Source organism: Crocodylus siamensis, chromosome 3 (assembly GCF_052110815.1).
Source record: "Crocodylus siamensis isolate JL-2025a chromosome 3, ASM5211081v1, whole genome shotgun sequence".
Classification (NCBI taxonomy): Eukaryota; Metazoa; Chordata; order Crocodylia; family Crocodylidae; genus Crocodylus; species Crocodylus siamensis.
Genome location: NC_143397.1, coordinates 61,303,180 through 61,447,358, shown reverse-complemented (window position 1 = coordinate 61,447,358; position 144,179 = coordinate 61,303,180).

Here is a 144,179-nt window from a genome sequence, read left to right as displayed (position 1 = left end):
GATTCCACCTGCAGCTGTTCCACCCACTGCTTTGTGGCTCTGAGCAGTGTCAGCTCTTGCTGTTCTGCTCCCTGCACCTGTGCCTAGGCCCCAGTGGTCCCCATGTTGTTCCAGGGACTGGGCTGGGCAAGTCCCTTCCCTTCCAAGCTGGCCTCCCCTTGCACAGGCTGTTCTAGGGGAACAGAGGGGCTCTAAAACCAGCTCTAGTCCCCAACCCCCACCTCTCTCTCTCTCTCTCTCTCTCTCCCTCCCTTCCCCCAGCCCATCACACCCCTCAAATGGTTCCTGGGACCAAGAGCACCCCCAGGTTGGGGTTGCATGTCCCAGCACTGGTGTGGCCACAGGGAAGGGTTGTGGTGTGTCAGTTGCCCCTGCAGCTGCAGCGCCTGCCAGCAGGTCCCATCCCATCCCATTTGGCCTGCTGGGCATGCAAGGTATGAGATTTGTGGAGGGGGGTTGTGGGTGAAGTAGGGTTTGGGGGGGTGAGGTTTTTCAGGGATATGGGACTTGTGCAAGGGGTTGGGGGGTGGTATTTGTGGCTAGGTATGTGGGTGGGGGATTTGTGGGGGTGGTTTGGGGGTGTGGGGAACTGTGGGTGTGGCAGAGAAATTTGTGGGGGTGGGAGGGGCTGCTCAGGAGGGGTCTCCCATCTGCCCCCCTGCATGGCACACAGCTCCCCCAAAACCTACAGCAGCAGCCATCAGGCACTCAGTAGGGCTGTGCAAGTCTTCGGACACTGCTTCGGATCCAGACCCACTTCGGATCTTCGGCGTCCGAAGAGGCACTTCCAGATCAAAGTGGGATCCCAGTAATGGTGTCCCGAGTGGTTCAGGGGCATCCGAAGCGCTTTGGACCAGCTTCAGATCCGATTCGGCCATTTTGAGGCAATTAGAAGGGGGAGGGGGAGCGGAGGAAGGGATGGAGAGTGGGGGGGGGGGAGGGAGGGGGAGCATGTGGCGGGGAAGACTGACTTCTGTAGGTAGCCACTGAGACGGATTTCTCCCTGACTACCTTTCCAATGGCAGTGTCTGTGGGGTGGGACTAGAAAAAAGTGTAAAAGCCTCTGTTTCTACCCCTTCTGTGCCTTTTACAGCTCATTTCCTGACAGCAACTGTGTGAGAGAGGAATGCTGTGACAGACCTGCCTCCTGCTTCTTCATGTTATAAAGGAGTGGTTAGGCTTTAGCTGAACTTAGTTTAGTTTAGCTGAGCTATTCTATTCAATTATTAGTAGTATTACAGTTCAATTTATTTCTTTGAATTATTTTTTTCAAAACTTGTTTTGGAAACTTTGCAAAAAGACAGTTGTTTTTTCCCAGCCAGAGTTATCTATCACTGTGCAGGGAGGCACATGAGCGCTTGTCCGGACGCACCTACTATGTCCTACTTTATGGAGCAAACCACTCATTAATCTGTAGTATGATATGGCCTGATATTTTTAGTTTTGATGTTACTATGTTGATGGCTCCATAAGCATACTCAGCAGGTACCACAATTACCCAGTATCAGAAGCTTGAGCAAAACCAGGTGAGTACTTTCTCTGTGAGAAATGTGAATACTAATTGCATTACTAAATATCCCTGTTTAAAAGGTTCCCTTTATCTCCCTAACCACATTTCTCCTTCTACAGTGCACCTGATTGCCTCTGTCCTAGGAAGCTGGAGTCCTGAGGTTCCTGCAGAACTTGGTTTCCTTGCATAATTGGTTAACAGATTGGTGCTGCACTGTGATATCAGAGCAGCCAAAACAATTATTTAGAATCACTAGATTGCCTGTCTGTCTGTTTGCTTTCTATCAAATCTTAACAAGCTTGAGAGGTTCATCTCACACTGTTAGCTGCTTAAAAATGAAGTATAATTAACCTCAATTACAGCCGTGCATAAAACAAGGTTGTGTTTGATGTTCCAACACAGGAAATATTTGACATGTGCTACTCTGGAGAAGGATGGAGTTGTGCGGCATTTTTTGTAAATATCACATGCTTCTTGCATTACCTGTATGATATTATCCTGCCTGAAGGCATTAAGTTAGATCAAATAAAGCTGTAAAGGAGGAGCCAACAGGAAACAAAACAATGGTAAAAGGCATAGAGGTATGGCAAGGGCTCTGAAAAAAAACAACAGGGAACCTTTAACTGGAGAATATTCCCCACCTAGCTCCAACTGGTTGAGTGAGGTGTATCCTTTTCAGCCAAGAAGCCAGGATCAAAGGGAATATATAAAGATGCTGCCCTAAAGGAGGAGAAATGGAGAGTGCTTCTAACCACCACAGCTGGGAGTTGCAGCGAACTCACAAAAGTAAGTATGTGTCAACGACTCTTTGGGCTTCCTACCCTATGGACGCAGGGGTCACAGCAATGACAGGACTGAGCACAACCCACCAATGCCCGACCCCTACATGCCCATTTACACACTTTTGAACCCCTACATGCCCATTTACACACTTTTGTATCAAAAGTGTGTAAATGGGCATGTAGGGGTTGGGCATTGGTGGGTTGTGCTCAGTAAGGCTGCTTTAGGCTTACTCCCAATAGACAATATCCCTTCCATAAACTCATCATGTTCCATGTTAAAGAAATTCAGGTTTCTTGCCTTGCCCCCACAACCACAAACGTATTTATGAAGAGCAGCCTCTCTAAGCTAAACAAGTCAGGTTCCTTTAATTTCCTCTCAGAAGAGAGGAAATTCTCCATTATCTAATCATCCAATACACCTTTTCTATACCTGTTTCGGTTTAAATTAATCTTTTTTTCAACATAGGTTGACTAGAGCTGTACATACTATTCTAAATGGGTGTTACTGAAGCCTTGTACAATAATACTGGGCACATCCGCACGTGAAATTAGTGTGACACAAACTCCAGCACAGTTTGCACTGGAGTTTATTGCTCCCAGGTGCATCATTTACAGGTGTACCTGGGACCTCAGCAGGTTTAGCCAGGGTGGCACAGCCCCAACTGGCAAGAGGTTCAGGGGATCAGCCTGCCAGTCTGGAGCTGCTCTTTCCCAGCTCAATGTGCTCTGGAGGGACTGACTGGAGCACAAGGTTGATACAATGCAGGGCTAGCCAGCAGAGGCAAGATTAATTAGTTTCCTCTGGCCTACTAGCTCCACACATGTAAATGGAGACGCTTTACTGTAGAGCTAATTAGGCAACTCCACAGTAAGCAGCTCATGTAGATGCCCCCACTGGTGTTTCCTAACACAAAAAATACCCCACCTGATGCACCTTAGACTTGCATTAGCCTTTTGTTCAGCTGCATCATAGGTCCCCCTCTTTTATTGCCTCCAGCCTATAAATCCCCTTGTTAGAGAAAAAGCTCTTGGAATTAGCCCAACGTGTACTTTGTGCTATTAGATTTCAAACCATTTCTACAACTCTATAAGGTTATCTAATTTTTCCTCTGTACTAAGCCAATCTTACTCCAATTTGACAGTATCTTCTAGCTCTGTCATCGCCAAACTTCATAAGGGAAGGGAGTTCATGGTGAATGGTTGCTCCTTAAGGAAGTGATGCTAGAAGCACAAGGGATGTCCATCCCAACCCATAGGAAAGATAGTAAAAGAGCACAGCAACCCCCTTGGCTCAACAGGGAACTCATGGACCGCCTACATCTACAAAGAGAGGCTTATAAAGGATGGAAGACAGGAAATACCACTAAGGAGGAGTATTCTGCACTGGTCCGCAGCTGTAGGGAGAAAACCAGGAAAGCCAAGGCTGTAACCAAACTGCAACTGGCTACACAAATCAAGGACAATAAAAAGTCCTTCTTCAGATATGTGGGGAATCAGAAAAAAAACAAGGGTAACATCTGGACCCCTGCTAAACCAAATGGGACAGCTGAAAGCTGACACTGAAGAAAAAACCAACCTGCTTAATGATTACTTTGCGTTGGTTTTTGACCAGCCCAAAGGGACCATCCTACCTAACATGATGTGGGATGGTCAGAGTAAGGGTGAATATATGCCCATCATTAGCATAGTTCTTGTGAGGAATCACCTCCAGAGGCTGGACCCCCACAAATCAACCGGTCCAGATAGATTGCACCAAAGAGTGCTTAAGGAACTGGCAGACATCATAGCATGGCCAATGGCAAGGATAGTTGAGAACTCATGGCACTCGGGCAAAGTACCTGAAGATTGGAAGAGGGCCTATCTTCAAAAAAGGGAGAAAAGATGTTAAAGAGTACAGGTCAGAGAACAGAGCTTTGTGGGACACCATGGGTCACTGAGTGCCATGATGATTCAGTTCTTCAACTACCACTTTCTGGGTCTGACCTCAGAGCTAGTTCCCAACCATAGGACTGTGGTGTAGCCAAGGCTGCAGTTGGCCAATTTTTCCAGGACGGTATCATGGGACACGAGGTCAAAGGCTTTTTTAAAGTCCAGATATATGATATCAACCTCTTCTCCTTTGCCCAGGTGATGTGACACCTGGTCACAGAAGGAAATGAGATTGGCCAAGCAAGACTTACCGTAACAAACCCAAGCTGGTTGTCCCTCAGAATGTTGCCTTCAGCTAACCTATCAAGAATGGTTTCTTTAATTTTTTTTCCAAGATCTTTCTAGGGATTGAGGTCAAACTGAGTGGCCTGTAGTTCCCTGGAAGCACCGCAGATTGTGTAAGAATACACTAAAGAGAAAAAAACTGATAAGGTAGTACATAAAGGCGGATGCAACCAAGTGTGATGGTTAAGACAATATCAAGCAGAGTACAGCATGCAAACGCTTTCTTAAAGCTTATTTCATAGACAGTCTGAACCTTAGTGTCTGTGAAGTTTATGACTGTGGGTCTTCAGACTGTTTGAGGAAACCCTTTTCTGCTTCTTACTGGATTTCTTCTTGAATTGCTAATAATAACCCTGTTGCTAGATAAACAGATAACCCTGTTGTTAGAATAACCCTTGCAAATAAACGAGCTCCTCTGCTAATCTGCCAATGTAGCTTCTGCCCATTACTGTGGGCAGCTCAGTAGAAAAGCCAGCTCGTATGCTTACTGTGGCCTAGAAGTCAAACAAAGTAATGCAGAAGAGGGGCCACAGCTTTACTCTTTGGCTTCCTGCTGCTTCCCAGGTGCTGTATGGCGGTGTTCTTCCTCTCTCACCACTATGTCCAGGCTGTTAAGAGTGTTGGTGTGCCCTGTCCCTGGATCCTATAGCTGGGGGTCCCTGTACTGATTGCCCACTGGAGATGGCAATGAATCCTCCCTCTGTAATGGAAGAAGTCTTCTCTTCTCCCTCTCCAGATTAAAAAGAAATCTTTGGCCTGTAGCAGGGAGTCAGAGTGTGATGCCGCTATGCTCACCTAAAGATACGGCAATGCCGGAGATACAGCGGAGAGACTCAATTAGTAATAGACTTGGTCCCTTCAAACCCATCGTACAAATGTGACATAGGGGTGTGTAGAAGTTAAAAGATACCAGAGCTCCAGACACAGGGAGGAAGACACCAGGCTGCAGAAAGTAAAGACTTTCCCCTGGAAAGGGGTCAGAACCAGGGAGTAGAAACTTACCTGGGCCAGCACAGAGCCAAGGGCGCAACAGACTCTGGAGAGGTAATTTGGAGTAAGCAATGCTGAGCAGAGATGGCCATACTGGCATTACTCAGGATGCCAAGAAGCTGAAGATGGCCCAGACATGCAAAAGAGAGAGACAGAGAGGGAGAGAGAAAGACCTTTCAACCAGGACTGTAAGAAGCAAAGCTCCAGACTCAGGGAGGGGTTCAGTTCAGATGCGAGCATCCCAGTTGCGGAATACTATCACTGCCGGGCGGCAGTAAGACTTGGGTGAGAGAGCAGCCCGACTACTGAGGGAGGTGGAGGAAAGGCACGAGCTGTGATCACCAAGAGCCCACGGTAAAACCCTGAAGGGAACCAAGACGGTTATGAGAGACTGTAAATTGAGCTGTTTTGCATATTATTTTTCATTTATTACAATGGGGACCATAGAGAGAATACCCAAAAGACGTTGTGGATAGTCTGACAAGGATCCACCCCAACGGGAAAGCCTCAAGGAAGAGAGACTGGATGGAGTGGACCAGCTCTCTGCCCTATGTTATTGGTTTTGTTTGCTGATCACTGTTGCAGGGCATTAAGGTGCCTACTCCTTCAAGAGCAGAGATTGCCTGGGGAGAGAACACAAAGAGCCAGAAAAGAGCCCAGGTGCAAGTTACCATGACAACCGGCTAATGAGGGAATCGGCCACACCTGCACCTGATCAGCTGGCCAGGAGAGGCAGGGCCCTGGGCCCACAGAAACGCTAGGGCTAGGGCAGGCGGGCAGTTCCCTGCCAGCAGCTGAAGGGGAAGCTTCCAGGGAGGAAGAGCCCAGAGGTGTGGCAGCCATGAAATACGCTGCCCATAGGACTAATGGGGCTCCAGGAGCCCCAAAGTTTCCCTTGCCTACTAGGCACTTAGCACAGAGAAAAAGTTCTACTCTTTTAAAGGGGCAAAGCATACCTTGAACTTTTGTGTTCTGTTACAGCCCAGGGGCTCATGTTTGTTTGCTGTTGCTTGTTTGCTGTTTGATAACACTGGTGGTTTGGGTGAGGCTATCTGGGGAAGGAGGAGGCCTCATTGGGGGCCCACCACAAAACGGGGAACCCAGGTGCCAGTGAGGCGCAGAGAAAGGGCTGCAGAGAGCCCAGGCAGGACAAAGGGGCCAAATTATAGCAAGGCCTAAGTGACACAATGCCAGTACCATCTACAAGGCCTGGCACATGGTAAAGGGGTGGTTGGAGCCACACACATAGCCCAGAGGGCTGAGAGTGTCTCAGGAGACATCCACAGTGAAGCGGGATGCCAAGGGGTCTACGAACCCCAGGGTTCAGTAGGATCCAGCAAGACCGTGTCCGAACCTAAACGATAAAAGGCAGCCTCCCCATATAAACAGTACCAGCAAGACATGGCGGGCGAGACAGAGGGTGCCAGTTGGGCAAGATTGACATGGTTAAGGAGTCTGTGTGTTTAAAATCCAATGTTGAAGATGGACACAGTGTAGGGACAGATTGAGCCATGTGCCTCAGCCCAGACACTGGGCCCCACAAATAAGGCAACCTCCCAAACAGGAGGAATTCTCTACTCCTGTTACATGAGAGTCCCCCCCTCTTACCTTCCTAACTGGCCTTGCCAGCCTCGCAAAAGCCCTGGGAAATGTACTTTTAAGCTGCATTGTTTATTAGCTGTAGTGAAAAATCCACCTCTCTCTTGGCTATCAGGAGCAGTGCTGAAGTATCTATAGAATATGTGCTGAGTTCTCAGATTAGTGGGAGTATTTGGTGATTATCACTGAAGTAAACTGATACTACAAATGTTACAGTATGTGGCAGATATAAGAGACAAAAAATCATTACAGAAGGGTTCAGTTACAGAGACACACACTAACCTATGAGACATTCTTGTCCCTAGGTAAGGGACAGTCATCCAGAAAGCCAAAATAAACTCTCCCATTATGAATCAAACTGGTCATTTGATAAAACCACCACTGGGAAAACATGTGAAAAGTGGCAGAATGGAATTCCCAGAACACTACACAGAACAAAGGATGTGGAGCTTTCCACTTACAAAGCAATAAAGACAAGATAAAATTCTGCATATTTCATAAAGAGAAACAGCTTTAAATATTTCTGATTAGGGCACAATATCCCATGTGTGAGGCTTTCCCATTGTTAAATAGGTCTAAGTAATTTACTTGTATAGTAAATAAAAAACTTTAATGGATAGGTTATTTTTTGGCCCATCAAGTGTCAAATATACTTACAGGTATATATACTATGTCAGAAAACAAATCTATACTAAATAGAATCATAGGCCATGTGTAGATGAAACAAGAGGCATGCGTGCACAACACTTTAAAGCAGGCTAAATGCTTTTGCACCACTTTAATGGTGTCAGTATTTGCACCTTGGTGACGTATTGTGCATTAATTCCAGCCACTGTAGGAAATTCCGTGCTGTAATATGCCTTAAATGACTTGGGGCGCAGCAAGCTAAAACTCCTTCGAGGAGTTTTAGTTTGCTGCCCTACAGCCGCAAAGCAAAGCACCGGGCTCCGTGCAGCTCTGTGGCTCTGCAGGAATCCCTGCAGGCACTGGCAGCAGCCCAGGAAAGCAGTCTCTGCCCAAGAAAAGCAGCGACCCTGATCTTTGCCCCTTCCCCCTGCCTTCCCCCTCCCCAGCCCCCTGGGGCCTGCCTATCTGGCTGAGCTGCACGGGGGCCTCGTGCTTCCCTCCGCAGCTGGCCAAGACCACACAAGCCAGGTGTCTGCAGGCAGGTGCTGCCTCGGGGGGGGGCACCAGTCCCCCCACCTCCGCAGCCCAGGGACCAGACTGCCCACTGGTAGCTTGTCCTTCCCTCCCTGCCAGAGAGGCAGGTAAGTCAGCAGGGTGTGTTCACGGCACAGGAGTTTAATCAGACCTAAATTAAAGTGGTATTTTTTAAAACCCACCACTTCAATTTAGCGCCCCCATTTCGTCTACACATGCCCATAGACTCAAAGAAAATTAGGGTTCGAAGGGACCTCAGGAGGTCATCTGGTCCAAACCCCTGCTCAAAGCAGGATACTTTTTAAGGAAAACCAAGATACATTCTACTTTGCCATATTAAAGTTTATTTCAAAAAGGGTACTGGGTGATCCAGAGGATGGAGAATGGGTCCATAACTTCATATTCCAGCCTTACCCCTAGTCTGCAATTATACCTGAACTTGTGAGGGAGAACTTCAGGAGACAGTGTCGGCACCGATAAACTCTTTCCCCTTCTGCAACTGACCTGTGGGCCTATCAGAATGGGGTATAACTGTATCCATCCTCCATCTTGGTCCTCACACTTGCAAATTATGAGAATTTATTTTCTTAACAGATGTAAGAATATTAATGAGTCAAATTATAATTACAATAAGTGTATGCATAAATAATGTACAGTCCCAAAATGTATTTAAAAATGTATTAATTTAGTTTAGAATTCAAATAAAAATCCTCTCTTTCCTGTTTCAAAAATGGGCAGTGGGAGCTCACTGTTTATGAGGCTGAACTAGACCCCCACACTTCTCTCTCAGGCTCTGGGTGGCCCCTCTACTATCTCTGGCTTTCATCCATACACTGCATTATGTCTTCCTATCCCAAGATGTTAGGATCACTTTACAAATTTACTACACTAAAATAAAAACTGTATCCACTATTATCTACTAGTTATAGCTCCACCTTTGAAGTGAAAAATCATAGTAAACAGTGTACAGTCATATGACAGTTTTAGCAAAAAAAGTCAGCTCTGGCATTAAATTTTTGGTTCGATTAACGTGTTAATCTCAGCATAAATGGCAACATACCACATGTTCAGCCAATTTATGGTGCTGTAAAAGGGCAAGCTAGCCACAAAAATGGCCCACTTACAATGTAGAACACCTCTGTGCCTGGTTTGTTAGGCACCTTAAATTGAATGCATGGCATGTGTCCCAGTCCCCCATGCCAACAAACAGCTGATTGTTGGCATTAGGAGGATGGCAGCCCCAGCTGGGTTTGAGACCCTGGGCTGCCCAGTCCCAATGCTGGGTAATCAGGTTATTGTTGGCATGGGAAATGGAGCAGTTCGGTCCAAGCCAGGGCTGCCCAAAAGTATGAAAGTGCCCAATGTGGGGAGTTAAATGGCTCAGCTCAGAAAGTTCAAAACCAGGATGGATGCAGAGCTGGGTGCCCTGCTTGGGCTACACTGTGCCCCACTTTAAACCTGTCAGTATATCTGGAGTTTGGGATTATGACCCTGAGCTCCACATGCACTGGGAAGCTGAAAGGGTGCCACTGGATGTGCCAGCAAGGTGTGATTGTGGTCTGATCCTTGATCCCAAAAGTCACATATCCTAGGAGCATCTACACATGCATTAATGGGCTTTTCCTAAGGCACATTAAATTTAGTACCTCTAACGTGAGGTACTAAATCAGTGCTCATTAGGTTGTTCTGATGCACAGTAGCGAAAGCGCACACTTTTTAAATGACACTTAATGCACAGTAGCTTATTTTACTGCACATTAACATATTTACATGTTTTTTTATGTGACACTTTAATGCACAGTAAAATAGTCTTCTGTGCATTAAAACGTACATATAGATGCACTCCCTGTCATGCACTTGTGGCATAGCAGAAGGTGCTATTGTTGGGATCAGATCCCATCACCCATTTACATTCATGTTTGCCAGTGGCCCTTGGTAGGTCATGTCTGTTTTTGCTAAAACCTTCCCCAGTTAAATCATCACTTATTTTGCCCCAGTGGTAGCAATAGTGGGAACGTAAGTGTAGACCAACTAATGTTCATCTTTAACTGTAATACCATACAACTCCACGCAGAGTACTTGCTTTTCTCAATTCTACAATAGAAATTAACAAAAATAAAATAAACAATTCACCATTATGAATGACAGACATATTATGAAACAGCTCACTAAAAGAAAGGATATGATTATTAATCAATCATTAGCAATTTTGTAGAATGGCATCTGTAAGTAAGAATGGGCAAAACTTCATTTCAATAAAAATTTAAAATTTTACGGAAAATTAACACATTTTGCAGAGGGAATTTGCCATTTTAACTAGCATGTCAGTTTTATGATAAAATCTTTGACGAACACTCCTTAACAAATAGAAAAAATAAAGTCCCAGGATCAAAGTAAAGTAACAATCATAATTTCTCTTACTTCAAGCCATCTCTGCTCTTTGAAGATGTCTGATTCCTAGATAGTTAAGTGATGTTCCAAAACATACTTCCATTCAACACTCTAACCATATCAAATTTAAGAGTCCCAATGACTTCAACATAGTTTGAAGCTGGGTAGACTGATTTCACTCAAAATAATATAAAATGCTGATTCTAAGAATGATATATAGCAACAAGTGGAGAACCTTACTTAACATAACGTATTTTATTTTGTTTTGAATTTCTCATTTTCAATTATTTTCCTAAACAAAGATTAGTTCTCATTGACTGGTAACTACTAAAACATGCTTATTTGCAATTAAATACTGCTTTTACACTCTAAACATAGTACTTCTTTTTACTAACCAGGAGAATACAAAGAATCTATACATGTTTATTGACATACTATACTTACTTGAATATAAAATGAGGTTCCCCTCTTCTAGTCAACGCAAGAAAAAAGCCCTCCATCCACATAAAAGAAACTCATATTAAATACATTGCTTATTTTTAAACTGCTGCTAAAATTAGCATGTGCTCAGTAACAGGAACCAACCAGGAAGGTGATTAAATGTAGCCACTACTAAGCATAGCCACAAAATACATGGCCCCTTGTGGAGTAAACATAGGAACCTACCACAAAGATAGGCTAGCATAACCTATAGACTAAAGCATACATCAGTGTCCATTGAGCACAATCCCCCTCAGAACCAGGTTTAAAGTCATGGTGAGCCACTACATTGCATACATTTTTACTTCCTCTTTATTGCCACAGTTCAGATGCGTCTTTTTTTCTCATTTCCAGCAATTCCTGGTTCTTCACCAGCCTTAAATGTCTGGCAAACATCACCAAATGAAGTCTACCCAGAATCCCTCTCAGTCCCTCCCTCACCTACAATTAGTGTGGCTTGAAATGCTGTTGACTCCCCTGGGGCCGAGCCCAATGAACTATATGATAAACCATGAACCTTTTCACTTCAGACTAATATAATGCAAAGTTTGTACTCTCTCTAAGTAGGTATTAAAGTGCTACTTAAAAGTGTGTTTACAGAGCACCTGTGCTAAAACTTGCAGTTGTTTCAAAAAAGGTAAAATGCATCATTTCTGAGTAAACTAAGTCTATGAGTACTATATGGAAATTGCTACAGCTATGTTTATTTCAAGTCAGTTTTTTTCAAAATTGCTCCTCACTTCCATGTGCTAACAGTAAGGGGTGGGGATGAAGGGCCTGCAAGGGGAAGAAGTTGGTGGGGGATAAAGGGGCTATTTGACCCCCCCCGATATATTACATTTTCTCATATAAACAAAATTACTTTCTCCTAATCATAACTAAAGAAAGCAGCACTTTCCCAACCATCCACTGCACTATGCAGCAACTTTCTAATTTGATCCTGACAAACATATTTAGTATATTAATGTTCTGGTTGGGTTTACTATGGGTATAATTTGAAACATGGGTAAAGACCTTGCAGGGAAGTATCTATTCTCCCTTGAATTTTTTGAAAGACTCTGCTGTTTAATACAATAATATTCATTCTAAATCAAAAAAACTCCTTTTTAAAACTATTCAGGGAGCCTATGTGGATCTGTCTCTGTCAAGGATGACACAGTACATAACAGTAAAAATAAAGTCTACCAATATCATGGAAATTGACCCACCTTTGCCTTTAGCTTGGTTGCAGAATTTTTCTGTAAGGGTTACACTGCTGACCAGAGCAGCATCTTTCTAGTTAATGATCACATTGGTCCGTATCTCTTCCAAACAACATTTTAGAGGTGCTTGGTATAACCATTTACCTGAATTCAGTATAGGATCTACAGGGCATTAATTCCCAGGAGTAGAAGACCTCATTGGCTTAGAAACCCAAACTCTTGGGTGAACTGAAATAGCAGAATACAATAAGGTTTGCTTTTCCCAGCTTTTTAAATAATCAGAAAGCCCTGTTTCCCAGCAGAAATAGCAGTTTAATCATTTATACAGGGGTACTCAACCCCAGCCCATGAGCCAGATCTGGCCGCTGATGCCACATCATCCAACCCGCAGGGATCCCCACAGGTCCACGGATTTAGGGGCAAGGGAACATGGCACCACTCCCTTACTACCAATTTCCAGACCTGTGGGGAATCCCACAGGTCAGCTAGCATGACCCTGCATGCTGGTTTTCATGCGCAGGACAGTGTGGGGTCTAAACCTGGCATGTGGGGGTAGCGCAGAGCCCAATCCCAGTATGCAGGGGCCTGATCCAACCATGCAGGGCCAAGTCCTGGCACACAGACCAGCCCCACACCACTCATTTGGACTACAGGGTCAAAACTTTGAGCACCACTGATTTATACTAATGTTCAGTTCCATGGTCATAAAGTCATATGAAACCTAAATGCCCCCCAAATCCTTAATTTAAAAGCATGTTTTTAAAAAATAACTTGAAAGTTAATCTCTTTCCTAAATTTCTCAGGTACAGAGTGAAAGCACAATGTATCACAACTTGAAATGCTTCATTAGCATTCTCACAGGATGTTCCCACCTCAAACAGTTCCCTAATTAAATAAAATCCACTGTGTTTCCATGTTCCTGAAAACAGACACTTTCCAGCCTGCACATACATGGACACATACTTTTATATATGCTTAAAAACAACTCAGATTTGAACAGGAATATGAAAATGCTTAGATTTCTACAATAATGCATGCCATGATGAGAGTTAAGGTGGACAGATTTTTATAAATATAACTTGGAAATGGATTTGTTTCCTAAATTAGTAAAAAGTAGAATACAAGAAGAAATGCTTGGGTATTGTCTTCCATTTTGGTTCATCAGGAAGAAAAATAAGTTTCTTGGCCAAGATGCCAAAAACAATGGTGGGCACAAGCAACTTGCTTTCGTACAGCAACAAGAAATATTCAGGAACATCTGAAGTTCCAGGTCCTCAGATGATCCTAAACTATGCAGATAGGCAGGTATTTTGGAGAATGAATTCAAAATGACTTTGGCAAATTAGAGAAACGGTCTGAAATCAACCAGATGAAATTCAGTAAAGACAATGAGTCAATAGTATGCTATTGTTAGAAAATGAAAAAGAGCATACTGAGATGTATTAATAGGAATGTTGTGTGCAAGCCACAGAAAGTGACTCTTCTACTCTGTTCACCACAGGTGAGACTTCACCTGGAGTACTGTGTACAGTTTTGGGCACTGCATTTCAAGAAAGATGTGGACAAACTGGAAAGAGTTTAGCAGAAAGCAATAACGATTAGAAGGCTAAAAAACATGACATATGAAGAAAAGTTAGAAGTCTGGGTAAGAGAAGACAGAGGTAGTTTCTATAACACCTGACCTCTCTCCTCAGCCACTATTCTTTCCTCTTACACATCATGCCTCATAAGCCTTAATAAAGCTACAATATAACCCATGATTCTATTGCCTTGTTCAAACCTAACTTTCTCATAATTAAGATGATACTAAACAGGAAAAGCAGAGGTCTGTAACTAATATCCATGGAAAAAAGCTTTTTCATACTACCCTTTTGACATTCTCCAGGAAGAAGATTCAACAATGATGCAGCCACAACACTTTTTTTTAAATTCTAGCCTTGCTTTGGGTATTGTGAGTTCATCTGAAATGAAGGCCAATTTGTGTCAGCCTCTCTACTAAGCCATATTGAAATTCTTAAAAGTTGTTCTATTGACAATCTTATAAAGCAGCACTATAGCCTGAGTCAGTATTCTGTACCTTTTGTTTTAGAAAAGTCTTACAATTGGAAAGCATATTGCAGAAAATCATGTTTGGTTAATATTAAGTCCATTCGTTCTTATTTTCTGTCTTTCTTGAACCAAAATGAAATATTTAGTTGGGGATTAATTAATTGGACACATCTTCCATAAAGGCAACCTTACAGACCTTATATACTGGCAGAATCCTGAGCTGGTGTAAATCAATGCGGCTCAAGTTCCAAGCTTCATTTAACCATCTGCACAGATGAAGCTATTTACAGTCCACAAGTTGTACCAGCCCAGCAAACCCAGGAATGTGGTTACAAATTCTTGAGTGCCACCTGCTGGCACTCACCATTAAAATACTATTTATATAGAAATCTTATTTATAGAGCACTCCTGTAACAGCTCTATTGACATCAATGGAGGGATGCTAATTTTCACCAAATGACAGTATGGCCCAGCGTACCCACCCAACTAATTTTATAAATAATTTAAGAGTACTGTAAGACTTCCATTGCTTTTAATTTGTGAAGTAAAGGGGTCTCGATATGAAAGTTTTAAAGATATGCTTATTTACACCTCACTGTATAGGGGACAAACAAATTTACTAAATGTAAACACTTGAATAAAATGCATGCCAATTGTTTTTTGTTACTTTTAAAAACATATTCTTTAACATGGGAAATGCAAGCATCTTAACTTTCTTCAGCATATTCAATTAATCAATATATGCATTTATATCTGGCTCCTGAGTCTCAGTTCTCTGTCCCCTAAAAGGCACTGCCTCTTTATTAACAGAAAATGGTTACAACTGAATGGAAAACTGCCTGTACTTTGGTTTTGAAAGTCTGTATTGTAGTTTAAAATTACAGTAAAAACTTACTTTAGTTCTTTAAAAAACAAAAATAAAACCATTGCATCCTAACCTTGAACACATAAGTCTGTTGGATTGTCCTGATCTCTTCTTCTCCATGACAGCAAAAGGAAGATTGGCACCTTTCCTAATCATTCTGCTGCACTCTGCAGAAAGAAATTCTCCAGGGATTTTATGCTGCAGATCACAAACATGACTACACCACAAACAAGAGAAAAAGAATGATACTCGATCAACTTGTAATTAAATCTGCGCAGGAACAATTCAGGAGAACAGCCAAACTGTTATTACCGGGCTGGCCTGACATGATGAAAATTAATATTTGCCCAAACTATTGATATGTCATTTCCTTGACAGCAATTAAGATCTGGTGCAATTAATTCTAAAATATGATTTTGGAACAGAGCATATTTTTTATTATTTAGAAGCAAATGCTGTCATTCTCCCTGACTAATCTCCAACTACCCCCTCCACATACCAAGATATGTGTGGCCTGAAAAGCTGGGAAACCATGGAACTGGTGGGGCCTCTTCTGCTGCATGGGATACAGAAAGCCAGTACCTGGAGATAGGTACCTTGCTGTATACTACAAAGCTGGTTTTGCAAATCTCCATAATCACATAGGGTTGGGGCCAAGGATGCTGACTTTCTGTAGGATATAGATGGGTGGGATTCAGTTTGTGCCCCGCCAAGCACCAGCATAGTAAACCCATTTCTTTGAGCTTGGTGCAGGGGAAATCATTGTCTTCTTAGTTACTCCAAGGTAGCAGGACCTGAAAATCAATCTCATAAAATCTGCTTTGAGAAAGGATATAGAATTGACACAAACCGAGGAGGAGAATGGAGAGCAGCTGCCATAATTATATAAGGAACAAATAAATGAACAAACACTAGAAGACTGACAGAGACAGCTGGCAATGATTGTTACTATTTGTATGGAATTTACACAGCAGGAAATGGCACTATGCTGAAACACACAGTGCTTCTCTTCATGCTCTAACTCCCAACCAGAAAGTTAGCCTTGTCAGTGCAGCTCTGAGTATACAACAATAAGCTCTGCTAATGCAGCAGTGCTACTTCTGGTCTGGGAACTAGTCTAAGAGAACAGACATGGCACATCCCAGCCCGGCACTGCATTGGACTGTATAGGTATGAGAATTTATAATATGCATAAGCTTAAACTCTTTCCAAAAACCTCTGTGTACATTAGGATTTTTTTTTTTTTAATTTCCCCTCATTGCCCCAACCTGTGCAGCTTCATGGTTGGTAACTATGAAAGACAACACTAGGGTAGGCCAGCTGCTGGCATTATTCCCTCTGTGGTGGTGTGGAGTACTCTCACTATCATCATGAAGAGTGCAGTTTCAAAAGGAAAATTATTGAACAGAAGACTTAGTACATTATGATATTTTAAAAAGTATTTGCCATTCTTTTGAATAGTTTGAGATCAAAACAAAGATGAAATGTGAGAGGAAGGGAAACCTAAAATGTCAGACAGACTTAAATTCCTGTCCCTTTTGATGCCAATGAATTAAAGTACTTGTGTGTGCTCATTTAGGCTTTTTCTTCCAAGAAGTTTATTCTACCAGGACTTCTCCAGCTGTGGTGCTTAAAAATTAAAGTAGTTTTCATTATGGTAGTAGAAGGTAAATGAATCGTTTAATGTGTGTTATAATTTAATACTGAGCACATTCTTCATTTAGCACTCGCATGTTCTGGGCTTTTAGCTGTAGCTCTCAATTTTGCTATGCACTGTACTCTGCAGCACACATGAATAAGTCTTCAGTTAGAATCTTGTCTTAAATTCTTCCCTTTCTGTTCCTGTCCTTCTCTTTCATATGCATGGGTCTGAATCAAAGCCTCTGATTCAAACCCAAAATGTTTGAAACCTGCTCCTGGATCCACACTGCCAAATGGTTCCTAAGTTAATATTAGAAGAAAATAAGGTCTGAGGTACAATCATCATCACATGCCAACAGCTGGATCTAAGTTCTCAAGGCTGAACTTAATTGTAGTACAGTACATTGTATTTCTCCCAGGCCAAATTTTTCTTTATTTTAGACCACAGAATGACCATCCTGAGTCTGGAGTTCAGACAAGTCAGAGAATGATAAAAGACCTCTAGTAGAATAGTGGGACCTGATATTGAAATTGCATTTCACTTCAGTAGGAGTAATGTCAATGCAACAGATGCAGGATTGGGTTCCTACCAACTACAGTATTGTGGTTATTATTTTATACTAGAAGAAAAATAAAGGATTTTATTACCCATAAATCAAGTCCTGAATCTTTAGAAGGATCCACATCTTATATACACAAAGAAATATAAAAAGTCCATCAGATAAGGGCAACACAAACAGGTTTCCTTAAACTTCTGGACAGTTAAACAGGTATTGGATAAGTACATTAATATTGACACATTAACAGGCGTTATTTTCTTTAAAATGTGAGTAACCCAAGACAAAAAATTAGTACAGACAAAAATGAGCAACATGACTGGTAAGGTAAGAATTAAAACTTACAGACCTGATTCTCATCACAGATAACTGTTATATTTGCTACTCCTCAGAGCTCAGTGGAGCTTCTTTCTGTTACATCTATTATTCTTATAGGTACATGTAGGCTCTAGAATGCTTAAATTAAAACAAAATTCTGGATGGAGTGTAATACCTTTCTGATTCTCCCTACCACCCATTTGGGTTTTACTTGTTTGTCTGTGCTGTGCCCTGATAGCAGTGGCTCCCAAAAATTTTTAATCCAGAATCACCAAGGAAAATACTAATTATTTTTCTCTACAAATATCTCAGCATAGGATTTGCTATGAAACTCTAAAACATTTTTACATTTCATGACCTAAAAGTTCAATGCATGAAGGAATACAACGAAAAGAAACAAGCATTAAAATTGAACAATAAAAAATTAGTGGGAAGGGGGAATCTCGCAACTTTTAAAGCACTCTGAAAATATACTGAATACTTGAAATATTAAACCTATTTACCAAAGATTTGCATGACTAAACAAAGAACCCTTCAGACTATTAGAACCAGTATTCAAATTCAACGTAAGTGCAGTTACTGTATGACCAAGTTACCATTATAGTATGGAGTAGGGCTGTGCAAAATTTTGCCAGCTGTTTTGTTTCAACAGTGTTTTGACTCATTTTGAGCTCAAAACAGCAGAATCAAAATGAAATGGAGGGCTTTGAAACAGCCTCAAAACAAAATGAAGGCAGTCAAAACATTTCAAGTTTCAAAACATTTTGAGTTTCAAAGCAGCCAGCCAGGTGGTGGGAGACAGGGGAGAACCAGGGCTGCGCTCCCAGCAGCCCCATGTGGCTCAGCTCAGCGGGGAGCGCAGCCCTGGCTTTCCCCGCCTCCTGCGGCCAGGATGTGCTCGGTGGGGCTGGTGGAGCTGATGTGAGCACAGTGCCGGCATTGCCCGCCTCCTGCCAGCAAGCTGCCCTCCGATTGGCTCCGCCAGCCCCATGGAGCTCAGCCTGGTGATGGAAGGTGTGCAGAACCAGCGCTGCACTCCACCTTCTGCCACCAGGCTGAGTTTCACAGGGCTGTGGGAAGCCGATCGCAGTGCTGGGGAGAGGAATTCAGCTGGACTGAGTTCCCTTCCCTAGCCCAATTGCAGCCTGACTGCAGCCCAACTGAAACATTGAAAAAACATCAAAACAGTGAAACCGTTTCAATGAAACAGAACAGAACAGTTCTTTTGAAACAAAACAAAACTCAAAACGAAACGCTGTTCTGTCAAAACGTCCAAACAGATGTCGAAGTGGAACGCTGCTGTTTCACACAGCCCTAGTATGGGGTCTTCTCTGTTGAAAGTCTACAGGACTAATTACTTCTAGGGAAAGCTCTCCTAGTTTTTTGTTTGTTTGCTTATGTGCCAGAGGTATCTAAAATCAGATTTCTAAGCCTTTTGTAAATTCAAAGCACAATTCAGTTTGATTTTATGTGCAGCTGTGAATCCTCAGCTCTTTTGCAAGACCTCAAAGTAACAATAAATCCAGAAAATAAAAAACACGCAGTCTATGACCACCTCTGAAAGATGAGGCAAGTAAGTTGACTAACATCACATACAGCCTCTAACAACAACAAAAATAAAATCCAGTTCTTCAGGCCACCATTCACTGCTTTAACCACAAGACTAGCTGTTCCCTTCCCTTTTGTTCACTGCACACATTCCATCTTCTGCAACCTGAGAGGCAGACATCCTACAGACAGCAACTCCTTTTATTACATAACCATGATTTGTTTACAGAGTAGGTCCACCCAATGTACTGAATGAAGCAAAGATCATGTGGAAAATAGTTTATGATTATGTCATTAACGGTTATATGATAACACATACAAATAAGGGAATCTTAATTCTGGCATTTCCTAACCTTTGAATGCTTGCCTTGACAAACTCAGTATGTTCTTTTAACCTACACATGATGTGTGAAATTTCATAAGATAGCAAGTTCAAAGAAAACACAGAAATTCTATCTTGCAGCTTCCTATAGAAACTCATGCGGGTCATCAGCAGGTTTGCAACCTTCAGATCTCTGCCATTTCAGCAAATGGAAGGAAAAGGTAGTAGTAGTAGGATGCCATTCTCTACGTAAGCCAGCAATGGAAGAGGATGAGACACTTTGTCAATGGAGGACACAGCAGGGTGAGACACTGGAATTGTGGATTATATTACAGACATCTTTTTTTTTAGATGTAGATGTATTTAGGGTCAGAAGGGACCTAAACAGATCATCAGGTCCAACCCCCTGTCCCGGGCAGGAACGGGTACCTGGTTCATATCACCCCAGCCAAATATCTGTCCAGCTTCCTCTTGAAGACCCCCAAGGCAGGAGAGAGTACCACCTCACTTAGAAGCCCATTCCAGAGCCTAGCAGCTCTAACTGTAATGTCGCCTGATGTCCAGCCTGAACCTTCTCTCTAATAATTTGTAGCTGTTATTCCTAGTAACCCCAGGTGGTGCCCGGAGGAACAGAGCCTCCCCTAATTCCCACTGTTTCCCCCTCGTGAGCTTGTAAATGGACAGAGGCTCTTGTGGAGGCTGAATAGGTTAAGGCCCTTTAGTCTCTCTTTGTAGGGCCTGCCCTGCTGCCCCTGGACCATGCAAGTGGCCCTCCTCTAGACCCTCTCAATGCTAGTCACATCCCTCTTGAAGTGCAGCACCCAGAACTGGACGCAGTACTCCAACTGTGGCCTGACCAATGCTGCATATAGGGGAAGGATCACCTCCCTGGACCTACTTGTGATGCATCTGTAGATGCATGGCAAGGTGCAGTTAGCCTTCCTGACCACTTCCTCACATTGGCAGCTTATGTTCATCCTGGAGTCAACAATGATTCCAAGATCCCTTTCTGCCACCGTGTTGACAAGAATGGCTTTCCCCAGCCTATAGATGTGTTGCTGGTTCCTTCTCCCTAGATGCAGTATCCTGCACTGGTCTGCATTGAACTCCGTCCTATTCTCATCTACCCACCTCTGTAATTTGTCGAGATCTAGCTGGATTCTATCCCTCCCCTCCAGCGTGCCCACCTCGCCCCACAACTTGGTGTCATCAGCAAACTGGGACAGCATGCTTTGTACACCCACATCCAGATCACTGATAGAGATGTTGAACAATATAGGCCCTAGGCCAAGCCCTGGGGGGCTCCACTGCCTACATCCTTCCAGGTCAAAAATGACCTGTCCACTACCACTCTCTGGGTGCGACCATCTAGTCAAATTTGCCACCCATCTGACTGTATAGGGATCAATGCCACAGTCACCAAGTTTTTTTTAAGAGAATGTGATGGGAAACCATGTCAAAGGCCTTCTTAAAGTCCAGGAAGACGACATCCAGCCCGACACCCTCTTTCAGGGACTTTGTGACCTGATCATAAAAAGAAACCAGGTTAGTCAGGCAGGACCTGCCCTCAATGAACCCATATTGGTTGCCCCTGAGCATTACCTCCCCTACTGGGCTCGTGCTCCTTGATAATTTTCTCAAAGGTCTTCTCAAGGACTGAGGTAAGACTGACTGGCCTATAATTGCCAGGGTCCTCTTTTCTCCCCTTCTTGTATATGGGGACCACACATTTGGCCCTTTTCCAATCCTCTGGTACCTGGCAGTGCCCCATGAGCGCTTATAGAGCTGTGCCAGGGGCCCCACTATGACCCCCGCCTATTCCCTCAGCATCCTTGGGTGAACAGCATCTGGACCTACTGATTTAAACACATCCAGCCCTTCCAAAAGTTCCCTGACTAGGTCATCCCTGATCCTAGGCATGGTGGTGTCCTCCCTGGGTCCGTCTGCAATTCTAGTGGGGGAGATGTCCCACATCTATTATAGTATCTGCAATTGCTCAGTGTGTTTAGTCCATGCTGAACCTGTTTACTCATGCTCCAAGCCTCTCTCCATACCTTTGATTTATCTCTTGGTTCATGCCTTTGGCACCTGAGCTTCAGCTTGTGTCCCAAGTAGAAGTAACCCAGTAACCCTGGATACTCAGATCCATAGTCCTCCCAGTCAATCTGGTAATGTCCCCAGGTTCCCCTTGAGTCTAGAATCTTCTACACAATAAATTCTTTATGGTTTGGGGCAAGAATTAATGGGGATGGTGGAGTAGATTGGCCAGAGAATGAATTTCAAATATATGCCTCAACAAGGGGATGTGGAAGACATTTATGGTGGAGGAAGCTGGGTTCATAGACTGCAAGGATTATTTCTTCCAGGATTTGAAAAAGAGCAATGTAATGAAGATCTAGCTTGGTGGAGGACCAAAGTGGCTTTTGGGTTGACAACCAGCCTTATCCCCCCACAGTGAAGATGGGTGCTTGTGTACACTTATTTCTTGTAGTTACTCAGATTGTGGCCTGACTTTTGGATGATATCTTATTGGTTCTCAGTAGCATAACTGAGGAAGGACAACCAGGGCAGCAGCCAAAAGTGCCACCTTTGGGAGAAGAGGAGTGAAAGGGGACGAGGGGGGAACAAAAGCCATACCAATGCAATCAGAATGGTAGGAGCTGGCACTGCTCTATGCGTTGGCAGCTGCCCTGGGTGCAAGCCTGCCCTCAGCCCTCTGTTAGTACCTGTCCTTATCACCTGTTCCTCAGCTTGTATAGTAGTCCCAGACATTGATTCTAACTGTTGGCTGGAATTGCCCATGTCCCAGTTCCTTATACCACCCACCAAGTTCCTTAGCCCAATTTACTCCTCATCACAGATCAGGCTCTTATGTTTAAAGCATTTGAACCAAGTGGTTTCATCTTCATAATATGAGGGCTTTAGGAGAGGTGCACATCCAATACAAGAAGACTCCTACTTTCAGTTGCAGTGCCTAGTCCCAACCAGTATTGATCTAAATTTTAGGGAATTTAGCTACAAACTTCTATTAAGTCTTTCTGGAACAGATGCAATCTACAATTTTTCATAACTTCATGAAAATCTTGAGCAGATTTTCACTGTGACAAGAAAATGCACATCTCTGACACAAAGATTAGTGATAGAGTTGTAGTGGCAATGCATATTGAAAATCTGTGTCAACCAGATCAAATAAAAGGGAACTGAAACTCTTTCAGGGGAGATTTTATCATCGTATATATTTAATATTCCAGATGGAAACAGAGTGTTCTCTGCATCATCTACAACAAATCAAAAAGAAGGCTGGACTGAAACACAGTCAGATAACAATGAACATTTTTCATGCATCCTGAGATAGCCTTTTAAAAAAATAGTCTTTGCTTTTGGAGGTGATGAAGGGAATAAAACTGACATACTTTTTAGGCTGCCTTCAGAATTGATGTCATCCTCTACTGAAAGATAGGCTAAAGAAATAATGGCCTCAAACACTGCTTCCAGCTGTCATGTTACTTTATTGTCTAATGTTGACCAGTTTTTCTGTCTGAGATGTAAAATGTTAAATATGACACTGAAATCAATTTACACATTTTGTACTGACAAAATTTTACAAGCACTTTCATCAACAATTTTCTCCCTTGGCCAGCAGTTAGAAAGTGTGACATTCCCCACACAATAATCCTCTCCTCTCCTCTACAAAAGTTTGTCAATTTCACACACTTTCTCCTACACTTAAAATCAGTTCATAATCCTACCCCCTGTCATAATCCACTTATTCCACAATCACTTTAAAATCTTTCCATCCCCTGTCCCTGTACCAGTGTGGAAGCTTCCCAAGTTGATTCCCTTACCTAAAAGCTCTTCTGCAGCATAACAGCAAAGGAAGCAGGCTGGAGTCCTGCCACCTCTACTGTGGTGTTTTTTTCAGGTGGGGCAGGGATCCTCCTGTGTTGGTGAGCAGGGTGGTTGGTAAGGGAAAAGATCTGTTTTGGTTCTTGAGATGGGCAGGACTCCTTCTAGATGGGTCTACTTTTGGTGCTGGAATTGATATACAGCAGATGCATTGCTAAGGGAAGTCTCATACTATGGGTGGGGGGCCAAGGGGAATCATTCAGGCTTGTCCAAACCCCTTACTTCCAGCCTGTCCACCACAGATCATTACAAAAATGGCTAAAATAGCAATATGTCTGATTCCTCCTGAGCCACTCAGTATGGATAGGGCTGGAGGCTGGAAAGTGAGTCTCTAATGTACAGTAAAGAGATGTGGAAAGGATTAGGATTCCAGAGTTGCTTCTCCTAAATCCAGGCAAGCAGCAGGAAGAGAGACTAGCTGCAGCAGCTGCAGGACTCCCACTCAATGCAGCATTAAACTTGTTCTGCCTTTCTCACCTTCTACACATGAGCTAACACATGGCACATCTCACCTGTGCTCCTAGCAGCAGTGGCCTATGATACAGAAGCAGCTGCCACAGCCAGAGAATAGCAGGCACCACCTGTAACTTCCCCGTTGCTTAAATGAGAAGCAGATATTTTAATTCACATTACAGACGGCACCAACACTTTTAGCAAACAAACTAACCACAGAATTTTGCACTCAATTTGCACAGTCATTCCAATCTCAACATAACACAAAGACAACACAAGAACTCTGGAAACATTACAGAAATGATTCATTGGGACACTCCACAAACTTTAGGCAGGCAAGTTCTTTGGGTAGATGTGATATCTTTTATTAGACCAACTGAGTACTTGGAACAAAGTTCTTTGCAAGCTTTTGGGCACAAGTACCCTGGGATGTGCTGGGAGAATCCTCACATTTTCCGCAACCCTCGTCCCAACCCCCCTGCAGTTATAGAAGAGAACCTAAACACTTGTTTCAAAATTTCCCAGTCAGTTTACAAGCAACTTCCAAGGAAAAAGGTGAGAAATCTGAAATTAATAAAAGCCAAGATTTTTCTTCCTGAGCAACAAAAGTTAATGAATACTTTTGATCTCAATTTCTCCATGCCTCAGTTTCCTAGCTGTAAAATGGGGGTAATACCTTTCTCTCCTCTCAGAGGATCTTGTGAAGATTAAAGTCTGTGAAACACTCAAAAAACATCATCTCTCTTCTGAGCACTCTGAATAGTGCTCAGTAGGCCTGTGTGGCAGCTATTCACACAGTAGGCAGCTATTCAGCCCAGCTTCGGACCCAGCCACTTCAGATCCGGAGCTCCAGATTGGTTTCCTGCTTCGATCTGGCAAAGCGATTCCGAAGCTTTGAAGCTGCCTTGAATATCGGGCCATGGGGTATAATGGGGAATCAATGAAATAACTTTGTTGTTTTCTGTCCAATTTGGATGAAACTTGCAGGGGTGGTAGCCTCTGCTGAGAGCATGAAGTCTGCCAAGTTTCAAGAAGACTAATACTGGGTTTTGGGGGGAACTGAACCCCAAATTCTTGAAAGCAAAACTCATGTCACGTGCGTATGTTACACCATGGGGGCGGGGGGTGACAACTGCAGGGATGGTAGCTCTTACTGAGCTTATCCACAGCTGGAGGTGCAGTTCCCTCCAAAGCCCTGCACTTATCTCCTTGAAACTTGGCAGACTTAGTGGCCTCACCTGGGGCTACCATCCCTGCAGTTTTGACCCCACTGTGGCTTAACATACACACGTGATATGAGTTTTGCTTTCAAGAATTTGGGGTGAGTTTCCCCCAAACCCCTGCATCGATCTTCTTGAAACATGGCAGACTTCATGCTCTCAGTAGAGACCACCACCCCTGCAAGTTTCATCCATATCAGACAAAAAAAAGTTACAGATATGTCATTGATTCCCCATTATACCCTATGGTTGGGTCTCTGAAGCGACTCTGAAGCAGTTCGGAGCTCCAAACCAGTTTGGAAAGCTTAAAGAAGCCAGCACTTTGATCCATACATGCTGCTTTGGACACCAAAGCACCCAAAGCTTGTCCAGATCCGAAGCACGGTCTGAAGCCTCGCACAGCCCTAGTGCTCAGTAAATAGGCAGGGACCCAAATACTAAAGATTACAGAATATAAAACAGCTGTTCAGTCAATAAGTACCAGGCATGCTGTGCTTTGGAAATAAGAAAGGTCATGGGCAAAAATAGTATTAGCTATACTAGCATGCATTTAATTGCCCATGTAATTAAAAACTGTATCATAGCACATAGGCACAAGAGAAGATTATTACGGTTACACACACAATCTTAATTCTGACATTTCCTAAATTCTGAGCCTTTGACTTTGCAACCTTAATGTTCTTTTACTGTAATTGTGTGTGTATAAAATACAACTTTATACCTACATGAACAAATAAGTTACAGACAACTAATTAGATGAGAGTTGTCTAAGAACTATAGCATTATGCTTCCAAATGAGATGCATTCAACAAATTGGATGTCAACAAGCTTCTAAATATTCATACAATATTCTTCATACAAAATTACGCTACTTAATCTAGGGTCAGTTTAGTCTTATCAGGCCTGAACTTAATATCAGATCTTACAAGTGCCTTCCCATTTCACATTTTTGATTGCAGTGAATCTTATAAATGCAGGTCATATTCACCTTCATGAAGATAGGACCAAATGCTTCCTCTGTTTTACAGATAAGAGTAGATGCAAAGTAAATTTTATTTCCTGCCAACATCCTCTTTGCTAGGACCTCTGATCTCACCTCAAGTTGAATACTGATAACACCCAAAATTCCATTATGTAATTATTCCTCTGTTACCCTGACTGATTACCTCTAGCAATTACAGACCACTGTACAAGGCAAGTCTAAGTAAATGGCTTAGTAGGAGGACTATGGAAGACAACTGAATATATATTTCAAAACAAACAATCAATGCCTTATATATGAAGTCAACAATGGTAAACCTGAAAAGATTCCGGTTCTTATTTCTATGACTCGGTTCAGTGTCTATATTAGTGACAGAGGAGTCAGAAAACTTAAGGCTTCTGTATACATGCCCTCAGGGAGCCACTCTAAAGCACCTGTAGTGTCTCATGTATACAGTGTCCCTGTGCTTCAAAATGGTAGCATGGGCGCTTTAACTAAAGCTTATTCAACGAGCTTTAGTTAGAGCTCCCACAGCGCCATTTTGTCAAAACAGGCATCCCTCACCTCTACAACAGCCTTAAAGGAATATATTGTTTTTCATTAAAGTACTTTCCTTCATATTATCATAGAAATCATAGAAAATTAGGGTTGGAAGGGACCTCAGGAGGTCATCTTCCTGTCCTTTCTCATATTTTATTCTTGTTCTTCCTTTTACATTTTCTATTATTTCTCTCTATACTAAACTATAACACCAATAAAGATATGATGATAATTGAGAAGGATAGTCCCTTTCAAAATCTATCTTGGAATTCCAAAGATATTGGAATTTTTAATCCAGAAGTTCCTCTCTGGAATAAAAGTCTCTATGATTCCTCATACCTCAGCATTGAAAGTGTATTGCAAAAACAATGCAATTCTACTTGGCCAAATTTGTTACATCTGAGCCATGAATAAAGTTTTTTCAGCATCAGATTAATAATATATTTAGGAATTCTCATTTTTTCCTTGATTCCTCCAAAGCTACTTTTTTCATCTGGAAATTTATCAAGATTTAAACCTCAGTGAGGTCTCATATTGGAGATGTGCTAGAGAACTGGTTTGTACTTGTTCTAACTGGTACAGTACATAACCTAGATTGTGATAACCTGATTCATACTGAGTCTCACTATTCAGAGACTAGTAGCTTAAATAAGTAGTAAAAGAAGTATCACAATCTCAGCCTTTATGACCTATTTTATGTTAGCTTTTAGTTCTTTAAGAATATGAATGAATTCCTTAAGATATTCTTATGTGGACAGCACAGCTGAAATTTGTGTGTGAAGCAACACACGTGACCATACTAAAAATCATTTGTAAATATTAAGGATCATTGGTCCTGGCCCCCATATGCAAAAATAACCAGTCAGTGCATGTAACTGTGCCCACAATGCCACTCAACACTGCTGTGTGCACGCCTAGGCTAGGGACAGACATTCAAAAAGTCTGAGCCTGAATTGATTCAGTCTTTTCAAGTTAGTCTAACCTGCCTACACTGAATCAGTCTGTAACCATACAGACATCCCCCCTCTGCACTAAAAATACAGGTACATGCCTGCAGTGGCTCAGGCTAGAAGCTGGAGGGTGCTATAGCAGCCCTCCCTTCCCTTCAACAATGCTGAGCAGAGGAGGGGCATGGCCAGGCCCCATCAGGAACTCTGATTAGGGAGGGGTTCCCCTCCTCGCTGGTCAGTGAGGGAGCCAGCAGGATTTAGTTACACAGCAGGGAGCATTTATCACCCCATCAGCAAAACACAAGGATCTCTCATTAGTTCAAGCTCTTCTTAAACAACTTGCTCCAAAGAAGGAATGGAGGGACATTACCAGATACCTGTTGATTAACTCCAAAAAGCCCTAAGTGGGCAGCATGTGGTCTGCTAGTTAATGCTGAGAGGTGTCGGTATAAGGCAGAGGGGAGGGCAGAATCCCTGCTTCAGCAGCGAGTGGGGGGTGGGAGGGGAAAAGGAGGAAGCCAGGGAGATACCCTGTACCTGCAGTTTCTGTCGGAGCTGTAGTCAGGGAGCAGAGGGGAGGGGCCAGCCCTGCTGGGCTGGAGCAGAAAGCAGAACCCTGTCCAGAGTTGCAAAGCAGCTGGGATGCTGGAGAGTTGTGATTTAACTTAAACCAGGGATGGATCCAGGACAGACATTGCATAAACCAGTTTGACCCAAATCAGTTAAGTCTGATACTACATTCAACTAGGTTTATCTCAAACCAGTTTCAGCAATTTTCAAAAACTGGTTTATGTCCACTGAACACCTGTTCTGTTAAGGTTTAAACTGGTTTTTGATCACTTAAACTGGCTTATGTGTAATGTGTGTCCCCCCGCCCTAAGCTTCCAAATTCTAAATTTCTGGCTTTCAACATATGCAGAAATTAACTAAATGACCCAAAGCAGTGAGAAAGAGAGAACTAAAACTTACAAGAAAGAGAATACAATTGAGAGAAGCAGATGGTCCCTAACCAGTGAGATTTGAGCATGGTGTATGGAGGAGAAGGACAGAGTTGTAAAAAGACATGTGGCCCAACCAGTCTATTCCTGGCTTAGCTGTGCACTAGAACTTGTGGTCAGAGGTAATAGGGTCATGTGGATCAGAAAACTGTGGTCCCTAATCATATGACAGGTATCTTAGAAATTCCACAGATAAGACAGAAGGCATCAGAACCTTAAAACCAGAAACCAAGGCAAGAATCCCTCAGTAAAGCACCAATGTAGAAAGCCCACAACAAATGACAATCAGATGACAGGGTACAGAATAGAGCCACTACATCCTCTGTTCCTCCTTCACTTTCTACATGTATTGAACTGGCATTCTTCTCCACTAGACAGGGAATTTACTCCTGTTGAAGATGCTCTGAGGGATCTTGTGAGTAGCATTATTATTATTTATGATGGATAAAAGGAAAAATACTTGATATTTTATGGATCTCAAAGTTGTTTTTTGTCCTTCAAATGTTATAATGTTTCTGCACTAGAAAAGCTTTCCTTGTGACATACCTCAGAATTAATCCAGGAAAGTCTGAAGTTATATAAAATAAACCAGACATTGCTCCATGGATTCATTCTAAAGGTATGTGACAAGGAAAGCTTTTCCAGTACAGAAGCATTATAATATTTGAAGGACAAAAAAACCTGTAAGTTCATTTTAGATCAGGGGTCGGCAACACCCAGCATGTGTGCCGACTATGACACACAAGGCTATTTTGCTCAGCACACCACCACCAGCCCTGGCTCTGGGTAGCCCCTGCCAACCACAAAACCCAGGATGCTCCCAGTGGGTGGCCAGGAAGCTGCAAGCCCTGCCGCAAGCAGCCCGGGCTCCATGGTTGGCAGCAGCTACCCAGAGCCAGGGCTAGGTGCAGCAGGCAGGCTGCAAACAGCTGCACTGGGTTATGGCATCCGCTCTGTACCAGCACGTGCACACGTGCCTTGGAGCAGGCAGTGGGGGAGGGGCCCAAGGCAGCGCAACCCTGGTCTCTCCCCAGCTCCTGGCACAGAGCTGATGACAGCTCTGGAGCCTGGCACAGCTTCTTGTAGTCAGCCTGGCCTCTGGGCAGCTTCAGCAGGCAGCAGGGCAGGCAGCAGGCAGGCTGCAAACAGCTGTGCCAGGCTCCACAGCTCCAGCATCAGCTCCGTGCTGGTGGTGACTGCGCACGCACCTTGGAACAGAGAGCGGGAGGGCTGCACTGTCTTAGAGCCATGCCATATCCTCGCTGTCCACTCTGAGGTGTGCACACAATCACCACCAGCATGGAGCTGATGCCAGAGCTGTGGAGCCCAGTGCAGCTGTTTTTAGCCTGCCCACTGTTTGCTGCAGCTGCCCAGAGCCCAGGCTGGCTACGCCAGGCTACAGAGCCCATTCATCACCTCTGTGCCAGGATCTGGGGAGAGACCAGGGTTGCGCTGCCTCAGGCCCCTCCCCCACTGTCCGCTCCAAAGTGTGCATGCATATGCCAGTACAGAGCTGATGCCAGAGCCCAGCACAGCTGTTTGCAGCCTGCCTGCTGCAGCGGCCCAGAGCCCAGGCGTGCTACAAGCAGCTGCTCAGGGCATCGGAGTCCAGTCATCAGCTCTGTGCCAGCAGCAGGGGAGAGGCTGAGGTTGTGCTGCCTCAGGCCCCCCCCACTACTGTCTGCTCTGAGGTGCATGTGCAGCTGTTTGCAGACTCCCAGCTGCAGCCAGCCCCAGCTCTGGGTAGCTGCTTTCAGCTATGGAGCCTGGGCTGCTTGCAGCTGATTCCCGCCTGCTCCAAGACCAGCACTGGCCCAGCCCTGCTACTGGGATGAGGCTGGCGCTGCCCCTTGCCAAGAGTGCCACATACAGGCTTAGCTGTGTGGACTGGGTGGATGGTTGGGCTAATGGGCAGGCTGTGGGCCAGGGCCTTGGCTGGCTCCCCAGGGAAGCACAGTGCCTCTGGCAGGCACAGCACATTGTTGGGTCAGACTTTGTCCGGTTGCCGAGCAGCCTGGCTCTGTGCACCCATGCATCTGGCTCTATGCGTTTGTCTGCATCTGTGTCTGTGTGCACACACATGTCTGGTTCTGGATGTGCGTGGGCATGTGTCTGTTCTGGTTCTCTGTGTTTGTGCACATGTGGTTGTGTGCGTGTGTGTGTGTGTGTATGTGCGCGCGCGCGCACGCGCGCATGCGTTTCTCTGTGTACATGTGTATGTGTCTGGTTCTCTCCCTGCTCTCCTTTCTCTCTCTCTCTCCTCTTTTACTTTCTCTTTCTCTCTTTCTCTCTCTCCTCTTTCACTTATTTCTCTTTTTTTTCTCTCTCTCTCTCTCTTTCTCTCTCGCTCTCACTGCAACATTCCTAACAAAAAAGTACATAATGACAAAGGCAACATTTATGATTATTAAATATACTAATATGCAGTGCATCCTGCCATGTACTGTCCCCCCCACCAATTTTGTTTTTCTGGCGTGCTGGCACTCCAACATCTTCCAACGTAGACATTGTAATATTTTCAGCACTCTGGCCAAAAAATATTGCCTACCCCTTCTATCCATAAAATACCTTCATACTAATAAATATCTTACCAAATAAAATGTAAATTTATCCATAGCTACTTGAGCCCTTAAAACGTAATGCAGTAAATTCCAAAAAACCTCTCGCATTTGTGAACAAATTATTTGTCCCTGCCTCTAAATAACAGCTAACTATAATTTTTACCTCAAGGAAGTAAGTAACCCTTCTGAACAGATGAATAACGTACTCTATAGAAGACAAGTGTTCTAAAACAAATGTGTTAAAAAAAACCTTACAAATATCTGTGAATACACAAGAAGAGTAAATGACCTTATGTTTATATATCACTTACTTTTCAGTGCTACCTCACCCTGCTATCAGAATAAATCACAAGAAAAATCTTCTTGCCTATTCACTACCGACTGCTCAGATAAGCCAGCCTTGGGACCCATAAGGGTTTTCCTTAATACTTCCTTAATAAAGTCGGAGGAAAATAGCAAGGAGGGAAAAATTTAGTAACAGAATCGTACCAAATAAATTGGAGTTCCAATTTGCTCACTGCTCCCTTTTTATTGACAGTTGAAGTACTGCAGATGAATTTTTATCTACCATGGCACAAGAGCATAATATGGTCAGTTGTCATGGAGCAGATGACATGCCATCAATTCCTTCCTTCGTCTCACCACAGCCAATTCATCTCTGGCACACCTTTGCATGGGACTGACACAACCCACCATGCTGCACTGATAATGTGGATTATAGTGAAAGGAGTTTCTTCTACTGACCTCAGAATCCTGCTTATTTTTGAAGCAGCATGCTTCAACTTCACTCCCATAAGGTAGCAAACTGTCCTGCTATCCTCCTGCTCTTCGTAGACTGTCCTGTCCACTCTTCTTAGCATGGAGACCCCAACAAAATATTTATCAGTGGTCAGTGGTGGATGCTCCCTTGTTTTTCCTGAGGTCCATCTGGTTTGTGCTGAGCAACTGCTCTCAGTTAAAAAACTGATTATCAACTCTTTCACTCTCACATTCATTGCAATGGTAGGGTTACTTCCTATAAAGAAAAGACAATCATTAGAGCTTAGGAAAGGAATCACTAAGTATTTAAGGTCAACAATAAACACTTCATTGACTAGAACAAGACAGCTACTCTGTAACTCAACGGAAAGAGAACCTATTTGTATATAGTTGTGCCTATTTCTAAATCCTATTGACGGAAGGTCACATTGATCTAGAAGTACAGTATGAAGAGTATTGCACTCAGAATGACATCTTAAAATTAAATTAAATATAACTTTTCTATAATTCACTTAATAAAGCACTGTTAGAAAATCGTTCAGAGCTCAAGTAGCTCTGCTTCATATGCTGTAACAGTATGACCCATTTCAATATAATGTGTGAAAGGCCTTTAAAAACTTAGGCCAGGGACAAACATTACACTTACACCAGTCTAAGTAATCAGAAATTGATCTAAACCCATAATCATACAGAAGCTTGATACACACAGACTGACCTAAAATTGGCAGAACCCAGTCTGAGAGAGACCTGGTTTCAGGTACACTCAAATCTAATCGATTAACGTACACCGCCAAATTGAACTTCTGTACCAGATGTCCTATCAATTCAAATTAGGTTACTGTCCTCCAGCAATCCAGCCTCCTTTGCAGCTCTGCACAGACCCTGCTTGCAGGAAGATGCACTAGCACTTGGCCTGTGCTGTGGCTCAAGCAGACCCCACCCCTGAACTCTCCCCGATCCAAGCCAGCAGACCCATCTCTTCTACCCTGCCCCCTGCTTCTAGCCATCTGTCAGCCACAGGCAGGCAGTGAAGAGGGGAAGGGAGGTGCCTGTGTCCCCTACATGAGTGCTGGGACCTGGGCACCTAGGTTCACAGGCCATGCCCCCACACACCATCATGAAGCATCGCACTGTGTACACACAAACCTGACACTGAGTCCAGGACACCCCTGTGCTCAGGCACAGACAGCCCCATAAACCTGATCTTGGATGCCACACACCCAGCCAGGGACCCCCATGCCCCTGTGCTTGGGCACAGCCCCACAGATCCAAACCTGGCTGCCACATACCCAGCCAAGGACCCCCATTCCCCCATGCGTGGGCACAGACCTGGCTCTGGCTGTCACACACCCAGCCAGGGACCTCCACTCCCCTGTGCTTGGGCACAGCCCCACAGACATGACCCTGGCTACTGCACACCCAACCAGGGACTCTGATGCACCCATAATCAGGCACAGCACCACGGACCCAACCCTGGCTGCCGCACACTCAGCCAGGGACCTCCATGCCCAGGCACAGTCCCATGGGCCCAGCCCTGGCTCCCACACACAACATCTCAATGGCCAAAACCAGCCACCCTAAAACCCAGGCCCCACTATGGACCACCTGCCTGAACAGGAGTCAATGCAGGCAGCTCGCATCTGATGGGTCAGAGTGGCTGGGGGCAGAACATCCACACTGGGTCTCCATAGAAGCAGCCCTATGACCTCCACAACTCAGCCACTGCTGTGGGCCATGGACATCTGGGATGCTGTAAGTCTTTTTCGGCCTACAGCTACAAGGTCCAAGCGTGTGCAGAGAGGACTGAGCATCCAAACCAAGGGTGCTTCGCTGCATTCAGCAGTCCCAGCAGCCCAGGAAGGGAGCCCATGGGCCACACTGGGAGGCATGCAAGAGCACCCCCAACCTGTTGCCTTCACCAGTGCAGTGAGCCTTAGCGCCTCAACCCTTCTTCTCCACCAAAAGGTGAACATGTTCTGTACACTACCAATCTAACCTAAGCTGCTTACAGAAACCCATGGTTTAGGAACTGATAATAATAGGGCTGGCAGTGGTAAGATGGTGATTAAATATTCATAACAGGGGTTTCATCCAACAAAACGTATTCAAATACAGTAATATGGTGCAGGGTTTACAACATGAAACCATAAAGGAAGGAAAAGAACAGCTACACCAGAGGTGCAACCACTGCATCGCAGAAAGAAATGACCCCCGGACGGAGGTGGGTGGAGTGGATAAAAAGAATACTATGATACCCCAAAGAGCACCTTTTAACCCTGCTTAAATTACACAGCTGGCTCGGCCTCAACCCAGCACCCCGCTTTCCATCTGAGCTTTCCATCCGCCACCTGCCAGAGGGGAGGGCCCTCCTCCCCTCTGGGAATCCCCTTCCCAGGCAACTCAACTCCCTAGGACTTGCTGAGGCTGCACTTGTCTTCAGGGGTAAGGTGTCTCGGCCCTCTCAAGAGGGCATCAGCTGCCTCAGGAGGGGCTCTCCTGGCCTGTCAGACTGCTCTCAGCCCTGTGCACCATCCTGCACACCGACACCCCTGTCCCTGTCTCGTGCAGAATTGGAGACCGGCACTTCTCATGCAGCCACCAGATCCCTGAAGCTCTATGGCCCTGTGCACTGATGGCCGTGTTCCTGCCTCATGCAGAGTTGGAAACCCGTGCCGCCTTGTGCACTGGCCTGTGCACTGTTGTCCCTGCCTCACGCAAGGGGGTGGAGACTCGCACTACCCGGTGCAGTACCCAAGGTCCCATCCACTCCTAGACCCTCTGTGCACTGACCTGCACAATGTTACTGCACTTCCTTCACAGCGGGGCTGGGGACTCAGTCACTTGCTGCTCCACATCCTGCGAGGCATCTTCCAAGTGCTTCTGGGGCAACCACTCCGCCCCACTGGTCAGCTCAACCAGCTCCTCACAGCCCGCTTCATCGTCCCTCGTTGAAGCCACCTGTGTGCTGGGCACACTGGCTTTTTATCCTCTCTGGAGACTGTGCCCTCAGATTGAGAGCAGACCAATCAGAAAGAGACGGGGTTAGTTCCCCCTCTGGTCCGCATTTTCACCTTGCCCCTGGGTAGGGGTGAGGCAAGTGTCTCCCCTTCCCTTACATGGTTCGCGGGGAGGGGGAAATGCTCCACCAGTTACTCTGAGCTCCCCTAAAGCTGGTGAGCCAGCCTGCTGCCAGCAAGCCTGCCACATCTATATATCCAAATAAGTAGTTTTGACTTACCATCTCTTTTCAAATAGTACCTACAAAGGGTTAAAGGGAGAAAAGGGCTTATGCCCTCTTACATTATGCATGCTTCACAGACAGGCTAAAAATATTTTGTTTCTTTAGTTGAATGATGAAATGGTGCAGCGCTTACCTGTTTCCCACCCAGAAATATTATGAAAAACAAATCTTGATTTAAAAAATTATTGATGGAAGTCTTATTTGAAGAATGAAAACTAATAGGTTGAAAAATTTCTAAGCTAGTTAACAGTGGAAATGAAGGTGGTGAGTCTAACAATGATTTCCTTTTCCAAATGTTAATCCAAATTTAACTTAAAATGCTTACAAAAAAGAGAGAAATCTCAATAAAAAAAATTCTCTGAAAAAATCAGGCTTGCTTCCTTTGTATCAATGGTATCATGAACTAGCTATTCATAAAGCTCTAAGAAAAATGAGAGAAGAGATCTGAATTTTTAATGTAAGAGCCAAGTTGAAAAACAAACTATTGTTTTGAAAAAATGGATCAGGTCACCTTCTTACATCAGAATGACACAAAAAAAAAAATCACAAATTCATTTTTGGCTCTAAAGAAAACCTTTAAAGCAGACTGCTGGAGACTGTTTAGAGCATTAGTGGAGCATCCTGTACCAGTAAGCAGGTTAGTTTTAATAAACTAAACAATTAACCTTGCAGAACATCTTATGCCTCCTAGTACAGGCTAATGAATGGGGGAGGGGGATATTGCTTTTGATGAAAATGTATAAACATTATCATACTGTTGACAAAAAGTTCACCCCAAAGTCAAAAACTTAGACTGACTACATTATAATTAATTCACCTCAAAGCGTAAGTAAAAATATATATAAATCCAGGAAAAGGGTAAATATGTTCTAAAAAGCCTAGTTCTAATTCAACCAAGGTACAGAATGTTTGAGGGTTGTTACCATCTAACAGGTCTTATACGGTCTCTCTCAGATGGTGATCCAGTCAGCCAAGTAAGTTTCCACAACACATGGTCACCATTTAACTAGTGTAACCCTTGGCGCATAGTGCTAACTGCGGCTCTGTCCAATCACTTGGAACCTGGGGTGCCAGGTAGCTCTACCCAATGCTCAGCTCACCTAGGAGCAACCAAAGGCTCCTTGAGAAGAGAGGATCCCGTTACAATGGAAAGACCTTGCAGACTCATAATTAACTATTTACAGAATTTAATTATATACAGGAAACTAGCCAATTGCCCATCAAGAATGAAGGGGGGGCGGGCAGGGGGCTGGAATGGAGTGCCGCCACCTAACGCCCTATTTCTGCTGCTGTTCTGCCTCTTACAGGGAGCAGGGTGGGGGAGCCAAAGCCAGCACCGCTGGCCTTGGGTCCTCCACCCTCTGTCCGGTCCTTGGCGCAGCTTCAGAATCATGGCACACACTTGGAGCACTCTGATTGGCTGTTTCCATCAGCCAATCAGAGTGTACATAAAGCATTACAGACAGACAGATGGACTGACTTAGGCTTTTATAATATTACAATACTTGCTACATACATACGAATAATATCAAAAGTTTGAAACTCTCTGTTTACAATGCACAAGGATGAGCTTATATAAAAATAACAGTTGATAACTATTTACACCTAAAGGATGCTCAAATCAATGAACAGACAGCTAATAGCTTAGACACTATGATAAATACTCAGTGTATTAAATCCCTAATTAATTATTTGCACCTAATAGCCAGTCACCACAACATATGCCCAACAAATGGAGGGAGGGGCAGTCCCTCACTCCTCTCATCACATGCTTGTGGGCTGCAACTGCCTCAGGCTATCCCACGCAGGCCTAGGCGTCTTGCAGTCGGCTGTTTCCACTCAGACCCCTGCAAAACACAAATTCTTCTCCCTGCATGCTTCTCTGCCTGGGCACGGCCTCTCCAAACCCACAGAGCTGTTTACACAGTTAAACACACAGACGGAGAGCAAGCTGCCACTGGCCAACCAGGCAGCACCTCTGGCTCACTTTCCCTTAAGGCACTCAGGTGCGCCAAGGCTTCCCTCAGGTTGTGCTTCCCTGGATCTCATCCCACACAGGCATCCTGAGGACCTTTCCCTAGCTTGTGTTTCTTTCCACCAAGCTGCCCAGTCCCTCCACAGTCCTTTTTCCAGCCAGTCACACAAGGGGCTTATCACACTCGTACCGACCCCTGCAGTCTCCAAGTCCAGCAGCCTTTCTGCTATCCAGTCTTCCCAGGGCTATGTCCCAACCCTAAGGAATTTGTTCAACTCACTTAAACTCCTCATGCTTATTCTAGGGGTCTGCTCTCTCCTGGTTGACCCTTCAAGTGCTCTGCTGGCCTCTGGCCCGCCTATGAGGGGTCCAGCAGGCAACCATGGGGTGGCACCACACTGCAGGCTCTTCCCAGCCCTTTTCACACAGAACACACCTCTCTTTCCACCCCTGAGGTGGAGAGACACTTTGGTTTTAACAGGAACTGCCCATCCAATCCCTGGCCTGGAATTTTCCCCAGCTCCCTAACTGCTTTTTGAATCTTGCATCCCCTTGTTGTGGATAATATGAACTACAAATATGGTGTCCCTGTTGGGACAATCTGGCATGCCCTTCCTAGGGAGAATACTAAACTACAGGTAAGCTGTCCCTGTTCAGAAAATCTCCCTCAAGCATTCAGGCAGAGCCCAATGAACACTCGGAAGGTAAGTGCCCCTTAAACTGCATGTTACACTAGCATTCATCATTTTAATTACAATTAGAGCGTAGACGGAAGTTACATTTGTTGCATGATTGGCCCCTTGAAAGCACTCTACTGCCATACCCTGAGAGAAGAACACAGCTGCTGAATACTTTAAAAGTGCCAATCATGCAACAATCTGAACCCTCATTAACCCCAAACTGCCCCAAACTGGAGCACCTTCATTAACTTCTATCAGTGCATGCCAGGAGCAGGGCAGGGTTGATGCAGCCCAGCCCCACCCCCCAGTGCTGTCTTCAGAATAGGAAGGGGTAAAGGTTTGCCCCTGGGGTTTGCCCAGCCTGTACTGGAGGGTGGGGCAGGTGAATTGGAGCCCCCCACCACCAGCATCACCACCTTGGAAACTTTTCTGATGGCACAGAGACTTAGGGTACTTGTAGGGCCCCCCCCCATCTTGGGGGGAGACTCCAATCCACCTGCCCCACCATCCAGCACAGGCTAGATAAACCCCAGACCAAGCTCCCTCCCCTTCTTTCCCAGCCTCCCATTCTGAAGACAGCACTGGAGCTGGGAAGGGGTGGAGTAGGGCTAGGGATAAGTGGCTGAAAATACGCAGCGGCCCCAAAGTACAGCTCAACCCCCCAACACTCCCTGGACTCAACAGCAAACATCTGCTGGGTCAGAGTGAATGCTTAACTTATGGCACTTTCTGCAAGGTGCCATGAGTTACAACAGGGAACTGCATGCCTGTCAGCACCCTAAGTGTCTGTGCCACCAGAACAGTATATGCTATTAAACTATTGATATGATCTGACTAATAAAGTCAGCTATGCATCAAAAATAAACCAAATGTATAGGCATTTATGGAAGAGAAGCAGAGAGGCCTAATTTTGATATTACACTGGCACAATTTAGACATCGTTCCAATGAAGTCAATGGAATTAAAATTGGCATAAGTCATGAAAAACGAGGGTGACAAATTTATGCCTTGAATTATGGCCTTTTTGAATTCTACAATTCTGACAGTTGTCAGCCTTTATGTTTCATGTGCTTTATGCATGACAAAAAATGGTATATTTCTCTTCAGCAGAACTAGTAGAGAATGTAAACAACTTTAGGCAAATCTTTCCATTAGTCACAATAATCAGTTGAGAGGGATTGCCTACAGCAAGATTTTATTATTATCCTCACCCATCAATCTTTGCAATGACAGAGAGTATTTTCCATTCCTCCTATAGTTTTAAAGTTAAATGTGCTGTGCTGCAAGTGTGCAGTTTAAAGGCATTTCCACTTTATTAATCGTCAAAAGAAACAATATGACAATATGCTAGCAAAAGCAAGCAACAAATCATAGAACGTAAAATGAATTCTCTAGCAAAAGTCTCTACACAGCTCAACTGAAAGATAACTTTTTGCACCTATGTCCAAAGCCTATGACAGAAGATCAGTTAGATCTGAAACTACTGTATATATTCTGTATTGTATATATAGTACTGTATATGTAGAAGTCACTCAGAATGAGTTTTTAAAATCAAATTTTACTTAAGCAGAACTTCTTCTGCCAAAACCTCTATCAGCTTCATACCCCACCTTGAGGAAAGGCTATCCTTTCCCCCACGCCCCCAACAAGTCCAAGCATGCCTCATTCTAAAAGAGAACTTGCTTCTTCCCAAAGGTACACTATTTATAATTGGAGAGGTCCCACTACCATGTTACCCTGTCAAAAAAAAGCTACCATATACCACACATACCAAAATAAAACATCCACCTTGTTTTCAGAAAGCAGAATATAGAAAAAAAGATGTTTCCAGCTGACAGAGTCCAGGAAGTGTGGCATCCTAGGAGACAATCTAGGTGAGGCAGCAAGAGCTTCCTAGTATGGTAGCATAGCAATAAGGATAAGGCCCAGACCCTTGCAAGGGCAGTATCAAGACTTGTTATTTCTGAAACTAGTTCTTTACATAAATTACTGTAAACAAAGTACAGTTTCTGTACTATAATCCTTATGAAGATACTACAGAATGTATGCAGTAGTTCATTCACCCTCAGCCAGCTCAATAGCTCTTCAACTCTTCATCTAGTAGCTCTGAGATAGATAGCACAGGACTCTTCCCTTGTTGTTTGCATCCCCAGGGAGAAGTAGCAGCCATGAGTCACAGTTTCTGCTTGCTCTATTCAACACTGCCTCTATTCCAGCAAAGAAAAGTCAGATTCCCTGTTTATGCCAATTTTGGAAGTCTGATTCTGAGGAAAGAGTGTGTGTGATATATGAGAAAATACGGTATTTGCTAGAAAGAATTCTCACGCTTGCTATTTAAACCTAGCTTTAAAAAACAAGGTCAATTCATAAACTGGATGCCCCACTTACTGAGAAAAAGCTATTAATCAGATGAACCAAAAGCATTGGCGACACATAGGGGGTGCACACGGGTGCACATGCACCCTGTAAGATTGGCTGTGCATCCCCTGAGATTGGCTGCTGCTGACACTGCCAGTGTCATCTGTGTATGGTCACTGATCACCACCTGCCCTCACCCCCGCCCCCCGCCAGCGATGTAGCTGGTGGCATCTGCAGGCAGTTGCCAATCACCGTTTGGCGCTCACCACCCCCCACTCACCACCAACACCGCCACATATACCTGCGGGCAGTCCCCACTCAGCCTGCCCTCGCCACCAACATCACCACAGCCACCCGCAGGTAGTCCCTGCTAACAGCTGCCATGCCCCCACCGCCACTTGCAATGCTGCCCACCCCCCTCCCCCCGCCCCAGCCTCAGGAGGCACAAGGTGTTCATGAACAAGAGTTCTAGACTTTTGCATTTCTTCTTGTTTCAGACCAACATGGCAACCAAATACATCCCTGAAACATGGAAGATGCCAAATTTTAGCCAATTTTGGATTTTAAACGTTTTAAAAAATTGCTGAACAACAAGAAAGATTTCTACAACTCCTTGTTTGCCATCGGACACCCCCAGGGAAGGAATCCCGCCTACAACAAAGAGCAACTCACAAACACACTCTCATGGACCCAGAGGTACAGACTTCCATCTTCAGCTTCGTCTGTGTAAAAATGAAGTTTATTTCCTACCTATAGAGACTTTTTATCTTCTTTAATTTTCCCTGAGCCTGATAAAAAGCATGTGAGCCCAAAAGCTTGCAGAAAAAGATGTGTTTGCAATTTCTTAGTTGGTCTAATAAAAGGTATCCCTGAACCAAGAGTTCTACATTTTTGCATTAATCACATGGGACTTATGTAGACCAGGAAGATAATTTTTTTTTAATTCAGCCAATTTTGCCCCACAGTTACTTTATGATATGATGATTACATAATATTTGCAGGTCACAATGCGTAAGAGATTTGTAAAGTCAGCCAAGGACATCAATTGAAAACTTATTTTTGCTTCTGTCTCTCTCTTTGTGACCACAAAGAAAGATTTTATTTTCTTCAGTGTTACAAGTACTTTTAATATAATCACCACCATCACTGCACCTAACAGCAAGCCTGCTGAGGCTTGGGCCCTTGTGCTTTAAAAAGTTTCACAGCACATCTAACATATTTACTCTATGTAGAGACAGGAGAAACTGAGCATCCTAGTATTTCAAGAATAATGGGGATAAGGTTTGAATTTGAATTCTCAGCTTATTACAGATGGGCCTGTGTCATAACATTTTAACAGGACCCAAATCCAGAACTTGTGGAGTCTGTACTGTAAATTGCAACTGTAATATAGAAGTAAAAACAGCTAATAGATTTTGATGGGTGGATGCAGTAGATGGGATTTTTTAAATACAAGAAGAAGCTCTACTTATGCACTGAAATGCCTTATTCACAAACCTACCTTCAGCAGGCTTTTAGAAGCTTCACCTTGCAAAGTGATTTTGCTTGTTCCTTTTCTACTTACAATTATTCCTGTCATCCTGAAAAAATTATTGTTGCAGACCACTACTGTTTTGTGACAACAGCTTTCAATAAGTGTTATATTTTTCTTGCAGTAATAAATTCCTTGTAAATTATTGATTTGCTTAATTTAGGTTGCTTTCTATAATACATAAGAGCCAGTTTCCTGAGCGTTGCAGTATCCAGAACATCAATAAAAACCAGCCCCATGCCATCTATGTTATGAATTGGGAATGAAACACCATATAAAATAAATAGTCCACAAGCATTTTATTCACAGAGTGAAGAGGGGGTTTTATAGCTTGACAAAACTAATTAGCAGACAAGTTGTCTTAGATGGAATTGCTTGCTCATAAAATTCTTCCTGCCATTTCAAGGGCCTCCAGCTCCAATGCACTGCAGAAGTAAAGACATGTCATCTAGTGATGACCTAAAAACCGCTCCTAACATTCCTATTTCTGGCAAGGAATCCCATTCTCTGGGGCCTGCATAAACATGCATATCTTAAAATGAAATACATGGCTCTTTCTTGGCTTTTCTCATAGTACAGCAACATCTACTTCTTCCACCCTTCCCTGTGTCTGGCTTTAGCCACAATTGGCAGGAATATTTTATAGGTAAGCACATACATCTAATCTTGGTTCTTTCTTCAAACTGGTTGACGCTCCAGACCAATTGTAACCAGAGATACGCTCAGACCTAAAAGACTTCCAGACCCCACTAGGCTTTAGCGAAATATAAACCTTCCTCTTAATTTCAACTTTGCAGCTGGCAATAACTAGCATGTTAAGCCAAACATTCCACATACACACACACTTTATCTCTGGAAGTGTGAAACTGCACTTTCCAACCTGGACCCATTTCTAATGCTACCTCTGTTTCAGAGCACAATCACACCAGAGAGCTTGGTCCTATCAACTGACATTCTGTTACAGCCAGGCTGACCCAATCAAACAGAGCACAAAGAACTGGCAATTAGGAGAGATAGATGAAGGCCTGAGAGGTAGTCAGAAAGGTAAACCTTACCATATAGAAGTCTACAGGAACTTACTCAGCACAACTTTATCTCTAATGAGCTCATTATTGCTCTACAAGACAAGAATATACAAAAGACATGATTCTATCACAATACCTCCTGAAGAGCTTGAACTCAAATGATAGCAGATCATGCTTTCAGTTCTGGCAATTTCTCAGTTTGTTCCCTGCTATATCATCTAAGATGATGCATATCACATAACCATCCCCACATTCCAGATCACAGTGTGACTCAAACTAATTTGCCAAGGAAAACCTTGCTGTGATCCTTCTTGGATCCATCCAATCCTTAGAGAGCTACACTCAGGAGGAGTACAGCTTGCCATTGCTGCTGCACTAATATGGCTATAGGCTACAGCCAGCATCCCAGTAGCTGCATTGCAGCACTGCTTTCTCATCAACGTGCAGATTGCTTAGAGAAGGGTCCTGTGAGCTGTAATTGCCATTCTTCATTGCCATGCTGATCTCACTGAGCTAATAAACCCACTGAGTATCCTGCCTCCCTCATTATCGCTCGCGTGAATTTTTTACTCCTTCTGATCTGCACATCTAACGGCCCATCTATCCACTGCAGTCATGAATGGCATATACCCACCTTCTCTTATGAGCAAGCCCAAAACAGAAGTTCAGCACGCACACAGACTGGTTCAAAAATGGCAGAACCCAGTCTAGGATTTGCCTCTGCCATCAAAAGGCGAATGTGTGTACTGTTTGCTACCAATTTAAATTACACCACTTACAGCAGGGGTGGATAAAGTATGGCCCACAAGCTGGATCTAGTCCACCAGCTGATTGGATCTGGCCCGCAGGCAAGCACCCACCAATTAATTGTATACCTACTGGTGGCTGCCCTTGCTGCGCTCTGCATGGGACTGAATCCTGCCCAAGACACAGCGTACTGCGCTCCCAGCCTCCCCTGCCAGAGGGCACCAGCCCTACCAGCAGGTACAGGTTCTCAACAGGGATGCTGCTGCTGCTGTCCAGGAAACTACTGGGCTCCCCCAGCCTCCAGCAACTCCTCCTCCTGTCCCTGTTGCAGCACTCTGGGCAGCAGGTAGGGAGGGAAAGCTGCAGCACTGAGGGAGTGGGACTTTGCCTGCAGCTCACACTGGTCCTTCCTGTGCAGGGCAGGATAGCATGTGAATGGAACAGGTGTGGGGGGAGGGGGAAGGGAGTGTGAAGGAGCTCAACTGCTCACAAAGCCCCAAGGGGCAGGCATGGGACAGGCAGGAGCCAGTGTACAATTGGTGCAGCCCTGCTGGACAGGCACATGAGAGAGAAACAGCAGCAGGAGCCAGTGCAGCCAGCTGCAGCCCCACCAGGCAGATGTGGGGCAGAGACCAAGGCAGCCAGCAGTGCCACAGTGGCTCCCTGGCCCTCCTCCCCTCTCGCAGGGGCTTCTGTCGCTGCCTACCGGCAGCAGCTGCTTTCTTGCCCTTTGCAGCGCATTGCAAGCCAGGCAAGGAAGTGCTAAGCCCCTCCCCACTCCCATGGAGGGACTGGGCCACATCACAAAGAGCAGGCAGGGGAGAAGTCCCCCACACCCGCACATGCACCCACAGCCTCTCATGCCAACCCTCCACCATACCCACACACACACCCCAACCACACACATCCACACATGCACTCACACCCTGAGCTCCACCATACCCACACGCCACACACACACACTCACCTCCCACCACACCCAACACCTCAACCACACACCCGCCACCCCCACCATACCTACAAACACACCCCACACCTCAACCACACACACACACACCCCTACGCACATCCACACATACACCCACACCCCACAAAAATATACCTACACCTCCCCACACCCTCAGCATACCCACTCACATCCAAGTCCCACACACCCCAACCACACACACAAACATACACACCACCCATCCTCTTCCACACACACCCCCGTACACATACCAATGCATACACCCCCCACCATACCCATACACACACACACCAAGTAGTCCCACACACCCAACACCTCAACCACACACATCCCACAGCCATGCATACACCCATACACTCCTCCTACACTACACTACATTACACTATACTACACAGCACACCACATCCACACACAATATACAAGCAAACTCCCCCCCCTCCCCCCAAGGGAGTACTTCCTGAGTGAGGGGAGAAACTTCCAGTGGCAAAGGTCAGGGGTTATGGGGTGGGACTTCCAGTCATAAGATGGCAACCAGGGGGAGGGGCAACTGTCAAGGGGTGGGGCTACCCTTGCAGCCCTCAGCGCCTTACCAAAACTTGCTAAGTGACCCTCCAGTGGAAATAATTGCCCACCCCTGGCTTACAGAAAACCACATAACAGATCAATTCCACCTTGGGCTTTTTGCATGTTTGTACCTAGCCCAGCAGAATAAGACTTATCACCAAGTATTTGGGACTTTCCTCACAGCCCTGGCAAATGCTATGGAAAAGGGTAATGTGTCACAGAAAATTATCACCTCCAGTAGGAGCAGCAGCAGGAGCAGATGCACTCTAAATTAAGAAACTGTTTGTGTGATAGTGATAACAGTTAATAAAAAAAACCCCAATGAACATATGAGACAATTGATTCTCTAGTCTAAGGGATGTTTTTTCAAATTTTTCCAAGTGGTCAAAGCATCTCCTTTGCAGAGGTTCTGACTGATTTCAATCTCCACAGGTTTCATCAGCCTCAGATAGATGTGCCCAAGACTGGTAGTCTTTAAAGTCTGGAAACTTGTGGCTTTAGAGTCCCTGCAAGAAAACCTGAGGTATCTTAAATTATATAAAAAGCTATCATCATCCTGCACTTTTGACAAAGAAATCTTTGAGTAAATGTGCTTCCCCACATTCTTCCATCCTTTGCCTGTGGTTTCTCTGTATTTGGGGAAGAAGGTCTCATGGGGTACATGTATACATGCAATTATTGCATATGCATAAACTACAGAGCTTATTGTTCCCAGGCACAGTGTTCAAACATGCACCTGGGAACAATAAACTCCAGAGTCAGAAGCTCTGGAGTTTATTCCTGTGCAGCACATTGAACTGGGTCATAGTAGCCCCATCTGGCAGGTGGCCGGCCAGCCAAGGGGTCAGCTGGCCAGCCCAGGGCCGCTCTCCACAGCTTAACATGCTGCAGAGGGGCTGGGTGAGACACAAAGGTGCTTCAGCATGGGGCTAGATGGCAGGCACACTGACGTACCCTCATACTCCAGCCAGCTGGAGCAGCATCTACACATGCACTGCTGCAAAGTTTTTTACTCCACAGCAGGATAGTACTTGTATTAAATATTTAATACAAGTACTATCCTGCTGCAGAGGAAATTAGTTTATTCCAGACTAATAGGGGTGCATGTGTAGGTGCACAACCTTTATGGCACAGCTAATTAATTAACTGGGCAGTAAACGTCTTGTATAGATGCGTCCATTAGGAAAATACCTGAAAAACAAGATCCCATATAACAATAGAAACCTTTATTTCGCTCTGGAAGCCCTGGAACAAAGCTGCACATGGGATAACTATAAAAACACAGGAAAACTAATTTTAATGGACATAATCCACAAAATCTTTTTCACAGGATAAAAATCCCCCATGTTCATCAAACTACCCTCTGCATGATGTTGCTTATTCACTGCATCTAACTGATATCTTAGGTACCAAATAAGGAGAGTCTCTTAAAAGGAAAAGGGATAGTCAGCATAGTGGTAATGAGAGCAACTGAAGGTGCACATAGCAAGGACATTCTTTCCCCAGTGGATGCAAGATTCAGAAATACCAAAGGTATCTTTGGTCAAATGGTGCCAGCAGCACTACTCAACCTGTATCCTTCCTTCACTTCTAGAGCTGAACAAAACAATAATCCTCAACACTTGTATAATACTTTGGAAAAAGCTCAACAGCACCAGCTAAGCCTTATGACATCTAAACATAAATATCCTCATTTAACAGTTGAAGAAATAATCACAGAGAAGTAAAAGCAAGGTACCAAGATGACCCAATAGACAGTGATACACACAGGAGTCCATAGCTACCAGAAATGACCCCATGGTCCAGAAGCAGGTAGCAAAGATGATAAAGGATGATAAAGCAAGTCATATGAGGAGAGGCCGAAGGAGCTAGTCATGTTCAGCTTGCAGAAAAGGCACCTGAGAGGGGACATGATAGCAGTCTTCAAATACCCAAAGGGTGGCTGTAAAGAAGTGGTAAAGCACCTTTTCTCTCTTGCTGCAGAAAGGAGGATATACACCAATGGCTTGAAGTTGCAGCAAAGTAAGTTTAGATTGGATATCCAGAAAACTTCATCACTGCTGGAATACCAAGGCAGTAGAACAGACTGCCTAAGGAAGATGTGGACTCTCCATCACTGGAGGTGTTCAAGGAGAGGTTGAACAGCCACTGGTCAGGGATGATCTAGACATAGCTCTGCTTATATTCTACTATGTATTTCCCATGTTTCTAGGTTTTGCTGGTTGCCCCCTCCCCACATATGTGTCAGGATGTTTCTAAGCCTTCTTCAGAGGCAATGGGTGTTGTCTACAGCCAAGGCTGGGGACTTTGACTGAAGTGTGCCAATGCTTCTGATAGGAGCAAAGTCAGAGGTTCCCGGCTAGCAGGTCTTACCTTTCTGCTCAGGGTTGACCAGTTACCATATTTGGTGTCAGAAAGGAATTTTTCCCCATGGTCAGATTGTGGGGGTTTTTGGCTTCCTCTATAGCAAGGGTATGGCCCAGGATCTCTTGAGCAAATACTGACAATATTTCATAGAAGCAGGATGTTGGCTGCTGTGGTTCCCCTGCTTTACTGTTGGCTGGTTAAGGTGTTAGGTCTGTGTTGTGTCAGGGTTGATGATAGTTTTATGTAGTTTTTAGATTTTGGATTGTATAGGATGGTTTGTATAGAGATGATGCCTCAGGCAGGGGGCTGGACTAGATGACCTCTGGAGGCCCCTTCTGGCCCTACTTCCCTATGATTCTATACCAGCCTTGATCATAATCCATTCAACCCTGCATATCAAACAGAAACCACAATCCATTACACATCTCCCCTGTTTCTGGTATTTTAAACTGTGTCCTTAGGTCACAGTATGCCACAAACAAAATATTCTATAGAATCTGTTCAACAAGATATGCATAACCATATAACTCCAAGGTATCCATGGGTGTGCTATAACTGGCTCCCATTGCATTGGCTATCTTAAAGCAAAAATACTTTATAGCACAAAAATCTAAGTAATGAGGACAGCATTTTATTCCTGGGAGTGGATAAACTTGCAGCTGACTGCACTGCGGCTTCCTTTTAAAGCACTCTGTACATTACAGAAAAAGCTGCAAGGGCAAGAAGTGATTATAAGACATTTTCATGTCAGGGGTTGCTGCTACCAACTACTTGTAAACTTATGGGCTGTATACAGACAGTAGCCCCAGGCTGAATCAATTCAGTCGTTGCAGATTAGTCTAAGATGCACAGATTAAACTGAAACAGAAGTAAATAGATATCTACTGTTGATTCAGGAAATGCAGCTACATGCCTGCAGTGGCTCAGGCCAGAAGCCAGGGGGTGCTAGAGTACAGCTCTCTGGCTGTATGTTCACTTCCTCTTCCTGCTACCCTAGAAGTCTCTGGGATTTGCAGTCCAGAATTAGAGCAACAGGATGCTGCAGGGTTGCTCATCACTTCTTCATGCTTCCAGGTGCCTCTGGGATTTGTAGTCCACAGTTGCATCCAGCAGTAAATTTGAGCGGGGGGAAGGGGTGTTTAACACTCCCTCCCTGGCCACAGACCCCAGCCAGGGTTTGCCTGAGGGGAAGCAGTCCCCCCCCACACCCCATAGTCTAGACTGCATCCCCACCTGGGCTTGCCCAGCCCACACTGCTCCAGCCAGGGAGCAGAGGGGTGGGGCCAGCCCTGCTTTTGGAGCAGACAGAGCAGCCCAGCCCAGCCCAGGGCTGGAAAGCATGTTGGGATGCTGAGGGACTATGATTTAACTTGAACCAGGAAGGGGTCTGGGACAGAAGTTTCATAAACTGGTTTGACCCAAATCAGTTAAATCTAATACTACATTCAACCAGGTTTATCTTAAACCAGTTTCAGCCATTTTGAAACTGGTTTATGTGCACTTAGCTTCTGTTCTGTTACAGGTTTAAACCAGTTTCTGACCACTTAAACCAGTTTGTGTGTAACTTCTATCCCTAGCCACTGTGTTACCAGAAGCCATGATGGAATTACAATGAAGTAACCACAGCTCCCCCAGGTCAGTTGCAAGTAATGTGTGGGTAGGTGTATAGTTGTGCTGGGGAACTGGGGAAGAGAGGTGAAGGCTTCAAGACTCACGCATCACCACAGACTTACATGGCATAGAGATTTTACAGTCCTTACTGAGAAGGGTTTTACAGCCAGACAGGAAAATGTGCTCATGTAATTAGACCCATTCAGTCACCTAACACAAATTAATTGCACAGAACAGGTTTTGCCTATGCAAGTTCCATTTAACACCTGTGCAGCTGGGGGCTTGAAGTAGCAAAACTGCACTGCCATCCAAACAAAAGTGGGGAGAGGGGAAGGGTGGTGATATATACATGGCCTAAGTTAAACAGGATGGGAAAACAGAAAATTAAATTAACATAATGGAAAGACAACAGGGCCAAGAAGTTAGACAGGGCAAGGAAGAAAAATGGCGAAACAAAGGTGGGGGGGGAAATAATATTCCAGAGAGAGCACAAAAATGAAATTTGAAAGAGAGCCTGTTCCAGACCGTACAAAAAAAACCCAACAACAACAACACAAGGCTCTATGTCAAAAGCCCTGACATGGAAAATAGGACAATAGATAATCACCTCAGCAGCAGTAAATCAGCACAGCTTCATTGAAGTCAGTAGAGCTGCACTGAATTTATACCAATTGAGGATCCGGCCAGTAAAATCCAGAATTAAACTAAAGGTTGTGATGGAGCTGGACCTGCCTGGACCTGAATCCTCAGAGAATCCTTCTTTGATTTAGCGCACTTTGTCCTGTACTATACATTTAATTCATAGTGGGCATATCTACACTTGTATTTTCATGTACCTAAAATTAATATGCCTTTGCTTAAGGTGCATTAAGGCAATTTAGGCACACATCTACTCATGGACACCTAATGCACATTAAGGCCTATTAAATTTAGGTGCAAATAGCTAAGTCACACTAGCACACATACAAATATGCTAATGCACATTAATACAGTATGTATCCATTAATGCACATTAGCACATCTACATATGCACTAATGTGATTTAGCTATTCTAACCTAAACTTGATACCTACTTTATGCATAGCCTTAAATCATTTTTTTTAAGGTGCGTTAAGGGCATGCATGTAATGCATCTTAAAAATGGCAATGTTAGGCTAAGTCCACTTAAAAGAGACACATGTGGACATACCCAGTATGTTGGAACGCTGGACTTACAGCACAGCTTATGTGGAGTCAGGGAATATCAGCACTGCCCACAGGGCTTTTCAAATATAAATGCAGCTTCTATTAATATTTTTCTCTTTCTTTTTGCTCCTAGATTAAGTGTTTTCCATTAAGGACAGTGACTATCAACAATACTAAATGAGATTTAATTCTTTAAAGTTAATTCCATTGATAAATGAAGCCCAATTACCCTTTTTATATTATGTGTGTGTGTGTGTGTGTGTGTGTGTGTGTGTGTGTACACACATACATGTGTCTGTCCCCTTGACTTATCCTATTTCTTTATATTTAATGGTTCCCTTTCTCCAAGAGCTGTGCTGCTGCTCCTGAATAAAGATGAGTGAAACAAAGGGCTATGATATGGCTCCAGAAACTGCACACGTACAAGTGTTTCCTCCACGAGCCATAAATATAGCTGACCTTCAGCAGAGGACTTTGTTTTTTCAGTAAGACACAGCTCTGAAAATGCAAGTGAAAAGTAAAAAATATGGCATGCAAAAATTAAATATGAGCTATCACCTTTCACTTCAAGGAGCTACTAAAATCTAGGAGTGAGGTAGGAATTTATTTGCTGCCTTTCTTTTGTTTTTTTTGTGATGGTATTTCACATACAGACTCTGTAAACAAGGACAGTCTCTTTTTCAGGGCTGGCAGCCTTCAGAAGCAGCAAACTGAAAAAATTAATAATAATAAAAAGAGAAGGCAGAAAGGCTGTATCCACTGGCTGTCACGAGCAGCCCCAGTAATGCACTGACATTTCTTTGCCTGCAGTGAAGGGCATTTGCTAAGACAAAAGGTATTTCCCTTCTGTGCAGCAGAAAACCCATCTGTTATTCCGTCACAGCACAGAGCCGGGGAAATCCTTCATAAACGAGAATTCTCCTACAAGAGATCACTGCAAACATTCCCCAGACAGTGCCGCCCACGCATATGAGCTACACATTTCTTGCTCATGCTCTCTCTCTCTCTTTTTTTTTATTGCTTCTGCAGTACTAGGCAGAGAATAGTGCCAGTGATTAAAAACTGGCATGAAGCTGCCTTCAAAACTGTCAGAGATTTCCTTTAAAGCTATACCACCACCTACCGCAGCAGTCCAAGTAGCCTCTACATATGATAATTGCAGTTATTAGAAGAGGGAGAGCGATTGTTCTCAGATGAAACAGTAATACCTGGGCTTTTATTTTTCCAAGATAGATGATTTAAAATATAGAATAATATATCAAAAACATGATCAAAATCATATAGATTGGTTGAACAGCATTTCCATGCATTAGTTGCTCTACAGCTGCTGCTGAGATTCAGCTGAAATACACATGGCCAAAATCTGAGTATAACTGATCAGCAGGAGAACCACTTAGATTTTCTTTCACAACAACTGTGTAGGGTGAAAGACATAGAATAAAGCACCTGTGTGGGTCATCCATGTCCTCCTCACTTACTTTGTGGTTTTTAAAAAATTAAAGAAGTTTGAAAAGGAAACACTTAAACACAGGATTCGACGTTTGGGATTCACTTAAACACAGGATTCGACATTCAGCCTCTATCAAGTGTAGCTTTTTTTTCCTCTCCTACCACCAGTACTACAGAATATAGGAGAGGCAAAACACTGATGTAACACACTTATCTAAAATGTGACTCACACATTTAACCATTATACACTCATTTACATTAGTTATCTAACCACTAATGCTGGTACTATGGTGGTTGGTTACTTTTTTAAGTACATGATAATAATACTTCTTTAAGGAACAACACATATGAAAGAAAAAAATATGTCTTAACTATTGCAACTTATGCTTTGAATTGTGCATTTTTTATTTGTCTTATCTTATATAATTGCAAATGTTAACAAGAGGCAGAAATCTATCTGGAGCACAAGGAACCAAATGCTTCTTTCAAACAGAAGCTGAGCAAGGAAGAACAGTGTGAGAGCACCACCATTGTGACTGCAGAAGAACTGCAAGGGAATGCAGGAGGAAGAGAAGCCAGCGGGGCTGGGAAAGGATGAAAAATACTTGGTTGTACAACAAAACTAAACATTATAGCTTTAAAATAAGCAGAATACAGAGGTAGGAAAGAAGCCTAGCTGTGTTTTATGCATTAAAAAATTATCTTAAAATCTTAAGATAAGGAAAGAAACTTAATAATGGAAAAGGAAGCAGTATTTGGATATGTAAACCTTTTTTATATACTGAGTGATTTTATATTGAGTGGAAAAAGTGGGGATTTTTTTTAGCAACAAAAATGTCATTAAGCCCTCACTTTCCTATTCACCCTATCCCTCTGCTATTATCCTGCTTATGGAAAATGCAGCTGGATGAGAGGAAAGCTTGTGGGTTGGGGAGGGAGGGAGGGCAGGTGGGGGTTGGGGTTTTTGGCTTTTTGTAGCAGACAGCCCTAAATAAAGGTTCATAGAAATCACTTGCAAAGATTTTCCTCCCATTCAGGATAGAATCTGGAAAATTGACAGGAGTAGGAGACAGCTAAACAAAATAAACTACCCTAAAAATAACTGCATAGTGCCAGCAATATGTACTGCAAAAGAAATAGATTTGTTTCATACCTCCTGCCCCTCCAAATCCTGAATGACAAAGAGTACATTTCAGAGTACAGAGTATCACGCAGAATGCAGAGTACAGAGTACCATGCTAGACAGGTTCCGAAAGGACCAAAAATATTCTGATGGAAATAAAAGAAGAATATATATATATATTCTTTTTGTTCTCAACAACGAGAACCTGAACAAGGCAGGTGTATTTGTGTATCATACCACATAGCAATTGTGCTTTCATACTTGCTTTTCTTTCATATTGAGCAAAATTGTGTTTATCTTTGTGCCAGCTCCACAGGAAGCAAGAAAGATCAATCTTCAGCTGTGCTGTCATTGTGATCCCAGCAATACATATAGGCATAACAGCACAGCCAGGTACCCAGGGCAGATGCACACGTGCTGCAGTGGCAACTTCCAGCTACATCCAGCGTGATTGTACAGCTATGGAAGCTGCAAGTTGTCTCTGTTTCCCCTCACTCCCCCCAACCCCACAAAAGTCAGCACCCAGGGCAGCTGCCTAGTTACACTACTGCATTTGCAACAAATAGGCGTACATTGACAAGTCATGTGCTCTTGCTAGTTTCTTGTTAGTATTATAGTTGCTAATATTTGGTTTACTCTCTGGGGTGACAACCCAAAGACTGCTTTTAAAAATACTGGATGTTAATAAGACCTATACGATCATAAAAACATAAAACTGGAAGGGATCTCTGGAAGTCAATTCAGCCAACCCCCTGCTCAAGGAAAAATCCCTGTCTAAAGCATCATGAGCTAATTTGTCTATTTAAAAACATCCCATTACTAAGATTACAGCCTCTAGTTAATCTGTTCTAGTACTTAACTATGATGATGCTATGTTCCAGTATCTTTCCCAGTATCAAAGTCCAAATGACCAGTCTCTAATTCCCCAGATCCTCCTCCTTCCTTTTAAAAAGATGGGCACTATATTTGCCCTTTTTCAGTAATCCAGGACCATAACCAGCCTCCATGAGGTCTCAGAGATAGTAGCCAATGATGCAGCATTTCCCTCAACCAGTGCCTTGACTACTCTTCAGTGACTCTTATTTGGTCCTACTGATCTGAAAACATTTATCTCACTTAAGTAATTTCTAACCCATCCTTTCCCTACTCTAGGCTGAGTATATAACCACCTCCCACACCTATTTTTGCTGCCACCAGTTCTTGTCATCTCATACTTGACTTTTTCTGATGGTTAAATATTGTATTTATTTGAATCCAGGGCAACCCTGAAGTTAAGACAACCCCCCAAGAATTAGATTCTGTATATGGAAAATGTATACATTTATTATTATTTTCCAGATATAAAATCTAATTAACACAGGGTTGCTTTGAATTCATCCCCCTCCCACTGATACAGCAAGGAAAATAGTGGCTAGGGGGTCAGATGCTTCCTTTGCCCTCTACTCCCCCTACTTCTTCCCTCTGCAGCCTTCCTGCCCCCTACCACTGGAACACCCCCATTCCCAGCTCCCCACAGCCTCTGTCACTTCCTCCCAACTCCCCACAATCTCTGCCCCTTCCCCCTTCTCCCTGCAATCTGCTTCTTCTTCCTCCTCCCCCTCAACTCTTTGTTGTCAGATCCTGCTCAAGCTCTGAGCTGCATGTGACAGTAAGGGGGCAAGGGCGTAGAAGCTGTAGAGCGGGGCAGGAGACTGCTGTGGATCCAACTCTTGCCCCAACCCAACAAAAGCTACCTAATCTCCACCCCCACCTTCCTTTACATAGGAAATCTTGTACATTTGAAACACAAGGTACAAAAAACCACTGACTTTGAAATAATCATATCCATAAGATTTGCATATATGCAAATTACTGTGGGTACCTACAGACTTAGTTCATCCAGAATTAAATATTTTAACTTGCTGCAAACTGTTACACATTTCAGCACAGGTACTGCATAAATAACCTTTTGAGCAGCACTTTTGTATCTACATAGTACAAGCCTTGCATGATATTAGCCCAGAGCCAAAAGGCTAATCATTTATCATACACTTCATTGGGCTGGGCCTCAAGGGAGTTAACAACGTTTCAAGCCATGGTGACCCTACAGCTCAGCATGTGTGTGTACTCCAGACAACCCCCACAAAGGATCCACGTGCTTATCAGCCTCTCACTCATGACTGGAACCAAGTGTTCTTGTCATGAGTCCTGGGATCCTCCAAAAAATTATATACAGGTGAGGCTCAAGGCAACCTGATTGGGCTTTGTTACCTCATGGAAGGCAAAGCCACACTAATCATATGAGACAGACTGAGAGAAGAGCAACAGAGGGATTCTGGGTGAACTCCATTTGGTGATGTTTGCCAGACACTTAAGGCTAGTGAAGAAACGTTGAAAATGGGAAAGAAAGGCACTGGCTCAGCAGTGGGAATGAGGAGGTAGTTGAAATGCATTCAGTATAGTAGTTCACCATGACTTTAAAAAGAGTCAGCATGGAGAGGGACTGAGCTCAATGAATATTATATTTTATTCACATAAGCTGCACTAATCTAGCCACCTGGCAGGGAAAAAACCATGAGGTGAATTGTTAGCAGAGGTCAGATCACTTTGAATGGCATTGTGTAATGAAGGGTGGAGACTTGATAATGTATTGCAGTCAGGCCCTGCTATTGGAGTCTACTATAGCTTCCCAATGGGAGGATCTTGGCTATACATCTATTCTATGGAGATGTGGATTTTCTCCCTAGCTTGCTCCTTTGGCCTGTTGGCTAAATGCAAGTGAGATTTGGGGGCATCCAAGTCCTCAGGCTTGGGGCCTGCATGTAGGATGCCTGAAGAGTCTGAGAGGGAAGATATTTGCAAGTGATAACACCACATGAACCTGAATGCCTGGGCTCTGCTCAGTGGATGAAATTCAGTACTAATTTAACTGATTTGGCCTGAGACAAAATTGAAAAAAAAATTGGCTAAGATCAAATGGTGCTGGGAATGCATATGACATAATTGTATGAATGTGCTTTGGACTGACTGTCAAATGAGCTATAGCAGCCAGAGAACAGTTTTGGAAGAGGTATTGTGTGAGAGAGAGAGACAGAGAGAGAGCAAGACAGACAGACAGACAGATTTTTTTAAAAAAAAATGTAGCTTTTTTAAGCACCAAAGGGAGGGTGTCAGAGCTGTCTCTGGCTCTCCCAGTACTGGCCTAGTATTGCAGTACCTCCAAGCCCAGTGCCAATTCCCTGCTGCACAGGGAATACCTGCCTGTTTTTTTAGGGGCACACAGGAGGGAAACGGTAAAAAGTATAAAAAGTTCCTGTAGCAGGCTAATCTTTCAGAGCTTGGGTTGAGTCCCAGGCTTGAGATTTTGCTGTTTTGATTGGTGGAGCCCATCCACCAATCAGGAGGCAGAAGGAGAAATAAAGTCATGCTTCTCTCCTGAGAGGAGGGGGAGAAGAGATACTTCAGACCTGGTTAAAGACCGTAAACTGTCAGGTCCAGAAGACTTCAGGGGTGGAGCCCTGGAGCGTATAAAAGGAGCTGCGTGCCCAGCACGAGGGGCAGATGCGGTGAGGGACTCAAGAAGAGTGGAGCCAAGAAAAGCTGGGGGCTCCCCCACAGCGGGCAATAGGCCCAAGGCTCCTGAAGCTGCCACTGGAGGAGCAGCCTTGGGAGCAGTGTGAGATTGCTCAGGCTGTTGACGGTGCACAGGGATGGTGTGTGGAGACCCGGCCCTGGGAGCGGTGTGAGACTGCTCAGCCCCATCATGGTGCACAGTTCGGCGCATGGAGCCCAGGCTTTGGGAGCCACAAGCGGCAGCTTGAGCCAGCAACCCTGGCAGGGCCTTGGGCCCGCAGTGAGGCAGCTCAGGCCCCATCTCCAGCTCAGGCCCCATCTCCCGGCAAGCAGCCAGGTCCCACTGTGCACAGGGTGGTGCACAGGCCCGAGCCTTGGGAATCAGGGAGCAGCAGAGGCTGCTTGGGTTAGCCACCCATCATGAGGACGGCTGGCTGGAGCCTGAAGGGCCTGCCCTGCGCTAAGAGAGCCCTCAGTGCCAAGCCAGGGCACGGGGAAATGGTAGTGCTGCGGCGTGAGGACCAGCACCCAGGAGCCAGCAACAGTGGTGCAGCTGCTGAGAGGAGCTGAGCCCTCGGTACCCAGAGTGGAGCACAGGGTGGAGAGGAGCCCAGCAGCACAGGAGAGGCCTGGAGAGATGTTGCAGCACAGAAGACCTCATCAAACTGTGCCCTGACCACCGCCACCTGAGGGAGCATGAGTCATTGAGCCCTTGGGTACCACAGGGGAAAGACGTTTGGGGCAGGCAAACCTAGAGAAGGGGCTGGGTAAGCATCCCCCCACCTAGTCAAGGCCCTAAGGGGAGGGGCCCCTAGTGCTTCCTGGACACCCCCCACGGGACCCCATTGGTAGGAAGACTATCTCTTGCCAGGGATCAGGGGCTATATTAGGGAATTAGGTGTTATTAAGATTGTTCATGCTTGCACCTTACATTTTGTAATTGAAATGTTGTATTGTGATGTTGTAAATAATGTTATTTAGGATTTGACCTTGGCTATTGGTTAGTGTTCTCTGTGTAAATATATATATGATATTTAGTTTTATGTTTATGTATATTATAACTTAATAAATTGTATATAGTTAAGAAATTTGGGCTTGGGATAACTCTATAGAGGAAAGTTAAGAAATTTGGGCTTGGGATAACTCTAAAGAGGAAAGAGGGATCTGCTTGAAATTCTAGCATCCCTCTCACAGTACCCCCTCCGGCCTACTCATCCTATTCAATTAAGAATAGGGCACACCCTTGGGTATATCTGGGTTACAATCCCATCAGTATGTCTGCCCAATATGGGCCTTGTATGGGCTGCATTCAGTCAACTTCACAGATGGTTTCCATGGCTGAGCACATACTACTTCTGGCAGCAGTTTAATCATACGAAATATATGTAATGACGTTTTCCTGTATGCAAATATAAGACAAGGGGCTTTTTCTCCCATGCTGACTGGGGCAAAATACCTTGGCTTATATTTGAGTAACTATGGTAAGACATTAAATGTTTCAGCCTTCTTTGACATGTCCATGACTAGCTTCTCCTCCCCATTTAGTAAGGGACCTGCACTTTCCTGGTTTTCTTGGCTAGAGTAAGATTTATGATTCTGTCTTTCAAGATAGAACTGCTGCATTCTGTATTTTTGCAAGCTGATACAAATGATGGGTACCTTAAAATGGCAAAACCAGGCAGATGTTAACCAGCCACTAAGTTAACTTGAAATGTTGACTATTCCTGGACTTCCTATGGCAAAGGTGATGATAACAGAACTATCCAGTTCTGGCTGCATAAGGAAAAGACCTACAAATAATGCATTTGGCAATCTATGAAATAAAATGGAACAGCTTCACCAAGGCAATTAAAGACTCCACACCCTATTATAGCCTGGTGGTTAAACCACTTTCCTTAGAGGTGAGAGATATGGGTTCAGATCCCCTTTGCCAAAAGATGGAATTGAACAAAGACCTCCCACATCCTAGGTGAATACTGTAACCACTGAGCTATGACATAAAAGGGAGACAGCATCACCTCCAGCTATCTGTTAAAATAGTGCTATTCAGCTTCTCAGAAGGCAGAGACTGCACCCTGCACAGGCCACGCTGTGGGGGAGCCAAACACTGTAGGCCACAATAGTGAGAGTATGTGTCCCCCATGGCATCCTCCTCCCCTCACCCACTGCAAAGCTAACACAGGAAGACCCCTTCCCTGATCCACCATGCACACGGGCAGTCTACCCCCCGCAAACATGGGGCAGGAGCTTGCCTCTACATGGACAGCCCTGTTTTAAATGGAAGGAATGGCACTTCTTCTCAGTCCCTAAAAGAAAGGTCTTAGGTATCCAATGCCAGAAGTAGGCCTGGGCTGTGCGTAAGTGAACAAAGATGCCTAGAGTCCTGAAGAGGGGTGGGATAGTAAGCATTTTTAATTGCTACCTTAGGCAACTGTCCACCAAGCTTGTTGGCTTTTGCATACCCTATATATGCTTAACATTTCCTATTTGTTACCTAGAAAGCCTAAGTACCTAACCTAGATGCTTTGAATTCTACAAAGTGGCTGGACACCTAAAAATCAGGCCTTGTATCATTAAGCACTGAGACAGGCAAGTTCCATTAGTGGATCTAATCTCAAGTCAGTAATTCTCTATGTTAATAATATAGCTGAAGAAAATAAGCATGTAAATATTTGGGTAACTCACTTATTCCAGAAAGAGCCTGCAATTCATCTTTTAAAAATGACTGACATGTCAAGCTGTTACATCTAATTTTATGGTATCTAATACAGCAGTTCACTTTGTTTACAGAATGGTGGTGATTGCTTTTGAGCTAAAGCACTTTTGATGTGTTCATTCAAAAGCAAGCCACCACCATTTTCTCAGTACTGATACACATTTCACCATTTATACAAATGTGTGCACCACAGCACCAGGCACTTTTTGATTCTACAATTAAATTACAGTTAATTCAATTAATTCTACAAATGCCCCTTGTTTTCACAATGGGAGGGGGAAAAGGGAGAAGCAGGAGCTCATTCTGTGGGTTCCCGACCAGCGCTGGAGGGTGTGGTAGGTGAATTGGAGCCCCTCCCCCACTCAGGGGAGGCTGGAGTCTGCTAGACCGCAGTAATTACCACTCAGCTAATCAAGTCTGCTCTGATGTGCTGTAATTACATGTCAGATCAGCCTCGCTGAATGTTTATAGGTGCCCTTAGTATCAGCACTTCATTTAAAACTAAAACTTTTTTCCTGACTAACCACCTGACTGTCATTCACACTCAACTTGGAACTAAAGACATGTTCAAAGTGTGACACTGGCCTGGCCCAGCTGGCCCTTCCCAAGCATGCCCTGCTTACCAGCTCCTTGCTGACCCACTCCAAATCAGGACGCATGCTCCAGAGACTGCTTCACAGTCACCTCATTTCTCCTCTCAAGTATGCAGAACACCAAGATCTCATGAGTGGCTGCAGAGGAATAATGCTGAGCAGCCTCATTGGTATATTTATGTGGTAGGAAGAGTAGGTAGGGTGTGCTCAGGGCTGACCCAGCTAGAGTATATGGCTGTTACAGTGTCTCAGAGTACAGTTCAGTGATTCTCAACCAACATGTTACAGCACCCTAGGGTGCTGTGAGATCCTTTTAATGGTGCCACAGGGTGCCACATCATATCACCACTGTTAGGTGTACACACCTAACCATTAGGTGTGCAAACATCTACACACGATTCACAATATGAACCCAGAGATTTCAAAAAGAAATCCAGAGTGTCAAAAACAGTGTGACCTGTTGTGGTCTTTCTGAGTTCTTTGCAACAGAACTGTTCTATCTTTTTTTTTTTAGTCAAAAAATGAATAAAAGCTAAGTACTAGCATTTTCCAAGGGGTGACTTGAGCCTAACAAGACTGAAAACCACTGGTCTAGTTGCATTGTCTCCTTTTCATTCATCACCACCTGCAAAGAGAGGACACTGACACCAAGACAGTCTTCATCCAAACTCATTTCCTTCAACATGCTTGCAGTTGTACCTGATGGGACTTTAATTTGTAATTCTGTTAGTGATGCACAGAACAGAAAGAGAATGCAGCTCATGCTGTCTTAGTAGGCATAGGACATAGGACAGAGTAGAAACATATTTTAAAGACAAGAAGTGAAAACTTGACCCCGATAAAGTCAATGGCAAAAGTCCCACTGACTTCACGTGACTGAAGATTACACCTCTTGGCTATTCAATCACTCCCAGTCTCCATTGACATTTCACTATTAAATCATTCAAGCTTGAAAATAAGGGAAGAAGTTGCAAGAGCTATTTCTATTGACTACACTAACTCCACTTCATGCTTAACTGTACTGGCACCCACAAAAAGCCTTTGGCCACATCAACAATCTTGCACTTCTTGCTGCTATCCATCAAAGGACTTCTAGGATCAAGACTTTAGATTAAGCCTCATATTTAGAAACAGTTTCCTCCACTACTTAATACAAGGAATCCTCCCTATTTATCTTTGTTGATCGTTTTTAACAAACTGTGGCTTGACAACTGTACTTTCCTGTCTACCTTGTCTCATTTTTTCTTGTCCTTGTATTGGAAGCCCACTGGGGTGAGAACCCTCTTTTGTTTTTTATGGAATCTCGAAGAGTAGAGGCCTGATCTATGACTAAGGCCTGCAGGTATCACACTAATATGAATAATAAGTACATAAAATTAATAGCGACAACAACAACTTTGATATTTTTTATTTTATTGACTTTTTATAACATCCATCCAGATTTTGTACAAAACTTTGAATGCCTTGGCAATAAACATATGGAAAAAGTCCCCAAAAAACTCCCTACCTTTAAAAACAGGGGAAAGAAAGACCTGGAAATTTATAGACCAGTCCAATCTAACTTCAATCCCTGAAAAGATACTAGAACAAATTATTGAAAAATCAATTTATAGGCACCTTGAACATAAAAGAATAAAACAACCAATTATTTGTCAAGAACAAACTAAATCAAGCCAACTTAAATTTCTTTGCCTGACAGGATAACTAGCCTACTAGATAAGGAGGAAGCAGTAGTTGGGATATGTAAATATACAGCTTTACTTTAGACGGTATAGTTAAAAACCACTCCATGGTAGGTGCAGAACTATTGAAAAAAAAATCAGTTTGCTATCAAACTGAAAGAAAAAAAAACATCAAGCAGGTTTCTGGCAAGTTTTGTCTTTGGTCTTATACAGTGGTACTCAACCTCTTGGCCCTATGGGTCAGATGAGTGCACAGAGCTGTTCTGCATGCCATGTTGGACCCCACACCTAAGGATTTGGTTTACAAGTCCTGATCAAGCCCTGCACAGCCTCATCAAGCACTCACATGCTGAGATGAGGCCCTGCACATGGGAATCAGGCTTCAGGGCCCTGTGCTGCTTCCACCTAGGCCCCATACCACCCTGCGCACCCAATCTAGCAAGCCGAATGACACGGCACCAGAGGGGACAGATCTGGCCCATGGGTCAGGGGTAAAGCACCCCAGTCTGATACCATTCAATATGTTCATTTGCAACATGGATGATGAAACAGAGACTCCAGACTGGGATGGATTGTAAGAACTTTAGAACACAGGATTAGAATTAAAAGTGGTTTTGATAAATTAGAAAAATGATTGGAAAACAATAAGATTAAATTCAATAAAGAAAAGTGCAAAGTGCTGTACTTAGTGTGGAAAAATCAAATGGATAAATAAAAAAGGGGAATAGATACATGAGTACTGCAGAAATTGATCTGGCAGTTACAGTAGGCCACAAATTAAATGATTCAACAATGTGGTTCTGTTGGAAAAAGAGCAAATGTCACTCTCAGATGCATTAACAAAAGTATCATAGGTAAGATACAGAAGGCAATTATTCTGCTGTAGTTGGCAGTGGTAAGATCTCAAATAAAGTACTGCGTCCAGTTTTGGGCACCACGCTTTAGGAAAGATGTGAATAAAAATAAATTGGACAGCGTCTGAAGGAGAGCAACAAAATCAATAAGTTTAGAAGAGACCACGGGGAAGAGGAAAAGAACAGAGTTTGTGTAGTCTAGAAAAAAGACTCAAGGAGGAGATGAAAACCTTCAAATATGTAAAAGGCTATTCAAAAACCTTGATTAATTGCTCTCTTGAATCAATTGCTCTCTTCTTACGTCCATCAAGGATATAACAAGAACTCTGCTTAGTCTGCAGCAAGAAATTATGGTTAGAGAAAGGAAAAAAATTTCCAACTATAAGGGCTGTTAAGCATTGGAGCAAGTTATAAGAACCCAAATCACCGTAAGTTAAGGACAGATTAAACAAAAACCTGTTTGTGATGTTCTAAGTGCACAGAGCAGGGGGACATCAATTAGATGACCTCTTGAGATCCCTTCTTGCCCCACGTTTTTATGATTCTGGAAGTCATAATTAAAGCTAAACATACAATCTATTAAACTGCATAGATGGCAAATAAATGTGTAAAAGTTACTTTACACCACTCATTTCATGCATAAGGATTGTGTTATCAAAATCTCCAGTGCTTTTGTACAAAATCATTTCATCCTCTTCAGTTTCCCTGAATGTTCTAGAAGGCTAGGAATATGTTGCTGTGCATAATTACCTAGGCAAGTGCCATTTTATGGAAAATACAAAACAGAGAAGGATTTTTTCCTGTCTTTCAATTCACAGATGTAGTCTTCAAAACAGTCTTAAACAAAATTTGCTCATGAGTGTATGGCGAGGAAACAGTCAAGAATATGTTCCAGTGTAGTTATGGAATAGAATTGGCTAAAGAACACCACTGGTACTTCACAGAAAATGTTGTTTACATAAAATTTGATGTTGGTCCAAATGAGACAGAAACATTTCCAAAATTACCTGCAAACCAGAAATTCCAATAAAATGTTTCGAGAACACCGTATAGTTGTTTCCCAAAAAATAGCTCCCCAGGTCCTGGCTCTGCTCAATGAAATTGCCATTGCTACTGTCCTAACTATCATCTCTGCAGTGAAAATGACAAAAATGTTAATTTCACTGACAGCTGGAGGGCTTCCAGCATCTTTGTTTCTCAGTAAGCCTCACGATGCATGTTCACCCTGAGCCACAGACCCTAGAAGTCTATCCCAGGACTTTCAGTTTGCAAGTCTTCACTCCCCAGCAGGGAGCCAAAAGCTCTGACAGAGTTGGTGTGACCTTCGGTTCTCAGGCTTTTGGGCTCCCAACTCCACAAACCCTGGAATCCCATTGTCCCCAACTCTGAAGTAATCTACTTGATAGAGCTCCAGGACAGACCTGTCAGACAAGCTGCATCAGAGACAGGCACCTAAAGTTCACAGGTATGCAGCTTTAGCCTCAGCACCAAGAATAGCTGACAACTGACACCCAGGAAATAGCCAACCTATTAAATGGGTACTTTGCGTCGGTTTTTCATCAGTCCCATGGGACGCCCATGCCCACCACAGGACAGGGAGGTCCTGGTGAGGGAGATCCCCTACCCTCCATCAATGCTGACCTCATGAAGGAACACCTTGAGAGGCTGGATACCTTCAAGTCAGCTGGCCCTGACAATCTACACCCCAGGGTACTTGAGCTGGCAAGCATCATAGCTCAGTCGCTGGCATGGATCTTTGAAAACTCCTGGTGCTCTGGTGTAGTGCCCAAAGACTGGAAGAAGGTCAATGTGGTACCTATCTTCAAGAAAGGGAGGATAGTGGATTCAGCTAACTATAGGGCCATCAGCCTGACTTCTATCCCCGGGAAGATCTTAGAAAAGTTTATTAAAGAGGCCATCCTTAATGGACTGGCCAACGCCAACATCCTGAGGGATAGCCAGCATGGGTTTGTTGCAGGTAGGTCTTGCTTGACCAATCTCATTTCCTCTATGACCAGGTGACCTATCACCTGGACAAGGGAGAAGAGATTGATGTCACATATCTTCACTTCAAAAAAGCCTTCTATCTGGTATCCCATGATCACCTCTTGGCCAAACTGGCCAATTGTGGTCTTGAGTCTACTACGATCCGCTGGCTGGAAAATTAGCTCTGTGGTCAGACCCAGAGGGTAGTAATTGATAGAAGTCAATCATTACGGTGCCCTGTGACAAGTGGGGTCCCCCAAGGTCCTGTCCTTGGACCCATATTGTTCAACATCTTCATTAATGATATGGACATTGAAGTCAGAAGCAGACTGGCCAAGTTCACTGATGACACCAACAAAGCATCCACACCAAAAGACAGGCGGGTGATCCAGGCTGACCTGGACAGGCTCAGCAAATGGGCAGACAAGAACCTGATGGTGTTTAACACCGAAAAATGCAAGATTCTCCATCTTGGGAGGAAAAACCTGCAGCATCTGTATAGGCTCAGCAGTGCCATGCTGGCTAGCACTATGGAAGAAAGAGACTTGGGGGTCATCATTGACCACAACATGAACATGAGCCTGCAATATGATGCTGCGGCTAGTAAAGCGGCCAAAATATTGGCTTGTATCCATAGATGCTTCTCATGTAAATCCCAGGACATCATTTTCCCCTTGTATTCGGCCTTGGTGAGGCCGCAGCTGGAGTACTGCATCCAGTTTTGGGCTCCACAATTCAAAAAGGATGTGGAGAAGCTTGAGAGAGTCCAGAGAAGAGCCACGCGCATGATCAGAGGTCAGGAAAATACACCTTACGATGACAGGCTGAGAGCCATGGGGCTCTTCAGCCTGGAAAAGCGCAGGCTCATGGGTGCTCTGATGGCCACCTATACATTTATCAGGGTGACCACCAGTTGCTGGGGGAATGTTTGTTCACCAGAGCACCCCAAGGGATGACGGGGTCGATCAGTTATAAACTACTGCAAGACCATTTCAGGCTGGACATAAGAGAGAATTTCTTTACTGTCCAAGGTCTGGAATAGCCTGCCATCGGAGGTGGTTCAAGGACGTACATTGAACACCTTCAAGAGCATATTGGATGCTTATCTTGCTGGGATCCTATGACCCCAGCTGACTTCTTGCCCTTTGGGCAGGGGGCTGGACTCGATGATCTTCCAAGGTCCCTTCCAGCCCTAATGTCTATGAAATCTATGAAACCCAAGGTTTCAAGGTTTTCTATTGTGAGACAACCCCTGCCAAGTAGACTCCCAGTGCAAGACTCTAAAGTCTATAGTTTGGGCCTTACCCACCAGACAGAGTACCTCAAAACCAGGAACTTAAAGCTTCCAGGTTCCCAGACCTTAGGTTGTCTCCCTTTTCCCCTCCTGGAGAGTCTTCTGTAGACCTGAGGACCCTGAAAGCATGGGATGCCCAGCCACAGAGAGCCCACCTTGCATCTTCAAACCCAAGAGGCTTCAAGTAAAGTATTTCAGGTTCAACCACTCAATTTCTAGCAATACAACTACAAAACATGCAAGTCCATAGAGAAAAATAGAACAGATTTTAAAGAAGAGGGAACAGTATGTATCTTTCCATCTGAAACATAAATAAACCAGCCTTCTATAGCATAACCCAAGCTAAAGGACATCAGCAAATCCAATTTAAAACCAACTCAATTTCAGATAAAATCACATGTGTGGGTTTATATCTCTGCCTGGGGAGACATCAAGTATGAAAAGTTCATGCCAAAATAGAGCTGTGCTCCTATCTTAAATGCATATGTTCTAAGTGTTTTCATCTTTACTGGTTATTAATGGAAGCAATGACACAGGTCAAAAACCTTGGTAATATTTTACTATATAGCACCCGATGGAAATCTTTCCAGTCAACTTTTTGAAACTGGTTTCATCACTCTAAATCTGGAAAGACAGTCTACAAGGCTTGAAAAACACTAGTTACCTGAATTTCAGATGGGAAATTACAAAGGTGAGGAGCCCAGTTTACAGGGAGCATATCTGACTTCTGGGCTAAGGACAGACATTCAAAAAGCCTGAGCCTAAATTGATTCAATCTTTGCAGGTTAGTCTAACCTGTAAAGCTTAAACTGATTTGCAAGTTAATAGACATTCCTGTTTCATTCCAGTAATGCAGGCACAGCCCTGCAGTGACTCAGGCTAGAAGCTGGGGGGTGCTAGAGTAGCCCTCCCTTCCCTTCTACAGTGCTGAGCTGAGGTGGGATGTGGCCAGAGCCAGGCAGGATTAGGGAGGGATTTAAACCCCCACCGTGACCTGCACTGTCCAACGATCGCTGCTCAAAGGGAGGGAGTGTTGCCAGACCCCAGCCCCTGGCTAGCACTCCAAGGCAGAGGTGGAGTGTGCAGTTCATGCATCTATTGATGATACTTAGCTTTTCACATCTCCTTCTCCCTGCTTCTTCATACTGTCTGCAAACCTGACAGGGCTGCAAAACAGCAGGGAGCTGATAAAACCACAGTGTTTATCAGCCCATCAGCAAAACAAAATCCTCTCTCATTAGTTCAAGCTCTTCTTAAACAACTTTTTCAAGGGAAAGAACAGAGGGACATTACCAGCTGACTTGTTGATTAGCTCCAAAAAGCCCTAAGCCCCTGTTCTGTCTGCCTTTGTCCTGTCCCAGGGAAATTGGAGACACACAGACACCTCTCAGCATTAGCTAGCATACCATATGCCTTGTGTCCATGGGGCTGAGGTCTGTGCTGTGTGAGATGGGAGGGAGGAGGGAATCCCTGTGTGAGTAGCAAGCAGCAAGGCAAGCCAGGCAGACCCTGCTGTACCTGTAGTCTGCCCCAGAGCTCTGTCTAGGGAGGAAAGGGGCAGAGCCAGCCTGTTTTCTGGAGCAGACAGCACAGGCTAGCCTAGGACTGCAAAGCATATGGGATGCTGGAGGACTCTGGTTTAACTTAAACCAGGAAGGGGTCTTGGACACACATTCCATCAACTGGTTTAACCCAAATCAAGTAAGTCTGATACTACATTCAACCAGGTTTATCTTAAACCAGTTTCAGCCATTTTGAAACTGGTTTATGTGCACTGAACTTCTGTTCCGTTGCAGGTTTAAACCAGTTTCTGATCATTTAAACCAATTTATGTGTAATATCTGTGCCTAGACTTGAGATTCATCAGGTGGAAAACATGGCAAAAAGGATGATGCCAAATGTAAAGCTGTATCTTGAAGCCTTTACTCGCTTTGAATTCAGGCCTCACTCAGGTAGAACTGCAATAGGAGTTTTGAATAACAGCTTTAGGATTCTGCTCATAGACCTGACATCTGAGGAATGGAGAGGAAAACCAGAGATGAAATTAAATGGGTCTTTGTAATAAAGAAGGGGAAAAAAGCATTTGGGGTAGAGTTCAGCTGGAATGTTAGAGAAGAGCAGGATACTTATCTATCTAATAAGGAACTTGAATCCTTATTAGATAAGTATTAATTATTAACCTTTTAATCCCAGTGCATTTCAAAAACACTCAGGATGAGGAAGTATATCAAAACTATGGACAGAGAAATTGCAGTCAACTTTGGGAAGGGATGTGGGTTGCCTAACCTGCTGGCTTCTGCAGGTGAGCTTGTTCCTTAAAGAGCTTCTCTACCAGACCTTCCAAATAAAACACAGTCCTTAAGCTGCAAACAAACAAACAAACCACACAACCAAAACCAAATCTTTGTATCCTATTGCAGACACCAGAAGCACATCCACACGAACACACACATGAGTCTTGCAACATCTCAAAACCTTTTGAGATGCTGCAAGAGGTATGTGCAGGAACAAAAAAATATTCCCCGTGCTGCAGATTTGCAGTGCAGGGGCAAAATTAGACCCCTGAGTATCCAGGGGTAAAAAAAAAAAGGGGGAAAAAAGCAGGGCAGGCAACTGGACATTCAGTCCTCCATACAGACACTCTGCCAGGCAGCCAGAGCATCTCTATGGCTGGCCCTCGCCCCGGTGCTGAAGCACACTGCCTGCCTGCCTGCCTGGCCCATCCCCCGCCTCCCCCCACCAGTCCACCAATGGCTATCTTACCTAGCCCCATCCCCCAGCTGCTCCCCAAGTTCCCCCAATTTCTGCTCCACCCAGCCCCTATCTGCCCTCCCAATCGCTGCCCCACCTGGCCCCAGCACCCTGGCAATTTCAAATAAAAAAAAACAAGCCCCACACTCACCAGAAGTACCAGCTGCCATTGGGGTCACTGGGATCTCGTGGCAGAGCCCCCCTGCACAGCACAGGGCCCAGGTGACAACTGCAACATCCCCAGCTGCCTGACAGCACCCCTCCAACTCTGGCCGCACCCACACAATGGGGCATTGGCAGTGCAGGGGCCAGGGCTCAACCCTGCTGCCCCATGCTGCATTGGGGGGCTCTACCACAAGGCCCCAGGGACCCCCACAGCAGCTGCTACTGCCAGTGAGTGTGGGCCTTTTTTTTTTTTTTTTTTTTTAAAGTCCCAGACTGCTGGGTCTGGGCAAGGGAGGGCATCAGGGGTAAGGCCAGGTGTGGGGGGTGATTGGGAAGCCCCACTGCCCCCGTTACCCCGTGCTGCACAGGGGGGCTCTGCCACATGGCCCCACAGCCCCCACAGCTCCACATCCTGGTTAGTGAAGGGGTCACAGGCAGCTCTAACTGCTCTATGGTAAGAAAATCAAAGGCAAACAACACAACATATAGGTACTTAGAATTAATTTTATTATGATGATAGAGACACTGGTAGGTTTCTAAATTGCTTTAACACTGTAGATATAGTGATAAAACATTGCCCAACTGATCACTGTCTCTGTCTCTCACACACTCTATCTCTCTCTCTTTCTATATATATAGTGGTCTTTTGTTTTAATTCTGGAGGAACATGGATTTTGGGGAATTTTACAGAGTGACTGGGATTTTTTTATCAGGGATTTTTCAGTTTTCAAATAGGGAACAACAGAATGCTTGCTAGGGATGCAAGTGCCAGGACCCAGGCAGAGGAGCCTGCTCAGAGCTGGCATGTTGGACCCAGCTGGCTGTGGCTGACCTCCTGGCCAACTGGAGCCAGGAGGACATGCTTTGACAGTTCAAAGCCGGTCACCACACTGGGAATATCTTCTGGGCAATAGCTGCCCAGATGGCTTGGCAGAGGGAACACATGGTAACAGTGCTGCACAAAGGCCAACTCTGCAGTCACAGCTCACTGGCAGCTGGGGCGGATGCCTCTACTGGCTGTGCAGTCCCCATCCCAGTCTGGCAGGTGTGCAGCAGGTCACAGCCAGGCAGCAGCCCCCACTGCCAGATTGCCACAGTGGGTAAAGAGTTACAGAGAACTCTCAGGGCTGCTTCAGCAGTCCAGCTGGCACAAGGGGTAGTGTCCCCAGGTACCAATTGGCTGGACCCTAGAAGCTCCTGAGAGCAAGTAGCCCTGAGACACTTGACAGGGATGCTTTTAGTACTGATGGGGCCAGGAGAAGGTAGCTTTTTATACTGCTGGGACAGCACAGGTGCTGGCCCTGGGCTCTAACTCCTCCTGGCTGCAGATCCGGGAGGAGCCAAGCAGGGTCATTTTGCCCCAAGTGACACAATTTGCCCCACATAAAAGTGCATGTCTAGGCACATGTGCTGGGGCTCAAAAACTAGCTCTCCTTCCCCTCCAGTCCCAAATACAAAACTGGTATACAGTGCCACTATCAGTGGCATGCTATGTCTGGCTCTCTATTAATGAGATATGGACTGCTTTTCTTGCTCCTCCCATAATAATTTTTTGCATACTCTTTTGCCTGCATGGCAGCCATGGAAATGGCAGTCTGCCTTTGTGTCATAAAGAACATGTTTGCATGAGCTGTGTGTGAAAAATCACTGAGAAGCTGTGGGCACAGGAGGTAAAGAAAGAGAAGGAAAAAGTGGTAAAGCTGTCAAGAAGACTACTGGCTGCATTGAGGCTCCTGAACATTCAGCTGGTCCTCGGGTAAGTTTACTTTGAAGGCAAATGTTGTCATCTTAGATTAAGTTGGAACTTCATTATGTCTCTGCCTAGAAATAGGTGCCGGGATGATCCGTTTCTCTGAGTGAAACACACCTCCTTGTTGTCCTGCAGGATCAACCAGTGGGACAACAGGTGACATGTTCTACTTCCAGAGATGCTCCCCTGGCAATCTCTATGGATCCCAAAGATTGCTCCGGATGTGTCTCTGCAAGCAGGGAACGCTGACTTTCCCCACAATCAGCAGATTGGTGGTCCAAGTCCTAGGACCACACCAGTGTTCAAACTTTTTCTGCTTCCAGAGATATGCCCCAGAGCCAGGCAGGTACTCCCAAGGGTTGAGAGGCCCAACCCTGTGCAAGAATTCCTGACGTGTGCAGAACCAAACCTCTCAAGCCCTAGGAACGTGTGCCCAGAATACGAGCAGCTCCGGCAACAAAATGTGATGTCTGGTTTTTTGCTTTAGGAACTAATCATATTCTTTTCTCCAGCCAGACCACTGCATAAATCACTGTAGAAGATAATCAAGAATCAAGATTCATGAATTCTCAATGTGAACAAATCTTTTTTTAAGTATATGTATGTTTATCTGTAACTGACCATGTTGACCCAATCTTAGATTCAATATGATAACAGCAAAACTTGAAATTAAGTTAACACAATGCCAGCTGTGAAATACACATTGGTAAATTAAAGCAGGCGAACATTAAAATTCAGGAATTATTATATTTATATTCTACTTTGACCTTTCCAAATTCCAAAATATTATAATATAATACAGCACATGTATTAGTTCCTTACCAGCCACTTAAAAAATAAGGCATGTTCTATGTCCATTTATTTGACATTCCCCCATAATTCAAGGCTATACAGTCCCATAACTATGATCACTTCATTGTTTATGAACCAAATCAAAGATTGTTTAGGCTGGAAAATGAAGGCAAAAGTAATTGTATAAACAAACATTATCATCATTTATTTGATTACTGCAGTGCCCACAACATGGTAGGAGCTATACAGTTCAAAGAGTAAAAAAGCCCTAATCCTGGTGCTAAACAGCTAACTGTAACAGGATAGTTCCTTATAACAATTTCTAGGTTGTTTTAAAACTATGAAATCCTGTGGTTCATTTCCAATGCAATCTTTCTACAAAGACATCAACTAAGTGGGCTTTCTCCCCCTAAAATTGTATGCAGTGTCATCTTTCTGTCAAACAAAATAGGTCATTCATCCATTTGATGTGACATGAAGTCAAAACTTAGGGATGTCTATAAAACTTACCAACTGCATTAAAGTTCTTGCTGCAGCAAATTCTTTTCTAAATATGAAAAAATATTAAAAGACTAAAATTAGGTACTAGAATTCTGATGTCACTCTCAGACCCTGACGGCAAACTCCTAATCAGTCAAATTGCAATTATATTTTTAAAACAGTATCAATCTATCACTGGCACCTGGAAACAAAGGGCCATATTTTCAAAGACATTTAGACACTTGCTAAAATGCAGATAGGTGCCTAACGGCATTTTAAAAGATCCCAAGATATCATTTGACTGGACTTGAATGGTGGTGGTATACAGCCACTGCCATCTTTAAAAAAGAATCATAGATTGCATTTCCATGGAGTTTAGGACCCCATTTTCCTTTTGGTTGCAAAAGCATAATTGCAATTTTTTTCCTGATTTAAGTCAGAAGAGTTAAGGGAAAGCTAGGGCTAGAGAATTGGGACCTTAGTGTCTTCTAGTTGGTATCTGTTTCCTGCTGAGCATATAAAAGAAGTAAGTTGTGTATATAATGAAAGGAAAACAAACTGAACAGGTCCTGAAATAACCCAGAGACCATGCATCAGCCAAAAAAAGTGTGTCCTTATATGGCAAACAACTTCCATCCAATGCACTGGGGGAATTTGCCTAAGGAGAATAATTTTCCTCAGAAAATATAAACCTGAAAAACTTACCAAAAGAAATCACTAAAGTAATAAAACAGAAATCTTTGCAGAGCAAGAAATGGCATTATCAGCTAAATGAAAAAAGCTACTGCTGTTTAATAAAACCAGATACAAACTAAGGTAAAGTGAAGCAGACTCTGACTTACTTTGAATGTGTTAGGGTTTGTTTAAGTAAAATTGGAAAGCCAGGTTCATTCAATATTAATTGGACCATATTTGATCTCATTATCTACAACAAAGGTACTTCAGCTTTTGACCCTGAGCCAAATGAACAGCAATGGGACTGATTTGAGAGCTGGACATGGCCCCACATGCCAGAATTTGACCCCAGGGCTCGACCCCACCGCCATCCAACCCCATGTACTTGGGCCAGCATAAAGCCTGGAGTTCTCCAGTCCAGAAATTCAGCAGCAAGGGAGTGGTACCACCACTCCCCTGCCACCAAATTTCCAGGCCCGTGGGGAGCCCTGCACACTGAATGCTAGCACCAGAAGCCAGATCTAGCCAATGGGCTTGGGGTTGAACACCCTTGGTCCAGAACTGAGACATTCCATATTCAAAGCCAGATCCTCAGTTGGCATGAATTGGCTTGACTCCATTAATTAAGATGTGGAAAATGGGCTTGAAATAGCCAGACAAGCCATGGAGACTCCCCTTAGGCACAAATCTGGTAGAAGCTCCTCACATGCATTCCTCTCCCTTCTCTACTATCATAAGGGGAAGGAAATAACATTCTAGAATTATTCTAGGGTGGGAAAGGGGAGTAGAAAGTACTAGGGCTGTGCGAAGTGGCTAGTATTTGCTTCAGATTCGGCCAATTTGGGTAACAATGATTTGATTTGCTGATTCAAATCACTGTCCTGAATCGATTCTGCTGAATTTGATTCACAGATTCGGCCACCGCCAAATTGGACAAATCTCCAAATCAGCCCCATCCCCAACCCACTCTCAATGGCTGCCGTGCCCAGTCTCCCAGCTCTTTAAAAAAAAAAAAGTACAGACTCACCGGCTGTGCTAGGCAAGGGGGTGATCCCCGCTGCCCCATGCCACATGGAAAGCTCTGCCATGAGCCCCCTGACCGCTGCCTGCTCTCCTGCCCTTCCCTCCCGGCTACCTCCCCCCCTCCAGCTCCTGGCCCTTTAAAAAAAAAAAGCCCCAACTCATTAGCTCCTGCCAGGTGGGGGGGCAATCCCCACTACCCACAACTGCCCCACACTGTGTGGGAGGCTCTGCCATGAGCCCCCAGAAGCCCCAAGGCTGCTGCAGCAACCAGTGAGTGCAAAGCATTTTTTTTGTTTGTTTGTTTTGTTTTGTTTTTAAGGGCCAGGACCTGGGGTGGGCAGGGCAGCCATGGGGGCACCGAGAGAGTGGGCAGGGGATGGGGCCTGGCAGGGGTCCCCCACAATCCCTTCCCTCCTCCCCCACCCCCTATTTACCAGCATAGAGTCCTGGTCCCGCTCTGTGTGGCAGCCCGTAGGGACTGCCCAAATCACTGAAGCTCTCCAAATTGATTCAGAGAGCTTCAGAATGATTCGGACCTTCTAATTGGTCTCCTGATTCGATTTGGATTTGGAGATTTGGCCACCAAGCAGGCCAAATCTCCTCCAAATTGAATCAGCATCTGAAGCTTCACATAGCCCTAGAAAGTACCTTACTGCTAGGGTGGCCATCATAGGGAACAGTCCAGTTGTCTTTTATTGATACGAAACCAAACGCATTTATGTCCTTTATTTTTCTCTTCAAGGCACCCGGTTTCATATCAATAGAGGACAGAGTAACAGAAAACCAGAATGTCCTCTATGATGGCCACCCTAATTACTACAGTAATATAAACTAAAGTTGCTCCTGGGTAGCTATGCTAGGAAAGCCCCAAAACTATGGATTGGTGGATGGTTAGAGTCAGGCAAGGGTGGATCCAGGATTTTGTAAAGGGGGCTGGCAGGAACACCCTGGGAGGAGCAAGAGAGCTGTTGGCTGCTGACACTAACACAATCATGGGCTGAGCACTATCCCTTTGTAGCCCAACTGGAGTGAGCAGGAGCTTTCCTTCCTTTCAGTGCCGTACCTAGATTCCTGGTGGCCCCAAGCAAACTTTTTAGTATCAGGCCCTGCTTCACCAGAGATAATGATTTTGTTGTTGTTGCAGAAGTCTTTATCACATCTGTGGTATCAATGTCTTTAAATAGTTCATTCTCAATTGACAACATTGCCAATCCCATGTATTTGCAATATTAAAACTTTTTTTTGCTATTGTAATTTTTTTTCATCATTTTTGGGCCCCCTTTCTGTCTGGGCCCTGGGTGGCTGCCTGGTTCACCCATGCCTGTGTCTGGGTCTGTTACCCTTACCTGCAGCAGTAGGCAGGAGAGAGAAAGGGAGAGGGAAAGGACATACCTTTGATCACAGAGCAGAAATGAGGGAGAAAATGCTTTCTTTGAGACCTAAGTCCATGGCTGTTGCTCCTGCACCATGGTTGGAAAGGGGTGGGGGGTGCAGGTACACCACTGCACCCCGCTCTGGATCCACCCCTGGACTTGCATGAAATGTAACAAGAATGTAAGTGACCAACACAGGAGAATTGGGAGGCATCAAAGTCTTAAGTGATCATTGGAAGTGATCATTGTATAGACCTCTATTCAGTATCTTACCAATCAGGGCCTAGCTTCCTGGATGCCTTGGAAGCTGACACAATAGTCAAAGAATGTAGAAAATAGATTTAAATGGTAATGCATTAATATGCAAGAGAAAGGAGTAATAATTGTACATGAGTTAGTGTGTGACTAGATGGATCAGAGAACAAAATATGTATAAAGTTATGTTTTCAGAAGAGCTTTGGATTTGTGTGCCCTGGCAATTATCCCCCATTGAGTATACTGACCAGCCAGCTGACAGCGAATAAAGGCTGTTTGGTTTCTATTTAATTTCTAGTCACTGGCAAACCTGCAGTAATGGGACTGGAAATGTCGCTGGAAGTTGCAATATTGTATAACCCTAATTAACATCAAAGCTGGGTAGCTTTGAAACAAGGCATTACCAAGCAAGCTTCTTCCAGCTGCCTTTTTCTACTATAAGTTGTGGCTTAAAAGTTCTTCACTTATCTCCTGCATTTGTGCAGTAGATTTTCTGGACAATCAATTCCAATCAAGGTTTCCTTTTTCTTCATCTTATTTTGTATTCCCACAAAGTCTGTCCTCTTTAAAATCCAATATCTTTGTGCTTCTTACCTTTGACTGCCATTGCCGAGATATCAAATCAGATTGCATTGTGATCATTCACCCTTGAATGTCCACAAACCTCAATCTTATTTTCCTACCTGTTTTTTCTCAAGCATTTAAACTAAAATAGAGTCTATTCTGTTGAGATGTACATAGTGTGCAAAGAAACATAGCCTTGTATTATGCTACCGGAAACAAGTACTTTTCCTTAACATCATTGATGTCTTACTTTTTTCATTGTCAGGGAAACTGAAAAGACCTATGATTAATGTTTAGTCCTTTAGGCTCTCTTGCATCTATATAAATATTCTCTACTCTTATTTTCTTACAAGCAGGTCTTTTTATATGATAATTTCTACCTTTTGCTTGCCAACTTGCTACTGTTATAATGGATCTGAAAATTATATTTCTTCTTTCTAGCCTGTTTTTCCCATCTACAATATCACTATGGCCTTGCCTATGTTTAATTGATCATGCAAGGAGAGATATGAGAAGGACATGAGACACTTCCAATAAAATCCCTACAGTACTTTCTTATTGGTGAATTCTTTAGCTGTTATTTACACTGAGTAGCACTTATGCAGTACCACAGAAACCAATAAGGCTGTGTAAGTAAATGCTGTTCGATATGAATAAAGCTTGCAGGATAAATGGCTAGCTTAGCTTTTATATTCTGGCTACCTCACTCCAAAGTTTTATGTCACTTCATGTTTAGGCTTCAAACAGTCAGCTGCTTCTTTGTGCTACTTTAGAAGTTGAAGCAAATCATAGTTGCACCTAATTCTATCCTGCTTTTCTTTACTCTTAAATTTCTAGGAGCTAAAACAATAGAGGCTTCAACACTGAATGTGTGAAAAACTAAGACACTTTCTTGGCACTGTATCCATCAATGAAGAAAGAACATAGAAGACCTAATCCAATGTCATTTCACCCAAGTGACCTTACTACATATCATTTCTATCCAACGATATCCTTACAGCCTCTCCTGCAACATGCCCATCAGCCTCGATTCCAGCTGCAGTTGGTAGGATATGAAGTCATCTGCCCTCAGTAACAGGTCCTCAGTAACTTACATTTCACATATGTAAGTTCATCTTCGAGTTAGAGCACGAAAGAGCTTTCTGTCTGGATCTGACTTACACTTACTCTTAAACTTCCAACCTTGGTCAAGAGAGTAAAAAAAGAGACAGTTGTGAAAAATGACAATTTACATAGGATAATAGAAGCAGGAAAGCTAGCACCTATTGTGTTTCAAGGGCTTGAATTCCAAACGACCTTGAAGATGAAAAGCCCTAGTGTCATTTATTAATTAGTTCCTTCATCAATTAAGTCCTTCAAGTCACCAGTGCCAGTTGGGGTTATGTTAGTAAGACTGAAGAGGTTACTCTTTATAGCTATTTAGTAGTCTATATGAAATGATTCGAAGGTCTCAGTCCAGTGCATAGCTGACAGGTTCTCTTCACGAAGTGCCATCACACAGCAGAGAGGACATAGACAGAACATACACAAGGACTGTTAATGTTCTCCTTTGTAGCAGGCTTCAGTTTTCCTCATGGATTGGTAACGAAAACTGGTACTCTTCAGGACATATTTTCTGAGTATAAATGTGTTTCAAAACACTTTAAAAATTAATGAGAGGCTTTCTGAATACTCTTTGTATACAAATAAACCTAGTAAAATCGGGGGGGAATAGCTGATGATAGTAGTACAGTTTATTCTAACAATTTCTTCAGAAATCTGTTGTTATAACTCATCTGGGAGAAGAAGCTAAGACGTATTAACCCCGATTTGCAGGCAGGGAAATTGAGTCAAAGCAAATCAAAAGCCAACATGGTTAAATGTTTATAGAGCTAAACACAAAAATCCAAGCCTGAAGGTATAAGTAATTGACTTCATTAGGCATCTATATTTGAAAATGTTGATTTCTGTGACTTGGCAAAGCTTATAGTTGAAATCAGCAACAGAACTGGGATTCGTCAATTACCTCTGCTCCCTGCTTAATCCACTAGGCCATAATACCTTTCATTCTCTTGAGCTGGCCCTCTTTGCAGTCGGAGATGATGTTCGTTGCACAGCAGGAGAACTGGCTCAACAAGAGGTGACCGGAGCCTAAAGCAACACTAGCACCATTAGTGACAGCCTGTGCCTCCAACTCAGAACTTGACCCAGCAAATTCCCAATATTTTAGGGAGCCATGACTATGTTTTTTCTGGACCCTAAAGCTTTATCCAGGGGGTTTATGAGGCAACTGTCAAAAAAATCCCATATGATAATAATAAGAAAAAAAAAAACAATGACAAGCTCAGCCCATGTAATTACTTTGCACCTGTTAAATTTTCAAACCTCTCTTAGTAGGGAAGAAAAAGGCAAGGAGCTTCTCTTTCAATGAAAGCGCAGGTTTTCCTTTTATTTTTATGGTTTTCTAAATCAGTGAGTTTTGCAGAAATGCAAAAGGTGCTCTGAGCAAAGTTAGGAAATACTCTCTTGCACTTCACAGTGGTTGATGTCCTGGTGCCCTCCTCATATTAGCAAGCACACCAGGGGTGGCAATAGCTTTGAAAACTTGGCATTTGTATGACAGACAAAGCTGAAATTCTAGTTAAACTGAGAAAGCTGGGAAGTATACAGATGTTGTACCTTGCTGGTGCACTGAGCTAGAGGTAAAAAAAAAACATGGTAACCCTGTCATTTAAGTATGTTTCTTCTCACTCATTTTAAGGGTAAGACCCATGAAGTGAACCAAAGCAATTTCTGTCAACCTAAAGGGCATGCAAGGAGATGTTCTGAAAAGTCAGGAGATAAGGAAGACTGCCATCTATAGATTCTGTCATTTACAGATTTCAGTTGAAAAGTAATTTAATTTTCTCTTATAGGTAGATGAAGTGCCTTGTCAAAATTTAGTAATAAATTTAGTTTAAAATGCTTGTGGATGTGCTACAAGAATTTCATTTTTATTTTATTTGCAAACATCTACAATCTTACTTGAAATATACAGCCAAAACTAAAGTGAATTAATTGATAGATGGGCTTTCCCCTAGTTATTGTGCACCAGATGTACGAGTGCAGGCTGAAACAATCATCAATCCCAGACAGCAATGCTATTCTTTTAACTATTGTGGGACGGATTGTTTCCCCACATAAAAGTCTCTACAAGGGTGCCCTCCTTGAAATCCCATTCCCCTCACCTCATCTCAATCCTTCATATGGAGTTAGATGCAAAATGAGGCACTCCCAGCCTTGTCCCTTGCTCTTAACTTGCTCCACTAACAAGATGTCAACCAAAACACACTTAGCACCCCTGCCCAAGCAAAAGGAGAAAGCCCACTCATAAAGAGGCTCCTGTGAGAAGAATCAAGGATGGAGAAGTAGGGTCAATCCAAGCCTATGTGCTATACTGAGATTTCATTATTTTCCCAGTACTAGGAATACAGATCTGTTACTAGATCACATTATACCTCCCTTTTCTGCTGCTCTTAGCAGCAGTGAAGAGTCCCCATAGGCCTGCTCTTAACACTACGTACTTGCAGTATAGTAAAAAGCATTAAAAGCTTAAAGCAACATGTTTTCCCTATGTGCATGTTGTGTAATATGTTCTACAAAAGAAATACACTGACCAGTGCCTAAGGGCTGAGACAGTCTTGATAAAAATAAGCTTCAACACTGCATATTAAACCAGCAATGTACTTCTTTATGCAACAAAAACATAAAAAGGAAAAGCATTTCAGCTCCCTATTAAGGCTTCCAGATCTTCCGTAATTGTGAGCTTGAGGATGCTGTGCCCTGACAGCTGTCAGTTCATCAGATTTCACAAGATGCGGCGTGCAGCTCTGCCACCCCACACATACGCACAAGTCATGAAGGATCTGTGATGGTGAGGATATGAGCTGTACACGGCAACCAGATGGCCCTGAAGGCACTGACAAGATTGTAGAGCAGAATAGCAATATCAGCCTTTGTCAGGAATCCAGCATCTAGCCTAATTGGACAGCAGTGGTTCCAGGAGGATAAGGTTAACAAGCCCAGCGGGAGGAAACCCCAGCAGGGGAGGAGGAAAGAAGCAATAGAGAAAGGATCCAAAACCTTGATGAAGTTTTCTACCTATCTGCCTGAAAGTGAGGGTTAACATTTTCATTAACATTCCCTGCAGCTGTAAAAAGCTCTACCTTCTGCTTTTAGAATATACTGGGCTGAGAAAAGCTGTAATGCTTATACTAAAGACAGTCTGGGATTTTAGTGTTGACAATCTGGTAACCCATGAGATGTTCTGACAGTTTTCAATAACGCCTTCATGCATGTTCAGTTCTTTTGTACAAGACAAAATCTGCACCAAGCTAGTTATCTCAAAGGATCTCTCTGTGGCTTCCAAAGTGTTCAGATAAAAATAAGAAAACTTTCTTGATCATTATACAAAATAGTGAGGGAATTCTCATTTGCATTACCTTGCATTAAATCTCCTATTTGGAATATTTTGGAGAAAGTAACACTCCAAATCTGTTTTCAAAAAAGTACTCAGCCTTAGTTTGATACCATCTGGTAATATCTACAGCATTTCAAAACAGTCCCAGCTGCAAACACTGCACGTATTGAAAAGCTACAGTAGTAATTTTAGTAGTGTTTGATGTTGTGGCTGTGATGATCCAGGAATTACTCAAGAGGAAAGGATTTCTGAGTGATTTATTTTATTGGATCACTTGCATGGTTGGGATACTTAGAGAAAGTTTCAAAAGGATTTTTGTGGGTGACATCTTTTATTGGACCAACTGCATGGTTGGGATAGACTTTTAAAACCTTGTGTAAGTTTATTCCAACCATGCAGTTGGTCCAAAAAAAGATATCACCCACAAAAAAAACCCCATGCCTCTACTGGTAGTGATTCTAGAAACTTACCATAAAGGCATAATTTCCATATGTCATGTTGTTGAAAATCCAAGATCCACAAACCAAAATAAATCTATGAACTGAAAAACAGACTTGATAATAACTGAAAATACTCAGAAAATACAGAGACTGGGTCTGCATGTCATTTTTTGTAAATTGTCTAGTACTCAGTACTGGTTATTACATGGTACCAGGTTAAAATTATAAAGGCTTCATGAAAAGAGGCAACTGAAATAAGTACTTTTGTTCATGTGGGGGCCTCAGGTGTAAACTCTTGGGACTGCAAATGCTTTGGGACAAGAACATTCTAATATTTTGCATTTATAAAGCATCTAGTCCAATGACCCATAACTAGGATTCTTAGGCACTAAGATAAATATCTAATAACTATAATTGTTTATATAGGTATAGTAGGCTCCTGTTTTTAAAATAAAATCATGAAAGCCACATAAATAAATATCAAATCTTTCCCTTGATTTCTAATAACTGAATGATATTCATTTCCTTCTAAATATGCATAATGCTATAGTCTCAATATTGAAATTTACAGTAATTTGGAACATTTGGAGACTTTTAGTGAGAAAAAAAAGTTTCTCATGATCCAGATGCATCTTGTTTTAAATAATATTACACTCAGTCATCAGGATCTGAGTAGCTCCAATTAAAAATGTTGCATAGTTGCCCATACTACATTCCTTTTGCAGTTCCATTGATTGAAGACTGGATTGCATGAAACATATTACCCTCCATGATGTACAATACAAAAGTCTTATCTATTACTCCCCAGAAAACAAAATAAATTTGTATTTACTACACAGATGCTCATTATAAATACAAACTTTAGATAGTTTTGTTATTCTTATGAAATAAGACAGATCTGGCAACAACATTTCAAGAACAATCCAACATTTTAGCATCATGTGTAACAAACGTCAGAGCAAAAAATGAATCTAATAAGAAGACACTTCATGAACCTTGGAAGCTGAAAGCACTCTTTCATTGCAAGGATAAAACCATTGCCAAATCTGAAACTACACAAACACACACAATTGTCCATCCTTATCTGCTGTTCAGGGCAAAAAGAGCTGACCCTCCCGTCGGGTATTAATGTAGGGGGAGGGGAAGGCAATTTGAAAACCCTCTTGGACACAGTGCCTGTGCCTCAAACATACAAAACAAACTTCTCCTTATTCCTAGCTACACTGTGCACAAAAGTAAAAGGGAACTTATAAAACATAATAAAATAGCACCTGTTTACAGAGTCTGGGACACAAAAACAACTATTAATACAATCTACAAGACCAATAGAAACAAGAACAGTCTTACTAATTAATTTTTTAGCTCAAAGGCTGAAAAAAAATCACCAAAAATATGTAAATATGTTAAAATAAAACCCAGTGAAAGTGTCATGGGATATGATGAATGGGTTGTGTTCCTGCATAAGTCTTGTTCTCCTAATAAGAAACCAAGAGAGACACAATTGGAATAGACTGAAAACCCTAATTAAATTTTAATCTCAAAGACATGTTGTAGAAGTTCCAGTACTAAAAGAAAGAAAATATAGTTATACTCTAAGTACACTAAATGACATCTTGTCAAAAGAACTCTGGGACATTTTGACAACACTTTACGTATTGAAATGAAAATCAGATTTTGCATTTTTCAGTCTAAAATAAATGACACATCTAAATTGCACAGGCAGTAACTAGTCATTGTACGTTATCAGATATTGTGTTCATGGGTTCACAAAAGGTTCAAATAATGAACCTTCAATTTTTTCAGTCATGTCAATCTTAAACTTGGAACTTCAATCAATCCTAAACTTGAACTAAAAAGCTACTGGAAAATTTAAATCTGCCTTACAGGGATGTTCACATGCAGGAATTGACATCCTATGGTCTGTGGGACACACTTGGTCCACAGAGCCATTAGATCTGGCCCACAGAGGAGACTTTGCCATCCCTGCACTGTGTCACAAGTACGCAGCTGCACAGCCAGGTAGCGAGGAGTATTCCCATGCTGTGCTTTAGGTAAGCAGGGAGAAGCAACGTTGGCAGCAGTGGCCAGATCTTCGCACCAGCCAGCTTAAGACTCAAGCAGAGCCATTCTGGCCTGCCACCATAAAAAGTTGCCAACCACTGTTCATAACAAGAAAGGTGGAATAGGTTAGAGGGGATAAAGTTTACAGGTTTTTATTTTACTGTCCTCCTGACAAATCCAAGAGCCAAACTCTTTACTCTCCCCTATCTGTCATCATCTTGAAGAAGTTTTGCAAGACTGTGACTGAGGCTCTAATTACACTAGGAAAATGAAACAAATTTAACACACCAGCTAAAATGTATTAAGAAACAGGATAACCTCCACTTACCCACTTGCATAAACAGACAGTATGTTTAAAAAAAAAACACACACACATTATGTAGGATTTTTTGGTTTAGACCCAAATGGTAACTATCACTAGCTAATTTCCTTTAAAATCCATCTGTGCTGTTCCACATTTAGTGCTAAACAGAGCTGATCAGAGAAAGGAATTTCCATTCTGAAGAAATTCTGACATTTTGACCATTGGTTTTTAGCCTCATTTGGGAGAAGTCAGAAAAAGGAAATGTCATACAATGATCAGTTTACAAACATTTCAATTTAGAGTCCTATTGAGGTGTCCATTAAAGTCAATTGAAGTTTTCCTATTAATTTCAGTGCATGTTGGACCAGACACTTACAGCATTCACCTTTTAGCAGAAGGGGCAGACAAACTGTTCCAAAGTTGTAGTGAAACGTCACAATTAGCTACTACTGGGGTTAAAGAATAACACTAATCACATCTCCTCTGAAATGCTCCCAGGCCATTCATGGCTGAACGAACAGATCACATTTAAAGGTATATTTGGAGATCAAAACCAAACTTGAAACTGTTATCTGTTTTAAATACTCCCTTATTTTTTAAAATTAAAATTGGCCTGTGCCATCAGAAATTCAATTAGGATAGTTCACAGGTAATGACTTTAATTTCAGATGAAACCATCCATAAAATTGAGTCCTCTGTGAGCCTACTGATGAATTTTAATTGAGTTTTCCTTTAAAACCAAACTGAAGGCACTACAATAAAAAGCAATTTAAATTTTCCTAATATTATCCAGTTTGTAAAAAAAAAAATCACAATCATTTACAAAATAGGACATTGCCTCTTGAAAAGCTGAATGTTTAGACCCAGCAGTATTAGAATCAGGAGATGTAGGAAAAAAGCTCTCCTCTCATTGCTTCTATCAAGCTCTTCCCAAGACAAAACCAGGGGCAGGTACAGGGAGGGTTTGGGTGGGTAAGCAGCAGATGGCAGTGTGCCAGACTCTACAGGGGACAGAGAAACTGGTGCACAGGTTCCTCCTTACAGCGCACACTCTTGCCCACCCTCCAGTATCCCTGACTGGCTGGAAACAAGAACTGAAAGGAAGAACCTGCACACTACGGCTGATCTCCCCACATGACACAGCCACAGAGGGAGCCCCCAAGCTACTCCTGAACCACTAATACCATGTACTGCAAAAAAAGGGTGTGCAGGGAGCCGGGCTCAGCCAAGGACAGCAGTGGCAAGTGCAGGTTCCTCTTTCCAGTGCCTTATTCCTGCCAGTGGGGGACCAAATGGTGGGCAGGAAGCAGGAGTTGGAAGGAGGAATCTGCATGCCACTGCCACTGTTCCTGGCAGAGCCCAACAGCCGGAGCAGCAGCTCCCCACAGCCCCTGACTGCAGTGAGTAGGACTGCCCCACCCCCTGCAATCAGGTCAGCTAGGAACAGCAGCAGTGTTGTCATGCAACTATTCCCTGCCCAGCACTCTAGGGTACCTATACATGTGCTGCTCCAATGCACTGTAATTACAGTGTGTCGGAGCAGACTCAATTAATCAAGTCTGCTACAACGTAGTAATTACCACACTCCAGCAGACTCCATCATCACACATACTAGCTTTCCCACACTAAAAAAAAGGCAGCAGGGCTGCTTTTAAAATGCTCCCCTGAGCACATGTATAATTAGAGTGGTTCCAAGTGCCGCTTTAATTAAGGTGCCTGGAACATCACATGTATCAGTGTCCCTGTACCAAAAAATGATCAAATGAGCTTTAATGAACTAGATGCCCTCAGCTGAACCCACTGTAGTTTGTTCACCTGTCTTTAACCAGTGTCTAGTTTGTCTGGACATCTGCCCACAGACATAGAATAGGCAACAAGTCCACGTGGCAGGAAGTACAAACTGGACACTGGTAAAAAATAGGTGAACAAGCTACAGTGGGTTCAGGTGAGGGAGTCTAATTGCAAGCAGAGCACATTTCTTGTGTTAACTTCCTGAAATAAGGTCTGGCTTGTTCCTGTCTCAGACCCCAATGCATGAAGGCAAAAAAGCACACACCTTAATCCGGTTAATACAAATGGCATGTAAGTATATGCTCACAAGGCAAGACCTGAATACAGGCAGCTTCCTGACTTGCAGCCTTTGGCTCCTATCCATCAATCAGGCCCATATGTACAGATGCTTGCAATCACAGAGAGCCCTACTGAGACTCCTTACAGGCATCTTTCTATATAGATTAGTTTGAAGAACAAGGATTTAGATTAAGTTAAGATCTCTGACTACTAAAGTAACCTACCAAAAGCACAATCTATTTCATAATTATTTAAGAACTGTGGAAAATATAAATCCAGAAAAGGTTTGCTCAGGATAAATCCTGCAGAGCTAAAGGATGGTAGAATTTACCTTTTGGTTCAGGGCAGTCATTTAACTTAAACTGAAAACTTTAAGACCAGATCCTATTCTCCTATTAGGCATCTAAGGTACAATTATATTCGACTCTGCTCAAGTGTCTAAGAAATATTAGTGCAAAAAGCAGGCAACTCAATGCTACTTTTTTTTTTTTATTTACTCTTAAAGCCAGGATGGAGGAACATTACAGGAGTGAATGGGTTAACATTTTTTCATGGAATTACAAGCAGTGTGGAATAGATCTATCCAAATAAAATATGTTTAGATGCCTAAGCACCACTTAGGAGCTCAATAGGCCAGGTGCTCAGGTTTAGTGTAATCAAAGAGCAAGAGAAAGTCAAAACTGAAATTCAGCCTAATTGATTCGGTGTTACTTGTATTGACAGGACGATAACAGGTAATAACCACATTACTGATCTTGTTACACATAGTTTAGTTCTAGCCAACTAGCCAAGAACAAACTAAGCTATACAACTCCTGGAAGAAGATTACAATACAGTAGTTGAACTACCACACAGATGTGGGACCAACGAAGAGCGGTCCAAAGAAGTAAGAGTAGCCATCTTTCTGACAGGTGGTAATCTTTCTGCAACATTAGTCATTCCAGACCAAATGACCATCTTTCTCCAGGCAGGCAATTATCTTCACCCAAATTTATTAAACTATGGATAATTAATCACATAACCATTTATGGAAGTTAATGAGATAATGACCTCTGCAGAAAACCAATTAGAAGAGACTGTTACCCCAGCCACTGACAAGATAAACTTAACAAAATGAGATAACAGATACTGTATTTGACATGCCTCTTATCTCAAGATCATCAGAAAAGTGCATGGGGCAACTGTAGGGCAGCACAGCAGCCAGTGTTTGCCATTAAATTAATGAGTAATGGAGTGGTCAAAAGATCTTGAACCAGGGAAATATCAGGTAGAGTAGAATTTCCCCATCTTGTCACAGTTTCAGCAAGATATAGAGTGTATTAGGATATGGAGAGATTAGCTTTTCTGGTTTGCTTTATACAGTGCTATTATCTCCTGTTAAACAGCTTCTGTACTTTTCAACTGCAAAACAGGGAAATAGCAAAAGTCAGCTCTCAGTATTTTAGGCCACTTATAGACATTATCTTTCTCTAGTTTTAATCTGGACTACAGCCATAACTCTATACTTGTGGATACCTGTAGTCCGAGTTAAAAATGACTCCAGTCCAAATGAATTAATCCTCATTTATTTAGGATTAAAGTTAATGGAGACTAGGGCAGTCGGAACTAGGCAATTTAAACTGTATTCATTACCATGAATATACAATGTTGCTTTTAGGAAAAACAGTCCTTAGGCACTCAGATAAAAAATTCCTTAGGAATGCAGGTAAGCATAGAAGTCGGGTTGGAAGGGACCTTGTAGATCTTCTAGTCCAACCCCCTGCCCAGGGTAAGAGAGAAAACCGGGCTCAAATGACCCCAGCCAGGTAGACATCAAGCCTCCACTTAAAGACCCCCAGGGTAGGAGCCAGCACCACTCCCCTTGGAAGTTGGTTCCAGATCCTAGCCGCCCTGACCGTGAAGTAGTTCTTACAGATGTCTAATCTAAACCTACTCTCCAACAATTTATGGCCGTTATTCCTTGTTATGCCAGGGGGTGCTAGGGGAAACAAGGTCTCTCCCAAACCCTTCTGGTCCCCCCTAGTGAGTGTATAGACAGTCACCATGTCCCCCCTCAGCCTTCTCTTGTTTTGAACAGGTTCAGGCTGAACAGGTTCAGGTCCCATAGCCTCTCTTCGTAGGGTCTGCCCTGCTGTCCCCAGATCAGGCAGGTGGCCCTCCTTTGGACCCTCTCAATGTTGTCCACATCCCTCCTGAAGTGCGGCGCCCAGAACTGGACACAGTACTCCAGCTGCGGCCTGACCAGTGTCACGTAGAGGAGGAGGATCACCTCCTTGGTCCTGCTTGAGATATCAGTCACTGCAAGGGAAATTCAGTTGGGTTTTTGCAACACAACAGAGGCTATCAGGCACAAAGCAACACCTTTAAAAAGTTAAATGTGCCAACACCACCTCAGGTTGACTAAGTATCAGTATCCTGACAAAGCCTCCAGCCCTGCCAAACAGCACAGGCTTGTCTGTGAAGAAGCCTGGCTTGGGTGCTGTACATTACGGTGAGGGGCTAAGCCCTACCAGGCCATCGTATGACTGGTGCTCCCCGCACCCGTGCAGCACAGGAGGGAAGCCCCAGGAATGGGAGAGAAGCCTCCGACACTAGAGCCGGCTGTGGCGAGAAAGCAGCCAGCTCCAGCAGCTAAATCTGTTATAGTTGGTGTTTGACTTTTAGTGTATGATCTGGGTTTTTCTGGTTCTAAGATGGTACCCTCCCCCACAAAAGGAGTATTTCCAGGAGGCAACGGGAGGGACTTCCAGGCCCAAAGGTGGTGACCAGGGGGCAGGGCAACTATCAAGGGGCAGGTCTACCCATGTGGTCCTCGACAGCTCACCAAACCAAGTGAATTGGTTAATTGTCCCTCCACCTGAAATAAGTGCCCACCATGTGACCACTTCACATTTTAGGCAGCTTGTGGAGGGCTCTGATGACTCAGGGCGCATGCAGGCTTCTTTGAATCTCAGGCTTTGGGGGTTCAGTGGTCTCAGTGGCCAGGCCTGGGGGAAGGGGAAGACAAGGGCCGAGGAAGCCTCGGACTGCCAAACCAAGCAACACCCACAAGTCCGAGCCCCCAAGGTCTGGAATAGCCTGTCATCAGAGGTGGTTCAAGCACCTACATTGAACACCTTCAAAAGCAAATTGGATGCTTATCTTGCTGGGATCCTATGACCCCAGCTGACTTCCTGCCCTTCGGGTGGGGGGCTGGACTCGATGATCTTCTGAGATCCCTTCCAGCCCAAATGTCTATGTCTATGTCTATGAAATCTATGAAGAAGGGAGGGAAAACCCCCTTGATCATCTATTAACCCTTAATTCAAATTGAAATTTGATTTGAATGGTGTGATGCAAATCAGTTAACACAGTTTAGAAAACGGTAAGCATATCTACAAATGGCCTTAGTTACAATCCTGGAGAGCTCATTGAACATGTGTGTGGAAGCTGTTACTGCTTATTCTATCTTACATGTCTAGTATGAATGCTGTAAGACTAACATGCTAGCACTTTTATTTTCTACTACAGACATTACACAAAGTGGACTGAAAAATCGATGCTCCCTGGCTTCACTATATTTGCACCAGGACCAAAGTACAACCCAAGACGTTTTAAAATGTAATTTAATCAACAACCTAACTTGATAAAATCAAAATTCTAAACATTGAGTAACATTAATTGTGCCTTAAGCAATGTAGCAAAATTCAAGGAATAAATGCTGTTGTCATCAGAGCATAAGTTTTGAAGGATGAACATGATATTTTTCAGGACCTGAAAGAATTTAAGTTGGTATACTTATCAGGAATGATGCACTAATTATTGGCAGCTGCCCTGCGAATTTCAGATACTAGGTTAGTATTAATTGTGTATATTTCTAAGAAAATCACTGCAAGTTTTTCAAATGTCACTGAGAACACCCGAGTCCCTACATTAACTCCAGACACTTGTATTCTGTTAAGTCTTCCATTGACATAAATCCTGTCATCATGCAGGATTGTCTGTCTACCACTACCTTACCCGATTAGGTTATTCTTTAATTTTTATGCTCTTGGCTCATTGATAATTAAAGCGCCTCATCACTGGAAATGAATACACATTTATGTGCTACTTTCCAGAAAAATTAGAATAAGTTGGACAACAAACCCAAAGCTTCCCTGAAAAGGATTTTCACGGTTCTGTAATATGTCTCAGAGAATCTCTGAACTACAAAGTTAATGCAATGCTTTTACCTCAAGTTGGCCTTCTGTCAGGAGTGCAGGCTAAAGTTCAAATTACAGCTCTACTCAAATGCCACAGTTCCTTCAATATCTTCCCATAATTCCTCATGGGTGCCTAGACAGGGCAGACAATTTCCTCCACAATTCACTAGAAGAGAATTCCTGGAGCGGCCCAATTTAGTGCAGTACAAAGAACAAGGGGGTATGGCCTCCTATAGTTATAACGTCACAAAAATAAATGTGGTGACAATATAAACATTGCAGCTCATGTGTTATTTCATAGCAGCTGCTCTCAAACCAAGCCAACTCATGAGGCAACTGCTGAGTACGTACAAGTAAGCCATACAATGTAGACTGTTTCAGACTAGCTTGGAATGTCATGATTTTCTTTACTTGTCAGGAAATGTCATATTGACTCAACCATACTCCACATATACCTTTTCCCAAAATATTAGTCTTCCAAAATTGGGGTGGGTGTCTTAAGTAGGGGAGCTGATTTTCTGCTCAGAATAGACATCTAGATATGCTGTAAGATGGAAGGTGCTTCTTTCCTTCTCTTTCCACCAGCCGCCACATCCTGGTTTAATTCAGCTTTGCTCCACCTAAAGTTTGAAGTTTGTTCCCCAGCATCAGCAGTAGCAGCATTCAATTCAGGCAGTGGTATGGGAGTCAATTGGCTCATAATCTCCCTGATGCCTGCTAATTGCTCTTCACTCCACAGGTGTTAACGGTCCTCTTTCCTTTTTTAAGAGTCCTGCTGTTCCACTAATCAAACTATCCCTTTGTTGGGCAAGTTTGTGTCTGTTAGCTACGCCTAAAGTCTCTCTTCCCATTTCACAGCCCTGCAGCCCATTTCTAGTTCTCTTCAAATTCCTAGATCTACCCATGTAATCCAGTCTTCAACAACAGTTACAGTTTCAGGTTTGTCCTGACCAACCAAGAGCTGCTGACAATTCAGCTGCAAAAGGGTTAAAACCATAAAGTATTTTTGTCTGGGTAGGAAAGGAAGGGTGAGTGAGCTGAAGATGAGGCTCTGTCCCTGTTCCATGTTGCCATAACTCTGGAAAAATGCTCTTTTTCTTCATTCTGCCTTACCAAAGACAAGTTGCATGTGGCATGCAAGGAAATACAGTAAATTTGGACCAGGCTGATACTGGCTTTAGCTAAAGTAAATACAAAAACAGCTCCTGAAGTAAAAAGTTTCCTATGTTGCAACATTGGAACACAGTCAAACACCACACACCCTGGGAATCCATTTAAATTGACCAAAGCCCACAAAGTAGATGCTGGCTGGAAATGGAATATGACTGGGGATGCTAAGCATGACACCAATTTATATTATCTCATTAATTACCTCCAAGGCCAATTGAGCCCTCAATGAACTGAACTCTTATAGAAGGTCTGGAAGGTAGAATCTGGTAGCACTTGGGCTTCACTAAAATCATGAATGGCGCATGCTCCCAGCGGCTGTGGGGGCACGACTGCACTGGCGGCGATGGGAGCCAGGTGGTGGGGAGTGGAGAGCTCCCACAGATGCTGCTGGCACTGTCGGCAGCAGGGGGGTGGGTGCTGAGCACCAACCATGGGTCGGCGACCACCCACAGGCACCACCAGCAACATTGGTGGTGGCCAGGGATGATCAGGAGCCACCCACAGATGCCACCAGCGGTGCCTTTTTGCAAGGTATGCACCACCACGCGTAGGGGGTGCACATGCACCTGCATGCACTCCCTACGCATTGCCCCTGACTGAAATGAATCCTCCTCCAACCCTGGGACCAGAAGGATGTTAAAGAGCTATAAACTATATACCCCGGTGATATCTCCAACATTTGAGAGCTATATTTTTTCACTGTTTCTCTATCCTTAGCAGACACTTACTTTGTCACTAGGCATCTAGAAGCCCCACCTAGAATATAATAAAAGTAAGTCTACAGGACTAGTGATTATAGCTCTTCCTGGAGAGCAACTACACCATGTAGTAGAAATACACCTTTGGACTAAGAGACGACTTCATTTCTCAACGTGTATAAAGGACTAAGATGAAGAAACCAATTAATTCCAAACTCCCTGTGGGAGTCTTTGCCTGAACTCAACTGCATGAGCCCTCATAGTTTCTCTAGCAGATCACTGAAATACGTGTTTTACAAAATGTTAGCTGAGATAGTAGACTACTATACTTTCCTAGGAATACTGTAATATTGTGATGTCCCAGATACTAGGACTGTGCGAAGCTTTGGTCGCTGATTCGATTCAGGGGAGATTCAGCCCGATTCAGTGGCTGAATCTCCAAATCCATATCAAATCAAGAGACCCTTTAATCTCTCCCTATTGTATTGGAACTCTCCAAATTGATTTGGAAAGATTCAATGATTCAGATACAGCTTTAAATATTTTTTCTACATACCTCAAGGTACCAGGCAGCTCGTGAACACCGAAATAATGGGGCAGATAGAGCATCCCACAGGAGCACGGGGAGGGGGCCCAGCACACTCGACAGCAGACCTGTAAGTGGACCGGGGTCCCCCGCAACTGATCACCAAGCCAGGGGGCACAGGCGGGGCGTTCCCCCATGCGCTCAACAGCAGAAGCGGAAGTGGACCGGAGGTACTTCCAGTCCACTTCTGGGGCTGCTGCCAAGCACACAGGGTTGGGGGGGCGGGCTGTGCTCCTGTAGGACACTCCATCCACCCCATCTCAGCAGGTATGGCTCGTGAACACTATCTCAAGTTATGTAGAAAAAAATATTTATGTCTATGGCTAAATTGCTGATTCTCCGAATCAGCATCAACTCTTCAGATCTAGCCAAATTGAATCAGAACAGTGATCCAAATCAACTAATTCATAGAATCATAGAAGTTGGGTTGGAAGGGACCTTGTAGATCTTCAAATCTGACCCCCTGCCTGGGCAGGAGAAAAACTGGGCTCAAATGACTCCAGCCAGGTAGGCACCAAGCCTCTTCTTAAAGACCCCCAGGGTAAGAGCCAGCACCACTTCCCTTGGAAGTTGGTTCCAGATCCTAGCCGCCCTGACTGTGAAGTTCTTACGGATGTCTAATCTAAACCTACTCTCCAACAACTTATGGCCGTTCTTCTTTGTTATGCCAGGGGGTGCTAGGGGAAACAAGGTCTCTCCCAAACCCTTCTGGTCCCCCCTAGTGAGTGTATAGACAGTCACCAGGTTCCCCCTTAGCCTTCTCTTGTTTTGAACAGGTTCAGGCTGAACAGGTTCAGGTCCCGCAGTCTCTCTGTAGGGTCTGCCCTGTTGTCCCCGGATCATGCGGATGGCCCTCCTCTGGACCCTCTCCATGTTGTCCACATCCCTCCTGAAGTGGAGCATGCAGAACTGGACACAGTACTCAGCTGTGGCCTGACTAGTGTCGCGTAGAGGGGGAGGATCACCTCCTTGGCCCTACTTGAGATGCATCTGCAGATGCACGACAAGGTCTGGTTAGCCCTGCCAACAGTGACCTTGCATTGTTGGCCCATGTTCATCTTGGAGTCAGTAATGACTCCAAGATCCCTTTCTGCCTCCATGCTCTCAAGAAGGGAGTTTCCCATCTTATAAGCGTGCTGCTGGTTACTATTGCCCAAGTGTAGCACCCTGCACTTGTCAGTATTGAAACGCATCCTGTTTTTGTTAGCCCACCCTTATAACCTATCCAGGTCTTGCTGCACTCTTTCCCTCCCTACTAGCGTGCTCACCTCATCCCAAATTGTGGCATCATCAGCAAATTTAAACAGGTTGCTTTTCACCCTGTCATCCAAATCACTGATAAAGAAATTGAACAGCGTGGGCCCAAGGACCAAGCCCTAGGGGACCCCGCTGCCCGCTTCTTCCCAGGTCGAATATGACCTGTCCACCACCACCCCCTGAGTATGACCCTTCAGCCAATCTGCGATCCATCTGACTGTGTAGGCATCAATGCCACAATTGACTAGTTTTTTAATTGAATTACTGTCCCCCAATTTGTGCCAAATCAGAATCAAATACAGACCATTTCACACACCCCTAACAGATACCACTATTTGGTAATTCCCAGCCTTTGCTTTACAGATTTTCTTTGCTTTATGTGGGTTCTGTATGTGTGAATTCGCTCTTATGCAATGACCCTTTTATACCAAAAATTCATTATATGCTTTGTGCAGTGCATTGTGGGAGCAGTGCACACCAAAATATAGTCTCCTGTGTGGATCTGTGCTCCTCATTTGTTGTCTGCAACATGTGTTTCCATAGTTGCCATCCCCATTATGATAGTGCCCTGTGCTTGTGTGTACTGTCTGCTGTTGGTGAGTACTAAAATTGGCTTGTAAAAGTAGTAGAAATGGGTCTGGGGGTCAGTACAGTTGAGGTCTTGAAATGTATCCCTATTTGTTACATTGTAAAATGGGTTCTCTTTATGCAAATTCAAGTTATGCACCATTTTCCAGGAACTCATGTACTGCATAAAGCAAGGAAAACCTGTACACAAAGTTGTTACCATCTTCTGAGAGCTATGCAGAGGGTTTCAGACCTCTTCACCATTTGCAGCATCAGCTGCATGAAGAAGTGCTGTTCCCCAGATTCAGTAGGACATGACCTCAGTAACTGCAGAGCCTGGAGCTGTTCTTTAGTCACATTCAGAATGAAATGATCCTTATCTTCCTGATGCAGAGTAATGCCATGCTAATAATCATGTCCCAAAGCACCATTTTAATCTAACAGTAAAACACAGAAGAGATGAAAGTACAAAGATTATGCACCATAAACAATTTATGTAAGTTATAAGTGCAATGAAAATTACTTCAAGTTTAGCCCCAAAGCTTTCCATGCTTTTCTGTCACTTCTGTGTCCTCATGTTCTTCTACAAGCCAACTCAGTACAGCAGCACAAGAGATTAAATACTAACCGCTCTCAGTTCCAAAATCTTCTTTCTTTCTCAAGCCTTATTCTGATAATTCCCATAAATTTTTGAGGGGGAGTACTTATACTCTATGTCCCTCCAAGGCAAGGTAACAGAAAGCGCCTTTAGGTTGATGGGATCCATGAAGCATGGACAAGGCGCACCCCTCTAATACACAACCAGCTTCCACTACATGGCAGAAGGCCTTTCACACCACAGCAGACCAGGATTTGCCAAGAAATTGTCCTGTAGGAGACTGAAATACAGATTCTCAGCTTTGCCTGCCACTGTCCGGTGTCCTTTAGATTTTAGGAGGGAGCATTTCACAATTCATTAGCAACCTCCAAGTGTGAACTGAAATAGTGCTGGTGGTGCTGGTATGCCTCTCTTCCTTAGGATTCTGGAATAATCAAAGCCGGGCAATCTGTTCACAGGAAAAAGGGTACAATTTGCATTATGCCTGTTACAGCTGGTCAAAAATAAGAATTTCTATCCCAAAGGATTCTGAAATTCTGACATTCACTTTTGATCTGAATCAGGACAAAAAGTCAAAATGCTGCATTTTTTTCCATAGAAGTAAGTAGCAGCATAACTAAGGGTTGGCAAGCAGCACACCAGCCCCAGGGGCTGACTTAGATGGGGTGCCTGAATGGCAGCCCCCTGGGAAATATGGGCCACAGCAGCAGCAGCAGCGGGGTACATGGACACTGGACTGCAGTCAGGCAGGCTGCACTGCAGCAGAAGTAGCCAGGGACTTGGAGTCCCTGGGGCTGGTAAGAGTGACCTCTCCCTCCCCAACCTCTCTATTCCCCCACTTTCTGCCCCCCCACCCCCACCCTACACCCACTCTCTGGTGCTCAGCTGCTCTCTAGTAAGGTTTTATCCAAGACATAAAACTTCTTAGTGATGCCTCAGGAAATAAGAGTTTGATGCAAAAATTCAGTTCAGAAATGAAGAAACATTTCTTTATACCTCATTGAACTGAATCAAAATGACTTGCTTTGGCTCACATCAACATTTACCAGATTCCCAGCAGTGGTGCATCTTGGGTAGCGTGAGCAGGGCATGAGACCTAGGCACCAATTATGGGGCATCAGAATGGCAGTCCCTAGCAAGCCTGTGCTGCTGCCACCACTACAGAGAACTTGTGCTATTCCAGCAACAGTCCATGCCACTGCCTCAACTACAGCCCATGCATGGGGAGGTAAGTGCTTGATTTCCCATCTGTGCACTGCCCAGGGCATCAAAATTCCAAGTTATGCCTCTGGTCCACAGAGCTTCCTTCACATCCCATCCCTCTATTCTCCTCCATTAGCCCTTGGCTCAAAAGGAAAAAAAAAAGTTGTTTGAGGAGATAGTGCCAATAACTGTATATTTATGGCTAAATCTCAAAACTAGGAGTCAAGAAGTTCCAGCATTTCCCCAAAACCAGTCTTCACGATAGCTCATAATAAATTATGAACTATGTAAATGATATCAACTATGTCAATGATAATTATGAGCTATGTCAAACATTTTCTCTATTTTAGATATGAGGAAACTGAGGTTCAGGTCATAAGTCATGTCATAAATCAATTGCAAAACCAAGAGTAGACTCCAAGTCTAGTTTCATTAGCTGGAAGATTTTTTTTTGAAAAAATACTATGCAACAGCCCTCAAAGTTTTAGGCTTCATTTAAAAGGGGTAAAGATGTTCCTGATAGGGGAATCTCAGGGCAGAATTTTCGAAGTCTCTGATTGCTAAAGGAAGACATTTCTCATTGATACCTGTGGACTTCAAGTGCTTTTGAAAATGTTACCCTAACTGCCCTGCCCTACTAGCTTCTGGGACTCTAAATGAACTGGACTTGCAAAGTTCAGGCACAAGATTCTGATCCTGGTTCTAACTGACTCAGTCATGGTATAATTCAGAATCTACATTTTTCACCTATGAAGTGGTGAAAATGAAATATTCCTTCGTTTTACCTGCATTAAGTACAAAGTATTTTTAATGAAGGACAGAGGTGAGAATAAAGATTAGAACTGTGGAGATAGAAGCTACAGTTTAGAGATATTCCCTAACAGGAGACTGATGAAGTTGGGAATTAGGAAATGATCCTCAAGTTAAGGGGCAGCTAGTTAGAGAGAGAAAAGGGTTCTGCAGAGGTTGCCTACTGCTCCACCATTCACATTGACTGTTTAGCTCTTTGTATACATTGTGTACTAGTATTTATTGAACCCAATGATCACTATAAGGCCTTCTTAGTCTACTTTGTTCTCAATCAACTTTCTCCTGTCAGGTGCCTAAAACTACTAAGTGTGAGTTTTGGAGTGCAAGCAACTCTTCACCAACATGCAGACTGTGACAAATGTTTCAGGGAATTCATTGTTGTAGCCATGTTGGTCTAAGGACATAGGCAGGAGATTCATGACCTTATAAAGAGGATTCAGTTTCATTTATGTTTTATGAGTTCCACCAAGAGACAAATTTTCCCTGTCCCCAAAAATATGCAATGAATTTTTGCCTTGGGGTATTTACAAGAAACAGGCTAAATGACCTAAAAAACTGACCAACTCTCTTAACTCACATTGTATTTCAATCCTAGAAAAGGAAGAATGCAAATCTTTCAGGGGGAACTTTCCTTAGAGTTTAACCTTCCTTTGCTGCACAGCAAGCAAAGACATTAGCTCTACAGTACAAAACAAATGATTGGATCATTCATCACGGATCACAAAGCTTGTAGTTTTCAAGGTTTCCATACTAAAAATACAATAATTTAATTATGATTATAAACTCTACAATGTTTTACTTAATATAAAAATGTCCAGATTTGGTATGATATATATCTGTTCTACACCTAATATCGAAAGGCACATATCGTCAAGGATCTGTCTCTGTGCAAACTGTGGTAGAAAATATATATATAACTAATCATTATTACAGCAATGATTAAATACCATGAGTCGAATTCTGTTCTCTGACACAATGGTGTAAATCCAGAGTAACACTACTGACTTACATGGCACTGCTTCTGATTCATAGTCTGTTCTGTTACACAAATGTTTTAACATACTCTAATACAGGGACGGGCAATTATTTCAGGTGGAGGGCCACTTACTGAGTTTTGGGAAGCCATCAAGGGCTGCATGACAGGCAGCCAGGGGCAGATAAATATTAATTTTCTAAATTTTTTAGGGGCCCCACGGGCCAGATAGAATAGCCTGGTGGGCCGCATCCAGCCTGAGGGCTGCATTTTGCCCACCCCTGCTCTAATATGAAGTTACATGCAAAAAACATGGAACTTTACAGATAGGCTGGTATTATATCCTGGTATTATTTCCTGGTAACATTTCCCCGCTTTTACCTTCCTCTTACTTGTAAAGGACAACCATTTTAAATATCAACATTACAACTGCTAGAAGCATCATTCTGCCTGCAATAGCACTCCAATATTACAAGTAGTGACCTGTTGCTACCTACCAGCAGCACTGCTTCTAGGGCATCTGCTGAAACTGTTCATGATAATGAATGTATTTATAAGACAATCTCTCCAGTGGCCACAGCTAGTCCACACAGGCTTTCATTAAGTTCCTGCCCTGTTTTTAAAACAAACAAAACTCCTACAGAGAGCACTGACAGTGATGTGAAAAAGGGGGCAAGTCTATCCCCATATCTCCCACTCCTCCTGCCCAGCAATTAACCGTGCTCTCAATCCAGATGAACCCTGTTCTCCACCCCACCCCACAACAAGGCTGTCATCCATGTTCATTTTTCTCCACAACAGTTATACTCCCAAGAACTTCTCTGTTCCTTCGGTAGCTCTTGAGATTCTTTACCTCCTTCTCCTGAGGCGTAGTTTCAGCATATTCCCTTACCCTGCTTCTCAAGCCAAGTGTTGCAGGGTGAAGAGGCTTGTTCATGATGTTCATAGGATAGGAGTAACCAGAGGCATCCTTAATTTCTGAGCTCTTTGTACTTACTCCAGAAAGTGGGTAAGTGGAACAGGCAGCCAATCAAAGGAGGTTTCACCACAAACTGAACCAAGTGTGCATCTTCCACAATTCAGCCTGTCTTGTTTAGCAGATCTTTAGCTAATTCAGATGACAAACACTTCAAACACCACCTAAATTCAATAGTATTCTATAGAAATGACTGTAAAAGCCTATGGAGTGTAATAGAGAATATCTTTTCCAGTGATTTTTTAAACCAACTTTTAAATAATTATATCCCTCCTATAAAATTTTGTTAAATGCTACAGGATTTGCCTACTAGGGAAAGTATTTGCAGATTTAAAAAAAAATATAAAATCTACCAAATGACTGAGTCCAGTCTCCAGCAGGGTCAAGTTAATTTCACAGCTAACGTTTTAGAAATTATAAGGATATTGCTGTTGGTCTTAGGAGATATAACCTACATTCAGGATCTGGTGGGAAATCCCAGAACTGGGTGTGAAGAATGATAGACTTTATTAAATACAGCACTGAGTTGGAATGAAGTGGCTGAATTTAGAAAATGCCTGCTTTCTGTCAATACATTCAGATCTGTACAGTATAACAAAAAATAAGCCCAGTAAATCATTTATAATATAGTTGCAGGACTTCTACAAAATCATCATGGTAAATGTTTACAACTGACAGCTTTGAAGGATTTGTTTAAAAAGAGATAATATTTAAATGGGCAGGAGGAACTTTTTTCCCTATTTATAAACTCACACTAATTTGCCAGCCATAAACGAAAGAACAACATGCATTCTTAGGAAGGTCCACTTATGCACGTAAGCCAGGCTTCAAACCACTGCCATGTTACATTATAATTTTTAATACATTTGTTTTGTAAGTAATGTACGTGTGCAGAGAGATGAAAACATTATTAATGGCATCCTGAAACAGCTTGCGAAGCATCACTTTTCATTTATACAAGCAAGAACTCTGAAGAAATCTGTAACATCTAGGCTTTTGAGGAAAATACAAAATAGAGTATGAACTCATAACTGGATGCAATTTGTCTCACTCAAATATCTCACTCAAATATCACCAACATCAAGTGACACAATCCACTGTATATGCAATACAAGTTGGAAGTTAGTCCAAAGTAATTCTTTGCCTTTAAACACATCTTTCTTATTTACTTACTATGTATTTACTATTAAGAATACAATAACAGAGGAATGGTTTAGAAAATGGAAAAATATTGCAGCATCCATTCTAAAAAACAAGTTGCAAGACTAAGAGCAGTAAACAGGGCTTCTTTATTTAGGCTGCAGAGCATATACAGCTCACAAGGTTTCTAGAAACCCAGCTTGTGCTACGGTGTTATCATAGTAAATCTTTCTAAATCACAGTTCAGATTATATTCCAGAGTACAAAACAGTGTTCAACAAGACACCCTAGAGAAGCTACTTTAGCCCTAAAATTACATTAAGCCTATGTTGACAGTATATACCTTAGCACTATAACTAACACGACTGAGAAAATGATAGGGTGAAGGCAATAAAATAATAATATGACTGACCAAATCAAAATTTGGGGCAGGAAATCATCTATTTCACATTTAGAAGATTGCTGCTTAAATTGCTGCAATAAAAAAGGTGTTTGTCAATTACTTCATAACATGATATTGGCACACAGCATTTGATCAATGCTTTGAATGGCAGGACTTCATGACAGGTGTCCTGTAGTAAGAAAGGATTCTAAGAAGGACAATGATGCGTGTCAATATCTTTGTCGAACTGCTAGGAGGAATGTGTCCAATTGCTCAGACTACTAGACCATAAGATACTAGATACAAACAAATGGTAGAGTGTAATGTACAAGTAAGGGTGCAGACAAGGTATGCAGTGCTTAACAGTAGGTGACTTGTACTTGAAACACTCAGGGATATTTGCAATCTCGCCAAATTTGGTGTTGCCCAGTTCTAAATGTTCTGTGTCATGTCTGACAGGACTGTATTCTTACCCGTTTTCGAACTACTGTTATACTCCCAGTCAGTAGCACGAAGATCTGAATGTTTTAGACAGTTAAAAATCTGTAAAAATAGAGGTTACATCAGAAACATTTCTCTGTGGCCATAGGGGACAGAGCTAGGAGCAATGGCCTTAAACTGCACCAGGGGAAATTTAGGTTGGAGATAAAGAGGAGTTTTTTGACTATGAAGGTGGCCAAGCATTAGAACAGGCAACCTAGACAAGTTGTGGAATGTCCCAGGATGGAGATTTTCAAGAGCAGGTTAGAGAGACACTTTGGCAGGGATGATTTAGACAGGGATAATTCTGTCTTCAGCAGGAAGCTGAAAGTGACAATCTTGTGAGAGCTGCTCCCATTACACTTTCCCTATGATCTTTAACTCAAGCCAGTCCTAGCACATGCTAGCTCGTATGAATTATGTACTGGAACCAACCATGCCCCCATCCCTCCTTTCATCCTCTACTTTCACAAGAAGAATGGATCCAAAATACAGCAAAGTTGAGAAGGTGGTGTTATGGGAGAACAGGGAGGTGCCCAGGATGATTTTAAAAGTTGCTTAGAGATTCATACTATAGTGCACACTTCTAAAGAGACCCCCCTAAATTCAAGTGATGCTGTTTGAGAAAGGAAGGGTGAATAAAACTGTTGGCCGCTTCAAGACTGCTTGATAGACCTACTGTAGAAGAGCAGGGGGAGTTAGAGGAAGAGAATCCATGCTCCCTCCCTTCCCCTAAGCATCTGCAAGGCAAGCTGCCACACCAGTGAAGGCTCAAGCCACAGGAGTGGCTGAAACAGGGCAGCTGGAAAACCTGTCCAGAGGCAGCAAACTGAGGAGGCCCCAGGGCAGGTCTGGGGGCATGCAGGGTACAAAACCCTTACCTTCAGAGCTCTACCAAGCTGAGGTGCAAACTCACAGTAGGGAAAACACATGCTACAAGGAAGCTCCATAGAGCACAGCTGCAGCCTGGCCCCTTTAAAGTTCCCCCTGGGAAACAGAGTCCCTAGGATGGGAAAGCCCTATTTGGGAACACTAAGGCTGGGCTAGAACAGCCTGGACAGTTTATACCTTCAGGGGAGGAATCACCTGATTTCAATTCATCCCAGTGCTTCACATTAATACAGGACAGACAAGCTGCAACTGGAGATCAAAAGCTTGTGTTGATAGGCTGGAAGTATGTGGTAGCGAGCCCGAAAGGATGCAGGAAGTGGTGAGAGGAGAGACCCTACATTTGAGAGCAGTGGAGGCAAGAAGTGAGGGAAACCCCTGCCCCTATTTCTTTGTCTTTGTTTCTAATGGAGTGCAGAGAATTCCTGGAAATAGACCAGGAAGATACTGAGAGCCACTCCTGGCTGTGATGCATTAAGAGCAGGAGTCCTTATTTAAACCGGAGGACGGTGGTGGGGGTACTGGGGTTGGAAGAGCCCCCTGTTAGGGCCTGTGAAGCTCTACTACAGGTCATAACTAACTATGTTGGAATATTAAAGACAGCCTTGATGGCAAAGCCAGTTTTCCTTCTCTAGGAGAAAATGTTTCAGTTTATACCATCAAGTCATGGCAAGCGAATATCCCAAGAAGATAGCGTACTCCTTAACAGGGTGCACAAAGCTGGTCAAGCTATAGACAAAGGGACCCAACCACACCTACCATGGAAATATAACAAACAATGTGGTAAATATCCTGGAAGGACTGGAAAGTGTCAAAATGCTAAGTAGACCTCAGTCAAGGCGCAGTATTCTGAATGATTTGGAAGCCAGTCAGATCAAAGTCAAGGTAAGTGGAGGTCGGACTGAAATGGTAATGCACTGAAAGATAAGAGAAAAGTTAACTGTATGAATCCATATGTTAGCATACAATTGGATGGTTATATGTATAAAGATGTATGTTTTCTGAAGAGTTTTGGATTTGTGCATACCCTGGCACAGTTGCCCTGTGAGTTGAATTGACTGTTTGATTTCTTTTTATACAGTATCAAATCTGAAGCACTAGGACTGGAAGAGTTATCCTAGAAGTTGCAACATATTTCTACTCTCTCTAGCCTCCCATCACTGTGAAGTCCTGGAGCATGGGCAAAAGCAGCTAAGTGGTTTTGCTATCACACTATAACCTGGAAGGAGACAATGCCTTTCTGGCTCCCATATGCTTGAACTAGGAACCAGGTATGGAATTTGCAAGCAAATTCAAAAACTGTTTTTCTTGGCTGTGTTGTATGAAAGGCCCACATAAGCCAACAAGGAAGACTAACTAATTGACTACCCATGAGAATCAGTTAAACTAACTAGACAGTGCACTGTCAAATGCACAAAATTTGGACAGGAAATCAAAGAAAGCTAACTGAAAAAGACTGGGAGGGGGAAGGGGGTTTCTTGAGTCTCCCTCTGAACTAGTCACATTACTTGTTTCCTTTAAACACCTGCCAGTAGAATTGTGATTATTAAGGTAGTTTATTCCTAAATTAAAACTTACAGGAAAGCAGCAAAGAGTGACTGCATCTGCAAGGTCAGCAACATGAACCTAGATAGAAGAAATGAAAAGATTAATATGCTGATCAGCTCTACATAAGGCCTCAGGTCATACTGATGATAATTCAGCTGCAGTTCACTTCTCTTTGTGCAGATTGTGAACACAACTTACTTAAAAATAAAGGATACTTCCTTTGCATAAAATGATAAACAGTACAGTAACAATCTATTATGTGCTACATTGTTGAATTACCATACTGACCCAAATCCAAGATGACTTTGAATTTAAGACAACCCCTAATAATTAGACTGTATACATGGAAAACTTATAAAGCTTCCACGTATAGAATCTGATTATTGGACGGTTGTCTTAAATTCTAACCCCCACCACTGCAATGGGGAAAGCAGCAGCAGGGAGGCACCTGACCTCCACCCCTTGCCACCTATCCCCCCAACCACTTGATTCCCCTGCCACCTATGCCCCCTCCCCACAACGCCTCCCCTCCATACCTTACTCCCTTATCACTTGCCACCCCCCATGCCTGCCCAGGTTGGGGATGGAGCCACCATCACTGCTGCTGCTACTACTGCTGCTGCCTGCCCCAGTGGAAGCCAGAGCCACAATGTGCTCCATGCCCCAAGCCAAAGCAGAACTAAAGCTGGAGCTGCAACTGAGGGTGAGAGGCAGCACGGGACAGGGAGTGGCAGAGGCAGTGGGGAGGAGAGACTGCAGGTAGCAGGTGGAGGAGAGGGACAACAACTGCAGCTCTGATTCTGGGGAGGTGGCTACAGACGAAGCCTGCCACTGTGCTGTACTCACATCCAATATGAGGACTCCCCCACTCCCATGTTGAATGGGGGATGGAACTTGTCTCAGTTTCGAGTAAATATGGTATTACCTTTCCAGTCTGGAAGACCTCAAGTTACAGTGTTGTTATCTTTATCACACAGTTTCACTCAAAACAAGAACACAACCAGCAGTTTAAATTTACCAATCTCTCACAAGACTAGGGACTATGTATAAGACCAGATGTGAAAATCTTTCCTCAGGAATTGTGATTTTTAAATATTAACGTGATTAATGCAGCACTGCCATCACATTGCAATGAAAAGAAACATCCTAGTTTTAGGATTTTGAAAATAGGTTTGCTTTGATTATATCATTATTCGAGGTAGTGAACCAAAAACTGTGGTGCTAGTGTCATCGGGAAGGCTTTGGCTTCCATGACCACAGTCCACTCTTTGGTGAGAGAGGCAGTGAGCTGCTGGGAAGGGACAGCCTCCACCTCTCTCTGCTGGGGAGGAGGCTCTTCTCAGCCAGACTGGCTGACCTGCTCCACCGGGCTTTAAACTAAGCCCACCAGGAGATGGGGGGACTACCACCACTGCTGGCCCACTGAGCAACCCTTGCAAAGCCACTTGAGGCACTTAAGGCACTTAAGGCAAAGGCGCTTAAGGGAACCCATCCTTCCCCAGCCCTGGAGCAAGCTGTGGGCAAGGCAAGGGCCCTCAAAGGGACACTTGCCTTCCTGTACACAAATGCCAGGAGCTTGGGGAATAAACAGGAGGAACTTGTCCTACTGCTCAACACAAGTAATTATGATGTCATAGGGATAACAGAGACCTGGTGGGACTCCACCCATGACTGGGCCACAGGTATAGACAGCTATACCCTGTACAGGAGGGATTGAGTGGACAAAAGGGGAAGGGGTGTAGCTCTCTATGTCAAGGAAAGCTACATGTCCCTGCAAGCCAACACTGGCACCCAGGGTGGACAACCAGAGACCCTCTGGGTTAAAATCCATGGGGAGCATGGCACAGGGGACACAGTGGTGGGAGTCTATTACAGACCTCCTGCACAGGATCAAGAGCTTGACCAGAAGTCCACCAGGGAATTGGCTGAGGCCACATACTCCCAATGCATGGTTGTCATGGGAGACTTCAACTACTCAGACATCTCATGGGAAGAGCACTCAGCCAAATCCGAGCAGTTGCAAAGCTTTCTCTTTTGTGTGGATGAGCTCTATCTGATGCAAGAAGTTGACGGGCCGACAAGGGGTAAACCGCTGCTTGACCTGGTTCTGGCAATGGGTGACGACCTAATCAGTGACCTAATGATCGAAGGGAAGCTGGGTGACAGCAACCATGAGCTGACCACCTTCACCATCCACGATAAAGCTGGCAAGTCAGTCAGTAATACAGAAGTCCTCGACTTCAGGAAAGCTAACTTTGACAAGCTCAGGAGGCTTGTCAGGGAAGGGCCTGAAGGGCCACAACCCAAAGGGGAGGGGAATTCAGGATAAGTGGTTGCTCCTCAAAGGAGCGATCCTGGATGTGCAAGCAAAGTCTATCTCATCTCAGAGGAAAGGCAGCAAAAGGGCAAAGCAGTGCCCTTGGCTCTCCAGGGAACTAGCGGACCTCCTCCATCTAAAAAGAAAGACCTACGAAGGATGGAGGATTGGATCCACCTCCAAGGAGGAATACTCTGCGCTGGTCCGGACCTGCAGGGAGCGAACCAGGAAAGCCAAGCCCAGCCCAAGGCAGGCCACATCATGCTCCAGGCCATGCTTGCCAGCTTGACCCCAGCCCCAGCCAGCACATGCAGCTTCTGGTAGGGCTACTCCCCAGTGCAACTGCAACTGAAACTGACTGAGTGCTGCTTCACTCATCTTCCCTTCAGTGGCTCCTCCTCCTGCTCCTGCTGTGCCATTCCTGGCTGGGATGGGCACCGAATGGGTGGAAGGCAGCTAGAAGCAACAAGGAGCACCTGGATGATGCTTCTTTCTGGCCAGGAGTGGCACAGGAGGAGCAGAAAGAGATGGTGCTGGAAGTAGGGAGGAGTGGAGCAGCACCCAGGCTGGGGCTGGGGCTGGGGCTGGGGCAGCAAGTGTGGGCTGGAGCACAGCACGGGCTGCCCTGGTTAGGAGCAGCCAGGGCTCAGCCCTATGTACCACAGGGGCAGCAGTAGACCACACCACCCAAGTGAGCTCTGCTTCATGTAGCCCCTGTCCCCTCCTCTCTCCCTTCACCCCAGGGCAGCTCCCAGGACCTAGCTCTCCCACAGGCACAATCACACACGTCCTCCCACACAATCCCCACACACACACCCCCACACACACAATCCCCACAGAGCAGGGCCCACCCCGCAACCCCGCCCCATGATCTCAGCCTTGCCCACCCATTTCACTCCTAAACACCGCTCTCTGCCCACCCGTAGCCCCATCCCACATAGGGAGTTTTAATGAGTTGTTGTAGTGGGGGGGACAGGAACACGACAAGGTGCTGACCCAGCCCACAGCAACTCATCAAAACTCCCTATATGGCCCCTGGACCCAAATAATTGCCCACCCTGATGTATAATGTGTGATTTAAGTTTTCTTTATTAATCTATTCTTCCTATTACTAATTATGAAGGTCTGATGACCACATACCTATTAAAGTTTTAGCTAAGTTCTCTTCATAATAATAATTCATTTAGTAAATTAATACTCATGACAAAATCTCAGAATTACACTGAACATGTTTTACAAGATACATGATATAAACCCCAAAAACCTAATGGATGGTATGTGTGTGTGCGCGCACACATGCTCACATATATAATATACTCACTTTTACTCACATTGTGAGTGTGTGTGTGTGCATGCATGTGTGTGTATGAAATACAAGTAATGAAATTCTGTTCACACATGAAGCTGGTTCCTTCTAGTTAAGGAAGACGATTCATGTTCCAAAACTGATTTGCTGCTAGGTTTTATTTTATTAGCTTTTATATTAGTTGTTGTAGTATTTTGTAATTTTGTTGGCCAGCGTATCAGCTTTATACCCAAATGGAGAAACAATTCTATTTAGGCATATATGATCATCACGCTGCAGTAAGTGCCACCAGGCCCTGTCCCATTAAGATAAATGAGTTCAGCTGTATTTCAGTTTCTCAGGCAGACCATCTCCCAAGTAACACTAAAGAGATAGCATATGCTGCATCTAGCTCCTGCTTCCTAAAGTATAGCACATTAAAGGGAGAATGCATGAATAAAATGGGTTTCTAACAGCCTGGCAATGGAGAAAATTGCATATCCATTTCATATGTTTTCCTAGCACAATCTATGTGTCACTCTGAACAGTACAGGTTTATTGCCTATCATCCCAGAGCAGCTGACAGAAGCAACTAACAATTCTGGGCATATTTTAAGTCCATAATTATTCAGGAGTGATACTGGTTTCTATTCTAACCTCACTGTTACAGCCAAAGCTTTCTGAAGCTTCCATATGGATTGTGTTCTTCTCACTCCTCAGGGGAATTCTACCAGAGCCTGATCATGCTCCCATCAGTGGAACATCTACCATGGGTTTGAATTAAAGCAGCAGCATCTCCTTACACTCCACATTTTTCAGCAGGGATGGTCAAAAAAGACATTCCCTTTAACATTAAAGACAGGTGCTGCTTTACTGCTCATCTTACAAACCAGGGGGTATGCAGGTTTCTTGAGGGTGAAGTGAAATCAATTAAATAAGGTTCTGGCTCACAGAGTGAGTAGAACCTATGCAGGTGTAGGGGTTGGAGAGGAAAGCCACCTGTAACCAGTATGGTGAGTGAATCCTCTCAAAGAGCTAGATATGTAAAAAGTAACAATGTGTTCCACCTGTTTCCTAACCCAACCTTGAACACATACAACCAAAAGAAAGGTGAGCCAACAGGCCAAACTTAACCAGTCAAAGAACACCCACAGAAACATATGGCACCCAACAAGGAAACTTGGAATGAAACAAAATAGTAAAGCCAAACAAAATGAAATATTTGTATCTTTCCAAGTCATTCTGAAAATTGTACCTACATCAATATGATTTTGCAATTGTTCCTGATTTTGATGAAGAAGTTCTTTTTAGTTAAAAAAATACTTTGGGCAAATTTTTTGGCCAGCTGTAGTTTCCAGAATTGATATTAATCTTCATACTTTAAAAAGGGAAACTATCAAAGTTAAATGTAGAATTACTGTGTGGATAACAGTTGTGAAACCAAAAACAAAATGGTCAGTCCATGTGACAGAGTGCCTGAAGCACCCTGCCATGAGCAGAGTCAGGCAGGGCTAAGGGAGGGAAACTTACCTCATGGTGCCGGAGGAGCCGCGGCAAACCCCAATGTGATCCAGATGAATGGAGAAGTTGGTTGGGGCCACGACAGATCAAAGGCTGCTGTGGCAAACTCAGCCACCGGAACCCAAAGACAGAGAAAAAAAAACAGAGCAGGAAAAGAACAAAGAGAAAGAAAGAAGAACCACGCTGGCGAGCAAAAAGGGAACAGCTGGATCAGGCGGGCAGGCAATGGGGAACTGCCACGGGGAACCCAGCTGAAGAGAGGGGGATTTAAGGGATGCCAAGGAAGAAAGAAAACAGAGGAGAGAAGGCGAGAAGAAAAGAGATCCAGCAAGTGGGGGCGAATGAGTAGGGAGCCAAAAGATAAGCCCTGACCCTGCTACTTACCAAACAAGGTCCAGCTGAGAATGGGAGCCAGTGAAGAAGCTTGAGCAACTGGTGAGTCTGATTCCAAAAAGTGAAGGGATCCACTCTGGGGACCTAAAAGAAGAGAAAGGCAAAGGTAAACCTACTCTCCCAGGAGGGAAAGAAGAAGAGAGGGAGGACCCTAGTTACAAGATGGCGACAAGGGGTGAGCCAGAGAAAGAGGTAGCTGACTTGGGACCACACACACACCCCCACACAGGGAAGAAAAGGGGCAAGCAGCCAATTTGGCAAGGACTTTGGTCCAGATCCTTCAAGTAAAGATAGTAACAAACCTTAGAGGCAATCAACAGCGCCTGAAACATCAGGTGTGGTGAGGGCAGGGGATGGGGATGGGGATGGTGAAGCCCTGCAAAGAACCACAGATGTTCTGTGGTTCTTTCTGAGTCCGTAACCATTCTCAGTTGCCTCCCAGTAATAACTAGGCCCATCCCCCCTAACATCGAAAGTGTGGCAGGCATTGTATGACGCAACTCAGGGCGGTGCAGGAAGCCCCCTTACAGACCATCTGCATCTTTCTGGATCTTTTCAACTTTGTTACAAACCTTGAAGAAATAGAAGCAGAGCTTCTCCTCTTTCTAAAGGAGGACTGCAGCTCCTACACTACAAGGTCATAGGTATGCAAATGATATGTGCCCTTTCAGATGCCACCTGCAGAGTTTATGAGCTCCATCAGCTGAAATACTCGAGTTCAATGCATTTTTGCCAGTGTATCCTGGGGTGTCTGTGAGCAACGTGAGCAAAACCAGTGATTCAGTTCAGGCTGAAAAACCCAACAGGGAGGCTGAAATCTCCAACAGGGAAATGTTTTATTTTAATATTATGTTCTTACCTACTCTATGTTCTAATAGAGACTACATCTATAATTATAGAAAATACAAATTACTAGAAGGAAATATTAGAAGTCATTACACCATCTCAGTGTTTCTGTATTGTTTTGTAAATACAAAAGAATCTTTCCAGAGCACAAAACTGTGCAAAGATAGTTATAACTACAGACATACCAGCAAAAAGTGTAGAACAACCCTGTGAAAAATAAGTGCCAAAATTTTGCCCGTTTTATTTAGATTTTTTTAACTGTATCAAAACTCAGTCCCCCAGCATCCTGCAGTGCTCAGCTACCGCTCCTCCTCCCTCCCCTTCCAAGGGAGAAGGGATGGAGGAAGGGAGAACTGCTGTAACAAGTTCAATGAGTACGCATCATTTCTTGATGGGGCTGTCACTGGGCATGTCTACACATGCAGTTAATACTATTTGGCTTTACTGCACAGTAAATTTACTGTGCATTAAATTTACTACCTGCATCTGCTTGCACCACCTCTGGGGGAGTTTGTTCCAGACCCTGGAAACTCACACCATAAAGAACTTTTTTCTTATGTCTAATGTAAATCCTGGAAATTATTATCCCTTGGGGAACTCTGGTGAACAGCTGTTCACCCAGGTCCTGATGCACCCCTCTTAATAAATGTAGGCTGCCACCAAGTCCCCCCTAAGACTTCTCTCCAGACTGAAGAGTCCCAAGACCCTCAGCCTCTCTTTGTACGGCCTGACCTGCAGACCTTGGATCATATGAGTGGCTCTCCTCTGGACTTTCTCAAGCTTCTCCACACTCCTCCTGAAGTGGGGGGACTTTCTCATGCTTCTCCACATCCCAATACTGGATGTAGTACTCCAGCTGTGGTCTCACCAGGGCCACGTAAAGCGGGAGGATGATTTCCCTGGTTTTGCTTGAGATACATTAGTGGATGCATGCCAGAGTTTGGTTTGCTTTGCCAGCCACACCATTGCATTGATGGCTCATATTCATCTTATGGTCAATCAAGATCCCCAAGTACTTTCATTCATGGGGCTAGCAACTGTAGCACTGCTAAGCCTGTAAGTGTGTTGAAGGTTCTTCCTACCAAGGTGCAGCACTTTACATTTCTTTACATTGATCTATTGATTACAACGGGTCATGGGCCTAGCCCACTAAAATTGCGTGGGCCACCACTGTTGGGCGGCATAGAGCCTCATTAAAATCAATTAAATACAGGGGATAAAGAATGAAAAACAGGGTGTGCACATGAAGGTCATAGGGCCAAAACAAGTGCTCCCTGGGGGGACACAGAGCAGAGATGCCGGCCAGCACCCACTGACACTCAAACTTTACATTTCTCTACATTGAAAGCCATCAGGCTTTGGTCAGCCCACCTTGACAGCATGTCCAAGTTGGCCTGTATCCAGCCTGTCCTGCAGTGCGACCGCCCTCCTCCATAATTTAGTATCCTCTGTGAGCTTGGCCAGTTTGCATCTGTCTCCCAAATCCAGATAGTTAAGGAAGATGTTAAAGAGTACCAGCCCAAGTACCAAGACCTGAGGGGCTCCACTGGTCACCCTGTACCACATTGATTTGCTCCTGTCAACTAGTAGTCTTTGGGTCTGACACCATAGCCAGTTACCTAGCCATTGGACTGTGAGATGATCAAGGCCACAGATCCCCAGCTTAACCATGATGACATCATGGGGAACTAGGTCAAAGGCTTTCCTGAAATCCATATATATGACATCCATGTTGTTTCCCTTATCCAGGGCACGTGTTACCTGGTCACAGAAGAAAATGAGGTTGGTCAGGCAAGACCTGCCAGACACAAAGCCATGTTGGCTGGCATTCAGATGCTTACCTTCCATTAGACTAGTGTTGATGGATCCCTTTGTGGTGAAATGCCGGGCTAGCGGCTCCGGCACTGCTTAGGGGAGCCGCGGGCTTTGTGGAGTTGTGCGAGCGCGCGGCTTGTGGGGCGGAATTGAGGTAGCTCTTAGCCGCCCTTGAGGTTCGCCAAGTTGGCACAAGTAGACGACTTAGAGTAAGTAGTCAGTGTCTCTTAATCTATAGGGTGTCCGTTGGTTCACGAGGTTCCAGAGCCAGCCCTTGCGTTCCAACAGTGGAGCTAGTCCAAAGCTAGGTGTGGCTGCCGGCTCCTTAAGTCCCAGAACTGGTCAACGGCTCATGAATGGGAAATACAAAGCAATACTGTAACACGGTGAATCGTTGTCAGTTGTCGGATTTCTGAGGCCTTTGTTTTCGCTGGGATACGCCCAGACGGGGAGGCTGAGAACCGGTCTGCGGGGTGATCAGGCCCACAGAGTTTTCCAGTTGTCGTCTCTGCTGCTTCCTGCTTTTTTGCCTCTTTTATAGATGTTCGTTGGACTGCCTCTATGACACTAACTATAGTACACAGATAGGATAATTTTCTTTTACATAATAGTTACTAGGCAGATTTTCTACACAAGTTTTGTTTCTGTAATACTGACACTTTTTAGATAAGAGGTAAAACTTATAGAGTATAGGTGTGGGGTCTACTGCTAGCAGAGCATAGTACCAGGCACTTGTTTAGACTAACAGTAAAACTGCAAGGCAATAAAAAGCGGTACCAGGCACTTGCTTTGGATAACAGCACAGGCCTCAAGGTTACATAAATGTGAGAGTGCTGCGTGGCAGTTATACAGAAAAGGGAAAATAATATAAAGTCTTTGCTAAAAACTATAAGATAGTTACACCCTTGACAATTTTTTCCAGGATTTTTCCAGGGATGGACATCAGACTGACTGGTCTATAATTCCCTGGGTCATCCCCCCTCCCTTTCTTGAAGATAGGGACCACACTGGCTCTTTTCCAGTCTTCCGGGACCTCGCCCCAGTACCATATATTTTCTAATATCTCTGCCAAGGGGGATGCAATGCAGTAGGGTTGCAAGTGTTAGGGCACACAGACACCGGGGGGAAGTCAGGCTGCTTGATTCCTCCATCACCTGTTTCTCCCACCTGCACTTCTACCACCTCCCCTTATCACCTGCTCCCCAGCAACAGTGGGGAAGACAGACCTGGGTTAGTGCTAACTTGAGTTTGAAGCAGTCACATCTTAAAGCTAAAAATCTCTGTGACTCCCCTGCCTGCACAGCTATGACTTGCCACTAGTGGGTTGGCAAGCAGGGGCCTGACTAGAAGCTACAACTGTGAGTTGCCACTACAGGGCTGGTAAACCAGGAGAGGCTTATATCCCTGTGGTAGCTGGGGATTTCGAAAAGATGGTTTGGTGTGGGGAGGGTGTGGGGACAGGGCATGAAGCTGGAGTTAATGGGATGAGGGTTAGTGAGAGAGAGGCAAGCACAAAGGGGATAGAGATGCAGTTCCCACTCATTACAGGAGAAGCTTGGTCCCCATAGTCTTCCTTATCTGTTCCTTATCTGTTCAGCAGCTGGGTAGGAATGCAGAAAATGTGTCCAGAAGTGCATCTAGATGCATTTTGAAGCAGCACAATAAAAAAATTCCACCATGATCAAACCATTATGTCCTGACCAGTCCAAGATCTATAATGAGTGTAAATGAAATAATTCTTTACATTATAGGCCAGGCTTAGCCAGACAATTTGATAGGAAAGGTACATCTGGCATGGATCTCTCATTCCCTGATCCTTCTGCTGTAATGTGTGTAACCCGGGTGGTACGCAGAAGGTACCCCTTCTCCAGATGAATGGATTCGGCGGGTGCGTTACACTGTGGGAGGATGTGGGGTTGCTGCCTAGCTGCAAGCCAGCTAACCTCCTTTTCCTACAGAGCTTTTCAGAGACCAAGGACACCCAGTGATATTTAACTATTTACAGGTTTAATGATACAATATTATATAAAGCTTGCAAACATGAACTTATGTACATATAAATATACACATACATCTGCTATTTACAGATATAGGTTTACACAGGCAATAACTCTTGTTAACCCTTGATGTAGGCACAGGTGTAGTCCTCTGTGGCCTTCCGATTAATCTGCCGCCTCTGCCCCTCTTGACAAGGCCCTTCAGGCAGCAAGCAAAGGAGCACTTAATGATAAAACACAGGTTAATCAACAAACAATGACAAGAGTATCTAGCAATGAATAGACAAGAATTGTACATACACAGTCAGGTTACATCAAATGAGATACAGATATATACAATAACCCATACAATGAGTTCAGATATAAAACAGCTTACAGTCTTTTACAGTACAACAATAAGGACACAGGGTTACAATAGGAATCCCAACAGCATAAGGAACCAGACCACAACAAAGGCACAGCAGCCGTGCCCAAAGAAAAAACGACAACCTAGGGAAAGCTCCCGTTACCTAACAAAACATCATTACCCTCTCCCAGGTAGCTCAACTAAGAGGGGCCTGTAACTATGACACTACCCTTAACAAACAGGGGGGCCCTAGACTCCCCTCTTTGCCCAAAGGCAAATTGTCCCTACTCCTCAGGAGCTTCCCCTTGATCCTGGCAGTGAGGAAGACCCCTCCTCCCCTGGGGGAATCCCCTTTCTGGGTACTTCACAATTCCCAGGATCCTGCCTCCCAGGGGTGGTTGACCTGTCTGGTCAATGCTCGTGTCAGGAAGGCCCAAGCTTCCTGTTCCAGCCACTGGGGCCTATCAGCCCTTTCTCAGCCTGCCATGCACCTCCCTGTGCACCAGGACCCATGCTGCCTCATGCAGCAATAGCAACCTGTCAGCTCTATGGCCCTGAGCACCGATCTGTGCACTGATGGCCCAGATCCTGCCTCATGCAGGGTTGGGGACCTATGCTGCCTCATGCAGCTGCGACAACTCATCGGCTCTACAGCCCTGTGCACCCATCCATGCACCAATGGCCTAGTTCCTGCCTCGTGTAGGGTTGGGGATCCATGCTGCCTCATGCACCCACTGCAGTCCCTTCCATCTCTCCATCAGCCCTGGACACAGGTCTGTGCACCAGGGAGGCTGGGCTCCTGCCTCATGCAGGGTTGGGGACCCGTCCTGCCTCGCACAGCTGCTGGGGTCCTGTCCACTCCCAGACCCTCTGTACACCAACCTGTGTACTGACACTGCAACTCCCTCTGTGGTGGGGCTGGGGATGCAGTCGCTTGCTGCTCCCTGTTAGGCAGTGGAGTCTTCTGGGATTCTTCTGGGGCAACTGCTGTGCCCCATTGGTCAGCTCTACCAGCTCTTCACAAGCCCCATCTTCATCATCCCTCACTGACAGCTCCCCATGTGCTGGTCACGCGAGCTTTTATCCCTTCTGGAGGCTTTGCCCCCAGATTGAAAATGAACAAATAGGAAAGCATGAAGGGTTAGTTCCCCCTCAGGTCCTCTTCTTCACCCTGCCCCTGGGTGAGGGCCAAAGCAAGCTTGCGTCCTACCTCCTTTTGATTGGTGGAAATGCTCTACCCATTGGCCTGAGCCATTTCGGGCTCAAGCTAACAATCCAGGCTGCCAGTGAACCCACTGGCCAGGCTGCCACATGTGGAATCCAGCCGTACATTTAGCTCAGTCTTCCAAGCCACTGACACAAAGCCCAAAACTGTGATAAATTTGGGAAATATAGTTTTCAAATTCTGCAATATAAAATATATAGCAATGATCATTTGTTCAAACTTGCCAATGGTTTTATTGTAAGATTTCACTACCAAGCTGTTTTTCTTACTTCACATAAATATAAATCATGTAGCCTAGTGGCTGTCAAAACATGGCACTTTTCTTAGTTCTGCCACATAATTGTTGTTTGGTGTTGCGTACCTGCAGAAACATCACCACTGTGCCTCCCTCTCCCCAGCTGTTTAATAAGGCTAATTCTTCTTTACCTAAAAGAAATGCTGGAAAAGTTATAATTGTAAACACTCTGAGATTCTCTGAGGGAGATATTATAGAAAATGCTGAGCATTATCAGAGTAAGAGTAGGTAGCATAAATCTCTATGGATTGTAGACAGCAAGTCACAATCAATGTAATTTTACTTCTCAAACAACAAATCATTGTGGTAAGTTGTGTAGGGAAATGAATTTGAGTATCTGAATATCCAAGAGAGGAATTCCCTTTCAACTATATGAATGTCTTGAATCATCTGTTTATTAACAAGCACTCTTATCATGCGAATATTATAGGCTTTGAAGATTAAGAGCCTTCAGATTCATAAAATATTTTGAAAAGAAGTGGCAAGGGACTCAGTGATTTCTTAACAGAAGTGAACACAGACAGAAGAGGAGATGGGCAAAGAAGGATTTGATTAAGTTTGAGGGCATCAAGTGTGACACTTCATCACTCTAATTATGTTAATAAAACTAATGCGCTTCATCCTGTCATTTGCATTGTTTCTTGGTAGCTTTTGAATTCAAAATCTTAAGGAGTGTTCTCTTTCTCTCTCAAGTTTAGGATATCACAGTTTACAAAACGGCAATCATGCTATGGAAACAGAAAGCCTACTGCAAACCCTAAAAAATTGCCAGATCATTGTGCCACTGAGCTCCAAACACCCCAAGCAAGGCAACATTTGGTCTCTCCACTTATGTCAGATCAAGAGTTAAAATTTTCTGTAGTGCAAGAGACCACCACAGAAATGTGCCCTCAGTCTTCCAATACATGTATCATTCCCTTCTACAACCAGTAAGCTGAATTCCTCATCCTAAATTCTGTATCTTTCACAACCAACCTATCAGATATGCAGCTGATGTGAATCAGTATACCTTGAATGACTTGCCTGAGGTTATACCATTTATACCAGCTGACTCAATATGACTTGAGTCTGCTGCATACCTGAATCTGACTCAAAATGCATACCTGAATCTGACTCAATATGACTTGCTGAAATGAAAGACTGCACTGTCAGGTCTGTGGTTATTTGTTAAGAGAACCATTTGTGTGTTTCATAGTATTACATGGCTGGCAACCTTCAGCACCTGCAATATCATTCACAGACTTGCTCCTTCTGTCCAAGTCATTCATTCCAGCTGCAGCATAAACTCATAACTAGGACAGCAGTGCAGGAGCAACGTACTCTCTGCAGTTCTTCCTCACTACTCTCAGAGGTGCTGAGAAGATAATCAAGCAAGTTTGCCAGAACAGAGAATGGAAGTAAAAGGAGATCAATTCCTTCTGTCTGCCACATGTGCAAGGAGTGACCTCCCTCCCCAAACACCCCCATCCCCATCTCTCTCTAATGGGAAATAGCTCAACAGCTCACCCACTATCTTTGCCGGTATGCAAAAACTCAATGGGAATAGGAGCCTGCAAGGAGAAGAAACAGGAGGAGCTGATGCCTGGCTGAATAGATCTTTGAAGCGTCTGACCTCCCCGCAATAAATGAGGGACAATTAGATCCTACAATGGAAAAGACAGACTGTTCCAGCTTCCTCCTCCAAGGGAAAGGGAAAATGTCAATCCACTACTTGCCGTCTCTCCTTCCCCCACTTCTTTTTATTGTTTAATATAAAGGTGACCCTTACAGTTCTGTTACATGACTTGCGGGTTGATTTTTGAAATCTTGAGCTGTGTGTGATTGCTATCAGCAAATAAAATTTAATTTTCTTTCCAGCGCTCCCACATTTCTCTCTGTTCCATAATGCAGAATAGACTTTATGAAAAACATTTGAAACATCTTAAAATCTTCACAACTACATAAAATTGCATCCATTATCTCACTGCTTCCTAAGGAAGAAGCACCTGAAGTCCCAATGTTTGGGGTTTTTTTAAATAGGGATAGATTCTGCATCCTACATAAGAGTCAATGAGTTCATTTACAGGACCAGGGCTAGAGAAAACCAAGGATACCTCTGAAAGAGGGCATACACCATACTTCTGTTTAGTGGGATGAGGATTTGCTTGGGGAAAATAACTTATTCCTCTTATCTACAAGATAATAAAACACCCTGCCATCAAGGTCCCTAGACTAGCAGACAAACAAGTGTACTACGCTGTGTTTTTACTTTTATTTATTTGTTACATTTATATGCCGCTCTGTCCAAAGGGGGCTTATAGAAAAGCCCACAAGCAAAAACTAAAAGGCACCCCTAATCCTTAAAAACTCCACTATACCCACTCCCACTTCCCTGCCTCTCACTCAGGCAAGTCCCTCACATACACGTCCCAACCATGCTTCCCAACCTCCCCAAGCCTCCACTTGCTTCTATTTCTATTCCTATGAAATACTTCATCTTCCTACATACTCATCTCATTCCAAAATCTCTATGCCAGCAAATATTTCACTGAGTGCATGTATCCTCGTTATTCCCTTTTTATATTCTGCGACATGATGAATCTACCTTCTCTGCTAATCACTGCAAAGGAGAAGGGCCGCAGGTAAATCAAACAAACAGTGACAGAGAAGTGCAAGGTGTGGAAATTCCAGAATTGACTAAATCTCATTTCATGTCAATGTTCTTCATGATCCTGAATGTTTAAGTCATTTTTTTTAAACCAGAACTTCAGTGCCTTTAAAAATTTACCTGGAGACAAAACAAAAGATGGAAGAGGTTAAAACTGGGAGAGTGAGAGAGACCAAACAGGGAAAATAGGAAAAGAAGAAAAGAAATAAATATCTGATTCTGAGAACAGCTGAATACGTTAGATCCTACTGACTTTAAGGTTGTTGGAACCCTTTGACTGAGCTGTAAGGACACAGAAAGAGAAGATGATTAGCAAGAAGTGAGAAAAAGGGTAGCAAGTAACAGATTAAGGAGAAGAGATGATCAAAGAAGGGATATTGGAACAGAAGAAAGGTCAGGGGATGATAGTATACAGGCTCTGGCATATGGGTGCACATGCCAATGTTAACTCTGCTCCCAGCAGTTTCTATAACATTTGTGGCACTGTCAGAACTACAATGTTCTCCCAAATGCATACCTATAAAGTTCCCTAACTCATGTCAGTTAACTTCATGCAGTCCTGTGAGTGAGTTCCTGGACATGGCAATCTGTTTTTATGGACAGGGCCAATTCTGATATTTCTTCTCTTTTTCTTTCTATCATTGAGGAGAAAGAGAGAACTGGGTGCTTTTTCATCTCTATGGTGTCACAAACCCCATATTCAGTAATACTTACACCAGCTGCAGACCAGATGAAGGCCATTCACAGTTGTGCCGCACAGAAGGAATATAAAAGTACTCAGTAAGCAATCAATTTCAACAGTCACATAAGCTTCAACTGTCTGCATGAGGAATATAAAAAAATGCCGCAGTATAGCGAGTGCTTTTACCTTCAGTGATCGACAGATCAGTGAGGTAATAACCTGCTCAAATACTCTTGATAACAAAATACTTCATTAATCAGGCACCGTGGGAATTACAACTGCTATATGAACAGTAGCCAGTGAAGAAAGTTACACTTAGGAGAACAGTTCATTATAAATTAGGCACCATCGGCATTGTCTAAGGTTAGTGCAGATGGACTTCCCCTCAAACTGCTACATTGAAGAGGCCAGATTATTAATTATGAATGAATTATTTGACAAACGTAACTCCTTTTTTCCCCATGAATCTCATGAACTGAACAGGAAAGGATCTCGGAGTCACTATTGATTTCAAGATGAACATGGGCCACCAATGTGGGGAAGCAGTCAGGAAGGCCAACCGCACCTTGTCATGCATCCACAGATTCATCTCAAGCAGGTCCAAGGAGGTGATCCTCCCTCTCTATTCAACATTGGTCAGGCCGCAGTTGGAGTACTGCGTCCAGTTCTGGGCACCGCACTTCAGGAGGGATGTGGACAACATTGAGAGGGTCCAGAAGAGGGCCACTCACATGAGCAGGGGCAGCAGGGCAGACCCTATGAGGGGAGGCTATGGGATCTGAACCTGTTCAGCCTTCACAAGAGAAGGCTGAGAGGGGATCTGGTGGCCACCTACAAACTGGCCAAGGGGGACCAGTAGGCAATGGGAGAGTCTCTGTTCCCCCAAGCACTACCAGGAGTAACAAGGAATAATGGCCATAAGTTGACGGAGAATAGATTCAGGCTGGACATCAGGAGGCACTACTTCATAGTCAGGGCGGCCAGGAGCCAGAACCAACTTCCAAGGTAAGTGGTGAACACTCCTACCCTGGGGGTCTTCAAAAGGAGGCTAGCTAATCACCTAACCGGGGTCATTTGACCTCCTCATTCTTTCCTGCCCATGGCAGGGGGTCGGACTTGATGATCTGATTAGGTCCCATCTGACCCTACCAACTATGAAACTGTGAAACTATGAAACATATCTACAATTTTAGAAATGTATTATATATTCACTATTATCTCCTTAATCTCAATCAACAAGTTCCATCTTACAAGCTGTTTGGTCATATAATATTAATTGTAAAGCTAATGGTTTCTAAGTTATATGCATTCTGCTTCTGAAACTATACAAACAGAGGAACAATGAAAAACTAGATGTTCATTCATATATAACATCCTTGATTACACACCAATATGGATATTTTTATAAATACAAGCAAATCTTCAAGTCTCCACAGTTAGAATTTGTGCTGGGATTCTTGGAGATGCTGGGGAAAAAAATAACATATCGTTTCCTGACACCATTCACATGATCTAGCTGGAAGTTCCAAGACAAACACACCAATCGTGTGGGAGAAATGGGCTTTTAAAAAAATCTAAATAAAGCAAGTAGTCAAAGTCAGGCATTGTAAATTAATTAATTTAGTCTAATTACTATTCCCAAAGCTTTCTGATCATATGGCCATTCATGGTTCTGCAGAAACCTATTCAGCTACTACTGGGGGATCCATTACTTGCAGGCTGTGCTTGCTGACTCCAGATGCTTGTCCTGTGATGGAGTAGGTGTGTGTTACTTCTGTCAGCATAGGAACATTGTCAGCAGCATTTCAGATGCCCTCAGAAAGAGCCAGTATCACCCCTGGTTTTGTTCAGCTGTCCTTTATTCCTCAAGTAAAAATAAACCTTGACCTTGATGTAGGTGAGTGGCTGCTGTTACAATTAGCATGAATAAATAGCTGTTCAAGTCAGTGTTTGTGTATAGCAAAGAGAAAACGATACAAACATTGCCAAACAGAGCAATCCAATTACTCTGAATTCAAGGACTCAAAAAAATACTGTTTTGCAGTCCTTGTCCCACTTCAGCATGATGCAGCAATATTTGCAAGGTGAGATATAGCTCACTAAAGTTACCTAGTATAGCTATATAGAGCAGTAGAAATGGAAAAAGCCTCTTCCAAACTCCTCCAGTATTAAAGAATGCATCAAAAAGAACACCATTTCTTTTAGCTTTCCCCGTGAGAAAGCAAGCAATTGGGGAAACGGTTTTTTTTCTTTTATTTGTCACTATAATAGAACAGGAGACACCTCTCTGATTAAAGAAATCCAACATCAGGTGGCCTACTTAGAGGAGAAAAAGACATAAAACAGAATTTCAACCAGCCACACCTCTGCCTTTGACTCCTCTGTCACATCAAGTGAAAAACTCCTGGAAGCAGAAAAATCAAATAAAAAATTTTAACTGAAGGCTTTTATAAAGCCACCACTGAAGCACTTTTTATTTCACATTCTGAAACTAAGTATAGAGCAATACCAGATTACTGTCTCCAGCATCTAGATTAACACATTAATGACATACATATGTAAGCAACAGGGGTTAGAAAAATAGATTTTCTTCTTTATTTTTTATAGTATACAATAATGCAACAAAAAAGCATTTGACTTGAAGATGAGGTGTAGGCAAGCTGGTATAATGCCTGCAACAATCTCCTAATCATCAGTCTCCTTTGTGGGAAGCAGATATTACCAGTTAACCATTTACAATTAGTTTAATTTCAAAGCTTACTGTATCTTCAGAACAGTCAAGGCCCTCTTCATCAGTCACACTACAAAGAATGTGACATCCCTCTCCTTCCCAGCATGACAGTATATATTTATGAACTGAGCAAAGATCTATTAGATGCCAAAAAACCTTCATTAATATAGAGCTAATGTTGCCCAGTGGTGGACCCTGCCTAAGACAAAGTTTATCACCCTCTCCTTGCTAAAGAAAAACTTAAGTTTAAAGTGAGACAAAGTCACTTCCCTCACTGCACAGGTCCACTCCACTCCATTCTTCCCTGCACTGCTCCAGCATCACCTATGCTCCCCTCACGTTCTTTTACCCATATATTTCTCTTATAGATTCAGATTCTCCTACCACTCATTCAGCTCCTCCAACATTCCCTCTATTACACCCACTGCTCTTTTCATCCAATCCACTGCCCCACTGCTCCAGTGCCACACACATGTATCCAATACATGCAGAACTGTAGGGGGGCTGTCAGAAAGGCTAAGGCGGAGATGGAACTGGGACTAGTGACCCAGATCAAAGATAACAAGAAGTCCTTTTTTAAATATGTAGGGGGTAAAAAGAAGGTACCGGGTAACATAGGGCCTCTGCAGAATACACTAGGAAATCTGGTGGTCACACCAGATGACAAAGCTAACCTCTTTAACAATTTCTTTGCCTCCATCTTTTTGAGCAGGGACCGGGGCATTCCCCCAACTAGGATCCCTGATGGAGCCAGGGGAGGCACTGCCAGGCCCAGGGTCAGTGAGGACCTAGTCAGAGAACTTCTGGTGGGACTAGATGTGTTCAGATCAGCAGGTCCTGATTATCTCCACCCCCGAGTGCTGAAGGAATTGGCAGAGGTCATTGTAGAACCCCTGGCACAACTTTACAAGCACTCATGGTGCTCTGGCAAGGTCCCAGAGGACTGGAAAAGGGCCAATGTGGTCCCCATTTTCAAAAAAGGGAGGAAGTAGGACCCAGGAAACTACAGGCCCATTAGTCTTACCTCGGTCCTGGGGAAGCTCTTTGAGAAAATTATCCAGGAGCACATCTGCGAGGGACCAGCAGGGGAGTTCATGTGAGGGACCAGCAGGGGCAACCAACATGGATTCATTCAGGGCAGGTCCTGTCAGACCAACCTGGTTGCCTTCTACGACCAGGTCACAAAATCCTTGGACACGGGTGTCGTGGTGGACATAGTCTTCTGGACTTTAGAAGGGCCTTCAACACTGTCTCTCACCTCATTCTCATTATAAAATTAGGCAACTGTGGCATCAATGCCTACACAGTCAGATGGGTCGCAAATTGGCTGGAGAGCCACACCCAGAGTGGTGGTGGACAGGTCTTTTTCGACCTGGAGGGATGTGGGCAGTGGGGTCCCTCAGGGCTCAATCCTCAGGCCCACACTGTTTAACATCTTCATCAGTGACTTGGACGAGGGGGTGAAAAGCACCTTGTTCAAATTCACAGATGACACTAAGATGTGGGGAGAAGTGGGCACACTGGAGGAGAGGGACAGGCTGCAACTAGATCTAGACAGGTTACGGGGTGGCTGGATGAGAACAGGATGGGTTTCAATACTGACACATGCAAGGTACTGCACCTAGGGAGGAAGAACCAGCAGCACACCTACAGGTTGGGGAACTCTCTTCTAGTCAGCACAGAGGCAGAAAAGGATCTTGGTGTCATTATTGATTCCAAAATGAACACGGGCTGCCAATGTGGGGACGCGGTCAGGAAGACTAACCACACCTTGTCATGCATCCATAGATGCATCATGAGCAGGTCCAAAGAGGTGATCCTGGTCAGGCCACAGTTGGAGTACTGCGTCCAGTTCTGGGCGCCACGCTTCAGGAGGGATGTGGCCAGCATTGAGAGGTTCCAGAGGAGGGCCACTCACATGATCGGGGGCAGCAAGGCAGGCCCTACGAGCGGAGGCTAAAGGACAAGAACCTGTACAGCCTCCACAAGAGAAGGCTGAGAGGTGATCTGGTGGCCATCAACAAACTGGCCAAGGGGGACCAGCAGGCCATGAGAGAGTCCCTCTTCCCCCAAGCGCTACCAGGAGTAATGAGGAATAACAGCCACAAGTTGACTGAGAGTAGATTCAGGCTAGATATCAGGAGGCACTACTCCACAGTCAGGGTGGCTAGGATCTGGAACCAACTTCCAAGGTAAGTGGTGCTCATGCCTACCCTGGGGGTCTTCAGAAGGAGGCTAGATAAATCACCTAGCCAGGGTCATTTGATCCCAGCATTCTTTCCTGCCCATGGCAGGGCGTCGGATTTGATGATCTGCTCAGGTCCCTTCTGAGCCTAGAAACTATGAACTCTAGTTTCAGCAGGCTCCGGACACATGCTCCATTCCCCAGGTTGCAGTGGAGCCAGAGTCAGAGTGCTGGTTAACAGCAGGGAGGGCACAGGCTGTGGGGTAGGAGTAGACAGGGTACAAGGGATAGGGGGTCTAAGGCTGCAGGGGGGAAGCCAAGGGAACAGAGACTGAAAGAGAAGGATGTGGGGAAGGGAAATCCCAAGACTGCAGAAGAAAACAGGTACGGGGTGTAAAGGCAATGGGGGAGGTACAGGATGGGAGAGACAAGTGGTGGGGGCAGAGAGAGGAAAGGGGCAGGGGTTAAACCCTAATGCCTGCCCCCCTGCCCCCTGTCCTACCACCTTCCCCTCCTATCACTTACCTACCACCTGTCCCCACATTGCTGCTTTCCCTGCTGCAGGAATTTGGAGGGGGGGCAGTGAATTTAAGAGAGCCCTCCAATAATTAGATTGTATACATGGAAAACTATAACAAATGTATAAATGCTCCGTGTATAGATTCTAATTATTCGTGGTCATCTTAAATTCAGGGTCATCTTGAGTTTGGGTAAATACAGTAGTTGGTCAGTGGAGCAATGGCTAGAGCAGTGGTTCTCTCCCTTTTTTGTACCAGAACCCATTTGTAAACATTGATGGCCAGCCCTGACCTAATGCTCTTCACTCCCAACCCGCTGCCTGCTGTCCCCTGCCCCTTCAGTGTGTGGAGTATGGGGAGCCCCAAGCAGCCCCTTGCAGGCTGGAGCTCTGCCAGCCTGCAAAGGAAAAGTCACACCTTCCCATGTTTTTCTCCTGTAAGAAAGAATCCATTTTAAAAAAATTGTTGATCCATTTCTAAAGTTTGTTCATGACCCTTTCATATATTCTTGCAACCCACTTTTGGGTTGCTACCCATGGGTTGAGAAATGCTGGGCTAGAGCAAGCATTCACATCAAAAAAGGAAGCCAGAGCAGTCAGAGTTCAAGAATGAGAACAAATCTCAGGCAGAGGTCAAGCCAAGGCCTGAAATCCAAACTTCATAGTGAAAACAGTGCCAGAAACCAGGAGCTGGGAAAGCTAGGATACTGGAGCCATCTGGACAGAAACAGAGAAGGAGCGGGAGATAGGGCCACAGGCAAAAAAGGAACCAGACCAGAGGCTGCGAAGACAACAAAATCTGCAGACTAGTCTGAAGCAAAAACCAGGGTAAAAGCTGGGAAAGAAGGAACTTACTGCCAAAAGAAACTAGGTGCAGCTACAGGCTGGTGACACATACACCCAACATTTTCTTGGGTGGCTGCTGGTCTGGCAACCAATCAGTTTTTGAGGTAGAGTCAATCAGCTAGCTATAGCTAGTAGCCAAGCCCATTACAGACTGAGAGTTTCCTCAGGGCTCCCCTCCAAGTGCTAGCCCACCGTAAGTGCAAGGAGGGTCTCCAGTTCCTGAGAAGGGCATGGCCTAGATCTCAGGCCACCCATTGAAACTAACTTATTTCCCAGATCATGGATCAAAGCTGCCTATTGCCTTCCCCTTCCTCTTTTGATTGAGGTTCATCTCCTTCTAGGCCCCCTCCAGAGCTTTGGGAAGCAGTGCCATGAATCTACATAGAGCCAAATCTGTGGTAGGCTCCCCTATGTCATTCTTCCTTAGGACCTATTCTTTCTCTCCCCCTTTCTTCCTAATCTTTACTAATACCCCTAACTGTACCCCTCCAAACCCTCTTTTCTCCTTTACTACTCATTACTAGGGACCTACCAAATTCACAATTTCCCACTTTTTGCAGAAACCATGAATTTGGTAGGTTGCTGTGGAAAACACCAGTCCCCATGAAAAAGGGCAGGAAGCCCTGGCATCCTGAACAACAGGGTGTGGATTGGCCCTGGAAGTCCTGCCCCTTTCCAGAGATTGACAGATGGTCACCCATCAATTTGCAGGGTGGGGTTAGAGGGCCTCCCACACCTCTGATTGGCCAAGGAGCACCAGAAGTCCCACCCTTCCCAAAAATTGACAGATGGCCATCTGTCAATCTCTGGGAGGGATGGTACTTCAGGGCCCCCTCAGCCAGAGACACTGGGGGTCTCACCACACTCTGCTGCAAAAATGGTCCCCGATGCCACATGAGGTCTGCAAAACATGGAGGCAACCTCTGTGAATTAGGTAGGTTCCTACTCATTACTATTTTATCCTCCTAAATTCCTTATTCCTTCCCATGCTTCTGTCCATTCTCCCTTTGTACCACCTCCATGGGCACTAATCCCATAGCCCCCAAACTCCATCTTGTTACTTCAACAGCAGCATATGTCCTAGGTCTACAAACACACACACATACACACACACACACACACACATGCACACACACACACAAAGCACCTGAAATAATAGGAGCATCTTATATTAAGGGATGTGTGCATCACAAACCTCTAAGTCAGATGACCCTGTGAGTTGCTTTCCTCTGATCACACTCAAGCCTACTGTGCAGAGAATGATTACATTATGCTAACTGCTTACTGGAGTCTTTTGTCTACTCTCTATTTAATTAATATAAATAGCCTTGACAATATTTCTTAATTAAAATTGGTGCTTACAGATGGGATTCTAGAACGCCTGAATCACTCTTAAGCTAGATATTTTGTTCTCAGGTCTAAGCTTCCAAAAGGAACCCCTCAAAAATGTGAGAAATGTTCACAATGCACATTTCCTGAAAGCTGCCAAGGCTAGGGCTCAGGTTCATGTTCTTGGCCTGCAACTAGTCACTTCAAATCAGATGGATACTTTTAACAGAGTATCTGCAAACACTTTGGCCTTGCTGGCATCACCTGTTCTTGCTACACATGTGCTGCACACATTGAATTTCATTCTTTTAGGAATGTCCATCCATCTCACACTGACCTGGAGTTACAAACTTTACCCTTTGGCAGACAAAATTCTTGGGGTAGAGGTAATATCTTTTATTAGACCAACTAGATAGTTGCAAACAGTTTTTTTTTTCTACTAGGAAACTTTTGGGCCCAAATGCCCTTCACCAGGCAAAGGAGAATTCAAAGATTGTAAAATTTCTCCCAGGTAGAAACAAGACTTTATATTTCACAGAATTAAAAGCTGGTAAAGGTTCTCCTGGACTGGAAAGTTCATTCATAAGAGGCTGTTTTGCGAGTATGCAACTTAGGCTCAAACAAAGGATGTAGTAGTTTGTTTATCTCATGTGTCCGGTGACATGTAGGTTGCTGAATTTTGCTTCCTTCTTGTTAAGTTGTTCATGTCGCAGAGGAGAACTAAAAGATGGCATGGTTCTCCTGGGTGGTAAAGTTCAAATGGCTTAATTTGCAGACTCACAGAGCAGCTTTTTTACAAATGAACTTTCCTACCCAGGAGAACCATACCAGCCTTTGGTTCTCCTGTGCAATATGAAGTTTTGTTTCTACCTGGGAGAAATTTTACAATCTTTGAATTCTCTGTTGCCTGACAAAGGGCATTTGGGCACATAAAAAAGCTTGCAAATAAAAAAATTCTTGCAACTATCTAGTTGGTTTAATAAAAGATACCACCTCTACCTCAAAAGTTTTGTCTGCCTATGCCTCTAGACTGACACAGCTATAACAACTATCCCTGAAATTTTACTCTTATTCATTTTTCCCACCCAATAATACTTCTTTGAAGGAACAGCAGGTGCCATGCACTAACCAAAATAAACACTGAGTGACAGATCAGTTTGGGGTAGATCAGAGTAACAGTTTGAGCCTCAGGTATTTACAGAGGGTTTAAAGAACTAGTTGAATGTAAAAAAAGTTGGTTTTGGAAAGGGAACCCAAATCTCAATGACTCTCTGGACAAATGACTCCAAATTTGGACCACTAACCCTGCTCCACATCCTCACAAGAAACAGCAACCAATCCAAGTCAGGGTATGGATTTTCAGGTTCTTAGGCCTTTATATTGAGACAATGTCCATCTTACCTATAGCAGAGAGGGCACTCTGCTGTCATTCTTTTAGAAATAGGTAGTAACTCAGCAAATACTGAACCTTGTCCAGCTTTACAGCCAGCTAACAATAAAGGTTTGTTCATTAATCTTTTGAGTGAGACAACAAACTGCACTATCCCAAGCAAGTTTGCCATTTAACACTCAGTGTAAGCTTGTGCACTTCTCAGCACACCTTCCTAGATGAAGGGCATGAATTCTTGAATCCTGTGATAGAAGACTGTAACTGAGTCAGGACTGCTGAACTAATGAACAGCAACCTGGATACAAGACGGGAGCTGCAGGAGATCCTGGATCATGGAAAGAATCCAAGAGGGGCTTTCTGTCCTTGGTGAAAGACTTGCCTGAGAACATCTGCTACATAAGCAACAGCAGAAGCTGACTGAAGTATTACTTTTGGATGGCCTAGAGTGCAGCACCTGATTGTAGGGAATTATATCTTTTAGATGTTCTGCTAAGACCAAATCATAATGCAGATTTATATTAGGCCATACTGATCAGTTAAAATTCCACACTGAATGAAACAGTCTTCTGAATAATTCCTTGGCTCTCAGTGATTACTGACCAGCACATTATTCTGACTAAGGCTGAACTGTGCTTATGTTTGAACAAGAAACGCATTCCTAAGAAAAGGTAAGGAAATAGTGATACCTGTGGGAGCTTCATCAAGGCACAAGCTGATAAGTTGGCTCTCCAACTTACATAAGAGATGGAAAACTGAGACAGACAGGATCTGACACACAATTTAAGGAAAAAGAACTGCCTGCAAAAATGCTTCTAGATGAGAGGTTGAAACAGCCTTGGGCCATTTTTCATGTAAACAAGTTCCCACAGATACACACTTTCCGAAGTGAGTACATCAACCACCTCTGTTCCTGGATTAGGTCTTCTACAAAACTGCAGCTACTTAGTGAACACTAGTGCATGTTGTACCAAAGACTGGTTTCAAGACCAGGCCTTCATCCACAGCATACATCACAACCCCCTGGGGATACAGAGGTGCCTGTTCTACACCTGCTTTAATTTGTTCACATATATATGCAATCTTGACACCACTAAAAGATCCTTTTACACTCAGGTGAACCTCCTATGGCCAGCCCTGATAGTGCCAGTGCACCCCCTGACCGTCCGCACTAGCCACTTAGGAGATGGGGGGGGCGGGCAGGCGAGAGTGCCAGTGCCCCACCTGTGAGTACCAGCCAGAGAGCAATGCTTCTGGAAGCCACAGCCACTTCTGGAAGCAGCCGCAGCAATTGATCAGCCACAGGGTTGGCCATAGGGGGACTTCCCCCTGCCTCCGGCCAGCAAATTGGCCTCCCCCCCCAGTCAGCGAGGTTAGCCATGGGGGGAACCCCCCCTCCAGTTGCTGACTGGTCAGTGGGAGGGGCACATGCGCCCCCTGACTAAGATGGCACCAGTCACCCATGTGGCCAGCTAGCTTTAGGTCTAGTATGCACCACCAGCTTAGAGCAAAAGAACTACAATGCACTGAAGAATTTGGGCCACAAACATCTCCAGGAACAATACAACCCCTAAGCTTACCAGGTCTTATCAAATAAAAGGAAAACTACTGGGCAATGAAAAAATTACAGGTTTTTAAATTACACCGGACAGTCCTACATTATGCTTTTATTGTTCTCTTCTTTCTTTTCTTTTTACCTTTGCCTAACATCTATATTTTCTTTTTTATTTCCTTTTCTCTCCTATCTTTCTATGTCTCCCCATTATCTTTCAACCTCTCTTTTAGCATGTAGCAGTTAAAGTTCTCCTACTTTGCCCAACAGTTGCTGTGCTCAGCTAACACTTCTATATCAGAAATATATAACCAATCACTCTATATAACAGATGTCAGTGCTACAGTCATAATTTGCTCTTCTAGAATGGATTGGACAGAGTGCCAAAAACACCCACAACCTCAGCTGGTAAGAAGTTATTATCCCAGGGGTGAGTGGCAGAGGAGCTGTGAGAGGCCCAATCCTTGTTGTGGCAACAAATCCCTGGCCCTTTCCCCACGGCCCACCCTGAGGAATGCATGCCAAGTAAAATGCCTTCACATGCCATCCATGAGGGGGTTGCCTACCCCTAAACAATATAGTTTACCCTAAATATACTTAAGGAGCAACACACTAGACAGAGAACATGTTTTTTGTTTTGGGGGGAGGTTTTTAAATAAACTTCTTTCTACCTACATGATCATACATAAAATCATAGAGAAAAAGAATGAAACAACCCTCAAAGTTCACCAAATCCAGCCAGCTGAGCGAAGGTGGGATCATTTTAAAAAGGAATTTGGGTCTAAATGATAGGATTTGCTAGGAAGATTTCTCTGTAATCCAGACCAAAATGATTTGGCATTTCTATTCAGGCAGTGCTGATGGTGACTTCATTACTCTTTATAATCCCCGATTCCTGCTAATTGTTCTTTACTCCACAGGTGTTAATAACCTTTCTCCTTTTCAATCTTCTTGACATTCCATTAATCAAGCTACCCTTTGGTTTGGCAACTTTGTTGTCTGCTAGCTACTCCTGATCTTTCTCCCCCTATTTCACAGCCCTGCAGGCTGTTTTTAGCTTTCTTCAATCTTTGCAGGTTAGTCTAACCTGGCTAGCCTAAATCAGTTTTGTAACTGGACAGACATCCCAAAAATGCAGGCACATGCATGAAGTGGCTCAGGCTAGAAGCTGGGGGCCGCTAGAGCAGCCCTCCTTTCCTTCCACAGCATGGAGCTGAGTGGGGAGTGGCCAGGCTCTGACAGGGGCTCTGATTAGCCCAGCAGAGAATTGACAACAGTGTTTATCACCCAATTAAGAAAACAACAGAGGGACATTACCAGCTACTTGTTGATTTTTCCCTGCTGATTCTACCTGTTGATTCAGCATGGATCAGACCATAGCCAGCATGTGGTCTGCTAGCTAATACACAGACACCTCCTCAGCAAGGCAGAGGGGAGGGGGGAATTCCTGCTTAGCAGGGAGTGGGGAGGGAGGAAATGCCTGCAGTCTCTGGAGCTCCAGCCAGGGAGCAGAGGGGAGGGACCAGCTCTGCTGTGGAACAGAGAGCCCCACCCAGCCCAGAGAGCATGCTGGGGTGTCTGGTTTATCTTAAACCAGCAATGGAACAGACATTGCATAAACCAATTTGAGCAAAATCAGTTAAGTCTGATACTACATTCAACCAGGTTTATCTCAAACCAGTTTCAGCCATTCTTAAACTGGTTTATGTGCACTGAACATCTGTTCTGTTACAGGTTTAAACCAGTTTCTGATTACTTAAACCAGTTTATGTGTAATGTCTGTCATTAGTCTGTATGTGGCACACAGAAGATCAGGGAAGGGGCAGGCAGCACAGCAACAGATAGGGAAAGAAACAAAAAGTAGAGCAGTTGATCACCAGTGAGCACAGGGTAGGGAGTAGAAAGCAGAGCAGCAAACTGAGCAGAGGAAGGGGACTGAAGTGGCAGGCAGGGAGGGTGCAAGGTTAATTTGTGAGACTTCTACCAAAAAGGATGTCCTTTAGCGAGATAGATAATGCTATGGAAAGGCAAAGGAGGTAGCATGTGTGTTAAGTGCAGCAGTCCTCTCAATAACTCTCTCATTAAAATTATTTTCTATTCTGTAGCAATTTGTAGTTCTCCTACCATGGTTTCTCTTGATACTGGAATGCAGTCCTCTACTACAGAAAGGCTAAAGGCTGCTGTACTAATCAAATAGTACAGGAGGCTGGACTCAATGCTCTTCCGAGGTCCCTTCCAGCCCTACTGTCTATGAATCTAGTGTCTATGAAAATAAATAAATATTATTACAGCCAAAGAATGCAAAAATCTTAGCAACACTGAATATGTACAATCAAGAACTTTTTTTTAAAATTGCTGTATAATTTCCTTTGCTGGAACAGCTAGAGCCACATAACTTTGAATTTATATTGGTGTTTAGCAACAGAACTGGGCTTGAGAGTTAGCTATAAGCAGTTATGGTCTGTGCAATTGTACATTTAATAAAATCCATGCTCCAAGTTTTCTTGCTTGCATAGAACAAAGGTAAAAGACAAAATTGTCCATGCTCAGCAAGAAAACAATGGAGTGACTTGGAAGAGAGAAAAGATCTCAAAGACAAAATTACAAAATAAAACCTCACAGAGGAAAGGAGGAAGAGAAGGAAATATTCCATATTTGCTTTGTAACCCTGCTGTTTGGTTCTACAACTTATGGTAGCACTGGCAGCCTTCTTATGCCCCCTCTTATTTCCTCCCCTTTCCCCTCCCCCTCTCCCCCACCCCAAATAAAAAGAAATATAATAATCCACTTTTCTGGAGTGATCCTATTATAAAGCTATATTTCCTTCATCATTAAAGTTCCATAACATAATGCCAATACTAGAAAATGCAGAAGAGTGGCTGGATGCCCAGGTGTCTTATTTCATCACTCCACACCTGCTACTGTAAACCAAAAGCCGCACCAATCCCAAATAGTTTCATAGTTGGTAGGGTCGGAAGAGTCTTGACCAGATCATCAAGTCCGACCCCCTGCCATGGCAGGAAAAAGTACTGGGGTCAAACCTCCCCCACAAGGTGTTCATCTAGCCTTGTCTTAAAGACCCTCAGGGTAGGAGCCAGCACCACTTTGCTTGGAAGTTGGTTCCAGATCCTAGCCACCCTGACAGTGAAGTAGCGCCTCCTGATGTCTAATCTGAATTTACCCTTTTCCAACTTGTGACTGTTATTTCTAGTCACTCCTGGTAGTGCTTGGGGAAACAGGGACTCCCCCAGTGCCTGCTGGTCCCCTCTGACTAGTTTGTAACAGGCCACAAGATCCTCCCTCAGCCTTCTCTTGTGGAGGCTGACAGGTTCAGGTCCCGTAGCCTCTCCTCATAGGGTCTGCCCTGCTGCCCCCTGATCATGCGAGTGGCCCTCCTCTGGACCCTCTCCATGTTGTCCACATTCCTCCTGAAGTGTGGCACCCAGAACTGGACGCAGTACTCCAGCTGCGGCCTGACTAGTGTCTCATAGAGGGGGAGAATCACCTCCTTGGACCTGCTTGAGATGCTTCTGTGGATGCATGACAAGGTATGTTTGGCCTTCCTGACTGCATCCCCTCACTGCCAGCCCATGTTCATTTTGGCATCAATAGTGATTCCAAGATCCTTTTCTGCCTCTGCACTGATAAGAAGGGAGTTCCCCAGCCTGTAGGTATGCTGCTGGTTCTTCCTCCCCAGGTGCATCACCTTGCATTTGTCAGTGTTGAAACCCATCCTGTTCTCTTCCGCCCACCCCATAACCTGTCTAGGTCCGATTACAGCCTATTCCTCCCTTCTAGCATGCTCACATCCCCCCACATCTTAGTGTCATCAGCAAATTTGAACAGGGCGTTTTTGACCCGCTCGTCCAAGTCACTGATGAAGATGTTGAACAGTGCGGGCCCAAGGACTGAGCCCTACAGGACCCCACTCCCCATATCCCTCCAGGTCTAAAATGACCCATCCACCACCACTCTCTGGGTACGGCCCTCCAGCCAATTAGTGACCCATTTGACTGTGTAGGTGTCGACACCGGTGTCCCCTAGTTTTTTAATGAGAATGGGGTGAGAGTGTTGAAGGCCTTCCTAAAGTCCAGAAAGACTACATCCACTGCTACCCCTGTGTCTAAGGATTTTGTGACCTGGTCATAAAAGGCCACCAGGTTGGTCTGACAGGATCTGCCCCTAATGAACCTGTGTTGGTTGCCCCTAAGCATAACCTCCCCTGCTGGCCCCTCGCAGACATGTGCCAGGATAATTCTCTCAAATAGCAAATGCTATTGTGCTACTGCTATAAGAGAGTGAAGGGAAGGAAAAGGCTGGTATACCCACAAAATGGCAGCTCCAGCCTTCCTTCCTGCCCTACCCCTTCAAATCTTGTTGTATGAAGATAAAGAAGGAGCTGTGCTTGGACTCTAGAATCCCAGCCATCCCTTTTAATTTGGGAAGCATACATGCTACATTCCATGTGAACTTACAGCAGAAAAAAAGATAGAATTTGCCCTCTCACCTGCACAAAAGTTGCAAAAATTTTCAGGGTTGCATGCAAAAAACCTATGCTTCTTTAGTTTCAATCCTTCTCCAACCCAGAAATGTTATTTACAGTAGCCATTTTCCCCAAGCAAATGATGTTAAACTCAAGATTTTATGTTTCCAAGTTGTCCCATGTTGACAATTTTCATCTTTAAGGCATTTAGAAATTCAAAGGATTTGTGGGTTTTACAAGAAATTAGTGTTGTTTTGAGTAAAATGTTTATATACATATCTTATTTCCACAGTGGACCATTTTGCAAAACTCAGAATGAAATGTGGAAACCCCAGTTTTCTACTCGTGCTGATTTTGCTCTAATGTTTTAGCTGGTTATATGAACCCTCTGGTTATACCTCTTCCCAGCACACTTCACGTGTTGCTTCAAGTTTCTTTTTCCAATTAATCCAAACTGCATCCCACCCCACTTGCATGTAGAGATGAGGTTTTCCAATAGAGCTATCAAACATACTTTTTCTGATTAAAAAAACCATAGGCTCCAAGTCTTTGCTGTGCCTGATTTGTATAGCCATGTGTTAGGAGATGGCAGAGTGAGATGGTTTTAAGCAACCTCTGAACCTTCTCGTCTTGGGTTGCCAAAGCACTAATTTATCTACCAAAATTTAGCAGAGGGATGTCACTTACCCAAAATGGGTGTTAAAGCTGTTAGAATGTACTGAATAATAATAAGACTCTAGCCACTGCCACTACACCAGCCCCAAGGAAGAGGGCATCGGGCACAGAAGGAACCACTACAGTTGTGCCACACCACAGAAGTTCCTCCTGAATGGCCAGCTTTGACCTTCCAATGGCCAGCTATACTTTAGCACAGGGGCGACATGTAGGCAGTGCACGTGAGTGAACATGCAACCCCTGAGCATGGCAGTGCACCCCCTAAAAAAGGTGCCACCGACACTGTCAGTGGTGCCTGCGGGTGGTCACCGCTCACCACCCTGCCATTGACACTGCCAATGGCATCTGTGGGTGGTCCATGATCCCAGCTGGCTGCCACTGCCGGTGGTGGCTGAGGGTGGTTGCCGACCTTTGGTTAGTGCTTGCCACCCCACCCCCACCACCAACAGTGCCAGCAGCATCTGCAGGAGCTCCTCTGCTTACCGTAGCCGCACTCCCTCTACCACCATGCCCCGCTAGCTGCTGGGGGCACAAGTCGTTCATGCTTTACAAGGTTTGTGTACTTTAAAACCCCATAGCAACTTTATTACAGCAGAGGACTGAGGCCATAAGTAATACACAGTACTTGATAAATGTTTGTTGTTTCACATGGTTTTTCTTTATAAAAATAAAGAAAGAACAAATGTTTAGCTGAAATCAAGCAGCATGAAACCAGCCCAATGGAAACCAATTACAAATATGGCCAACTTTTGCAAACCAGAACTGGCAAACTTCACACTTCCCTCTAAAATTGATAAGTAGGATATCAGCATCTTTTGCACTGTGGCACATTTAATAATATTTCAGGTTCCCACTGATACATGGAAGCTAAGGAAACTAAATTGGATGGAACCAGGCAGGGATGGCACTAAGACCATGTTTATCTTATTTTAATACAGGGTAAAACTAGCCAAAGCTGTCTTTTTCATCCAACAACAGGAAAAATATTCAATGTCTACAGTAACATGAGTCTAGGACCTCATATAAATCTTTCAGATCCCAGCTGGATTCCTTGTTAAAAAGGACAAGGTAAAAATACTGATTTTTTTTCCTGAGAAGATAGTGTCAAGAATGAGCCTTTTGTTAAAAATACAAGCAGGAGACTGGGGATCTCCCCAGTCAGCAGTCTGTGTCTTCCAGGCGAGAGGAAAACTCCCTGCAAGGCAGACAGGGAGTCTGAATTATTAAAGCTGAAGGAATAATCTACTCAGACTGATCAGAGTGGAGCTCTCAGGAGGATTGCTGGGGTTTTTCCACTGGCAGGCAAACCACATTGTACGTGAGCTGCACTTAAAACAGCTACGGTCATATTTCCATATTGCTTTTTCAAGCAGAATTTCAATTGCCTCGAGCATTTTTTTAAACATGCTATTAGAGATTATTAAAAATCAAATGAGAACATTGTATTAGATGTTCCTAAATATAAAATGCAGTCCCCTCCTCCCCTCTCTTTCATGTCAATGATTCCTAGGGAGGATTTTTTTAATTATAAAGAATGCCTACAAATGCATAATGCAGCACAATGAAAATCTCCAGGCACAAGGGTTTCCCAGGCAACCCTTTATCAATTGCCTGTTACTAGGTGATGAAGGGTACTTCAGTGTCTTGAATACTGAACCAAGAAAGGGAAGAAATGCAGGGGGGATTCCCCTGTCAGGCGCTTCATTCAAGTTAATATATTCATTATCTACAATTATTTTTTATTCCAAAATTTGATTTCTATAGGATCTGGCTAGAAATGCTTGTTGTAAGGCATGAAATTTAGTTTACAAAAGAAATTTATTATAGCATCATTGAAAAAAATGTGTTTTGCAATCCCCTACAGAAATTTACCTTAAATGAAAAAAAAAGTTTCATAGCATCCGTCTGGACCACTCCTGACTGATTTAGTAATTCAGTAGTGTCAGTCATATTTAGTGTGACTTTCACGTCCTGCAGCTCACCAGAGGAAATGCCAATCATGCCGTAGGCTCATCTATAAATAATCACTTGAATTGGAAATCGCCTTGAAGAGCTATGTATCACAGAAACCACTGCTGACATATCGTAAATCTTTTCTCCCTTTCTTAGTGGCTTTGTTTTTAACTTCTGCTATAAGAGGACAGAAAAAATGCCAAGAGGCCATGGCCATGTATTACGGTATTTTGTAATGCTATTGTAGTAGACTGGAATTGTATGCATTTGTACCTTCCTGATGGTTTCTATCTACTGAAAACCCTTGCATTTCAGTCATCTAGGGGTTTTAAATATAAATTTTATTAAAAGAAGGCAAAAACCTTCAATGAGAGAGAAATATTTTATTAAAACATGCGATTCAAAAGTGATAGTAAAAACTCCAAATTACTGAAAAGCAAGAATTTCACTAGCGAAAACTGTGTGGGATATGAACATACACAAATCTGATCATCTTGCAATGGGAATTCACAGAATCTCTTAGGCCTCCACTTTCTTCTTCATCTTTCTTCTGTGTTTTATTCTTTCTTTTTCTTTCCTCCTTTTCTCCACAGTTTACTGATCTCTGGGACAGCCTCCCATTTTGATCAGGACCCAAGTTAAAGTTGTTTGCAAAGCCTTCTCTGGGGGGTAGGAAGGAGGGTTATAAATTGAGCAAGTAGAATAAATCTGACAACAATACAGTTACAGCAAGAACATAGATGATACACATCAGGAGCCATTTTGTTCTGCCTGCACTACCCACTTTAATTTCCGTATTCATGTTTGCTTGCTTTCTCATTTGACTCCCACTCCCCTGCTACCAACTGCAAAAAAACACCCTAAGGCATTGGGTACATATTTGCAAAGGAACAGATCTTTTGATTTGGCTTTTTGTCAAGCACAGCAGCTATCTGTGCCCTCTTCTGTTTTAGACTCATACTCAACATAATTTAGGCTGTAGTTACAATAAAATACACAAAGCCAGGGCAATACACCAACAATAACTGGCAAGAAGAGAAATGGACAGATAATAGAAACAAACCAAAAGCTGCCCTCCCCACATAGCTATGATACATAGTTGAGAATTGGCACAAAACTGGCATGGACACACTCAAACCATGTTTTCCAGACTTTCACCATAGCTGATATTTAAATTAATGCAGCAAACTCACAAAGCCAAAGCACTATACAGATGTAGAAATCACCACCAGAGTGTGCAGCAGTGAAACTGGTAGTGACATGTCAGCAGCAAACAGAAAGTGGGGCAAACTCCAAAGATGCAGCAATTTAATAACATAAATCAATTTGTTGAGATTCACTTATGAAAATTATTTAAAAAGTTAGAACTACTGCTTTCAATTTGTCACTCATAAAACAAAGGTATAGTTCACTTTGATGGAAGTTAGTTATTTTATGTCAAACATATAATACAACCTTGGTCTAAATGTTCATTCTTTTCAGAGAGAACTACACATTGAAATATATCCAGGTAACAGGCTCTATCAGTTCTCAGACTAAACTGAAGCACAAAATTAAAAAAATGCTGCACTTCTTCTGTGCATGAGGAATTAACCATATTGAGGCTCTGGAGCGGTGAGAGATGCGCGGGTGAAGCCCGCTGCGCCCCCACTCCCCCGAAGCCCCCCAGACACCCCCTCAGCAGCCGCAGAGCCCCCTGCCGACCCCCAGCACAGCCGGAGGTAAGCGGGCTCGTGGTGGGAAGGGGTTAACTCCTCGCTCCTTGGGAGGAGGTGGCTGCATGGAGCCGGGCCGGGTCGAGCCCCCGCCCAGGCACCTACTTAGCCCGGCCCCCCAGGGAGCCACGCGACCGGAGCAGCATGAACAGGCTGCATAAACAGGCGCTTGAGTTAGCGCAGAGTTCGCGCAGGAGAGGGCATGGGAGGGCACGAGACCCTGCCTGCGAACCCCCCAGAGTAGTCAGTCCCAGCCGTAGCCAGCCTATCAGAGGCACGACACGGATGGGCACGTGCCGCACCCCAAGGGTCCCCTCGGGCTCTGTGGCCCCCCCACTGGGCACCTCAGAGACGGCCACCCAGACGGAGCCCACGGTTTCGGGCTCCACGCAGACGGAGCCCCCGGCTCTTGGCTGCGGGGGCTGCCTGTCCCTTTTTCAGGCTCTGGGGCCCGGGAGCATGGCCACCTCCCCTTGCGGGGTCTGCTCCCTACTGGGGTCTCTGGTGCGCCAGCTGGAGGAGCTCCAGGCCACAGTCCAGAGACTGCGTGCCATCAGGGACTGTGAGCAGGAGATAGACTCCTACTGCCAGGCCCTTCTCCCCCGGCAGCAGCAGGGCAGAGCACCATCTCCCTCCAGGACTAAGGAGGACTCTGGGACCTCCCACTCTGCCCAGTCAGGGGCATGGACCAAGGGGGTCAAGGGCCCTAAGGCCTGCCGCACCAAGACCCCTCCCTCACTGGAGCTTAGCAACAGGTTCGCACCTCTTGCTGCCCCAGCAGAGCTTGCTCAGTTGCCAGCTCCCGCAGGCAACCCAGGCTCAACCACAGCTACTGCCCCCGCTCTCCCCAAGACAAAACGAAAGGTGTTTGTTGTGGGAGACTCCATCCTGCGGGGGACTGAGAAAAGGAGGAAAGAAAAAGAAAGAATAAAACACAGAAGAAAGATGAAGAAGAAAGTGGAGGCCTAAGAGAGTCTGTGAATTCCCATTGCAAGATGATCAGATTTGTGTATGTTCATATCCCACACAGTTTTCACTAGTGAAATTCTTGCTTTTCAGTAATTTGGAGTTTTTACTATAACTTTTGAATCGCATGTTTTAATAAAATATTTCTCTCTCATTGAAGGTTTTTGCCTTCTTTTAATAAAATTTATATTTAAAACCCCTAGATGGCTGAAATGCAAGGGTTTTCAGTAGATAGAAACCATCAGTGAGGTACAAATGCATACAATTCCAGTCTACTACAATAGCATTACAAAATACTGAAGAAAGAGACTTGGGGGTCATCATTGACCACAACATGAACATGAGCCTCCAATGCGATGCTGTGGCTAGTAACGCGACCAAAACACTGGCTTGCATCCATAGATGCTTCTCAAGCAAATCCCGGGACGTCATTCTCCCCTTGTACTTGGCCTTGGTGAGGCCGCAGCTGGAGTACTGCATCCAGTTTTGGGCTCCACAATTCAAAAAGGATGTGGAGAAGCTTGAGAGAGTCCAGAGGAGAGCCACGCGCATGATCAGAGGTCAGGAAAACAGATCTTACGATGACAGGCTGAGAGACATGGGGCTCTTTAGCCTGGAAAAGTGTAGGCTCAGGGGTGATCTGATGGCCACCTATAAGTTTATCAGGGGTGACCACCAGGATCTGGGGGAACGTTTGTTCACCAGAGTGCCCCAAGGGATGACTAGGTCGAACGGTCATAAACTCCTGCAAGACCGTTTCAGGCTGGACATAAGGAAGAATTTCTTTACTGTCCGAGCCCCCAAGGTCTGGAACGGTCTGCCAGCAGAGGTGGTTCAAGCACCTACATTGAACACCTTCAAGAGTAAATTGGATGCTTATCTTGTTGGGATCCTATAACCCCAGTTGACTTCCTGCCCTTTGGGCAGGGGGCTGGACTCGATGATCTCCCAAGGTCCCTTCCAGCCTGATGTCTATGAAAGTCTATGAAATGAAATAGTTATTCTTTTGAAGCAGCACCTGATGTGATTTTATACTGGGAGTAAATAAATTACTCCAGAATAAAGTTGCTTTTATTCCAAAACAGAGGGTTCACATAGGGAGTCATTCCAGAAGAGATGCAGTATTGTGGAATACTCATCAGTATCCCCAAATAGTTAAGGCTTTCAATAAGACAGTGTACAGTCAGTATTAATTTAATCTCTGATTTATTGTATTTTGAGGCTGATCTAATCTTGCAACAATCCTTTCCATTACAAACTCAATATTTTGGATACCATTGAATAAAACTGTTTTCATTGGCAAAATATCTACTCTGGAGTAATTCACTGAGGGGGGAAAACACTTCAGAAAAATAAATGCAACGTCATGATAATAAAGATAATGTCATAGGAGTCTTTAACTTACATTACTGTACATGGCAATGCAATGAAATTGCTTTTCGAGGCACATTATAAAATTCAAAACACCAGTTAGTATTCACTCTCCATCTAAGACCTCCAACTGTACTGGGATCAATAATTTGGGGACAGTACTCTGGAAATGTTTGGACATTATAATGTTTAGTGTGGTGGGATTTATTCAATAGAACTGTTGCCTCTTTAAATACATAGCAATTCTTCAGCCTTTAATTCAGCATACACACACACATATATACACACAATTTGTTTCTGAGATATGAACTCCCAGTGTACCTTGAGACCTGATCACAAAAGCTGTCTTTACTGTCCTCATTTTATTGAATTTTTCTCCTTTTTCTCTTTAATGCATAGAGTCATGAAGGCTAGCTCAGAATATCTGGAGTTAGCTTCTCAACCTTTCATCATCTTCAAGGTTGTTGGCCAATATAGAATTTAGAAGAATGAAGCCTATATTTTGGAGGAAAAAACAGAAAGAAAACAAGCTATCAGCATTCCCCCCCCCAAAAAAAATTTAAAATCATTGTGATATAGTTCCTGATCTCCCCAGTATCTAACCCTTTCACTCATAAAATGTTTTTATTGATTTATAATATACTTATAAAACATTACCTCATTACAGCTGGATGAGCTTAATCTCTTTTACAAATGGCCTTACTGTATACACAGATGGCCCTAATGTTTAAAAACTTTCCACCAATAACTACAATAAGCTTACCTGGGGGAAACGGAAACATAATTGATATTAGAAGCAAAAATCTACAGAGGGAATGACTCAGGGGGATCAAAAACAGACCTTGTTCTACAAATCCTTTGACCTCTAATTCACCAGTTCAAATCTGGACCATATTAGCAATAAAAAAAGACATCATCATCTGATAACAGCCACTGCATGAGATGATTTAGTAGTCTCAATTCAGTTGCAAAAAAACAAGGGATTCTTCCTCAAAACTAAAATTAAATAGTTTTACCATGCCATACAAAGAGAGGTAGTTAGCTATAGCCTACAAAAATTCCCATGTCTCTGATTGACCTAGTCTACAAGGTACCATCCAGTTGTGCCTTCTTCTCATATAATAAAGGGCTTAGTCTGTCTGTCTGTTTGTCCATAATGCTTTTGGCCAACTGCACATGTGCCGCCGAGAGGGCAAGCAGCTATTGGTTGCATGGGCCCAGGCTGCGCAGGCCCAAGTTTGAGCCACTGCCGGGGAAGTTTGTGGCAGCAACAAATGTGCCCTGCTACTTGCCCACACCTCCCTGCCGGAGGGTGAAGGTGGGGTCATGGGGTCCCCCCGCCACCCATCCCCAATACCTCCCGGAACAGCTGGCAGAGAGGGGGAGGCAGCAGGCAGGGAGGGAGGGAGGGGAGTAGGGCAGGAGGAGGTGAAGGGGGGTCACGGTGGTGGCTGTTGTTGGGGCCAGGCAGCAGGGAGGGAGGGAGAGAGGAAGGGAAAGGAGCGGGAAGGTGGCCTCAACAACAGCAGGTAGGGTGGGGGAGGCGGCAGAGGAGGAGGAAGGCTGCGCAGGCCCATGCAGGCATGGGGAGGGGTCATGGTAGCAGCTGTTGTTTGGGCTAGGCAGCAAGGAAGGAAAGAAGGAAAGCAGAGAATCAGGGAGGGGAGAGGGGTCATGGTGGCAGCGCCTCCCTGCTGTCCAACCCCAACAACCCCCAGCAAGGAGGGGGAGGCAGCAGGGAGGAAGGGAAAGGAGCGGGGAGGGGAGAGGAAGGGAGGTGCAGGCAGACGGGGGGTTGGACACCCTGTGCCAGAGGATGGAGGAGGCGGCAGCAGTGGCGGAGGGAGTCTTTACATAGCCGGCCCCGAAGGGTGAGCGGGAGGCAAAGGGGGGCCGTGTAAATACTCCCTGAAATCCCTCATTCTTACCAGGCAATTAGCTAGTACTATATAAAGACCAAGTCCTGAATGAGCTTGGAGGCTGCTCAACGCTATCGCTGCTATTGTAGTCTTCCTCTATGTCAGTTCAGAACCCATCAGTAGATGTTAAGCTGTTTAGCTCCCACTGCCATTTCATGATGAAGTGAACCTGTTCTGTAGATTTAGGTCCCCGTTCCTGGAAAGGACAACTCAGGCCCATGTGGGATCCCACTGGGTTCAGCAATGATTTCTCCTGACATCAGGATTAGTTCCCATGGTCCCCTTTCTAAGATGAGAGCTACAGAGAGTTTTCAGGAAATGCAACCACCAATCAGACAGGTTTCTAAAGCACCAATGTAAAACTAAGGCCTATTATGATAATTGCCATATTATAATATGATATTACTTTAGGGATAATAAGAATGTGATGGCGTAAATTACAGCATGATAATATTAATATTACAATTATAGCTATTATGATAATTCCCCTCATTTCATTTGAGAGCAGAAAAAGAAACTCACAATGAGTCATATTCACGAACTGTACCTAGTACAGCCTACAGAAACAAAATCATCAGCAGATATTTGGTGGGATGCCACAACTATGCATCATTTCTGGTATCTATCTCAAAATCTGTGGTTAACTGGGTTGCCAAAGTTCTTTTACACTTTGAAATAGGGTTATCCTGAGATTGAGGAAATATATGCAGTCAGTTTAATTTTGAGGGCTGTTTCATCACAAAAAATACTTCCAAAGCACCTAACAGCCTTCAAAATTCTTATGACTTGGTGATAAAACATAGATCAACATGGGTACTATTTAACCTAATTCTGAGTAGGTACTGAACAGCTCTGCTTTTCTTCTTGAAGTTAGATACCATAAACCTCAAGATTTCATTTTATTTGTCCATAATTAATACAAAAAGAAAAGCAATTAAATATATAAAAATAAGCTATTTTATCTAGGATAAACAAAATGAGTCCTGTAGAATTACCATAATCATATGAATTGTTTTACCCTGCCTTGCTATTGGTATAGATCTGGCATCTGCAGGGTTACAGTGGCAATATTAAAAAGCTGTAAAATTATAAAGATATTACAGAATTCACTCACTTATGGCAGCAAGATAATTCCTATGTAAATACTATTCTATCAACCATAGCCTGTTTAAAAAAGGAAAGAACAGCTAAAATGTCTTTATATGGAAATATAACAGAGCATCCTTTATAAATGAAGACATTTAAAAGGTTATCCAAAATTATCAAGTATTTATGGAACCAGGCTATAGATTTAACTTGTTTACTTACAGAGATGTCTGAGTTAATGTACTTCTTTCTAATTCCATACGCTCACTTGGCAAAATAAACCCAAAAGGTAGGCAGCTTACAGTCTCTGTTCAGTTCGTCTCCACTGAACAGGAAATGTGCGGACTATAGCTCAGTGTATGTGGATTTATCACTCAAAACCGATATAGCCTTAACATCATTGTCAAGAAAGGCTTTTAATAGGGTTCCTTTTCTATCCAACAAGTGATTGATTTATTGAGCAGGAGTTATCATTGTCTAATACAGATCACTTCTAACAATAAAACTGCATTTTCTAAGAATATCAGCCATACCTACAAATATTAATTTAGCCTTTGTATCCCTCTTGAGACAGCTAATTTTACTCCCCTGTAGAGGAATGGACAAAATGGGGAGTGAAAAGAGATTTTTAACCAAATACATGCAACTGCGTATTAAATTACTAGGCACAAATCAGGTTACTGCATTTGCAAATAGCTGGATCCAGTCACTTGTTCACATAATCATTTGACATGCATGTGCACCAGCTGCACATGCAGAATAAAACCCAATTACCTGTTTATTTTTGCTTCCAAGATTATGTACATTCTACTTTAAAACCCAGATCTTAAGTGATGTGCTTAAGGACATCAGAAAGCCCAGTTTTCTGATTTCCAGTCCTTTTCCTTAGCTATAGGCAATCTTTCTTGCCATAGCTTGATGTTTTTAATGGATCATTTAATATCTCTAAGGAGTCTTTAAATGGAAATGAAGTTACATGCTAAACACGACAGCCTGATCATCACTAGCAAAACATCTTCAGATTCCCTACCCGTGCACTTGCAGTATAGCAATCGCATGAAACTATTCACAAGACAGTTGCTCATTTAGTGCTTGCCCACAATGAGCTAAAAAATATGAGAAGCTTGAAAAACTGTAGAATAAACTAATCTCTGCAGGTGACCACTGTAAAAGGAAGTGGTTTGCTTTGGTCAGTGGCAGCTTTTGGTTCAAAATTATAATACTTAGCTAACGTAAGAGTGATTTTGTAGCTGTGATGTTCCAGAAATCATGAAAGACAGGGATTTTTTAGGGTGATATCTTCTATTAGACCAACTGCGTATTTTGGATAGAGTTAGACAAACTTCTGAATGCAAGACTTTCAAGACATCGTGTCTTACACTCCGAAGGTTGTCTAACTCTATCCTAGCTGTGCAGTTGGTCCAATAAAAGACATCACCCTAAGTATATCTAGGTAGTTGCTGAAGATTACAATTTGGGTCAGATCACAGATTGGATAAGTGAGTAGGAAAGACAAGTGGATACAATGGGCAAGCTATGAATTAATAGAATACAACAGGTTTATTACAGTAGAACTGTTAGGTAAATCTGCCCTTTTGGTTTTGGGGGTCAAACCTAAACAGGACTTCAACCAAGAAAGGGTTTCATAGTACATCTGTCGGCAGTCAACCTCTTGGCTAGTTGTTGCTTCCCTTATGGTTTCCTGTTTCTTGTAAGACTAACCGTTACCAGGGGCCTGGTATTTTCTGATCAAGAAAGCTTGGTCCCTTCCTGAAGTGTGGTTTAACACAGCGTGAACCAAAGGTGGAAGTACATATAAGAAAGCCCCCTGAGGAAATATTAGGAACTTCAGAGCAGCCCACATGCAGGAAATATTATTTTATATAGTATGGAATATGTTTCCTGGTATAGATCATTTAAACCTGAATAAAATGTGCCTTATTTTTGACTGATAATCTCCACTTCTGTACAGATCCTATAAAGAACATCAGTGTCCTGC